This window comes from Lagenorhynchus albirostris, chromosome 2 (genome assembly GCF_949774975.1).
Source record: "Lagenorhynchus albirostris chromosome 2, mLagAlb1.1, whole genome shotgun sequence".
Classification (NCBI taxonomy): domain Eukaryota; kingdom Metazoa; phylum Chordata; class Mammalia; order Artiodactyla; family Delphinidae; genus Lagenorhynchus; species Lagenorhynchus albirostris.
Window position 1 is genome coordinate 141,956,749 of NC_083096.1, and position 143,821 is coordinate 142,100,569.

Sequence of the window (143,821 nt, forward strand, 5' to 3'; positions counted from 1 at the left end):
TTCCTAGTTTAGAGAGAGGTTAAGAAATTTTATAGGGGGGTAAGGTCACACAGCTGGTAAGTGGTAGAGCTAAGATATGAACTTGAGCAGTCTGATTTTGAGCTTCCTGGAGTAAAGAATGGGCTTAACTTTATTTCATCCAACTTTTCCTGACTTGTTTTTAATTATGGAAAAATTTGTGCACATCTAGTAACATTGCAAGACAATGGATTCTGTGGGCAATGGGGAGCTATGAAAGGGTTCTTATCCAGGAGCTTTCTATCTGATTTGCAAATATCCTTAGTGTGCTGTTATCAGTCACTTACACTTTGGTGTGAATTAGCCCTTTCCTAGAGCACCTCAATAGTCTTGGTATCTCCCCAGTACCCAGGAGGGATGACATGAGATGGTGCTATAAGAACATTTGCTTGAGTGAATTGTAACTTCCCCTGTTGAAGACAGTGGGAGCAATGGAAGGAAAGGCCTGGAGCCTGGGACATGGTCATGTCAGAGTGTGAGGGACAGGAGGCAGGCAGGGACAGTTGTGAGGGCACCATGGGATCCAGAGTCTTGGAACTGAAATGCAAAAGCCAAACTCACCTACTTCACGGCTAAAGGCCAGGCCTGAACATTAAGTGCAAACCCAAATATCTATTCAGAATGTTTTCTCTTTTAGACAGCAGCTAACCCACCTGGTCAACCGGAAAATGAGGCATTTGTTGGAGCTGAAGGTGCATCAGTAGATTCTTGCTTTTAAGAGTCAGAGTCGGAGGGAAAAAAATCACCCTCAGAGCCTATATCCATCCCCACACGCACAAAGCTACTGGCAAAGAGCAGGGGATTTGGAAGGTTGGCTCGTTGAACCAAGGGATCCTTAGAAAGCACCTAGGCTGTTTCTCTCATTCTAAGGACGGCAGGACTGAGGTCCAGAGAGGGCAAGGTCACAGAGCTGGTTGAGACCAGAATCTGAGGGTCCCTTCCCAGTTCGGGGCTCTGCCCATGGCTGCGGGGCCTGCACTGCAGTCCCCCCCACCAAGACCACTGCCACTTTCTTGGCCCTGTCCCCTTTGTCAGGGGAGGCAGCCTTGTGCACACACCGCCCACCACAGACCCACAGACAGAGCTCCCTGCTGTCATCTGACTGCCCCTAATGAGATTACAGACTCCTGGTGAAATAGACGAGAGTTAATTCCCTCTGGCTTTAAAGGGCAGGCCAGGCCACAAGAAATAGCAAAAAACAAAACAAAACAAGCAAACAACCCCACCCAAAACAAACAAACAAAAAAAAAACACCTTTATCTAAAAACGCTAAATATAGATGGTGACCCTAACAGCCACTTCCCTGCTTGGCATGTTGCAGTTCATTCCTGCTTTCACAGATGTTCTCTGGATGGAACGTTGCACCAGCCCTAACAAAGTAGATGCTATTATTATGTCTGCTTGGTTGGGGAAAGAGCACACTGAGGCAGTGTGCTCTTAAATGGCTGCTCCAGGATCACACAACTAGTAAGTGGCAGAGCTGGGACTTGAATGTAGGTCCCTTGGGCACTGTCGTCTCTAAAAATAATAAGCCCTGAGAACCTACAGCGTTCCCAGTTTTAGGCTTAAAGCAGCCCTGAAAGACATACCTCACAACGGGTAACACAGTCCAAGTTTGAACTCGGGTCCACTGGACTCAAATCCTACATTCCCTACAATATTGGGAAGCACCTTTGAACCCATCCACCTGTACACGTGGTGGGAACCAAACAACGTAGGCCTGATTTCCACTCTGCTACTTGCTAGCTCTGGCCAGAGTCCCATGGCCAAGGGACTCTGGTTCCTGGGGTCTCAATCTCATTTTACTTTCAGTAAAATGAAGGTTGGACCCCTGGGGTTGTTGGGATGATTCCCGATGGTTCACACAGGTAATGCAACTGGAACAGGACTCCCACACAACCTGCTCGTTTCCCGACCTCTCTTTGCCTCAGTTTCCTCATCTGTAAAATGATACTTATAGTACTTACTTCTTGGATTTAGTGCTAGGATTAAATGTGCTAATACAAGTAATGTGTGTCTAGAACAGCACGTGGTGTACAATAAATGCTTAATGCTGACGATTGCTAGCATTGCTAGTTATTCATTATTTTGCTAGTTTATTGTTATTTATTATTGCCAGTTATTGCCTTGCCTTCAATGCTTTCTGGAATGAAGTGGAGGTAAAAATCAAACCAACCAAACAAATGTTTCTCTTCTTCCTCCCACCAGTCCCCTGTCCCCTCCCCTTTCTAAAAGGAGCACTTGGCTTTGAGGTCTGATCCCCCAACCACATGGCCTGCTCTAATTTCCCAGGCTCTAATCTGCTCCCGGCTCCTAATGATGCAGCTGGTAATAGGATTGTGGCCTCCCTCTGGGGCAACCACGGGGGCCATGGCCGTGGGGCTGGCAACTAGCGCTTAGCAACCCTGACCACCTGCCGGCTGAGGAGCCAGAGCCCCCAGCCAGGACCCTGTGCCCGGGCTGGCCTCCCGTGCATGGAATGGTGCTGTGCCCTGGGCCAGCAGGCTGGGCTTGCCATGGTGCTGGGTGCCATCCTGGCACGAGGGTGGGATGTGTGCAGGCGGAATGGACTGCTCATCCTGTCTGTGCTCTCTGTCACCGTGGGCTGCCTCCTCGGCTTCTTCCTGAGGACCCGGCACCTCTCACCACAGGTCAGCCAGCCATGCGGGGCATCACAGGTCCCCATCTCGGAGGGCTGGGTGGGCCTGAGGAATCTGGGCGTCACATTCCCACTCCGTGGCTCCCTGATGGCATGACAGTGGGTCACTTTGCCTCTCTGGGTCCCAGTTTCCTCCTCTGTGAAGTGGGTGTGATAAACGCATTGCAGGACTAGAGTGAGAGAGGAAGTGGCTTCACACCAGCATCTCCAGGTGAAAGAGAGGTAAGGATGCCTTCTTGGAATAACCACAGGCTAAGAGCTGTAGGGGAGGGAAGAATGGGATCCTATAAGCATGCAAAGCAGGCATCAGAGAATACCTCCTAAAGCAGCTCACGGGCAGAGAGCTGGAATGGGCATTCTAGGCAGAGGTAACAGCAGAAGCAAGGCAAAGGGGCATGAAAGGTTTGCGGGGGGCTGGGGGGGGGGCAGGTGAAGCAAGCTGTTCACAGCAGCTGGAATGTACGCGGTGAGGCAGGGGCTAGAGCACAGGGGCCATCAGGCCTCTAGATCCCACCACCGAGCACGGGCTTGGGGCAACCATGAGAAGCTTTGAGCAGTGATATGGTCAGACCTGAGCTTGGAGACATCCCTCTGGCGCTGAGTGGAGGATGGGGTAGTGGCGGGACTGGCAGGGGGCCAGGTGAAGGGTAAGACATGACAGTGGGGATGAGCAGGGCAGATCTGAGAACTGTTTCCCAAAGAGGTAGTTTCAGGATGTGGTGGCTGATTGGATGTGGGGTTGGGGGGACAGGAAGGCAATGCAGGCCCCCAGGGTTCTGGCCTGTGTAACTGCAAGGGTGATGATGCCTTGCTTGGGGAAGGACCCTCTTCTCACTTAGCGCTCATCTCATGCGGGAGACAGAGGGACACTCATGCTGTCGAAGGCAGAACTTTTCTAACACTGTTAAACGGTAAGGAGGACTTTATTCAGGACTACTGTGATAGGTGTTAAGACCATGGCGACAGGGGAGAGCGATCAGAAGCAACTCAAATACGGCAACTGCAGCTGGGGATTTACAGCCAATGAGCACAGTGAGGTCAGTGACTAGAAAATTACTAAGAGGAGACATCAAGGATAGGGGAGGGGGAGTCTTGCTAAACCCACTAACAAGGTCTTTGTTGAAGGCAGAGTTGGGGGGATTCTCACTAAATTGACTTAGCAGGGTTTTCGCTACAAATGGGTGAAGCAGGACGAAGAAAGGATGAGGCTTAGTTGAAAAGAGGGCTCAGAATGGCCGGTCTAAAGGTTGGTCAAGGAGAGTTTTTGTCAGTGGGCTCCTGGAAGATTCCTTATTTCATAATATTCCTCTTCCTGCAGTTCAGTGATATCTAATATGTTCTCTACAACCAGGGCTCAAGGTATCAGATTTCGTCTTCCATTAAAAGGAAAACACGCCTCTCTGGGAATCGAGGCCGCTATTACTATAGTTACACTGTTAAGGTGCTATCAGTTATTTAGGGAGAAGCATAGACTCTGGAGTCAGAGGAACCCTGAACTTGGACTCTACTAGTGAATGGCTGTATGGCCCTAGGCCAACTCCTGTCTCCTTTCTGGAGCTCAGTTTCGTTATCTGTAAAATGGAGGAGGGTGGGACTGTATGTCTGCTAGAATTGCTGTGAGGAGTAAACAAGGATTCATCAGTGCCTGGATACAGCGGGTGCTTAGTGAGTGTTACTTTACTCCTCCCTCCCTTACCCACCTGTCCAAGTCCTACCAACGTCAAGAACCGCCTCATAGATCCCGTATCTTATGAAAATTCTTCCAGACCTACCCACATCTGCCCACTCTCCTCCCACACTCACCCCATGCTCATCCCTCCACTGGAACCCAGCTGCTGGAGGTCTTGCTTCAGAGCTGTTTGTTCAGAGTCTATTTCTCCCATCAGCCTTTGACTTGCTGACTATCACATGGGCTTTCTTGAACCAAAAGGTGAGCCTAGCTCAGTGTCACAGAGTGAACCCTCAACTAATGCCTGAATTAAATTGGCAATGGCACAAACAATTTGCAAGCCACTTTCTTTAATTTTCCTCAGCAACGAAAATATATTTCTTGCAGGAAGATTATTTTGTGAAAACAAATTGGAATGCCTATTCTTAAAAGCCAAACTCATCTGGCGCCTCCTTTGCCAAAGCTGCCTTCCCCATCTGTTTGGAAGCGCTAACAAGTTCTGGTCTGGATTAACCTGCCAGATAAATTGAAGGAAGGATGTGGAGTCTTAGAACAATTACTTGTCAGGAATTGGCTTTGTCAGCATCTTATTTTGAAATCCAGGAGTTGTTTATTTGATCTCTGCCTGTGACTCAGAAACCAAACCCTTCTTATTTTGTAAGCTTATGCAACAAGGCAAAAATCATAAACAATATGCAAAATGGTAGAATGTCCTATTTGTGAAAAGAACTTACAAAATCACAAGATTTATCTTTGGAAATAAGTATCTCATTTAAAAATATAGATCATTTTGAGAGTTCCAGTTAAACCATGATGAATTTATAATTGTACCCATTTTTCTTTCCTTCCTGGGATACCACTAAAATTGTAGTAATGGAATTGTTTAAAAATATAAACTCCCAAGAACAAAGACAATACAAACGGAGACAACCGAGAAAAGAAGTCGAGGAATGACAATAATTCCTGGATGGGAAGTGGATAGAGTTGAATGATCTCATTTAGTAGAGCACAGAAAGCTGAAATCTTGTGTCTGTAGAAGCAGAATGACAGCAGATACCACCTGAGTTTGTCTTGGAGAACTCCAGAAGGGCTCTGGACCTGAAAGTGCAAGGCGCTGCAGGAGGCAAGGGTTAAGCATGCAGCTGAAATCAGGGACGTTGGTTAGAATTTTGTAACTGGAGCAGTTCGACCTCTAGGTCCCTTACAGTTCATGTAATCAGGGGACCCCTCATCCACTAACTCTATCCCCCTGCCTGTCCCAAGGAACCAGAGAAGGTTGACTTAGGGATGTTAGGCCCACCTGTAAGCGTTGGGGGAGGGGAGGTGGTGAGGCGCATGCTTCAGGTGAATAGTGGACATCCGCATCTTGAGCATGGGGTCCCCACAAGACTGCTGTCAGCTGGGCTTAAGTACAGCCCCATCCCCCCACCTCCCACCCCACACACAGCCAGAGGCAGGAAGGGACTTGTCTCACTGAAGCCTCAAAGGAAAGATCTCCGAATTCTGCTGTGAAGGGGAATTCTCCCCATCTCACCCTCCCCCCAGTGAAAAAGCTACATCTTCACCTGTTAGCCTTCCTTGAGGAGCCATCAGTTGACAAGTCCCACTCATGCACACAGCAGTTTAGTGTGTCACACTTATACACAAGCAGAAGCCGAAGACCAAACGAACAGAACGGTAGGTCTCTAATGAAGCAGAGGGAATGCAGGGAGTAGAAGAAAACTCTTAAAACCTTTCCTCAAGTTCTTTGAAGATATGAGAGAAGGTACAGTGACCATAAAATAGAACAGGGTGCAAAAAGAAGAAACGATTCGAGAACAAGAAAGAACTTTGGGAAATTAAAAATAGATGAGCCAAGATAAAAATATCAATAGCTGGGATAAAGCTGCAGAGCTCTCCCAGAAGGTGAAACAAAATGAGCTAAAAATAGAAACATATAAGAAAATTAGAATGTCTAGCATTCAAGTTACTAATAAGAGTTTTAAAGAGAGCTAACAGAAAAAAATGGAGAGAAAAATTTCACAGAGAAAACAAGAACATTTCTCTGAAGTAAAAGGTATGCACAGCACTATGAATTTTTTTTTTTTTTTTTTTTGCGGTACGCAGGCCTCTCACTGTTGTGGCCTCTCGCGTTGCGGAGCACAGGCTCCGGATGCGCAGGCTCAGCGGCCATGGCTCACGGGCCCAGCCACTCCGCGCCATGTGGGATCTTCCCAGACCGGGGCACGAACCCGTGTCCCCTGCATCGGCAGGCAGACTCTCAACCACTGCGCCACCAGGGAAGCCCCAACACTATGAATTTTTTTAAAAGAAAGGAGAAAATCTCATACCATGGTACGTCTTCATGAAAAGTACAGAAAAACTGGAGATAAATAGGTGATCCTTAAATGGTTCTGAGGGAATAAACTGGGTCTAATGTAAAGAATAGGAAGTAAGGCTCCCAACATCTTAAGCAACACTGGAATCTAGAAGACAAAGAGGAAACACCTTTGAAATTTGGAGGGGAAACTCTTTAAACTAAGAGTCTTATATATAACCAATCTATTATCAGAATTAAAGCTAGAATAAAAAATTTTTACTATGTAAGACTCAGAAGTTTCTCTCCCATTCACGCTTACTAGGAAGCTACCAAGGGAGATATTAAAGCAAAACAAAGAAGTAAGCAAAGAAGGCAAGGGATCCAGGAAAGAAGGGTTCCGATATGGGAAAAAGTCCCAGAATGACAAGCGAAGAAGAGACCCATGACAACCACTGGGCCTAGAGAGCAATCTGTCCAACCTGGAACAAGAGGATGGAGAGCTCTTGCACTGAGGTCCCAGGGGCCTAGAAACGGACCTATGTGTTTGAGTATATAGAAAATACTATTGTTAGACATTTAAAAAGCAATGTTAAAACACTTGGAAGAAATTAACGAGTGGCTCACAGAAAACAAGGTAAATGAAAAATCAGTCAATTCTTAACTTCAGGGAAAAACTGAAGGTTGTACAGAAAGGAGGCATGGTTGGCTCAACAGTGAGCAATATTTTGTGATCAAAATATTTTAAACCTTGACAATTAGTTAAACCAAAAATTGATATAATGGTGAAATGGTAGGAGGAAAAAAGGAGTAAGAATTAAGTCCTCATCTGTCATGGCAGGGAAGTTAATAGATGTCAAAAAGATATATCTCGAAATAGCATTATAACCATATTATTTACAAATAACAATACTAAAGGAAAAACAGCTAGAGGAGTTGCGGATGGTCACTCCTGGGAAGTTGGGGTTAAGCATAGAGATGGGTGAGGAACGGCTGCCTTTTTATCATTATAGTGTTATCTAAATTAAAGAAGATACACAGGGATTAAAATTAATTCAAAAGACATAGCCACGATGGGTAAATTTTTAAAAGTTGATTTTCTGGTGTGTTGGAAATGGTAATGGAAGGGAACTAGGAGGCCTTTTTTCCGGTCCTGCACTGTCACTAACTCACTCTGCGGGCAAATCACCTCCCTCTCCTGGCTCAGCTCCCTCATCTGTAAAATGTGTTGTCAGCTGCACTAGGAGATCTGTAAAACCCCTTCTCAGCACCAACATTCTATAATTTGCGACTTTTCAAAGCATCAGGCCAGTAACCAAGGGTTATGTTTGGCTTTGTGTTTAAAAAAAAAAAAAGTTACAAGTACAAAAATTTAAGTCAGATGGTGTTTGCAAGTCCACGTACTGGCCTCACCCAGAAGCTTACCCTCTGAGGAAAGCGGACTCAAGCTAGCATTGTCAGAAATAGCAAAATTGAACTAAGTTAAATGTAAAAATTTTAAAAGAGCACATCCAGTTAAATTTGAATTTCGGATAAACAACAAATAATTTTTAGTGTAAGGAGAGAACCAATATTTGTTGTTTATCCGAAATTCAAACTTAACTGGGCTTTGGGGTACCTTCCTCTTCCGCTGTTAGGTGCCAGTCATGTGACCGGTTACTCTGGCGAGAGCTGACTGGGCAAGGGCTTGGCGCACTAATCCAAGGGCCGGCAGATAGGCTGGAACCAGCAGCCCATGAGGAAGCCCGACGCAGGAACTCCGCCCAGTAACGGCTCTTACTGGGCTCTCACAAACCAATCCGATTCTCTCTCTTTCAGCATTTTAAATGTGAGCCCTGCTTCAAGGGTCGGTAAGAATTTACGAAAGTGTGGGGCAAGGGAACCCAGTGCAGGAGGGAAACTGACTCAAAAATGCTGTTTTCGAGTCAGTCTTTTCATCAGGTAGACTGACAATTCCTCCAGTGCAGGAACGGTGCCTAATTCACTCTTGGGTGCCCAGTACGATGGCTGCCAAAGTACGGGCTGAATGAATGTGTGAAGAGTACGCAGCCCTGCCCTCTCGCCACTTACCATCTGTTACGTGAGACCGATTTGTAGCAAGGCTAGGCAGGTGAATGGCGAAAAGGCGGGGGAGAGCTGTTATCTGCTGTGATTACTGACCATTTACTCTCATCCAGACCTTCTGTCAAGTGCTTCATGTGCATCCTCTCATTTAAGCCTCCCAGTGGCCCTGTGAAGTGGTTATTACCCTCCTGTTACAGATGAGAAAAACTCAGAGAGGCCGAGGAACTTGCTTAAGGCCGCAGCTACCTCTAGGGGGCCAAGGTTAGAATCCAAGTCTGCTTGGCTCCAAAGCCAGTGTTTTCTCCATGGGCTCTGCTGTCCATGGGCTAGACAGGAGAATACGGATGAAATGGTGCTTTGAAGATTGTAAAGCAGCTGTGAAGTCTGTACTACCTGCTATAACCCCAACTCCTGCTGTGTTTTCAGGAAATCAGTTACTTCCAGTTTCCCGGAGAGCTCTTGATGAGGATGTTGAAGATGCTGATCCTACCACTGGTGGTCTCCAGGTGAGGGGCGGGTGTTTGGCTGGGAGGTCTGGGGTGGGGTTGCAGGAAGAGGATTCTGTACGGATTCTGTAGGTGCCTTCTCCTGCTGTGGACAGCTGGACTGCAGGCTCTGGGTGGTGTGACTCTGGGGGCTTCATGGGGCGTAGACTGTGGCACAGGCGCTGGAGTCTGGGTCATTCAGTGACACCAGTTGTTTCAGTCCCATTCAGTGGACATTTGAGTGACTTGAGTAAGTGATTTGGAGTCCTGGGACGTGACCTGACTCCAGGGTAGCTCGGGGCCAGGGAGTTCACACACTGTTCCCAGGGAGAGGCTCTTTGTGGTGAATGCAGCAAGACATGGGGGAAAAGATGACCTTGGAGATGATCACGAGATGATATCCTGGCTCAACTCTGTGCTGTACTGGCTGTGGAACCTTGGACAGGTCAGACTTCTCTGAGCCTCCGTTTCCTCATCTGTAAAATGATAATAGTAACACCTACTCCAAAAGGTTGCTGCGAGGACTGTAGGAGGCTATCTGTTTGCTAAACGTTCAGGGCTGATCACAGGGTATGAGGGCAGACAGGTGGGAGATGAAGTTGGAGGATGGGTTCTTGCTTGATCATGAAAGACCTTGAACACCAGGCTAAAGAATTCAGTCTTGGGGCTTCCCTGGTGGCGCAGTGGTTGGGAGTCCGCCTGCCGATGCAGAGGACACGGGTTCGTGCCCCGGTCCGGGAGGATCCAACGTGCCACGGAGCGGCTGGGCCCGTGAGCCATGGCCGCTGGGCCTGCGCGTCCGGAGCCTGTGCTCCACCGCGGGAGAGGCCGCGGCAGTGAGAGGCCCACGTACCGCAAAAAAAAAAAAAAAAAAAAAGAATTCAGTCTTTACCCACTAGGGTGGGGCCACAGCAAATCCTTGGAGGTCACCTGGTCTCTACCACTGGTGTGCTGGTGACCTTGGACAAGCCCCTGGACAAGATTTTCCAGATGTGTAATGAGTTGGCGGCTCCAGATGGTGTCTAAGAGCCCTTTGCTCTGAGACCGTGGGTTTGGAATCCTCACTTTCCAGGACTTGCGTGCAGGGAGGGAAGTGGACAAGCCTCTGAGTCCTGGGGGACGTACTGGGCTCTGTCCCCTGGGACAGGGTCGTCAGCCTTCTCAGCCTGCCTGCTGAGAACCCTAACCCTTTCCCTCTAGGGTGGTGGAGATAATGGTCCCCGCGGCCCGGGAGGCCAGGTAATGGCGCTTTCTGCTGCCCCCAGGAGGCCTTATTAAGCTCAGTTTGGCTTTGTGCAGGCAGCAGTTGGGTCTCTCAGGACTCAGCCTTCAAGGCTCTGCTGAAAGGCCACCTCCCTCCAGAAGCTTTCCCTGACTCCTCAACCCGCTTCCGTGGTTGTCTCCTCTTCATGCATCTTTTGAGTCATTCACTGAGTCAGGGAATCTGTCAAGGTCACTGGTAGGCTCCATATTGCTAGACCCAAAGGACACTCCGAGTTCTTGTTCTGCGTGACCTGTCCACAGCAGTTGATACAGCAGTTGGTCACTCCTTCCCTCTTGAAACACTCCTCCCTATGCCCTTACACTCTCTGGCTTTGTCTGCTCCCTGCCCCCCCGAGCCGAGTTTCTCTCTCTCTACTCAACCTCTGAACGTTGTAGCTTCTCAGGCCTTTTCTCATCTGTCCTCACGGCTTTAACATACCACCTACAAGTCCAGCCCTTCCAAATATAGATCTCCCTCCCCAGCCTCCCCTCTGAGTGCCACTCAAACTACCTACCTGACATTGCCACTCGATGTCTCACGAGGATTTCAGCTTAGCGTAACCAACTTGAGATTTTACCCGCAAACCAGTTCCTTCTCCCGTGTCCTGCTGGTCAGTAAGCGGCAGTTCCACCTACCCAGTTATTCAAGCCTCCGTATTTATTCTCTTCCCCCACCCCCAGCTCTTCCAGCAGCGACTCCAGTTGATTCTTCCCCCCAGCTACAGCCCAGCATCACCCCTACCACAGGGCAGACTCCACAGTGACCTCACTGGTCTCCTGGCTCTGGTTTTTGTTCCCCTCCCATCTGTTCTCCACCTGGTGGCCAGAGTGATCTTGTGAAAAGCCAAGCGGGCCATGCCATTCATTCACCTAAAACCCTTCAGTGGCTCCCATGGCATTTAGAATAAACCCCTGCATCCTAACGTAACCTTGGAGGCCCTGCAGGATCCTGCCTGCCTGTGCCCCACCTCATGTCATGCCTCATTCACTCCAGTCCCCAGACCTCTTAGTGTCCTAAGCAGACCAAACCCTTCCTCTGTCTCAGGGTCTCCACACATGCTGTCCCTTCTGCCTGGAGCACGCTTCCTCAATGCTTTACACGTCTTTCCCTTCCTCTTCCTTTAGATCTCAACTTCCATGTCACCTCCTTAGAAAGGCCCTCCCAACCTGTCCCCCTTCACCACCACCTTCACTTTCCCCCAGCATGCCCATTTCCTTTTCCTGCACAGTACTCATTTTGTACTGTTATTCTATACGGATTCAATTGTTAACCTGTTTATCTTCCACTGGACTGTAAACTCTGTGAAGGCAGATACAATACTCTGTTAAGGTTCCACTCTGGCCTTCACACGAAATGCCTGGCTCATCATAGGTGCTTATTAATACTTGCCAAGTGGATTAATGAATTCAGCAATCATGCACTGTGCTTTCTGGTACATGGCCCTGCCCTGGGAGACTGATGAGAAAATAAATAATTACATGACAGCCAAGTAAGCGTGTCGATGCAGGAAGCACAGGACTTTTTTTGTTTCCCTTTTTCCCAGTTGTATTGCAATATTGTTAGGCAGCTTGACCATCCTTTATTGTGTTTTTGTTTGTCTATTTATTTATTTATTGCTGCATTGGGTCTTTGTTGCTGCGCGTGGGCTTTCTCTAATTGCGACGAGCGGGGGCTACTCTTCATTGCGGTGCGTGGGCTTCTCATTGTGGTGGCTTCTCTTGTTGCGGAGCATAGGCTCTAGGTGCGTGGGCTTCAGTAGTTGTGGCTTGCAGGCTCTAGAGCGCAAGGCTTGGTAGTTGTAGTGCACGGGCTTAGTTGCTCCACGGCATGTGGGATCTTCCCGGCCCAGGGCTCAAACCCATGTCCCCTGCATTGGCAGGCGGATTCTTAACCACCGCACCGCCAGGGAAGTCCCAATCGTCCTTTATTGTTGACCTTACTTACTGCCAGGGCATTGCCTCTTACTCAGAACTGAAATGCCTCCAAGGCAGAGGCCCTTGAGTAGACCCTGGAGTCAGACAGACCTGGGTTCCTATCCTGGCCCTGCCATTTCCTTGCTGTGTGACCTTGGGCAAGTTATTTAACTTAAAATCCTGAAGTCAGAGTCAAAGGCCTGGGTCCCAGACCTGCTTCTCCCCAAATCACGTGATCTTGGGGCAAGCACCCTCACCTTGAGTCTCAGTTTACCCAGGTTACCCAGTGACTTTGGGCCCATCCAGCTCTCTGGGTCCTGGCTCTCAAAGGTTTGGTCTCTCACCACCAGACTCAAGTGCTTTCTCTTGGCTGGAAACGAAATGTGGTATTAACTTGAGAAAAGCCAGTGTGTGCTCATATGTTTCATTTGTTTATTATACAATTTTGGCTGGTTCAAAGCAACCGTGTCACTGAAAAATGGAAGTGCTTTAAAACTTTCCTACTAAGGGAGAATTAAACCTTCTTGGGGGAAAATGACACATTTCTGAGCTCCAAACCGCTCCATCCCTGAGCTCTCATTCCTTTAGCTTCAACTGGTCTATAATCCATCCATCCATCCGTCCATCCGTCCATCCATCCATCCATCCATCCATCCATCCATCCATCCATCCATCGCTCACTGTCACCTGATCTCTTGCTCCTGGCCAGCCCAGGGCGGGGCATCCGTATCCTCAAGGAGCAACCACTCTGGTGTGGAGGTTGTCACTCCGGACAGAGCAGAGTCACCAAAGCTACTCTGGAAATTCAGACGTCAGGTCTCATGCCGGGCCTACTGAACCAGAACTGCCAAAAGGCCCAAAAAGGTTTAAAAGCTCCACAAGTGTTCTAAGGGTTTGAAAAGAAACCCTGATGTCTTGGGATCAGGGCTTCTGGCTGGATAGCTGAAGAGCCTGGCATGAGCACTGCTGCTTTTCAGTCCCCAGGGCCCCCAAGCTGTACCCCCCACCAGGAGACAGAGGCTTCCTGCAGTGTAAATTGCTCCAGGGCAGTGGGAGGATACACATCAAGGCACATTTGCTTCAGTTCCAATAACCTGCAAGCCTGCGTCCCAAAGCCTGGCACCCATGACTCTGGGTGCTCCCACCTCTTCCAGTAGAACCTGCCACCCTTCCCTATGCCAAGCCTCTGGCATCAGGCTGGTCACATCATTAGCCTCTAAGCGTGCCACATACCACCCCTGTTCATGCTGCTCCCCTCCCATGAACGCCCTTTTCTCTTAATTAGCTAAGTCCCCCTCTGTGTTCAAGACCTAGATCAAGTTTCTTCCGTGAAATCCTCCCAGCTCTTCATTTACTGGTAACTAGTGATGATGACCTGTCTCCATGCCTGATGCTGCTTTTAACCCTGGATGGACACAGTGTTGTTAGTTAAATGAATTCACACTCACAGCTGGTACACCACATTATGGGGTACAGACACCATTTTTTGCACAGTAGTGACATAGAAATAAATTAGCATTCTTATCTGGACTAGCCACTCATGCTGCTGAAAAAGAAATGGCCCAGCCAATGGGCAGAACCAGTCACCATGACCCCTCTCTGGAGAAGAGCCATGTGCACTGCTGTGTTTTTATGTGAGATACTGGGAGGGGGTCAGTTCACTTCCCCCTTGTCATTCACACTAACCTCTTCCTGGTGGTCAGCGTAACAGATTTTTGCAGGAGACGGAAATCTAATAGACAAGGAAAGAGAGAGGATGAGATGTAAAGAAGTATGGGAGGTAATGGTGGGGTTGATGCGAGGGGAGAGAAGACCTGTGCCTGCCTTGGAGGGTCTCACCATCGGCAGGGAGACAGCCACAGAGCCACTTTGTTCCAGAGAACGGAGCCCCAGGGGGAGGGAGGTGGGGCTTGTGGCCTGGGTTAGAGCCCAACTCAGTCATTCTTCCCACAATCTGACATCTTCCAGCTCGTGGGCCTCTTTTCTCTCGAATCCACTCCAAACCAGCCCCCAGCCTGACCGCCTCCTCAGACAGGCACACGCAGTCCAGCGGAGGGCCACCTATCCTTGGCCAGTCGTGGCTTTGTAAGGCACAATGAAGGGAGTGAGCAGGCAGCAGAGGTTCCAGGGGAAGAACAGGGTCTCGAGTCACTCACCAGATGTGTGAACTTGACCAAGTCTCTTAGCATCTGAGCCTCAGTGACCTTGTCTGTAAAATGGGAACACCTCCGTCCCTCGCAGGGTTATTCTGAGAATGAAATAAGATAATGCACTTGAAGCACCCAGCATAGCTCCCGATACATCACCAGTCTTCTCCAAGGCCCAGATGAGGTGTTTCAGGAAAACCTCTACCTGTGTTCCTTCTCTCAGCAGGCAGCCCCTTGGGGTGACCTCTTCCTTCCTCATGCTCCTTTAGCACCTGCAGCTTGTCACCTCCTCTAGAAAGTCTCCCTTGACTCAGGTATGCTCGGGTGCTCCCTCAACATTGATACAGGTACAGTGCATGTAGCACTCCTCCATCTGAGTCCTGCACATCCGTGTTCACAGCGGCCTTTGCAGGGGCATAGACCACACGTCTCCATACTGCGCATTGTCACCTTGCCCAGAACCATTCCCCATGCCATGATCGTCAAAGCCTCCTCATTTTCCATGAACTCCTAGTTCTTACTGCCTCTTGATTTTCTCTGCCCTCACATTCCTACAAGCAGTCATGAGGCACAGCCTTTGCCAGTTTCCCATTCAAGTATATTTCCCTTGCTTCAAGCAGTTCCTAAATTTTGCAACTTCACCAACAGTTGGGAGCAAGATCACAGGTGAGGATCACATCTAGAAGTGTAAGCCCTTCAGCCGTCTCTTGGTTCTTTCCTTCTCTGTCTGTATATTAGCTATCTGTTGCTGTGTAACAAATTACCACAGACTTAGTGACTTAACACCATTTACTATCTACCAATTTCCATGGGTCAGAAGCCCAGGCATGGCTTAGTTGGATCCTCTGCCCAGAGTCTCACAAGGCTGCAGTCAAAGTGTCATCTGGGCTGTGTTCTCATCTGAAGGCTCAGCCAGGGAAGAATCCACTTCCAAGCCCATTCAGGTTCTTGGCAGAAATTATTTCCTTGTTTAAAGGCTATCAACTGGAGTCCACCCTCGGGTCCTAGAGGCTACCTGTAGTACCCTGCCTTCTGACCATCTCCAAAGGCAGTTCCCAACGTGGCTCTTTGCTTTGTCAAGGCCAGGAGGAGTCTCTCTCCAGTCTTCTAAGGCAAAGTCTTATATAACATAATCATGGGAGTAATATCCATCACCTTTGCCATATTCTATTAGAAGCAAGTCACAGATCTCACCCACACAGGGAGGGGGATTACAGAAAGGCATGGATCACTGGGGGTCACCTTAGGGTATGTCCACCTCTTTTCTCTCTCCACACCTTCCTTCTCTCTACCCTTCTTCCAAGACCAGCCAAAAATAGTGCCTTCCTTGTCTTTATAAGTCACCTCCACTCATGCCCTGTTCCTGGAGTGGGGTTAGGTGGACGCGTTGCTCAGCTTCTGGTCCAAGTGGCTCATCAAGGAATTTCTTCTGAACCCCCTTACCATAAAAAGAATCCTGAAGAATTTGAATTCACTGCTTTCTCAGGGACATCAAGGGTCTGGTACATAGTAAGTGACTAAGAACTGCTTATTAAATAAATAAAGAGCAGTGGAGGGCTTCCCTGGTGGCGTAGTGGTTGGGAGTCCACCTGCTGATGCAGGGGACATGGGTTCGTGCCCTGGTCCGGGAAGATCCCACATGCCGTGGAGCGGCTGGGCCCGTGAGCCATGGCCGCTGAGCCTGCGCGTCCGGAGCCTGTGCTCCGCAACGGGAGAGGCCACAACAGTCAGAGGCCCACGTACCGCCAAAAAAAAAAAAAAGAGCAGTGGAAGGAAAGTTGAGGCAGAATTCAGGGAAGTTTTATGACCTTCGTTTGAAATGACCCCTGGAGGATGATTAGGAGTTGTCTTTTTAAAAAGGTTGGTACTTTAAAAAGTTATATAAGCAAATTACAAACATTGTGGATAACAACAACAAAAAATCCCGTCATTCCACAGCCCTAATGCTGCCACTGTTCTTCCTGTAAATGTTTGTTCTTGTCATTCTTAGTAGTGAATTCACTAGGCCCAGGGTGTGGTCCTTGGCTGACTGGTTCAGAAGCTCAACCTCATCCGAGTCCCTGAGCTGGTCAGGGCTGTCCTCTGATGCTGACAAGAGGCAACCAAATAAACCAAATGCCAATTGATTCATCCACAGAGATAAATACAGTTGCCGAGGAGGACGGATGCACACAGCCTCTGGCCAGAGCATTTCCCCCTACAGGCTCATCACTTGGGGACCCCGCTGGTTAAATCTGTTTGCTGGCAGGACAATTTAATTATTTAATGGTACAACCAGTATGAGTCCAGGTTTGCCATTTTCAGTTAGTTTCTGGGGCCCAAGGTGGTGGAGTTCCATCGTATGTGCATTTAAATTTAGTGAATTCAATTACATATGCTATGAAAAAGAGAGGAAATCATTTAAAGGAGACAAGTGGCTTCCCCCATTTGAAGAGCTATGTCCAGGGTGAGTGTACCATGGGAGGGCTGGGTCTACCTCACTCTAAGCCAGTCTCAGTTCCCAAGTGCCTTTCAGAGTGAGCATCTCCCCACATCGTTATTGTGATTCTAGGCCATGAAGAGAGGGTGGTTTGGTTTCCTTTTTACATCATGGCCGCTAAGTGTATGCTGACTGCTTCAGCTGGTGTTCACCTTAAGAAACAGCAACCCATTCCAAAACTGGGAGGAAACCTGTCTTGAATGAAATTATATACCTCCTGAACTTAACGAACAACTTAAGGGATCTTCAAGGGCAAATTTAATTATGAGTGGTTTTTGCTTTATATACTGACTTGAGAACTGAATGTGCCGAATATGGTTCTTCTTCTCCTCCTCCTTCTTCCTCTTCAAGAGGAAGTCCACTGTCTTCCTCTTGAGGCCTGCATCCATTGGCCAAGGTCAGCTTATAAGTAGGTAAAGAGAGAACTGGAACATCTGATCTCGCCACTAGCCCTGTTGCTCTGGTTCCTTCCATATGGTGTCACTGTTGAACATGGGTCTTGCATGGTTTGGTTCAAGCCTGAACATGGCCCCTTGCAGTAACACGTCCCTGCTCAAGCCACAGGGATGCTCTGCTCTGACCCCTAGATCATACCAAAGAGCTCAATTGTTGCTCCTCAAAGCAACCTCAGTCATGCCCTGAGCTTAGCTCCCTGGGGTTGATCCCTGAGTCCATTTTCCATCCTGGTGGGTTAGCCCTGGTGACCTTTAGTGCTGACAGACCTTGATCATGGGCACTCTAGTATACCCTGATTCTAACTTCAAATTGCAAGGAGCATGGGTTGGGGGTCTTAGTCTCTTTTTTCTCGGAAGGCTCCTGAGCCTCTCATGCAAATTGGTGCCCCTTTCCATCACTCTACAGATCTTAAGGTCTCAAGGAGGGGTACTTCCATCAAACCGCAAATCTCTCCCTTCCCCTGGACAACGTGCGCCTTCTTGCCTTGCATTCGCCATTTGAAAAATTCTTCTAAAAACAAAATCAACTGTAAGGAGACTTGCTGACTCTACCTTTGAACACAAAAGCCTCAGACAAAATTTAGAAAACTCTGCCTCATGTTCCGTTGGCATAGGAACTAGTAGTCTGATGATTAGGACCTGCCACGGCATCGTCATGTCCTTGAACTAGGGCCCCCTCTCCCATGGGTGGTACTTGAACGGTGCTGAGTACTTTGCCACTCTCCACTCTCTTCTCTCTGCTCCACTAATGACTGATTCCATGCTAATTACACCTTCTTTCATTAGAAAGTCAAGACTTTGGAGCCTTCCTTTCCCATTTTCTCCCTGTAACGCCACTTGTTGCTACTCTGATCCGTTTTGCTTTTAATTTATGGTTTAACCCAAAGAATACTGGCAACTTTCTGTTCTTTTAAGTTCTTGGAGGAAACCTTACTGTTACTTCTGCAAAAGTATGTCTATCTGCTTTTTTCTTTTTTTCATTCAACATGATATAAAAATGCCCATGCCACACCCTCATCTTTGTAATCACATATGACTGTTCTACTCAGAGGCTGGAGCAGAGTTTGCAAAGCCCTTTTCCTTTTACTAGACACTCAGGATGCTGCTGGATACCCTGCTGGGGCATCACTATGCCCCAAGATTCTAGATGTACCTCAGCCTCTGTTATTTATCAGACTCTTCACCTGGGCCATAGCATGGACACAACGCCATCTGCAGATTTACAAAGAAATTCCCAGCAGGTGCTGTGTGTGTTGGGGCCAGGGGGCGTTTTTTCCCCACTGAGGCTGGAGTTTGCTTCTCACGTTGGGAAGTCAACTGAACCTTGTTTTCACACATCTCCAGGCAAGAGCAATGCAAGGAACCAGGGGTGGGTCGAACCAGCATCTGAATCCAGCTGGGGCCTCCAAGTCTCCACTTGCTTTCTGCCAAACCCTCCTCTCCCCTCATTCTTCAATTTCTTAAACCAGGCATCATTCAAGCAAAACTGAATCCATGTGTTTGTGATTCACTGATGCTGAACATGGCAGAATGTTTTGTAAGCTCTACATCGCAGCAGAGAGATCCAAGGGCATGTGTGGGTTAGTATGTGAACGTGTGGTGTGGGTCCTTACATATGGGTATGTTGTGTGTGTGTGTGTGCATGTGTATGTATTGCTTTTCTTTGTATTGTAAGAATTTTAAACTGATTTTTCTTAGAATCAGGAAGTCACGTTTGGCCAAAGAAACCCAACACTCCCTTCTCCCCCTTCCTGAGGAACTCTAGTTTGGCAGAAAACTCCCAAACACCCACGTTCTAGCTTACTGGAGATGGTCCTGGGCCAAGCAGCCGTCGGAGTCTGGTTTGGGAGCCAGTGTGCCGGGGGCGTCCCAGGATAGACAGTGAGTGGGAGAGGGCAGGAGGAATGGGCAGCCACGGCTCCTGCAAGCCGTGGGGCAACTGTTCTTAGCAGAGCTCTGCTGACCTCTCTGATGGGAGCCCTGGGATCGCTCTTTGGCCCTCTTGCCCAGTCACCTGATCGCCTTACTCATCAGGAGGGGAAACATGGCCCAGCTGTGGGCTGCGGGTGGGATCAGACCGTCAGCCTGGTGACTCTGAAAAACTCCCAGATTTTATCACCCATCACAGACTCCCGTGCTCTTTCCCCCTTCCAGTTAGAGAATTCCCGTTCATCCTTCAAGGATCCAGTCAGCAGCCCCCACCCCTGGGAAACCCAGCCTGATTCCCAGGCCGGGCTAGACCCTGCTTCCAGCCTCTCTCGATCCCAGCCATGACCCAGGGTTTCGTGTTGTCCAGACTGCAGGTCTCTCCACCCACCTGAGGACCACAAACCCACCTCCTTCGTTTCTGGGACCGCATAGCACACAGAGCAAGTGTTCAACGTGGGGCGTGCTGGGGACCTCTCTGAGCCTGGGGAGGGGGGTGAGGTTTTGAAAAAGCTGCTACTCTTCTCTGTGGAGACACTGCACGGAGAGGGTCTCGTTTGAGTGCCTGGGGCAGGCAGGCCCAGCCAGGGCCTTGGGGGAGTAGACACCAGCAGCCCTGATGCAGGAGGGAAGGGAGGCAGGGGACCCGTGTTCCCTCTGGGTGGGGTCTTTCCCTCCCGCTGGAGCAGGGCTCCTGACCATGGCGTAGTGGCACTGGTCGTAAAAACCAGTGATGGGCAGCCCAGGGAAGTCATTCCTAGCAACCGTCTGCGACCGTAGAGCAGAGTAACGGTCACCCGTGGGAACACTGTTTCCGTCCCACCTGCCATTCTTTGCCCTGTGGGAAAGAAAGGGGCAGGGGTTCCGCTCACGTGGATTGGGAACTGGATCGACCCTTATTACACTCAGGAACGCAGCCTTTCCAGTGGAAAGGGGTTGAGACTGGTCAATGGTCAGAAGTGAGCTCTCGGAGGGCTGCAGCCGCGGCTGCTCCAGCTTTTGCTTTTGACTGAGCTCAAGCTTGTTATTTTATTATTATTATTTTTTAGATGCTGGGGGTAGGAGTTTGTTAATTAATTAATTTATTTTTGCTGTGTTGGGTCTTCGTTCCTGTGAGAGGGCTTTCTCTAGTTGCGGCGAGCGGGGGCCACTCTTCATCGCGGCGCGCGGGCCTCTCACTGTCGCGGCCTCTCTTGCTGCGGAGCACAGGCTCCAGATGCGCAGGCTCAGTAGTTGTGGCTCACGGGCCCAGTTGCTCCGTGGCATGTGGGATCTTCCCAGACCAGGGCTCGAACCCGTGTCCCCTGCATTGGCAGTCAGATTCTCAACCACTGCGCCACCAGGGAAGCCCCAAGCTTGTTATTTTTGAGTTCCCAATCGATCCCCTCCCCATGCCCAGGGGCCTGGGAAGGAGAGACCTGCAGAAGGCAGTTGGGGATGCCAGGGTGGCAGCGCCCCCCCAGGCCCATGCCTGTCTCTGTGCCACCTCCTCCCTCTCCCACCCCCTGAGCCCTGCACTCCCTCCCCACCTTCCCACCTGCTTCCATCCCGTGGAATCTAAAGTGGAACCAAAGAGGTTTGGTCTGTGCGGCTCCAGAGGGCAGGGCTGGGCCCAGTGTGGAAATTCTCTTTCCTGGAGGCAGATTTCGTACTAATAAGCATAACTAGCCCACAGTGGAGGTAGTGAGTTCTCTGTCCTCTGAGGCGTGCAATCAGAAGTGGTAGAGGAATTTCTGCCCTTGGGAGGGAGTGCTGGGACCAGATGACCCAGACCTTAGCCAAGTGGGAGTCTGGCCTCCTGCCTCAGGTCTTAGAAGGAGTTGGCTTGAGGGTGGGGCTGTGGCAGGGACAGCCGGGAAGCATAATTCGGTGCTAACATAGCCCTTGCTGTCAACTGCTGGGCCTGTCATTTGCTCAGGGGAAGGAAAAAGACCTTAATATTTGGAAGGGCTGACGAGACTCCCATGGACCCCCAGATGCCTCCATCCACTTGCCTGTCGGGTGGACTGCCTGCAGCTGCACCCAGGGACCAGCTTGGGAGAGCCTCCCTGACTGGGTCACACGAAGCCACAGCCCAAGGATATGGCTCCTTCCTGCCTTTAACTTCCTAGTGCAGGATGTCGTGACTATGGATGTTGTCACGCTAGTAGACCAAGGTTCAAATCTACCTACTCACTGTGTGACCTTAGCAAGTTGCTTGCACACCTCCAGTGACTGGGAGTTCACTGCTTCTCAAGGTGGTCCCTTCCAGGACGGGACAGCTCTGTTTGCTAGAAAGTTATTCCTGGTGCTGAGCTGAGATCTGCTTCCCTGTGGCTTTCCGCATCCATCCCAGTGTTCCCGGGGTCTGCTCTGCTGTGCTCACTGTCCCCTGCCACCTACCCCAGCTGCCCTCTATGGGACACACACCTCCCTCCCCTGTCCCTTTCCCAGGAGGGTCTTAACGTCAGGGCAGGTCTGTGGCCTCCTCAGCAAGCCCTCCGGGCTTCTAGCCCCACAGGCTGAGGGCCCCCCACCCCTTTGGCACCCTTATTCCCCAGTGACTCACCAAGCTGGCAGCAAACAAACCCCCAAAGTCCCCCTCCCACGTGCTGCCACTGCGGCTCAGGCCCCCCCTCCACCCCAGAGCTTGCGCTCTCCGAGCTGTTGAAGCCAAGCATGGCTCTGCATGTGTCCGTGTTCTTCTTCGTCGTGTCAGTCAGAACTGGCCTGAGGTCTGCTCGGTTCCAACTCCCTCATCCAACACATTAGCTATTCCTCCCAGCTTCCCAGCCTCTACAATCTGATCCACATGCTGTCAGGGCCCTTGGCCAAGGCATTGATAAAAACAACCAGGAAGGAGAGGGCTGAAGGGAGAGCCCCGAAGTACACCTCCAGAGACCCTCTCAGGTTCTCAGCTCTCAGAAGAGGGGACTGCCTGTGGTAATCATTCCCCGGAGTTCTCAGAGGACCCGGTGTCAACTGCTTGATGTCACACGGACACACAGTGCCAGGGGCCTTTCTCTAAACCTGGCAAGGGGCCCAAGGCTGGTCCGGGAACCCACAGTGGTCGCTCATGGTCATCAGAGCTCGGAAGTCACCCCTTTTCACAACTAGTCTAGAGTTCCACCCTGGCTTAACATCACACATACACACCAGCAAACCTGCACCCAGGCCAGGCCAGGCCCTGGGCTCTGAGGGCCTAGAACTGAGCCAGATTCAGCCTTTCCCTGGAGGAGCTCACAGTCTGCTGGGGCAGGTAGTCACAGAACAGACGATGCCATCACAGAAGAGTGCTAATTATTGGAATATATTGAATACTTGCTATGTACCAGGCGCTATTCTAAACCTAGATCAATGCTCACAATAAACCATCATGATCCCCATTCTATCCTCCAGTGGAAACGGAGGCGCACAGAGGCTGAGGAACTTACCCGAGGCTCCCAGCTAGTGAGGGCTGCGTGCAGGAGAATCCGGGAGCTGCCTGGCCTAGTCAGCGGGCTCAGGAGGCCCTCAGAGGGAGGAAGTACCTGCGTGGAGACTAGAGAGATGGGTAGCAGCAGCAGGAGAGGATGGGAAAGTAAACCAGGGAGGACAGGGGCAAGGGGGCTGGGTTCCTTCAGCGTTCACTGCTTCGCGCAGCACGTGTTCCCGCCAGCCTGCCCTGCGCCAGAGCTGGGCCGCGCCGTGGGGGTTCAGGGCTGAGCATGCCGGCAGAGTGCCGTGTAAGAAACTGGGAAGCACAGGGTGCCCTGGGGAGGTAGGTGAGATCGCCGTATCAGGGAAGACTTCCCAGAGGAAGGATGTCTGAGCTGACCTTGGAAAGGGCAAGTGGAAATTGGTTGGGCTGGGCAGGTATGTGAGGGCTTGGGGGGTGTGGGTGGAGAGTACCAGGCTAAAGGAACAACCAGCACAAAGATGGTGCAAGGAGCAGCAGGGCGAACGGGGCGGCTGGAGAGGTGCCAGTGAGGAGGAGGAGAGTGGCCCAAGGCCTTGGAGGAGCGTGGACAGTTCCTGAGGGCGAAGGGGAGCCACCAAGACTTCAAACAGCGAGGGGCCCCCAGCAGTCTCAGCAGCCTGTCCGCCCTCCGCAGTGAAGTGTGCAGGCAGCGGTGGGTGCCTCCCGGTGTCATATGGGGTCACCATACCCACCTCAGGGGTTGGCGTGAGAACAGGTGAGGGTCAGTAGTGGCCTTTTGCTCCCTCCATTCACCGCCCCCTGCAAGTGGAGGGGTTACCAGATGGAAACAGGCTGGGCCCAGGAACCAGCCGGCTCCCCAGTCACATCAAGCTCTTGAACCATAATCCCGGGCCCTGGGGGCGGGGCGGGGGGTTGGCCAGATGGCTTCAGAGGGAGTCCCAGACTTCTGGGCTTCCTGAGATGCTTTGCCAGGGCCCTCGAGGATGTGGGGGACTCCCAGGAGCACCCGGCCATCGCAGAGGCAAGGTTACCTATTCTCCCCTCACCGTAAATCACAGAGCCTGAAGGAGCATTTGAAGTCATCCTCATGGAATCTCCCACTCAGCCTGGAAGCCATGATCTAGCCTTCCAACAGGTGGCCACCCAGCCTCCATTTGGATACCTCCAAAGATGGGGAGCTCACCACCACAAATCTGAGGGCTGTAGCCATGGGGCAGGTCATGAACTCTGAGCGTTGAACTAAATAGGCATTACATGGGCTGAATCGCATTAAAATCATGGTTAGCCAAAACCGGAAGGCTTTTTCTTGCACAGGAGTTAACCGGGTCCTACCACGGAGAGTCACTGTGGGAGAAGGGAACCCCCACAGGGCTGAATCCCTGTTCCAGTCTTAACTTCACAACTAGGCAGCTTGGCCAATTAGCTCTGCCCCCTGAGCTTTATTTTCCTTATCTGTAACTCAAACTGCACAACCCGAGAAGGCAGTCGCTAGTCATAAGTGACTCCTGAACCCTTGAAATGTGGCTAGTGCAATGGAGCAACTGAACTTTTTGTTTTTAATTAAATTAAAAATTTAAACCAGAAGCCGTTTTTCTAAGCATTTTTATGTTGATTACACAGTGAAATGATAATAATTTGGGTAAACTGGGTTAAATAAAGTGTTATTAAAGTTAATTTTACCAAAAATGTACTTCACCTGTTTCTTTTGACTATTTTTCTTTTTTTTTTACTGTGACTACTAGAAAATTTAACATTACAGTGGCTCACATTATCATCCTGTTGGGCAGCACTGACAGAACTTAAGGATCAAATGAGGTGGATGTTCAGGTGTTTGGGGACAGTTAAGCTCCAGATGAATTACGGTTTCTGTGGCTGCTGGCCCTTGAGGGGTTGTGTTTTTCATCATACAAGCAAGACATGCTTATTCTCGAAATAATAGAGAATGTGGAAAAACATTAAAAACAGAACAAAACTTGCCCATCATCCTACCACCCAAAGACAGCTACTGTTAAACTTCAGTTTTTCCCCTGTGCATGTCCATGTGACCTAACACTCCCTGCAGAGCACACCACTCCGGCTTGTAGGTTCTCAGAAAGGTCACTTTAACAGCTTGGCCCAAAAGTCTAGACCTCAAGGAGCCCCTCCAGCCAAATGGCAGGCTGTCAAGGAAGTCACTTGAACATCCTTTCCTGTGACTGTGAGTTCCGGGAGTGGCCGCCATCTCACGCGGAATCGAGGCCCTCCCCACACTTAGCTCCCGTTCTGCTTGGCCTCTGCCATCACCTGCGGTCACCCTGGCACTGCCGGCACCAGCCTGGGGAGGGAGGGTCTGCTCTGTCATACTGTCAAGCAGTTCCTCCCCAACCGCTCCCACCTCGGCTGCTCTCCTTTCTCTTCAGCCAGTAGAAAAGCCCTTTCCATTCTGCGGGCGGGAGCGACGTTCCACAGCGGAACTGCTCGTGTCCCAGGTGATGGAATGCTTTCCATTTTATTCATCAGCCCTCTCCCTTCCAGAGCCCCTGTGTCCGGGGTTCACTCCTGCTATATCTAGAACCTGCACTCCCTTCCTTACCACATCCGCTCTATCCCTGAGCTGCACCACCCCCACGTTAGACCTCTTCTTCCTCAGAGTGGCCTTCTGAGGAGCCCTTTGCCCCTTTCTGAGATCTGATTTTCATCTGCACCCCTCTCCTGCACAATCCCTCAGGCATGTCTGTGTTTATCTGGACCACAAACCTCGAGAGGGGTCTGTGTCACAGGAGCTCCAGGGCACCCTGCAAACTATCTTGTACTCTGCTTCCTCCACTTGACATAAAATAGGAACATCTTTCCAATGACACCATCACTTCTGATGGCTGCTTAGAAGCCCACTGCATGGATATGCTGTAACTTTTAATCTAATCTGCCTTCTGATTGAAGTTGGTCCCAGCTTTTTGCTTTACAAATACCACTTCAGTGACCTTCCCTATATACTTGGTTTACTTCAATATTCTCAGATCTAAGGACTTCTTAGTTCTCCCTTCTCAGACATCCAGCAAATTCTGCTAGATGTGTTGTGTGTTACCCCATTCTCCCCTGTGTGCCCCTTGGCCTGGCGCTCAAGGCCACTCCTACTCCTGAGCTCAGTCCATCTTTTCTGCCCCATATCTCACTCTGCCTCACATATGACCTGAGCTCTGACCACATTAAACACCACAGTGTCCCCACACTTTCCAGCCTCCCTGTTATCTTCTGGTGTCCCACTGCCTGGCACGTCTGCTCCGTCTCCAAATCTGCCTCATCTTCCAGTGCCCCTTCCTCCACGTAGCCTTTCCTGATCCTCCTAGCTACAAGTGATCCCTCACTCCTCTGAATAAAGATAGCACGTCCTTGTCCCCTCCCTTGTGGTATTGATGCAAACACCTTGACCCCTGGTTACCTGAGTCCAATTCTGTCCCGAGTGTCCATGTCCATCTTCTTCCCACCCCCCGCAGCAGCCAGACCAGGAGTTACTTGAGGTCAGGGACTGATTTCTGATTTCTTTCTGTGGGCACAGGGCATGGCACAGAGTGGGCACGTGCTAAAGGATTGAATAACTACATGGATGAAGGAGGACAGGCCTGGAGCTGGGGAATGAGTTCCGGTCCAGCTGGCCACTAGTGTCCTGTGTGACCTCGAGCAGGGCCTCTTCTCAGGGCCATGGCTTCCCATGGCTGTGAGGAAATTCTGTTATGGTCAGAGGCCTGTTTGGCCCTGGGCCGAGGTGCTGGCCCTTGTCTGGGGATGATCTCTCTCATGGATGATGTTGCAGGGTGGTCCCCATTTCTCCTGGCCACACAATCTCATTATGAGCCCTTCAGGATTTATATCTAAGACCCACCCTAAGCCCATCACTAACATATGGTGTCCTGGCAGACAGGCATGAATGGAGGTTGTAAACATTGACTCATTCATTCATTCATTCACTCCTTCATTCAGCAAACTACACTCCAGCAGTGTAGTTTGGTTCTGGCTCTGTGGACCCAGCATTGAATCAGACCCAGGCCCAGCCCTGGTGGTGCTTCCAGTAAATAGTCAACAGTTCAATGAGGTGGGGCTGGGACAGAGGGCAGCACAGGGGCCATGGGAGCCCAGAGAAGGGGCCTTACCCCTGCCTGATGGTCAGGGAAGGCTTCCTGGAGGAGGGGACCCTTTAACTGCATTTTAAAAGGGGAGTGAGGCTTTGCTACAGCAAGCAGGGAAGAGCAGGGTGCTCACAGGCAGCGGTCACCGTGGGGTGCAGGAGAGGCAAGTGCTCAGCCCTGATGCTAGATGTAGCCTAATGATAAGAGGAGATGGATGGGGAGAGATTATCTGCTCTTGTTTACATGATTAAAACCAGACAAATACTTCCTTTATCTGAAAGAATGAAAAGGCTTTGGGGAAAAATCCTTTTGGCAGCAAAGTGCAAGCATCTCCTTAGCTAATCTCTCGCTCCCCACCTGCCCCCATCCCCCATCCCCAGCCAAACAGTCATGAGAAAAATAGCTCCAGGGCTGACTTGCTCTGGTGGGCAGAGAGCCAGGGTCAGGGCAGGCGGGGAGTGGGGAGGAGCCAAGAGGAGAGAGACCCACAAGCCTCTCCATACAGTCTCGCGAGAGGAGAGTCTGGGCCGGGGCACTAACCCAAGACGGCCACAGGGTGGCACCTCTCAAGGAAAAATCTAACCATGGCCCCATTTTTTAGATGCAGATCCTGAGGCCTAAAGATGGAGGAGTGACTTGCTTGCCTGGGTCACATAGCCAATGGGCAGAACTGGGACTAGGACCCAGGTCACCAAGTCCCAGCCCAGGGCTCTAACTCACTCATTTACTCTCACTCATTAGTTCATTCAAAAGCCTGCAGTAACCACCTGCTTGGTGGCAGGACAGAGAGCTCATGCTGGGCACGAAGGGCCCACAGAGAAGTCAGATCTGCTCCTCTTCTCACATGTCCTCAGTCTGATGAGAGAGACAGACGGTGACAGTGACAACCAGGGTCATGACAGAGGAGGCCGGGAGCTGTGGGACCCCCAGAATGGGCTCCTAAAAGATTTCACCCAAGAGGAGGCACTGAGCTTGGTCTTACCTGCTGGGTAGGATTTGGGCAAGTGAAAGGAGGTACTAAGAGGACACCAAACATGGAAAGGTCTAGAGGTGTGAACGGGCTCAGCTGATGACACTGGGCAAGGGGGAGAGAGCAGAGCAGAGCATAGAGAGGCTGGATGGAGCCTCGGGGACTGGATTAGTGGGGGGATCCCCATGCCTGCACATTCCCTGGAACGCTGTGAGGGTGCTAGGCAGAGCCAGGAGGGGGCGAGAGTGGGTACACCTGAGTGCCTGGCCTGCCCACCCACAGACGCTGACCCCTATCGCTCTCCCAGCTTGATGTCCGGCCTCGCCTCCCTGGATGCCAAGACCTCCAGCCGCCTGGGCATCCTCACTGTAGCGTACTACCTGTGGACCACCTTCATGGCAGTCATCGTGGGCATCGTCATGGTGTCCATCATCCACCCGGGCAGCGCGGCCCAGAAGGAGACGACGGAGCATAGCGGGAAGCCCATCATGAGCTCAGCAGACCCCCTGCTGGACCTCATTCGGTAACTCCTGCCGCCGGCACCCTGCTTGGGAACGCCATGCCGGGGCTGGGGCTGCTGACCTCACAGGCCCAGCCCCGCATGTCGCCCAGGGGGCAGAAGAGGGTGTGGGGATGAGGTGCTCGGGGTCTGCCCTTGATCACTAATGGTAACAAGGGGGGCAGCCACAGAGGCCACTCTCTGCCCCCTCAGCCCCCGTGCCTCCTGCTGGGCTTACACTGAACTGTCCACCCCCATCAAGATGGGATGAGTGGGAGGGCACAGGGGACACAGGAAGGGCATTCCCGAAGAAGGCAACAGCTGTGCAAAGGTCCTGAGCTGGGAGGTAGTATTATGGGGAGAAGTTATGGCCCATTCAGTGTGACTGGAGCTTGAGATGTGAGCGGGGAGTGGACAGTCATTGCTGGAGAAGTCGGTTGGGGCCAGACCATGAAGAGCATTGGGAATCAGGCCCCAAGTTGCATTTTATCCTAAACGCCCCCGGAAATGGGTTTTAAACCTAGGAGTAGCATGTTCCAACTCAGAAGGCTCCCTCTGTCCGCCAGAGTGCTGGTGGACTGGAGGTGGGGCGCATGGCAGGCGGGGAAGACAGAGGCAGGGACTGGGCCAGGCTGGCAGCCATGGGCCTGGGGGAAGAGGGAAGACTGAAGGCTGCTCAGGAGGTAAAATCAGTCTGCAAGCGACAGTGAGAAGGAGGGAAGGGTGGAGGCGGTTGGGAGTCTGATTGAAAGGGCATGAAGGTCTCTGGCCTGAGCACCTGGTGGACAGCAGCGTGGTCACAGGGCCAGAGGACAGTGCTGGAGCAGGTGCAGACCTCCTGAGGGAGGCGTCAGCTGATGGTTGGCTGGTGGATCTGAATCCTGTGGGGAAGTCTGAGCGGGAGATGGAGGTTGGGAGAGCAGCAGGTAGAGGTGTTAGGGAGGCCCTGATGGCAGAGGGGTCTCCCAGGACAGTGTGGGTGAGGACAGCAGGGCTGGGACAGAGCTCGGGGAAGCACCACATTGGGAACAGTTTATTGGGCTCAATAGGGTGCCCCAGTAAACGTGCTCTGGGGGCTCCTCTGGTCCCTCCCATTTTCTCACCAATTTCAGATAGAAGAAACCCAGTCCAGTCTAACAGTAAAACTCCAGACTCATCCAGTTTAAAGCGAATCCTGTCCTAGCCTTTTGCATCTGTTGCAGACGTGGAAAGCTGGAGTGGGAAGAAGGTCCTAGCAGGTTTTGCTCTCTTTCTTGCTGCACCTACTCCCCTGTTGCTAGCCCCGGGGGTGGCGCAGTGAAGAGGGAGAGGGAGTGAGCTAGGAAGGTCCTCCTTTCTGGTAGTGGGGTGAGCCGGGGTAGCTGCTCCCCGGTTGTTTTTCTTCAGCAGAGCTTTTGCGGGCTCTTTGGGGCCCCTCCTATCACTGGTGTCTCTCACCTGTTATTCCCTTGACTCGGGCGCTCCCTGCGCCATCTGGCTGCTCACAGTACCCTCCTCAGGCCTGACCTCTGGTCAGCTCCTCTGCTGGGGACACCTCCCCGCCCCCCGCCCTGGTGATCCTCTTAGGCAGTGTCCCTTCTGCAAGGTCCGCACTGGCCCGTGAAAAACACACACATCCTTGCTGGAAATGCAGCCCTTTCCCAAGGCCTTTGGACGTGAGTCAGGCACCAGCCCCTACATACCTCAAATCTTAGGGGACACCGCCAAGGTCTCTTGGCTTAAAGTTAGGGAGGAGCACTCCTCTCGTCCTCAGCATACAATCTCTCTCTCTCCCTTTCCCTTTCTCTTGAAAAACCCTCACCCTCTGCATCAGTCAGCTGTTGCCGTGTGACAAACCATCTGAAGACCTAGTGCCTCAAGACAACAACCATAAGTCTACAGGTCAGCTGGAAGTTTCTGCTGACTCGGACTGGGCTTAACTGAGCTTGCTCATGTGTCTGCAGGCAGCTGGCTGCTGGGAACAGCTACTCCAGGGTGATCTTGGCTGAGATAATCCAGCTGGGCTCCACGTGGTCCCTCGTCTTCCCATAGACCAGCCTGTATTTATTTCATGGTGGTGAGAGGGTTCCAAGAGACAGCGAGCATGTTCTTACGAGGAAGGTAGCAGAACAAGAGAGGCAAAGAGAAACATACAAGTATTTTTCCAAGTCTCTGCTTTTGTCAAGTCTGCTAACATCCTATTGGCCAAAGCAAGCCATGTGGCCACACCCAGACTCAGAGTGGGAAGGGTTGGCAATGTGACAAGGCAAAGGCATCCACGAATGAGGGCCTTCAGTGCAATCAAGCTACGACTCCCTCCATTTTCTCTATTCTCCAGGTTCTGTTTATCCTTTGAGATGTGTGATGAACCAAAGATCACAAAAATACCTGCAGTTTTGTTCCTGTTGTGTGGTTCTCACCCACAGGGTCAAGAGCCAGAGAGACCCAGGCAAGGTCTGTTGTATCTACACTTGCTTGCCTGGTGATCTCATCTAGTACCATGGCGCTGTACACCTCTGTACACTGGCGCTGCTGAGTTTTGTTTCCAGTGGAAACCTCTCACCGGCACTCCAGATTCTTACATACCCTTGTCTAAAGGCATCTCGAAATTAGCACATCCAAAGCTAAACTCTGGATTTTCCCCATAGATCTGTCCTTTCCTCAGTCCTGCCCATCTTAGTCAGATGGCTCTCTTATTCTCTCATATCCTGCAACCAGTTTGTCAGCAAATTCTGTCAGTACCTTCAAAATAATATCTTAAACCTTGCCCCTTCTGTCTCCCTCTGCCACTCCCACCATCGCACAGACCACCATCGCCTCTCACTCGAGGGTCCTGTATGGTCACCTGCTTTCTCTCTGTTTCCCTACAGTCTGTTCTCAGCACAACAGCCAGAGGGATCCTTTAAAAACCTGCCCGCAACCTGTCACTGGTCGACAAAATCCACAGTGCTCACTATGGCCTACAGGCCCGTCATGATCCCCCCACCATGCACAGGTTGGCCTCTGACCTTTGCTCCAACTCTCCCTCCCGTCACTCCAGCCTGCTGGCCTCTGTGCACGCCTCCAAACGTGCTTAGGGTCCCGTCTGGGAGCTTGGTCTTCCTCGCTGCCTCTGCCTGGATTGCCCTTCCCTCCCTCCATTGACACCGCTGCCGTGTCACCTCTTCAGAGGGGCCTCCCAGCCTCCGTCAGCCTCTCTCCTCATAGCTTGGATTACTACCTGACACTACCCTCTCTGTGTATTTCTGTATTTCTTTTTCTGTCTCCCCCACTGGAATAAAATATGCTCTGGGAGGGCCAGTTAAAAATCACCCCACTATGGGCTTCCCTGGTGGCGCAGTGGTTGAGAGTCCGCCTGCCAATGCAGGGGACGCGGGTTCGTGCCCCGGTCCGGGAAGATCCCACATGCCGCAGAGCGGCTGGGCCCGTGGGCCATGGCCGCTGAGCCTGCATGTCCGGAGCCTCTGCTCCGCAATGGGAGAGGCCACGGCAGTGAGAGGCCCACGTACCGCAAAGAAAAAAAATTAAAAATCACCCCACTGTATTCCGGAGCCTAGAACAGCAACTGCACGGCAGAGGTGCTGAGTGTTTGCTGATTGCATATGTGGGATGCAGGGGCATCGGTGAAGCCGCAGGGTTTGAAGCTGCAGGAAGAAGCACCAGCACAGGGAGAGTGGCTGAGCACACGAGGCGCGAGGCCAGGTTGAGCCCCAGCCGCACTGGAGGGCTGTGTCCATCTGCTGGAGCAGGAGGAGAACCAGGAAAGCCGACAGCCTGGAAGCCAAGGGAGGAGGAATTTTGAGAAGCTTCATGTCTAAGATGCACTATTTCTGAGATTTGGTGACTATGATTCATCATTTCTTGGATCCTATGATTTGAAACAGCCTTTCCTTGTGGTGGAAGGATTGCTGGCGCTTGGGGAGCCCCGCCCTCCCCAATGGCCTCCCCTGCTTGGGGGCTGAGGGCTCTGGATCCGACCCACATGTCAGAGTCAAATGTTCCAGGAGGAGTTCCTGCTCTCAGTTGCTTTTCACGTGGTGAAAATCTATCCTTCTGGTTTGAGGTTTTTCCCCCAGTCGCTCACAACCCTGAGCAAGTTGTTTTGCAAAGCTGGGTGGTTGGACATCGCTGACACCATTTCTTAGTCAGAGAGCAGAGCTGCAGGGGAGATCACATGCTTCCTGCAGGGAAGCTCGTCTCACCTCTGTGTGGTCGCTGTGTGGCTGCAGGCAGACCAGCCCCCTCCCGCGGCCTGTTTCCCCCGTCGGTTTCAAGATCCCTTCTAGCTCTGTGGTTCCGAAACACAAAGGCCTAGAGGCCAGTGAGGAGGCTTCTGGGCACGAGCAGAAGGTTCTGGAGGTGGGTTGGTTCCGGGACGAGGTTGGAAGGACGGTGCAGAGCTCAACCTTGCAGACCTTGATCCCAGGTGAGGGGGTGGTTGTTCCACTCGAGAAGGGGGAGGCCGGAGGTGAGTTTGGGAAGGATGGATTGGAGCAGGGTAGCGTGGAGTGGGCAGGATGTGCCTGGAGGCATGGGGACACCCTGGGAGCGGATGCAGTCACTTTCGTTCCATTCAGCCCACTTTTATTAAGTAACTGCTCAGGGCAAAGACATTGTGCTGAGAGCCGGTGGGGAGGGAGAGGGGAGAAATACAGGTCCCTGCATCCAGCTGACAGCCACCTTAGGACAGACAGACCAGAAGAGTGCCCTGGACAGCTACTCTCTGCAACCCTTTCTAGCTCTGACATTCTGAGAGGCCGTGCAGAAAATGAGGACACCAGCGATGAGGGTACCAGCGGCCCCCTCACCCTTGCTCTGGCCCAGAGCAGTTGCCTACCAACCAAGAACACAGAGGACCAGGGCAGGGAACTGGGAAATGGAGGCAGGTGTGCCTAAGGAAAAGTCAGAAAGATGAGGGGTCCAACCGAACAGGGAAATAAGGCCCACTGCATCCTTCAGGGAGGGAAGATACGCGTCCGTCTCTCAAAGATGATCCTGAGGAACACAATAGGCCACGTCCCTGGATGACTCTCCAAGGCATGAGTTCATTTCCCAGGGCTCCAAGCAGGGGTTCCAGAAAACTGACATCTGCTCACAGAGCAGCCTCACAGAACAAACCCAAGCAGAACACCAGTCAGAGCTGGGCCCCTTCTTTGTTTTCCAATCTTTCAAAAACACCAGAGAGATTAAGTAATGACTTGGGTCTATTTATAGCTCCCAGTTACCCGCTCAGGGATTGGATGAAGCTCTTGGGAGCTGTGCTTGGAAAGGAATAATTCCCACCTTTGGAGCTTGGCTTGGGGATGGGGGTGAGTTTGGAACCGTCACAGTGGGAACTTACAAATAGTAAGTGAGGTGGACTGTGGCCTTGCCCCAAGAGATGTGTGGGGAGGCCCAGGGCAGAGTGTGTGTATACTTGATGGGCTTGGCTGCCAATGTCTCCCAGGCACATTATGTCTGTATTTTACGTAACCACCACCGGGAACACAGGCCTCATGGGGCAGACAGGAAGGCTTCCCATGGGTCTTCAAAGCCAAAAGAAAATGGTGCATATTTTTTCATTTAATAATCAAAGGTATACTTCTTTATTAAAATCTGCGGGTAAGTTCACTGAGAATTAGTGTGACCACATGTATTAGGAAATGCTTTGGGCTGCTACTTAACAGAAACCTGAAGCAGCAGAGGCTTAAGTAAGGTAAAGGCCTGCACTTTCTCCCCAAAATAAGCAGACCAGAGGTGGCAGCTCGTGGTCATCAGGAGTCCGTGCTCCCTCCACCTTGGTGCTTTGCTGGACTTATTAAGCGCTTGGCTTTTATCATCAGTGTGCCTCATGGTTCAGTAAGGTTGCTGAAGCTCCAGCTTTTATGTCCATGTTCCAGGCAGAAAGAAAAGAGCTGGAGGAAAGGACCAAAGGGTCCTGGCTGCATGGGCATCTTTTAAAGCTTTTTCCAGGAAATGCCACCCAATGACTCCCACTTACATCGCATTGGCCACCCCTTTGGCAAGAGAGGCTGGGAAACAGGGCTTGATGTCAGGGTCTTCTTGGTCCCTGTAACATGCCTGGGTTTCTGTTAGTGAGTAAGGAGACAGCATGGAGACTGGGCAGACAACTAGTCATCCGTGCTGCAGCACATAATTTAAATTATTGTCATTTTAAAGGAAGTTGTAGAGAGATGTATGTATGAGGTATAAGTTCCATTCGGTTTCTTACATACGGCCTTTTGAACGCCCTTGGTTTCTGCTCATGCTACAGCAGCCTTCCCTCTAACCACTTTGTCACTCGAACCTACTGGAAGTGTACCCAGGAGACATTTTCAAGCTGTTACCACGTGATGCAGTGTGGGCCTCCTCCATTCTGGTCAGGAGCGCCCAGGGCCGGTAGGTCATGCGCTCCGGCAGGCTGTGTGCCTGGCGTGACTTTGGCTCTGTTTGCTGTCCAGAGCCCTTGCAGGCAGCTGTTATTCTGGTGGCAGAAATCTGCTTACCACTCATCAAAATACAGCCTCATGTGAGCTTCTGCGATCTCAGCTCCCGACCCTCCTTCTTCTCTCCCTTGTGACAAAGCTGAAATCAGTGGGGAAAGCCAAGACCATTCTCTACCAGTTTTCTGCCATGGTAGCTCATTCCAAGCCCTCTTTCTCCTGCCATATGCTAACCCTGAACCTGTATTTTAGCAACAGTGAAAAAAATTATAGTCTCTGCTTCCCAACAGTGGCTGCCAGGGTGTAAAGTTAAGAAAGAACGCACACTCATACTCATGTGTATACCTCCATGCATGTGTGAGCTGAGTCTCGCAAAAGGAGAGACTTGCCGAGAGCAAGAGTGAGCGGGACGGAGGGTCCAGGTAGAGGAGGAACGTGCACACGAGGCGCACGGCCTGTTCAAGGAAGTGCCAGCACAGGAGCAAAACTCCTTGTTAGCATCTCTGATTTAGGTTAGGTTCCTAAAGCAGGTTATAAAGGCAAAGACCCTCGCTGTGAACTGCAGATTGCTTTACACAAAGTTTGCTGCCAGAACCACGTGAGGGAGTCACCAAACATCCTCAGCAGTGGGTACTGTCATTTGAAAATTTCTTTAACAGTTTGATAGGTGAAAATGTCTTTTTCAGTGAAGCCGACATTTTTTTTTTTAATGAGGGTTTTTTTTGGCTGCGTTGGGTCTTCATTGCTGCGCGCGGGCTTTCTTTGGTTGCGGCGAGCGGGGGCTACTCTTCGTTGTGGTGCGCGGGCTTCTCATTGCGGTGGCTTCTCTTGTAGCGGAGCACGGGCTCTAGGCAGGCTCAGTAGCTGTGGTGCACGGGCTTAGTTGCTCCGCAGCATGTGGGATCTTCCCGGCCCAGGGCTCAAACCCGTGTCCCCTGCATCGGCAGGCGGATTCTTAACCACTGCGCCACCCTGAACATTTTTTAAAAGGTTTTTTGGCTACTTATGGTTTTTTTTTCTTCTGCAAAGTGAATAACCTGGTCAGGACGTTCCATCATTTTTCTATTGAGGTATTAATGTTTCTGTGGTCCATTTGTGTATGCAGCAAATATTTACTGAGTGCCTGTTACGTGCCGGGCACTCTTCCAGGTGCTGGGGACACGGCGGAAAACAAAACAGAGATCCCTGCCCTCCAGGGAGCTGATGTTCTGGTGAGAAAAGACAGACAGTGAACATGGAAACAAGGTCAAGATTTGTAAAAACTCTTTAAAGATTTAGGATGATAACACTTTGTTGTATAGTTTTCCCAGTTTGTCATTTGCTTTATTATTTTATTTGTATTGTAATCTGTCTTAGAGAGCTTCTCAATTGTTTTAGCTTTTGATTTTGGCATAATTTTAGATTTATAGAAAAGTTGCACAGATGGCAAAGAGAGTTCCCAGCTGTGCCCGTCTTCCCCTGATGTTAGTGACTTACATCTAGCACATTTGTCAAAAGTAAGACATGAAATTAGTACACACTGTTAACTAAATTGCTTCATTGGATTTCACCAGTTTTTCCACTAGTGTTCTTTTTTTCTATTCCAGAATCCAATGCAGGATACTAAGTTGCACTTAGGAAATTCTTAATTTTAATGAAGTAAAATCTATTGATTTTGTTCTTAGAGTGTCCTTCCATATCCTGAGATCTGATAAAACCTGTGTTTCTTCTAGATTTTTATGGTTTCATTTTTTAAATTATTTATTTCTTTAAGCCATCTGGGATTTATTTTGGTGCAGTGTACATAAAGATCTAGTTTTTATTTTTCTGAATAGTTGGTTATGCAGTTCTCTAGAATGAGTCCTTCCTTTCTTCACTGATTTGTGAAGCAACTTCTATCAAATATGAAATACTTAAATGTCCCAGGTTCTGTCTCTAGGCTACAGGTTCCGTTACATTGATTTTTCGATTGAGGGCTGTGTCAGTATCTCACCGTTTTGACAGTTACATCTTTATAGTATGCTTTCATATCTGGTAGGACAAGACTTCCTCCTCCTTTAGCTTTACGAAAATTATATTAACAAGAACAATGATCCCATTTATGTGCCAGGTCCTGTGTTGGGAGCCACAGATAAGATATGAATGACCAAGTCCCACCTTCAAGGGAGCCAGTCTGTGGGGGAAGCAATCACGTGACTAGTGCCATCCAGCAGCGTGCTGGAGCATAGTAGACCCACAGGGCAAGGGCTGTGGAGTCCACCTGGAGCAGTCATAGAAGGCTTGGCCTCTGCTTGATTGGAGTAGGAATCAGCCAGAGAAGTAGGCAGTGCTTTTCGGGCAGAAGGAACAGTGGTCAAAGGCCTGGAGCTGGAGAAGTATGCAGCGTGTTTTGGGAACCTTATGCAGATGGTGTTGGAGCTTTAAGTCCTGGGATGGGGGTGGTGGGAAGAAGTAAGACTGCATAGGGAGGTGGGGCAGGATCATAGAAGTCCTTCACTGCCAAGGGAAGTGTTCAGATGACCCCAAGGGCCCTCCTATCCTGGAATTCTTCAATTACTGACTCTCTTCCCAGGAACATGTTCCCAGCCAACCTGGTGGAAGCCACATTCAAACAGGTGAGTGGGTCCCCGGACGATGGAGAGGTGGGCAGGCAGGGCCAGCCTGGGCCCGGCTAAGGAATGACAGGCTTGCCCAGCCAGTCTCCCTGTCTCTGGGGTTGGGACGCTAGGGAGAGGTGGTGGGAGGACCTGGATCCTTAGAGCCTCCTGGGGCCACACTCCTGCCCTGGGTTCCAACTTTTCACGAAGAAGAATTATGAGGGTGGAGGGAAGCCCCTGCTGAATGCCTGCTCTGCCCTCGTTTACACCCATGCGCGCACACACCATCCCCTTCAGTCCTCAAAACAACCCTGCCCTGGGGTAGGGCCAGCCCCTCTCCTGGACGAGGAATCTGAGGCTCAGGAGGGTTAAAGGATTTGCCCAAGGTTATAGCACTAGTAAATGGCAGAGCTAGTAGGTGAACCCAGACCTGTCTGCATCTAAGCCTGTTTCCCCTTTCTTTTTAGAATAATCCTTTCCCCCTAATAAAAACAGTAATAACATTCACTGTAAAATATTAGGAAAATACTAAAAAATACAAAGCAGAGGATAAAAGCCACCTGTAGTTCCAGCACCCAGCAATAGCGATAGTAGAAGGTATGTTTCTAGTCTGTTTTTCTCTGCAGAAATGTTTTTAAAAATAAAATTAGGATCACAGGACATATATGGTGTGCATCTTGCTTTTTCTTCCCCACTCCCGTTATATCATGGGTACTTTCCATGGTTATTAAATATTTCTTAAAAATACAATATTTAGTGATGATGCAACTGTTTGGCTCTTATAAGGCTGGCTATAATTTATTTGCCCATTTCCCCTTTCAGTTGTTTTCCAAAACAAGAAATTATGGTCAACAACCTTGTACACCAATCTTTGTCTGCACTTCTAATAATTTCCCATTCTTTTCCTCTTCTAAAATGTCAGCCGGTCGGTTGACTCAGTCCAACAAGCATTTCCTATCTTCTTGCCTGTGCTGGGGCCCTGTATTGGGCCTGGAGACACAGAGGAGGTGGCTGAGGGTTGTGGAAGAGGCTCCGAAATAAGGAGCTGTGAAAGCCTGAGCTAATCACTGTATCTTTCCTAACCTCCTGGGTCTTCATCTGTGAGATGAGCCAGGTAGTGAAGGTCCCTGAATGCTAGGCTAGGGAGTTTAGATATTATTCCAGCAGTGACGGGGAATTATTGAAGATGTGAGAGAGAAAGAGAGAATATTGCTCTACTTCACTTCCCTGCCTGGAATGCCCTTTATCTTTTGGCAAACTCCTACCCATCCTTCAAGGCCCAGCACCCAGCACAGAGTGCTCAACGTTGGGATGTTGATTATGATGGTGATGGTGGTGGTGGTGATAATAGCAGTAATGGTTACAGAAGGCTTACCATGTGCCACGCCCTGCTGTCAACACTTCACATACATTGTCTCATTTAACCTAACGAGGTAGATTAACTATTAAGACCCCATTTTACAGATGAGGGAACGGAAGCACAGATCCTGAGTGGTTCCCTTTTTCCCCCACTAGAAGACTTGCTTTATTGATACTGTGGTGTTGGGAGGATAGGAGCCCTTATGTGGACTCCTAGTACCTGAGGAATGAGAGGAAAAGACTCAGGAATGCCCTGAGGGCTGAGGAGGAAAGGTAGGTGACTCAGCCACTCAACTCTTCCCAGCTGGGGCCTCATCTCATCAAGAAAGCTCGGGACAAGCTGAGCTTTTCAAATAGAAAATCCAAGTTTCCATCAGTGGAAGGCAGGGCGGGCTGGCTGTTATGGATGGATAATGGATGGTTGAAAGGGGATAAACAGGTGAAAGGAGGATTATCCAAGTAGATTATCCAGGTAGGAGATGGATGGATGATTAGAGAGGGTCCCAGGTGGGAGTAATGAGGCATAGAAAGAAGAGAGAAGGCGGGATGGAGGGAGGTGTGGCTGGGTAGTGTATGGATGGATAAAGGAACCTCAGTTTTATTTTTGGTAAAATATTGATAATAATTGAGAATAATCCCTGTCCTGCCTATGTCACAGGGTTATTGTCAATCAAATAGTTCATGAGTGGATACAAATCTGCTTCCACGATGTTATTATCATTGTTGTTGTTGATATTAATAACACTTGGACTCATTCCGGGTTGGGATGTCGCCCAACAGTACCGCACCAAGACCACCCCCGTTGTGAAGTCCCCCAAGGTGGCACCGGAGGAGGCCCCTCCTCGGCGGATCCTCATCTATGGGGTCCAGGAGGAGAATGGCTCTCGTGTGCAGAACTTCGCCCTGGACCTGACCCCACCGCCCGAGGTCATTTACAAGTCGGAGCCTGGCACCAGCGACGGCATGAACGTGCTGGGCATCGTCATCTTCTCTGCCACCATGGGTATGTGCTGCCCACCCGCCCCGGCGTGCCGTGGAGCCTGCTCTCCTTGCATTTATCCCTCCCTGCATCCCTGCGTCCAGTAACCTGAATAGCCTGGAGTCTCCCCATCTTCCAGGTGGTTCCTTCCTTTCCTTTCCAAGGGAGTGGCTCATGTCCCCATTCCACTGGGGGTGGCAGGAGGTATCCCCAGCCGGAGCTGATGTTCCTCACTCGGAATTCCCCATCCCTGGGTGCTGTTTACCTCCAGGGGTGTCGGCCCTCCCTGTGAGAAGAGCATGCCTCTAGCCCCGTCCCAGCGGCTGTTTATTTAAAGCCCTCATTCCTCCCCTCCGCCCTCAACCACGGGGCCTTCTCTCTGCAGACCTGTCTGTGCCATTTCTTGGGGCCGCCTGGCCACACCCTTCCCTTTGTTACTCTTCTCTGGGTCCCCAAGGCCCACCACAGGCTACTTACCAGAAAGTTGGTAACGCTTAACTTGCACAGGCCCCTTTTGGGGCCTGTACCTTTTTTCCTTTTTTTAATTTTGTATTCTTTTTCTTGAAGAGGTCCACAAACTGTGTAAGCTTCAGATCCCACAAAACCTCTGGATACGCCCCTGCCTGTGCGCCCACGGCCACCCCCACCAACGTACGCATACAACCTTCTCCCTCCTTTGGAGCCTAGGAAGTCCTAACCCCTCCACAGCAATCTAGCTTGTCCTCGTCCTTTTAGGCCAGCCCAGGGGTCATCACGAGTCTCACTATAAAATCACATCAGCCCCCCCGTCGCCCCAGCCCCAGACCTGGGAGGGCCTCTCTGGCTTCCGACTCCTCTGCAGGGCTTTCTTCTCAGTGGAAGGCCTCCCCATCCTCCAGGATTCTCAGCCAAGGAACCTGGGGGTCACTTGCTAGCCCGCCTTCTGCCTCAGCCCACACCCACATCCAGTCAGGCCTGCCCCTGAAATCTCTCTGCGGTCTGTGCATTTACCTTCGGCGCACTGCCCCAGCCAAGGCCGTCGTCATCTCTTACCTGGTTTCTGCAAATGCCGCCTCAAGAATTCCGTGTCCCGGTGTGTCCTCCTCACGGGGTCACTGAGTCTCCACGTAAAGCCTCCACTGGCTCCACTGTACTCCAAGAGGGGTCCAAACACCGCGCGCGGCCCGCACAGCCTGCAAGCTCCGGCCAGGCTGCCCCCTCTCGTCCTGCTCTCTTCCCCCCGCCGCGCTGCCCGCCGGTTCCTGGAAGGCGCCTCCCGGGCCCTTCCCACCTCCCTCAGCCTGGCTGTTCCCGCCCCTCCCTCTCCCCTGCACCTTTCTCATCCTTGAGGGGCCTCTGCATAAGCATCCCGTCCTGGGGAAAGTCTACCTGGCCCCCCAGTCAGGTGCGCTGTGTTACTCACATGTTTGACCCAGTGCAGTTATGTAATTGTTTGTGTGACTGTTTAACGGCTGCACGGCAGCTGTGTACGCTCCATGTAGGCGGAGACAGGGCTTGTTCTCCATTTAGCCCCATAGCCTCCACGGGACTGGCTGGAACAGGTGCTCAGTAAAATCTTCCAGAGAGGGCTTCCCCGGTGGCGCAGTGGTTGAGAGTCCGCCTGCCGATGCAGCGGACACGGGTTCGTGCCCCAGTCCGGGAAGATCCCACATGCCGCGGAGCGGCTGGGCCCATGAGCCATGGCCGCTGAGCCTGCGCGTCCGGAGCCTGTTGCTCCGCAACGGGAGAGGCCACAATGGTGAGAGGCCCGCATACCGCAAAAAAAAAAAAAAAATCTTCCAGAGAGACGGGTAGATGGATGGATGGATGGATGAATGATAAGGGGTAATGGAGCACTTATCGTCGTGGTCAAAAGGCCAGGCAGGCACACAGAGGAGCCAGGACCTCAGAGACCCAAGTGTGTGAGGAGACAGTGTTTGGAAGCATCCTCAGTCCATCTGATAATCTGTCCCCAATCCTGGACTTTCCTCCTCCTCCCAGCCATCGCCTCTCTCTTAGGGGTGGGAACACACTAAAAGGACATCTATTGGCAGAGCTAAAGAAACCTTTGAGACCCTTCAACTCGCTGTTTGCTGAGCACATGCAACTGTCCACGTGTCAGTGTGTATTTGTTGTGTGTGCCCAGCTATAGCTGCACCCACATCTGTGTGCCCACATCTGAGCGTGAGCAAGCACATTTGCACGGCTGCTCCCCTCACTGCAACCTCCTTCCCCGTTTCCTCCCTGGTGCTGGGATGTGGCTGCTGCTAAGGTGTCGTTGGCCCTGCCTGTCGGAGGAAGCCCACTGCCACCCCCTGCGTCCCATGCACACTAGCACCTAGCCAGCCGGAGCCCATGGATGCCCCAGAGAGCCTGATGAGGAACAGGACAGAGCCAGCAGAAAACCTGGCTCTCAGCTCAGTCGGGCTTCCGTGGGCCAGATGCCCAGGGCTGGGCCCAGTGTCATCCGCATGTCTGGCCCCTCCTACCCACCCCGGCAGGGCGCCACCGCTCCACATCACCCATGGTAGCTGCTCCCCAGACAGCGTGGGTTCGGCTTCATAGGCGGGGAAAGAGCTCTTCTCCGGAGTCCCACAGACCAGGGTTCAAATCCTGCCCCTCCCCAGCTGAGTCAGTGGATCAGCCTCTCGGACACAGTGACAGTAAGCTCCCTGAGGGCAGTCACAGGGTGTGATTTGCTCTCCAGTTTTGTGTCACCAGAGGGAGAACAGTCACTTGTCACTGTTCCAGGAGTGGCCTCCCCATGCTCACCTGCGTGAGCTCACCCCACAGAATAGCACACACATGAAAGCTTCCTGAGTGAAGGAGAGCCCAGAACCCCAAGGGGAGGGCAACAGGGGCTCCGGAAAAGCCTTTATCATTCATTCATTTGTTCATTCATACGTTCATTCATCCATCCAATGATGAGTTGCCTTCATGGGGTTAACCTTCTACTGGAGAAGACAGAAAAAAACACCAGACGACTGTTGTAATAAGTGATATGAAGGGATCAGAAAGAAGTGAAATAGAGGGGAGTAGGTGGGGAGTCTGCCAGGGCAGTGGGAGCGGGTCTCCAGCCAGGCCAGAGCTTCAGGCATCGGGTACCATGCGGGCAAAGGCCCCACCACAGTCAAGAGCTTGATGTAGTCTAGAAACGTGAAGAAGGCCGCGACGGAAGCACAGCGAGGAAGGGAAAGCAGGGCCTGACGGAGGCGGGAGTTGTAAACGGGGTCGGATCAAGTGGGGCCTGAAGCGGAGGGTGTGGGAGTGCTGGTTGTGCTGTGTGTGCAGGGAAGCCGGTCGGGGGTGTTGGCAGGGAGCATTTCTGTCTTTAGAGCATGGTACTTGCTGCTGGGTAGAGCGGGGTGAGAGAGGAGGAAGAGATGAGAGCCCTGTGGGGAGGCCACAGCCTGCTCCAGCGGGGAGGAGAGGGGCGGTGCGAGGGAAGCGCTGGGGCGTCAGAGGCTGCTGGGCAGTCGCTAAGCACCGAGATCTGCGTGTGCCTGTGGTCTGTCCCTGCCTGGCCACCAGCCTGTGTTGGCACACGTAGGCATCATGCACATCTGCCGCCGTCTGCGGCGTCTGTGATATGCTGTGTCCCCGCCCCCCGCAGGCATCATGCTGGGCCGTATGGGTGACAGCGGGGCCCCCCTGGTCAGCTTCTGCCAGTGCCTCAATGAGTCCGTCATGAAGATCGTGGCAGTGGCTGTGTGGTAAGCCTCGTCGTAGGGGTGCGGGGGGCTTCTCTTCTACCCACTCCACCCCCTTCCAGCTCTGCCCTGGGCAGCTGGAGGGACACCGTGGTCCCGTAGGAGGGAGCAGAAAGCTGCCCGGGAGGCTGCGTTCCCCTGGATCCCCCCAGCCCTGACTAGGCCGGGTTCCAGCCCTGGGCCTGCCACTTCTGGCTCCATCAGGCCCACTGGCGGCAAGCTAAGAGCTAATAAACCTGGCCCTGTGCTCTTGGCCTCAGTTTCCCCATCACCTGGGGACTCATCAGCTCAGTCTTTGGAGAAAGGAAACACTGGAAGTGACAACCAGCTGCCCCTTCTTGGTTCAGAGTTCAGACCTTAGGAATCTTCTAATTTAACCTTGCACAGTCAGATGGGGAAATGCAGAGGCCGGCCAAGGTCACCCCCAGAGGCTGTGGCATTGCTGGGCTGAAACGTGGGCTTGCAGAGGGCAGGGGAGCTCCTCAAAGGCCTGGACGGAGGAAGGCAGAGCGGCAGGAGGCTGTGCATCGCTGGGCTGGTTGAGGTGGCATTCGTTTCACCACGTGCCAGGCACCTGGGCACACAGTCTCATTCTGTCCTCACAGGGGCCCCGGGAGGCTTAGAAGGGTGAGGCTAGGCAGTGATGCAGTGCCAGGGCCTCCCAGGACCTTTGTGTGCCCGGCACTGAGCCGGCTGCCCCGCCCACCCCAGGTACTTCCCCTTTGGCATCGTGTTCCTCATCGCTGGCAAGATCCTGGAGATGGACAACCCCACGACCGTGGGAAAGAAGCTGGGCTTCTATGCTGTCACCGTGGTGTGCGGGCTGGTGGTGCACGGCCTCTTCATCCTGCCCCTGCTTTACTTCTTCATCACCAAAAAGAACCCCATCGTCTTCATCCGCGGCATTCTCCAGGCCCTGCTCATCGCGCTGGCCACCTCCTCCAGGTAGCCCTGGGCAGCGGGCAGGATGGGGGAGGAGACCATGGCTGAATGCTGTCCTTCTGTCCAGCCATCATTTGTCCATAGCCATAGAACCACGGAAAGTGTCAGCGTGACCTGCTTCACAAACTTGGGAGACGCTCCGGTAACAAGACGTATTCTTAAAATGTAACGCTTGAGGCACTACCTGCCCAAACGGCAGACCCACATACCCCGGGTTCACTCAGTCCACACGGGGCTCGGCTTCCACGCAACGGCGGCAGGGGGAGCTGGAGAGTGCTGAGTCTGCAGTCGCTATCGCTGTTGCCTTGCGCTGCCACGTGGTGCTTCTGTGGAAGTCAGGCCCTGTGCTGTTTAGGGACCTTGCCTGTCTACCGTCACTGGGACAGCCTGACAAGTTGCCCCGTCACAACCTTGGCGGTGTCTCCAGACAGTGGGAACTTGCCTCATGGTTCCATCATCCACTAGCTGTGTGGCTGTGGGCCAGTCACCTGACCTCCCTGGTGACCTCCCTGTCAGTTTCCTCGGATACAGACTGAGGATCATTGCAGCCTCTGCTACATAGGGTTACTGGGGGATTAATGGAGATAACCCACTAAGGCCGGTCTGGGCTTGATGAAGCAGCACCTGCCCTCAAAGATCCCAGACCAAAGCGAGTGCAGGAGACCCGGGGAGGTAGTGTCACGCAAACTTGGCTATTGAGCAAGGGGTGGGGTAGGGGAAAGGAGGTGGTCACTTACTGGGCATCTAACCCTGTGAAGAAAGGGTGGTTCTCCCCACAGCAAATGTCCAAGCTCCGCATGGAAGAAGTCACCCGAACTTGAGCCCATGTCTCTGGCACCAAAGGCCTGGCTCTTCCCTGCATCCCTTACTGCCTTCTCTTCCCTGGGCCTCAGCTTCCCAATCTGTAAAGTGGGAATGAGGGCCACCACAGACCTCCTTCCCTGGCAGCCACATGGCCCACCCTTGGCAGCAGAAGCACCTCATACAGGACTCAGGAGGAGCAGAAGCCCAGTGAGGAGAAGCCCTAGAAGCCTTGTCCAGGAACCCTCACCCAGGGCCGAGGGAGGAGGTGAGAGGGAAAGACGAAGCCCCAGGCAGCTGCTGGCCCCTGTGACAGAGCCGGCAGCCCTTGCCATTTCCTGCTGGCAGGAACCACGGCCTCGGGCCCAGCATGCCTGGGGCCCATGAGGGGCTCTGGCAGGTGCCAGTGGGCTTCCCAGGCAATGGCCTGTGGTAGAGGAAGGGCTCTGGGGCCACGCTAACCCGAGTTTCAGTCCCAACACCGCCACTGGGAGCTCAGTAACAACACAGCTGCAACGTGAGCGGTGGCTACCACTGGTTGAGCGCCTACAGTACGCAGACGCTGTCCTGAGGGCCCACTCGTTAATCCTAATAGCTCTGTAATGTATGGACTGCTTGGGACAAGGAAACTACGGCACACGCAGGTTAAGGAGCTGCCCGGGCCACTGGGCTAGTGGGAGGCCGGAATCTGAAGCCAGCGGTCCCGCCAGAGCCCTGCTTTTGACTGACCTCTTCATCCGCACTTGGCACAGTCGTGCGACACAGGGTCAGCCCCTCCTCCCCTCTGGGCTTCAGTTTTTTCACCTGTAAAAGGGACTTAAAACCCCTCCCTCCCAGGAAGCCATGAGGATGTATAAAGCACAGTGCCCGGCGCATAGTAGGAGCTCGGCTGGTGGTAACTCCCTTCCTGACCCGTGTGTATGGGGGTTTCTGAGGCCCTGGGCCTGGGCAAGTCTGGCCATGTGACCATTTTCAAAGCCCCTTCAGCCTGTTCTCCCCCTACCCCAGATGGGCCAACTGCCTGGCGTGGGGGGGGGGCGGGGAGAGCTTCCGTCACTGGTCAGCGGACAACCTGGGGGCCCTGCCCATCCTGGAAGAGGGTGATGAGCAGATGCTGGCCCCTCTGCCCACAGCTCAGCCACACTGCCAATCACCTTCAAGTGCCTGCTGGAGAACAACCACATCGACCGGCGCATTGCCCGTTTCGTGCTGCCCGTGGGCGCCACCATAAACATGGACGGCACCGCACTCTACGAGGCTGTGGCCGCCATCTTCATTGCCCAGGTCAACAACTATGATCTGGACTTCGGCCAGATCATCACCATCAGGTGCACCCCCGACACCCTGCACCCAGTGTGGATTGGGGCGGCGGTTACTCTGGAACGGCCTTCAGGAGTCTTGAGCTCCCAGATCTCATGGAGTCTCTGAGGCCCAGAGAGGGCAAGGGGCTTATTCCAGGCCACACAGCAAGCCAGTGCTGGGGCTGAAACGTGACCTGGCCTCGTGACTCGGGGCACCAGGCTCCTTCCCCAGTGCTGCCCTGCAGAGGGGAGCTCTGAGCAGGCTGGGAAGCTTGGGGACGGAGGAGGGCCTGCAGTCTGGACATGCAGAGCAGGGGAGGGTGATGCAGGCAGGCACAGGGTAAGCAGAGGCCAGGGGCAGGATTGAGGGATGGTGGAAGAGTTGCTGGTGTGGCTAGAGCTGAGGGAAGGGTACTAGGGTGAGGGGCAGAGGCCAAGGGGAAAGCCTCACATGCCACCCCGAGGGCACAAGTCTGACCCTGGGGACCCAGTCCTAGAGGGAGGCTGGGCAGAGCTGTGCCAGTGGACAATCAGAATCTGTGGGCAGCTTGCTGGAAACCTACAGAGACAGTGACTCCAGACACAGGGTTTTCCACAAACTCCTCAGGAGGTTCTGCTGAGGCCAGGGATGGGGGCCTCTGGGACCACAGGACCTTAAGCAGAGACATGCCTCCCACCCAGGGAACTCCCTGATGTGGCATTCCTAACAATTCCTGCTCCACGTGCTGTCCCCAGAGGCCCTGGGATTTTGGCCTCCTCCTTGGGTCCAGGGCCCAGCAATGCTCCCTGCCCCTCCTGCAGCATCACAGCCACTGCAGCCAGCATCGGGGCAGCCGGCATCCCCCAGGCCGGGCTCGTCACCATGGTCATCGTGCTCACCTCCGTCGGACTTCCCACTGATGACATCACCCTCATCATTGCTGTCGACTGGGCTCTGTGAGTGGGGTCGCCCCCCCCACCCCTATGCCTTGGGTGGTAGGCACTCGGGGTGGGCTGGGGAACTGCCGTGGTTTGGCACAGTGGGTACTCGCTGACACCGGCCCAGCTGCATGATTTGCGGGGCCCAGTTTTCAAAAATGAAAATGTGGGATCCCTTGTTCGAAAATTATAAAGAATTTCAAGAGGGTGGGAGCAGAGCATTAGCCCGAGTCCGGGCCCTTCTACACGCTGACCCTGAGCCACTGCACAGTCACATGCCTACAAAGCCGGCCCCGCATCACCCACTTCAGCATCACCGGGGGTGGTGGGCTGGGAGGACAGGAAGGCGCCCATCCTGTGGGTGCTGCTGGGGTGAGCACTGTCCTCTTCCAGCTCCCCTTACAGCAGAGGGCCTGCCGCTCACTGCCCACCTTGGCCCAGCAGGGACCGTTTCCGCACCATGATTAACGTGCTGGGTGATGCACTGGCCGCCGGGATCATGGCTCATGTCTGCCGGAAGGACTTCACTCAGGACACGGGCACTGAGGTGAGAACGATGCCTCCCTCCCAGCCGGGCTGCCCAAAGACCCGGGGGTGGAGCCAGGTGGGGTGGGCAAGGCAGCACATCGGCCACCCACCAGCTGGGCAGCCCTCGCCTGATCCCTCCATGCCTTGTTCTCATCGTGGGCACCCGGGTGACAGATTCCTCTAACAGCAAATTGCTGAGCACCCACTGTGGCCAGCGCTGATCCAGACACAGGAGCAGCAGCGGTGAACACAGTCAGTGCCCTCAAGGAGCAGTGCCCACAGCAATGCCAGCGTTCACACGTCTGCTGGGGCTCCTTCAGTAACCACGTGTAGCAGGCTGCCCCACTCCATGGGGAGGACGCTGAGGCCAGGCAGGGGAGCCGCCCATTCCCGCACTGGACCCCGTGGGCCAGGTGCCCTCCTCTACTAAGACAGTCCCAGGAGAAGGCAGGAACTGGAGCCCTGTGACCTACCAAGATCCCCCAGCACGTCTGTAGGAAACCCAGTCGGGTTGTTCCCAGCCCTTTGCTCCTCCAGTCCTCCCTACTGCCTAACCCCAGTCTCGCCTGCTGCTGCCAAGACCTGTTTCCCCTCACCAGAAACTGCCGCCCTGCGAGACCAGCCCAGTGAGCCTCCAGGAGATCGTGGCGACCCAGCAGAACGGCTGTGTGAAGAGCGTGGCTGAGGCCTCAGAGCTGACCCTGGGCCCCACCTGTCCCCACCACGTCCCCATCCAGGTAGAGCAGGATGAGGAGCCGGCTGCCGCCAGCCTGGACCACTGCACCATTGAGATCAGTGAGCTTGAGACCAACGTCTGAGCCTGCGGAGCTGTAGGGGCTAGGGGAGGCCTCCGTGATCAGGGGCCAAGGGCAGAATCTCAACTCACGGCTTTCCTGAGCACAGGGCCAGGCTCACACTACCTTCCCCCCACCTTGAGAGTCCGGAATGAGATCCACGTGACGGAAGGTGGAGTCTCAGAAAGGGGAAAGACTGCATGTGGGAGCCCCGGCTGGAGAGTTACAGGCAGGCGTAGCCCAAGCCCCGCCTGTAACATTTCCATCGTGTTGACCTGTGAGGGCGGCAGGCAGGGGTACGGTCCCCACTTTCTGGAACACAGAGTTGAGGCTCTGAGAGCTGAAAACAGTTGCCCCAGGTCTCAGAGCAAATAATGTCAGGGCCAGGACTCTAGTTCAAGGCTTTCAAGCCTCGGCCCCTCCCTCCCGGAGGATAGGGTTGCCTGCAAGGCCAGATGCCGAGAGAGGCTCCACCCCTTCCCAGGAGCCCCAAAGCCACCACTGCTTTCAATTTATGAAGACATAGCAATGTCCTGGTTCTGCCCCAGCTGTGTCCCAGCCCAGGCCAGCCCCCACCCTGCCCCGTAACACGTGGTCTCAAACAAACTGCTCTCCCCAAGGATGGGCCCAGCCTAAGGCCAAGACCGCTGCCTTCCGTGTGCCACATGACTTGTGTGTATGGGGGCCCATCCTGTCTCCTGTCCTACCAGTTATCTCTCACAAAGCTCACCCAATGTGGAGACGAGGATGTCTTCATCAGAGCCCCAGGGCCCTTAGAAACACCAGGGCTAGCCTCCCACTGAACAGGTGGGCTGGCCGGGACTGGGGAGGCAGACTCACCTGGGATGCTTTAGTCAAGCTACCCATGTGGCCCTGGGGTCAGCGCTCCCCCAAAGCCCGTGTGATGAAGTGGAGTTAGATTTTCTATTCCCTTCGGTGTTTGCAAATTCAGTGATGACTAAATAAAGGTATTTTCTTTTTCAATCTTGTGGGCCTAGCGACCATACTCTGGCCAGCATTTCTTTATTGGGCTAATACAGGCAGTCAAAGAGCAGACTGGCCTGTCTGGGCAGCCAGAGGACAGACAGGGCTGTCCGGGAAGCTAGAATGTCAACAGCCTTGTCCGTGTAGCTGAAGTGTAGACAGCTCTGCCTGGGCTGTCAGCGTGTGGACAGGCCTGCCTGGGCCGCCAGCGTGCAAATGAGCCCATCCTGGTGGCTGGAGTGGGGACAGGCCTGCCTGGGCCGTCACATGCAGGAGGTAGAGTGCAAACCAGGCTGCCCAGGGGCCTGTCTGGACAGCCGCAGTGTGGACAGACCACTCTGCCCACAGCCTGGGCTCTGCTCTGCAGGCAGGGCCCTGAGGTCGGTCCTCACAAAAGAAACACATTTCCTCAGCCAGCCTGGCTCCTTTCAGTGAATGCTTTGCTTTAAGGAGGGGATGTGCCCAAGAAGTTTCCGGACTCTCCCTCCGTCGTTCTCCTCAGCCCCACGGTGCCTCCAGGAGGCTCGCAGGGGACACAGAAGAGCCCTGGCCACACAGCCTGCTCTGGATGTACTCTGGGGAGAAGATGCAGCCCCAGGGTCTTGCACTGTGGAGCCCTGGAGACACTGAAGTGGGGGAGGGGAGGGGCCTTCCAGGGTCACTCCAAGAATCAGGAAGGTACCTGCCTCCCAGCCCCCACTCCTGAACTACTTCCATCCTCCTCCCAGGGCCATAGTCTGAGGGGCCCAGGAAGGGGCCCCGGCTCCCCCTCCCACTGCAGGGCTGAGGGCTGTAGTATCCACCATGGGAGCGTCTTTCCTTCCTTAAGGCCCAATCACCTAGGAGAGGTCAGACGTCAAGCTATCCTAACTCCCCACATGGTGTGGCCTGGCTTATTGGCCCCCTCCCTGTGTCACATCTCTAAGGCCCTTTGAGCAATGGTATCCGCTCCACATGAGGCAGGAACCTGCTCTTTACTGGGCTTGACAGGAGCATGCTTACACACCTGCAGTCGTGAGGGGCCACTACTTGCTGGGCATCTCATCCACTGTGGGGCAGCTCTGCCCGTCAGGGGTTCTTCTTTGCTCTAAGCCGGGTACGGCCTTCTGATCCAGCTCTGGCCCTGCTGGCGGTGGTGGTGCACTGGGCATGTCTGCAGCCTCTTCCCTGGGCAGGTCTGCAGAGACCAGAGCCCCAGCCCCCAGACCTGCCTCCAGCCCCTTTCCCACTCCAGCATCCTCTATGGGACAGAGCCATCAGGAATGCCCACTCAGTGCACAGGAGCCCTGCACAGCCTGAAGCCCGCAAGCCCTTTGCTTGGATGCTCAGACCCTGGGAGTGCAGAGTGAGCTCACGGCCGAGTGTGGTGGTCCCAACCTGCTGACCTCCACCCCGCTGAGGGGCTGCACCTGCCTCCAGGCCGCCTTACCTGCCACTAAGCCCCGCGTCCCTGGACCTCTGCCTGTGTGATTGCTTTGTGGGCCCCGAGAACTGAACTCTGCACTGACTCCTGCTGGTCCAGAGGTGCTGAGGTGCTTGGATCCTGCCCACCCGGCCAGGCATGAGCCCAGCACCTGGCAGGAAGCACACAGAGACACGGCCACAGGCTGCCAGACTGGGGTAATGCTTTTATATTAGTTTTTCTGTAACAAGAAAAATCTGCTTTGAAGTTTTTATCATTTTTTTTTTCCTTAAAAAAGAATTAAAAAAAACCAAAGGCACCCAGAACTCCCCTCAGGCCCAAAGAATAAAAAAGTTCTCTCATCGGTGCAGCTGGGCCCTTCGCTCTTGCTGTGCCCAGCCCCGTGGCCTCCGCCTAGTTCCAGCCCAAGGGCCCTAGCGGCCCCTGACCTTCCCTCTGGCCTCAGAGGGGCTGGTCCATCAAAGACGCGCCTGCAGCCGGCCAGGGCCTGGCGGGGAGTGACGGCCCCAGTGGTGGGGAGCCGGGTGGGCGGGCCAGGGCAGCAGTCCTGAAGGTTCCTGTCCCCAGATGGAGGGAAAGGAACAAAAGCCAGCTTTTGTGAATTCCAGAGGGTGCAGGCACCTGGCCGCAGAGAGGATGGAGGTAACTCTGTGTCTTCCGCAAGGGACAGACGGACGGGCAGACAGTCAGACAGCAAGCTGCTCTGGCCATTTCTGGCTGGGCCAAGAGCTCTCGGCGGCATAGGCCAGGGAGGGCTGTTTGCATGTGACTCGTGTATGTGTGTGTATGTACGTGTGTCCACAGGGCAGGGAACAGGCACCCATGAGTGCCGGGGCAGGTCAGACCCTTCATCGAGTCTGCAGGACTCAGGGAGTGATGGCGGTGTTGGGTGTGGGGCGAGAGTGGGACATTGGAGGATGATGTGCGGCTGTGTGGTGTGTGTGGGTGTGGTGTCTGCATGTGTCTGGCTGCGGATGAGCTGCAGGAAGGGGTGGGTGTGGGAGACTGGGTCCAGCCTGTGTGTGGAGCGGGGACCCGGCAGGTGCTGCGCTGGGTGTGTCCGTGAGCGAGGCAGAGTGGGGATGCACAAGGCTCAGGCACGTGCTGCAGATAGGCTCCAGCGGTCCGTCATCCTGCAGAACACGCAGGACAGTCAGGGGAGGCCAGGGCAGACCCGCCAACCACGACCAGCCTGGGACAGGTAGATTAGAGCTGGGGGCTCTGGGAGGGTCAGGCAACTGCAGGCCTGAGGGGGTGGTGCCCCGGGGGTCCAGAGCCAGCGGGTCACCCACTAGGAGGTGCTCCTGGGGGGCCTGGTGTGGACTGGAGGGACTTCGGATCTCTCTGGCCTTTCCCAGGGCCTCTCCTAGGGTCCCGCTCAGCACACCTGACCGCGGCCAATGTCCTCTAGAGGGGGCAGATCTCCTCCACCCCAGGACCCAGGGTACCCCTCGTGAGGGCCACAGCGTCCTCACTGAATGGCCAGTCACCCCAGTCGCTGACCCCTGGCTCTGCCTGAGGACAATGTGTGGAGAGAAGGGGCTCCCGCTTCATGGCCCAGGGCCCCAGGAGTCAAGCAAGATGACTGCCGAGCACTGCCTCTGGGCCTGCCCTCCACGCTTGGATAGCCAGCCCAGCACACTGCTCTCTCTGTCCTCTGGACTCCTTTCCCCACCTCCCTCTGTCATCCACCCACGGTATCCTCAACCCCCCTCAGGCCTCTCTCTGACCCAGGCCCCACTTCAATTCAGCTTCTGAACGGTGGCCCCGTGCCCTCCTCCCATGGCCACACCCTGGCCCCAGGACTCCCAGCTAGGCTCACTCTGACTCTCCCTCCTGACCACACCTCTCCTCCTGGCTACTCGCCACCACTGTGCCCACTCTCCAACATCCCCCCCAGGAGACCAACCCCTCCTGTCCGCACCCTCTTCCCTTCCCAGCCTGACCCCCAGCCTCTGCGAGGCAGCCATTCTCTTGCCAGTACCCTCAGTTCCCTTGTTCCTTGCCCTCCTGTCCCACACACCTGGCCAAAACCCCCAGCCATGGAGGGATCCAACTGGTCATCGTCTCCACACACACCCCCATCTGCTGAGCACCTCCTGCTGCACAGAGAGGTGTGCATCAGGCAGGTGTGACTTCATGTCCGGCTACCAAGCCACTAGTCTGCGTGTAACTGCAGCTACTCGGTCCTCTGTCCTCACGCCACAGTGAAAGGAGCACTGACCCTCCTGCCCAAGCCAGTCCTTCCTCCTGTTTCCACAGGGATGGCTACACCCAGCTCTCTTCTCTTATATTTTTAAATCCCCCCTCCACACTGCCCCTCCCCATCAGCCCTCAAGCCAGCTCTATCCCTTAAAAAAGGCTTAACATGAACAGAGCCCTGCCTGAACTTCACGCCCCCTTTCCCACCACCACCCTCTTTCATCTCTTCACAGTCAAACTTCTTAGCAGTGTCTACACGCCCTGGACCCTCTCCTTTCCAGCTGCTTTCTCCACCCTCTTTGCCCCTGAAGCCGCTCCCCACAAGGTCATAGTGACCTCCTTGTGGATAAATCCGGTGAGTCTGTGGCCATGCTCGGCTCCATCAGTCTGTCAGAAGCACGGCTGATTCCCTCTACTTCCAGAGAAGCCTGTGCATGGAGGCATAATGGGCATGCACACGTATGTGTGTGTGCACGTGTGCACACAAGGGCACGTGTGCCTGGGGAGGCATGTGCGCATGTACTCGCATGCACACACGTGCACGCAATGGTGCACCTGTCCTGCATCTGTGAATGTGCGATGGAGTATATACATGTCTGTGTGTGCACGTGTGGTGTGTGTTTGAGTGTGTGCTTTGTGCTAAACATGTGTGTACATGCTTAGACGTGGGTGTGAGCGTGTGTACATGTGGGTTGGTGTGCTGTGTGCACGTGCAGGTGTTTGTGTTGCATGCGTGTGTAATCACGCTCTGTCCTGGGCTGCCTGCATTTCTCCTGTCTCGGTGACCCGGTGCTCTGTCCCAGCTCCTTCCACCCATTCCCCTCCGGCTGGCCATGCTCTCTCTCTCTCTCTCTCTCTTGCTCGCTCTCTCTCTCTTGCGCTCTCTCTCTCTCTCTCTCTCTCTCACCCCCTCAAGGCAAGCTCCCCCAGCCTCCTGTGGCTTCAGTGACTGTTTCAAGGCTGACGATGCCTGGACCCCTATCTCCAGCCCAGACCTCACTCCTGAGCCCCAGACCCACATGTCCAGCCCACCCTGGGCAGCCCCTCCAGCGCCCTCCAAACTCATCACTCCCCCCCCCAAACCTGCTCCTCCCAGTACTATCGTTCACCTGGAATTCCAAGCTAGAACTGGTATCTTGTCTTCTCCCTCACCCCATGTCCAGCAGGACTACTTGGGCTCCTCAAGTGTGCACCCCAGACTCTTTTCAGGCCCAGCTGCTTGTCTGCATCCTTACCGTCTGCCCCCAGCATCTCTGGCTTGGAACCAGCAGTAGCCTCCTCCCGGGGCCCCACATTCATTCCCTGCTCCCGCCATCCCAGCCCCTGTGCGGGTCCCATCAGGGATGCATCGCCCTGCATGGAGGCCCCCGGCTCCGGCCGGCCTCCCACAGGTGCACTGTCATACCCGACCTCTCACTCAGGGCCTGAGCACACCAAGTGCTCTAACAGATTTGCAAAATGAACGATGAAGCAGGGGACAGAGGGTGAGGAAAGGACAGAAAGACCTAGACTGGGGTCAGGGCCAGGAATCTGGTGAAGCAGGTTAGCGCACCCCGCACGGACCACCTACCTATGTCAGGTGTGGTTACCCTGTCACTACCACCTTTCCTCGTCCTCCTCCTGCTCTTCCTCTTCCAACCGGCCCCGGTCCTTGGAAACGTCACCATACTCATGGTTGCCTTCTATGTCCAAGACCTGCAGGTGCTTCAGCCTCCGGAAGGCACTTTCCACCACAGAGCCCACGGCCAGCTTGTTAAACCTGTGCAGGCCACCCACGTGGGGTCAGTGCCGGGGCCTGACCGCGCCCACACCGACCCAGCCCAGAAGCGGAGCGCGGGGGACGGGCCCTCCGGGAAGACGCGCGGCAAACGCAAGAGGAGGCGCAGGAGCGCAGGTGTCGGGGGAGCTCCAGCTCTCAGTGTGGCTGCTGCTGGGGGGAGGGGTGACCCAGAGCAGCGGAGGGAAGGCCTCCCCCATATGTGCTCTCACTGTGACTTGGGGGGCAGACACAGACACCTCCTCTCTGCCTGCCCTTTGGCATTAACCTCTAGGCCTGAGGCTCCTGCGCTGCCAGCCTGGAGTCGCCTTGGTGCCGGGTGTGGAGGGGCACACAGACAAGGCCAGGGCCAAGCTGGGCCAGGGACACACTTAGGTTTGGGAAGGGGGAGGCTGGGCTCTGATCTCAGGCCCCCTCAACTCTCTGCACCTCGGTCTCCTGCAGGAGTCGAGAGGCACAGGTCACACTGCACCCCGACGTCACCCAGCCTGGCCCTCTGGGTCACAAAGCCCCCTGGAGTGCACATACTGCCTTACTCTGGTCTGTCTCCTCTCTGACTTGGGGGATGGGGATGGTGGGAAGCACCACCCTGGCTCTGCTGTATGGAAGCTCCTTGCGTAGCTGGGTCCCCTGAATCATCTGAAACCCCCAGAACCCAGTGAGGACCTGAGCATCTGCTGTCCTGGATCTGAGGCCCAGGCCCAGCCTGGACATCTGTGGACACAGTGGTCACCTGTGCTCTCTGGGCTTCAGCCTTCCCAGCTGTAAATTGGGAAGATGCTTTCTGTGGTCCCCTCCTGCCACAGGAACATCAATAACACCCACATGCTCTGCTTTTTAAATCTTCCAAAGCCCTTTCACAAACCTATGAACCTCACCAGGCCTGGCCAGGACTGTCCCCACCCTTGAGCGCTGAGGAAGCAGGGGCTCAGTGGGGTTCTGTGAGGTACCCAGGGTCACACAGCTGGTCAGCAGGAAAGCTAGGCTTCAAATACTGACCCCTACCTGCAAGTGGTTCCCATGTGACCTGACTACCCTGCTGGAGCCGGGCCAGTCCCCAGAGGGGCACGTGCGGGGCCCCGGAGGACCTCCTACCTGAGAAAGATCCCTTTGAGGTTGGGAGTAGAGTCAAAGGCATTGGCAGGCACAGTACTAATCTTGTTGTTCTGCAGGTACAGGTACTCGAGCGACTTGGGGAGCCTCTCGGGGATATCCGTGAGCTGATTCCCGGCGATGTCAAGCAGCTGCAGGGGCGAGCAGGGGAGCCAAAGCACTTAACAGCATGCCAAGCTCCCACCAACCCCAGAGCCTATCTAAATCTCATAACCCTGTGAGGTGGGGTCTATAATTATCCCCATTTCCAGATGGGGAAACAGAGGCTTAGAGAGGGTCAGAGATCTATCCCAGGCCATACAGCCTGTACGGGCCGGAGGCCGGTGCACCTGACTCCGAACCCTTGTTCTAATTGATGTACATCCTACTCCGCTCCTTCTGCCTTCCCACAGGAATTCACGGCCAAGATGTCTAGGTGTCAAAGTCCTCCCTCCTTAACACACCTGTCACCACCATCAGACTAAAGACCCCAGAAGGGCAAGGGCTAGGGGTCCTCCCATCTTTAAATCTCACCTCAGTGGTGTCAGATGAGGGTGGAGATGGGGCTGCTCATTCGTGGATCTCAGGGCCATGTGGACAGGGGCCAGGGGCAAGGGTTCAAAGCCCACAGTGACTCTGGCATGGCAGCCAGGCCCCAGGCTGGTCAGTCTCAGAGTCACCACAGGCCTAGAGTCCAGGAAGCAGGTGGCCAGGAAAATGGGGTAGTTTTCCCAGGGAGAAGGACGCGCCTGCAGCAGGCAGGAGACCCGGACGTGCCCGGGCCCGACTCACTGCCTGCCCCTTGGGCTGTCAGCACCCTTGCCCCGACACACACCTGTGCAGCCACAGGCGGGCTTCCATCATCTCTAAGCTCCCTCCTCACCCTGACGGGCTGGGGCTCAGGGCCAGGGGAGAGCACTCGCTTCAGTCACCTGAGGGAGCCTCCTTGTCACCTCCCCTACCCAGCAGGGCTCCCTGCTCCCCACTGGGTTCCTTCCACATGGTTCCAGCACTTCCTCATTCATTCCAAACATCCTCAGTGCCTGCCCATGGGCACTGGGGGCATGGAATCCACTGAGACGCTGCCTCCGTGCTCAGGAAGCCAGGCTGGCAGGGGAGATGGACACAACAATCTGACAACAGCAGCAGTGGAACTGGGCTGTGATGGGGGAGCCTGGGGGAGGGGCCCGATCCAGCCTCGGGTCGAGGGAATAGACGGCAGCCAGCACAGGTGGGGGCTCTGAAGCAACAAGAGCAGCTGCTTGTAGAAAGATCCAACAGTGAGAGGAAGAACCCCCTCCACAAGACACCCCATCCCCGACTGGACTCACCCGGGCAGGCATCTAACCAGCCTATCACCGGTGGCTTCCTGGAGGAGGTGACACTTTAGCTGAGTCCTAGGTATATTATAAGCTCCAGGAGGGTAGTGACCCTGGATCTGTTTTATTTCCCTCTGGGTCCTCAGTTCTAGAGCTGTGTCTGCACATGGTGAGGCTCGGTACAGGCTTGTGGAATGAAGGAATGAGTAGGTGCCACCAGGGTGGAGAAGGTGCTTCCAGCAGAGGCGACAGGATGAACAAAGCCCAGTGCACCTGGGAAACTGAGATGCTAGGCTGGGAGCAGGGGTAGACTAGGCCTTGAAGGCTGTGGCAAGGGTGCTGGTCTGGGTTCTAAAGGCAGCGGGGAGACACAGAAGGGTCCTGGGTGGGAGTGTAAGGTGAGCATGTTTTTTTCAAGATACCCTCTGACTGCATGTGGAATCTAGGAGTGGAGCGATCCTAGGAAGCTGGGGTCCAGGAAAGAAATGGGGAAGGCTTGACTTAGTGGTATGAGCAGTAGGGATGGAGAGAAGTGGAGAGATGGGGAGATGTGATGGTAGAGTTGGCAGGGTTTAGTGACAATGGGTGTTGGAGGGCAGACAGCGTGCAAAGGGGGTGTCAGGGCAGCATCCACGTTTCCCGTGGACACCTGGGTGGATGTTGCCCACTTCAGCGAGTTAGAAAATGCAGCAGAAGGAGCAGGTGTGGAAGAGAGGATAATGGGGTTTGGGCCCCTTAAGAAAACCCAAGAGAGACCGGCACAGGTGGTTGGATCCTGGTGTCTGGCACTCGGCCGGGCTGTCTGGGTTGGGAGAGACCCCAGCTGCTCCTGCAGGGCCAGCTGCCAACCCCCAACTCCACCCTCAGGGTTCTGCCCCACCTCCCAGCCTCCCACTCTCAGAGCCTCTCCCCTGTACTCCCCTCAGACATCCCCACGCTGACAGCTCCCCACACAAGCATGTACTATGCACCTATCACAACGAGGGCCCTGGTCCAGCAGGAAACACAACAGACTAAAATGCCCGCCCCTTGTTCTAGCAGGAAGAGCAGACAACAAACAAGCAAACAGATGATCTGTTGTCGGAAGGGATGAGGGTTATGAAGAAAATCGAAGCAGAGGAAGGTGGCAGGTGGTGAAGGAAGACCTCCCAAGGAGCTGATATCTGAGCAGAGCCCTGAGGAAAAGGGAAGAGAAGGCCTGAGGACATCTGGGAGAGAGGGGCCTGGTAAGGCAGCAGAGCCTCCCAGGTTTTCTCTAATGAAGTTCCCTTTCCGCCCCTCATTGGGTCGGCAGGTTTCACTTGTAACCAAGGAGGCTCAGTTCACGTGGCCAGATAGCCCTCCTGTCTCAGACTCTGGCCACGGGAGCCACACTCACTGACCAGTCCCAGAAGCCTCAAGTACACCCCCCTAGACTCTGCAGACTGGTGAGGTCAGCACCCCTCACAGGCCTGCCGTCCTCCCCTGCCCCAAGCCCAGCCTTCTCCAGGCACCTATCCTTTGCCCACAGGGAGGTGAGCTCCACTCTCCCATGCCACCTGAACTGTCCCTGCCCCCCAGTCCTCCTGAACAATGCCCAGTGCCCCCCGCACCTGCAGCCATGACCTCCCCTCATCCCCACAGGGCTCCTCAAGCTTGTCCCTGCAGGTGGTGAGCTCTGCCTAGCCATGCCCGCTGAGCTCTACCCTGCACTCCTGTACCGCGAGCCCGCCATACCCTGGGTATGGCCCAGACCCCCTACCCTAAGGCCCAGACTGCCCAGCAGGTACCTCCCTCATGGCGCAGCCATCCCGCCCACCCCTCACCCGGGCCCAGCGGATGGGTGGGCTCAGGGCAGCCAGACCAGTAGCCCCCACATGGGCACGGCCCTGCCCCCGCCTCGCCCCGCCCCCTCACCTGCAGACCAGCGAGGTCGGCCCAGGCACGGGGGGCCAGGGCCCGGCTGCGCAGCCGGTTGCCCGTGAGGTAGAGCTCCCGCAGCTGGGCCATGCCGGCCAGCGCCCCGCGCGCCAGGGCGGCCAGCTCATTGCGCTTGATCTTCAGCACGTGCACGTTGCGCGGCAGCCCGGGCGGCAGCGTGCGCAGCCGGTTGCCTGATAGGTCCAGGGAGCGCAGCTGGCGCAGCTTGCGGAAGGCATCGCGGTGCACCTGCGGGCTGGTGATGCGGTTGTAGCTGAGGTTGAGCTCCTCCAGGAAGTAGGTGGTGGCAAAGTCGTCGCGGCCGATGCCGGTGATCTGGTTGTGCAGGATCATGAGGGTGCGCACGCGGCGCGGCAGGCCGCTGGGCACGCGCTCCAGCGCGTTGTTGTACAGGTGCACCGTGTGCAGCCGTTTGAGGCCCTGGAAGGCCCGCGGGTGGATGCCCTGCGCGCGCAGCTGGTTGCTGTGCAGCAGCAGGTACTCGAGGCTGCGGATGGGGGTCAGCACGTCTGCGTCCACGCTCCGGATGGCGTTCTTCTCCAGGTGCAGCAGCACCAGGCTGCGCGGCAGCCCTGCCGGGACCCGCGACAGGTTGTTGCTGGACAGATCCAGGTACTCCAGGCTGGAGAGCTTCCTGGAGGGAGGCGGGGGATCAGGCCAGTGGGCAGGAGCCCACATGGCACTTGTTTCCAACATTATTCCCAAGGGAGGTGGTGGGGGACCTGCCTCTAACCCATCCCAGCTCCGCCGCTAGCTGACTGAGGGACCTCAATCGTCTCCGAGGCTCTCACTGGTTTGATTCCATGACATATTGGTATAGGAAGGATCTAGCATGGTTTCTGACACATAAGAGTTTATTTGAAAACTAATTGTTTTACTAACGCCTTTTGTCCTTTTAGGCTACCCGGGCCCTAAAAACTGAAAATAGATTTGCCTTCAACAAGAATGTCTGAGTTTCTATTTTGTACGAAGAAGACAGCCTCTGCAAACACTTCCTTGCCTTACTAGAATTTTGGCAGGCCTTACATACCATTATTCTTGGGGACAGAAATGTCAGTAAAGGCAAAAGTCTCAAAGTTCCTTCTCTGGAAACTGGCCAGGGGCAGGTGGGCAAGGGCCCGGCCATGTGAGCCCTGGGAAGGGCTTCCTGGGTGCCGAGCTCACACTGAGGGCCCAGGTAGGGGCTCACCAGAAGGTCTCGTTGTCCAGGCCCTCATCAGTCAGGTAGTTGTTCTGCAGGTACAGCTCACGCAGGTTGCTCAGCTCGCTGAAGGCCCCTGGTGGGATCTTCTCCAGCCTGTTGTTCTGAGAGGTGGGACGGTAGGGAGGGGAGCATGAGGGACGGCCAAGGGGCAAGGGCAGAGCCTCGGGATGAGGTGTGGAGCGGGGTCTGGCGCAGCCACGGGGAGGGGCCCAGGCCTAAAGTACTCCATGTGGGGCTGACAGCCAGGTGCCCGGGCTTCTGCTTGTTTCTCCTCTGCAGACGCTGTGCCCGCCGGCACGCGCTCAAGGCCCCACGGCCTTACCGCTGTGCCCACGTGGGACCGGGCTCCTCCCCTGCTGTGGGTCCCTGCTGTGGCAGTGCTCCTCCCTGCCCTCTCCCTCCCACCTTGAGGTGCAGCTTGTAGAGGGCAGGTGGCAGGTGCTTGGGCACGTGGCGCAGGAAGTTGCTGGACAGGATGAGGATCTCCACGTTGCTGGAGCCATTGAACATGTTGTCCGGCAGCCCAGCGTCCGCCAGCTTGTTGTTGTGCAGGTACACAGACCTAGGGCGTGAGGCACAGGTGCTCACCCACCCAGGCCTCCCAGCCCCGGCACCATCTCACCTGGTGAGGCTCCAGACCTTGCTCAGGTTGGGCCTGGGGCCCAGGGCACCCTCCTCCCATCTCAAGAACCCCAGACCCCGCCAAATCCAGTCCCCCCTACATAGCCGAGGGGACCAAGGACCCACCCCACAAGTTAGTGGAAGAAACAGGATTTCCTGACCCCAAGTTCCTGCTCCTCTATATCCTTCAAGGTTCTCAGCTGTTCCCCTAGTGTTGCAGCCCTGGAGTCCCTGCCTGTCGGCTTTACACAGCTGTCTCTGAGTTCTGTGGACTTCGTGAGAACGGTCCTATCCTTATCACCTCTTTGTCCCTTGTGCCCAGCACAGGATCCTGGCTCAGAGGAGGTGACCCCTCAATTCATTCAGCAAATATACAATGAGTGCCTCCAGGTGACAAGACTGTTCTAGATCCTAAAGATATAGCAGTGGACAGAACCAACAAGCCCCTGCCCTCACGGAGCCACCATGCTACAAGGAGAGAAGATAAGGAACAAGAGAAATCCGCAGGCGATATAGCTCATTCTTGCTGCGTGGCCTCTCTTGGGCCTCAGCCTTCTCATCTGTGGGAAGGGGCCATGCACAGCAACTCTGGCTCCTCCAGGGAATGGAGAGAATCGAGGTGACAGATTCAGGGACAGAGTGGCACCGGAGGTTGTCAGCACCTTCCCTCCCCAACACCACCCTGCACTGCTCACACACCTGTGCTGGGGGCCCTCACTCCTCCCAAAGCAGCTCTCAGCGAGGGATGGCTCTGCCTGTTGAAAGATGCTCCCTTCCCCCCGGGGGCTGGGGAAGGAGGGAAACACCCTCACTTGGCTCCCCGCAATTCCCCAGATATCACCCTCTGTCCTCGCCTCCTGTACTGATTCCTCCTCATCTTTTAGGGATCAGTCTTCCAGATCCTGTGCCCTTGCAGCCCAGGGCGTCTGTCACCGCAGCCCTGAGCATGGGGCATCATGCCTGCTCTGCACAGCATGCCCCTCCTCCAGGGCCTGTCTGGGCCCCTGGGCCCCACTCAGGGCTGGCAGCCTCTGCCTCAGCTCCTCCCTTTTCTCCAGCCTAAGCCCAGGGCCCCCCTCTGACCTCTGACCTCAAGTTTGGCTTCTGGCCAAAGGTGAGCCCGTAGATCTTGGTGAGATAGTTGGCAGCAAAGTCCACACTGATCAGGGCATTTGGCAGGAACCGGGGTGCCAAGGTCAGCTGGAAAGGGAAGAGTTGGGTACAAGGACCAGTGGCAGGTCAGAGGCTGCCGCTGAGTTACACTACCTGCTGCTCATCTGAGCCCCTTCAATTCGTCTCCTCCCTGCAACCAGAGCCATCTTTCTAAAATCCCCAGTAACACAAAATCAGTTCCCCATAGTCCTGAGCTTGGCACTCCAAGCTCTCCAGCCTGTCCCCTGCTCTGCCTGTTCTCCTGGTCTCTCCCCTCATTGCCCCCCGACACTGGCCCTCTGTGCAGCCACAGTGAGCACCCACACTTCCCCAGACCCAGATCATAGTGTCTACCCTTCATTCATTCAATAGTAGTCCCTGAGTCTGCAATATTCCAGGCACAGTTCAAGGCACTGGACATGTCCTAGGGAACAAGATACAGAGATACCTGCTTCCACCTCCACTACCAAAGCTTACATCCTAGTGAATGAACAGGAATAAAAGTATCTGAGAGTGATCACGGCTCTGCAGGGAATTCAAACAGACTGATGACAGAGAACGACTGGGTTGGTTGCTTGGAGAACAGGTAACACTTAAGGCATGACGGCACCCTAAATGCTGTCTGCGGGGAGAGCCCCCACACAGCAGGGGCAGTGAGCAGAGGCTTTGTGTGTGGGGTCTGCCAGGCCTGGGGGTGAAGTGGAGTGTGACGGGGCCAGTGGGGAGATAAGAGAGGCAGGCGGGCCCAGACCACACAGATCTGCAGGCCTTGGGGAGACGTGTGGGTTTCTTCCTGGGCCAAGGGTGAAGCCACAGGAGGGTTTTAAGTGGGGAGGGGAGATGGAGAAGTAGAAGTGAGGCACGATTTTGTAAAGCCCCTCTGGCTGCTCTGAGGAGAAGGGGCAGCAAACGAGGAGGCAGGGGCTCCACGTCTGTGTCCCGCTGCGGGATGGCGGTCCTGGGCTGGTGGGTGGGGGGAGCTGAGGGCCTGCAGTGGGACCACACGTGCGTGAGCGAAGCACTCCTGGATTTGTGGCTCTGACCAGTGGTGTTGCAGGTAGTTGGAGATGCCCTTTCCAGAGGTGGGGAGACAACGGGAGGACTGGGGTTTGGGGGTTGTGGCAGGAAGCACCAGTTCTACTTCTATTAAACATCTGGAGGAGATGCTGAGGAGGCAGGTGGACCTTTGAGTCTCAAGTGGGAGTAGGGGAAAGGCTGGAGACTGCCTCTGGACGTGGCCATGATGTAGATGGCTGTTACAGACCAGGGAGGAGAGACAGTCTCCTTGAGTGTTCAGAGAGAGGGGGCCAGGACAGACCCTGGGGCAGGCCAAATATCTTGAGGTTGAGTGCCTTTATGTCTTCACTCATGCTGTCCCTTCTACTGTGATGCCCTCCCCCTTGAGGCCTCTGGCTGAAATCCTATTACCCTTCATGGCCCTTCAAATGCCATCTCCTCCAGGAAGCCCTCCAGCGCTCCCTCCCCATGGGGATGAGCTCTCACCCCACTACGCCGATGCAGGTCTCAGCCTCTGCCATTATCTGACCGCTCTGAAGCCCTGGGTCTGGGCCATGTCTGAGCAGCAACAGGAACCCAGCAGCCAGCCCAGAAGAGGCCCTGGTGAAAGTTCCCTGAGCTTAGCCCCCGACACCCTGCCCTGCTGCAGGCCCCTCACCTTGTTATTGGCCAGGTACAGGTAATTGAGGTTGATCAGATGCTCAAATGCCTCTTCCGGGAGCCCTTCAAAGGACAGGCATCAGTCAGAGCCCTGGATGAAGGAGATGCTACAGGGGAGCACGTGAGCACTGACCGCCCCCGCACGCACCCCACTTGCCAGGACAGGGAGGTACTCCCTGGGGCAGGTGTGGCTCTGACCCCTTCCCAGCCCCTTTTCCTTCCCCTGGCTCTCAGGGACCCTGAGACACTTCCCATCTGCTGAGAAGAGCAGATGGGAAGTGTCCACTGAGAAATGACTGATCCCTCACCTACTCAGGGCAGCCTGGGTGGGAATGGGCCCCCGTAAGGTCAGGACACAGGGCAGAGGACATGCCAGGAAGGAGTGCTTCCCTGGGGGCAGCCCCAGAAGGGTCCTCTTCATACCCATCCCCACAGCAGGGCAGGGCAGGGCTGTGGCCTCTGAGCTTCCACCCCACCTGGCCCTCCCCTGCCCCATCTGGCAGATGCAGTGTCAGAACTGGGCTGTCACTGGGAGCCCGGCCAGGCTGGCCCTTCTCCAGTCCTGAAGTCGGCCTCTGACACTCGGTTCTGGGCTCCCAGACCCTCAGATGCTGGGACTCACCCAAGTATCTAACTAGAGGGAACAGTTACATAAACTGTGCAGCATCCCTCCACAGAATACCCCGTGTAAAGTAATAGCCACGGAGAGCTTTCAGCAACATGAAATTTGCGGCTGAGCTAATTGCTAAATGAAACAAAGCAGTTCTAATAGTTATAATATCCATACTATCAGACCAGCTATGAATTTAAAAACACAAAGAAAAAGGACTGGACTGAATTCTGCTGATGGTTGTACAACATATAAACTTACTAAAACTCATCAAATTGTACATTTAATTCGGGTAAACCTTATGGTATATAAATTATGCTTTTTCTTAAAATGGAAAGAAATATACCAACATGTCAATAGTGACTAAACTCCAAGTGGCAGAATTACGAGTGGGTTTTTTCTATTCCATTTTATTTTCTATATTTCCAAATTTTCTACTATAATCAGAAACTATTTTCATCATCAGAAAAATAACTTTTTCAAATTTGAGGACTCTACCCTCTTTGATTCTAAAGGCCTTCTGTGAACTGAGGAGTCTGTGACTCTTCAGGCCCTGGAGTCTGAGTTGCTCTGAAGCCTCCCCCCGGATCGGACGCCTGGGTCTCAGAAACACCCAGTGGCGGCTGTTAGGCAATCAACCACAGGGAGCCCCTGCCGTGGGGCCCCAGGGCCGGCCCAGCCTAGGCCTGCTCTTTCGCATATGCCAGGGTCTGCAGGGCGGGGCTCTCCCCATGGGCCCCCAGTTCCCTGCCTGGGGTCCTGGTGCCCAGCTCTGGGTGACCCCTCACCTCGGGAAGTCAGGCGGTTGTTCTGGAGGTTCAGAGTCTCCAGCCGATTCAGCCGGGAGAGCTCCCTGGGGTAGATCTTCTCCAGCTGGTTGTTCTGGGGAGTAGGGGGATGGGGGTGGTGAGGAGGCAGCATGAGGGGGTGCTGCCCCATTAGAGGCCTGCACCCACCCTCAGCCAGAGTCCCAGGAGCCAGTCCCTGTGTTGGGCGCTTCCCTTGGGATTCTGCCCCATGGTGGGCAAACCCTGGGGACTGGCTCTGAAGCAGGCCCAGATGTGGGCATTGCAGGCTCAGCAGTAACAACAGAGGTGTGGGTCCCCCTTCTAGGAGTCCCGCGCACACGCACACGGGCATCCACAGGCAGTTCAAACTTGGAATGTGGTCTACCCTGCACACCTGCTCCCTGCATGCTCCCACTTAGTGACAGGTGTCCCAGCCCATTCTCCCCTCCCCCAAGCCAGAAACCACTTTTAGTTCCCTTTCTACACCCTGTAGACCCCACTTCCCTTGAGATGCTTTAAAACCTGGGTCAGGTACCACCTCCTCCAGAAGCCTTCCTGGGTTGGATCAGGGGGCTGGATTAGGAGGAGCTGCTCTGGCCTCACAGCACTAGTCCTTCTATCTCTGTTTGTTATCTCTACCTGTTTAGGTCTCTGCCTCCCTCACAGACTGTGAGAGCCTCAAGGGCAGAGCATGTCCGAGACCTCCCTACATGCCCAGCACCCCACATAGGAGCAGAAGCATACAGCAGGTACACAGGAGCTATTCGATGAATGAAGCAACAATAAGTGCTGCCCTCAGCTCGTCCCTTTCCCTCACAGGCTACCCCGGTCTTGGGCTCCCACCACTGGCCAGCCCAGAACCCACAAGGCTACATGACCGTGGGCCGGTCACTTTTCTTCACTGGGCCTGGTCTCTGGAAATGGGTGCGACAGACCCTCCCTCTCCCCCAGGGCTGCTGGGCTGCACGAGGGTGTCATGGGCACACCAGCGCTCCCAGAGTCCCCGTCTGGAATGCCGTGTCCCACTTCCTGAGGTTCTAAAATCCAGCCTGTGCCTCAGCTGGGGAGCGCACTCTGTACCCTGAGCCCCCAGGGCGCTCCAGGGGGGTCTGCTTTGCTCTCACTTTCCTGGCCTGTAATGGAGTCTGAGGTGCCCTGACTGTCTGTCCAGAGGGTCAGCTGCCGGGCAGGTCTGTGTCTGTTCTCAGGGCCTGACTCTGCTGACAGGGCCTCAGCCCAGACTCCTCCCGTGGGACAAAGCAGGTCATGAGGTCACTGTGCTGTGTGCCTGGGACGCGGGCCGGGGGGTAGGGGGCCACGGCCCGTGGTGGAGCCAGCCTCCTCGAGTCTGACCTGCCCTGCGTCGGGGGCTGCGCGGGTGGTTCTGGGGCGGGAGTCACCGTGTGGGGGGCAGGCCCTGGTGACCGCTGGCGCGGCGCCGGCCTCACCTGCAGGGACAGGTGGTTGGTGTGCTCAGGCAGGTCCCCCGGGAACTCGCGCAGGTCGATGCCGCCGCAGTCCACGACCCCCTCCTGGGAGCAGGCACAGTCTCGGGGGCAGTCGATGGTGGGCGGGCCGCGCCCCGGCTCCTCAGGGCTCAGGACCAGCACCGGCTCCTCCTCCACGAATTCGTTCTCTTCAGGGCTCAGGCTGGGGGCTCCACTTCGGCCAAACACAGGGGCCCTCACGGCGAGCCCCGGTCCCAGCTGCAGCTGCAGCGGCAACAGCAGCAGGAGCAGCAGCGCCGCGCTCCGGGCCATGGTGCCTGCGGGAGGGGTCAAGTCAGACCCACCTGGACGCCAGGGCTGACCTAACCTGTCAGGTAGAGCAGGCAGGGGACCAGGGCCCACGAAAGTCATAATGGGGCCCTCAAGGCCACAAGGCAGAGCCCACTCTGGACCCTGTCCTCAGCATGCATCTGACCTGCTGGCTGCCGCCCTCCCCTCCCACCCCACCCACCCCCTCAGGGCTGCCCTCTGGAGGGGTCGGGGTGAAGTGAAGCCCTGTCCTTAGGCAGGTCTGCAAAGCCTCCCACAACCCTCACCGGGCCTGGCCTCAAGGAATCTGTACCCCCATTTCACAGAAAGGAAAGCTGAGGCCCGGGAAGAACTGTGACTTGCAGGGCTTGGCCTGGACCTTGCTGAGCTCTCGCTGCCCTGGCACAGGCAGTGCTGAGGCCCTGTCCCTCCTCCAGCAGCCACAGGCCATGGTGGGCCAGCACCAGCAGGGTGTGTCCTCAGCTTGCCATTCGAGGATCTTCAGGACGTGGCCCTGCCTCTCTTCCAATTCCCCCCCTCACCTGCCCCGCTTACACAGGTCTGTTTAGTAAGAAAGAGTAGCTCCTCCCTCCAGGCCTTCGCATGTGCGTTCCTTCTGCCTAGAACACCCTCCCCCTCTCCTGTGCAATCCGCAACTTCTCCAAGAACCAACTCCAGTGTTAGATCCCCTGAGATAACTCAGATGTCCCAGGGCTCTGCATCACTTTGTTGCCCCAGGGCTTTGCATGAGTTCGGTTGGGTTTTGAATATGTGATATTGTCTTTCTCCCACACAGGGCTGTGAGCCACTTTCTGTCTCTGTGTGCCAGGCACGGAGTAGTCATTAGTGAATGGAGCTGCTGCTGCCCCCAGAGCCCCCCAAGTCCTGTTCCTGCTTACACCCTCAGCTGCCCTCACCAAGGCCAGCTTTGCTCACGTGACCACTGCCACCTGCAAGAGACCACTCCCCAGCATGTTCCCTTGGGACAGCAGGGAGAGGGGGTATAGGGATGGCCTCAGGTCATTGAGGAAGATGCTGGGGTTTCATCCTCCAGGCAGCCATGGGTGTGGCTTGGCTCTGGGCTGGTCCCTGGAGATCTCTTTACAGGGACTCACTTAGAAAACACGTCTGGGGTGTGGTAAGTTGTAACAGGTGGTAGCTCAGGTACACTGACTCTGGAGTCATACACACCCCAGTTCACGTCCCCCTCTATCACTTAGTGGCTCTGACCTTGCTGAGCCTCAGTTTCCTCACCTTACAATGCAGATAATATATCTAACCTCAGAGCTCCAGGGAGGAGTCAGCAAGATAGCAGATGCAAAGCACCTAGCACCCGTTAGGTGATGAGGCGCTGCTATCACTGCTGCAGTGATTGTGAACGCAGGTACAAGACAAGCGTCCAGGCCTGGGGGCACCTGCCGCAGTCTGAGCCTCTCTCCCCACCATTAGAGCAGGGATCACAACCCAGAGTGGTTAGAAGGGTCTGACGAGATGCTGGGCCTGGGAGGGTTGGGCACCCTGGGAGCTTGGTGATGACACTGATGTCTGGTTAAGAAGGCAGGCTCTGGAGCCAGAGAGCCGGGGCTTCGAGCTCAGCTCTGGCTCTTATCAGCCGTGTGACTTCGGGCAAGTTGTGCCACCCTCTAAACCTCACCTTCCTCACCCATCCATTGGGTGGCCCCAGAGCTGTCCTACTGGGGATACTGGGAGAGTCAGTGGGATGCACGCACTGCACACAGTAAGTGCTCAATAGATGTTAGCTCTCTGCTAGTTAGCTCTACCACTAATATCTGATCCATGGGCACTGTTCACATCCCAACCACGCCACTCTCCACTTCAGAACCCCCTGCTTCTTCCCTTTCCCGTGTAGCTCCTGATTGCGCTTTTCCAGTCCAGTCCCAGGCCCACCTCCTCCCAGATATGACCCTCCTCCTCCTAGCCTCCTGTGAATTCCTGCAGCCCTGTGACTGCTGCGGTATTTCAGATACTGCTTTGCCTTACTCGTTGGCTCAGCCAGCTCTCGAAGGTGAGGCCCCATCTGCCCCCAGTTCTGTGCTGGGCATGGAAGATACAGGTAAAGTACACAAGGCCCCTGCCCTTTGTTGTCAGGAGGCAGCAGACCCCAGTACAATAACCACTGCCCACCAGACTGGGTGAGCCCTGTAAAAGGGGCCCCAAGGTGCACGAGGCCCCAGAAAGAAAGCTGTGAGGAGAGAGAAGAGGGCTGGCAGCCTGGATTGCTTGACCCTACAGGCAGGTCCCGAAGGCCTAAGCAGACTTGGGCCCCAGCCACTGGCCCAGCAGAGCACCAGGGAGCCCAGCACACACAGCTCCCAGGCTCCATCGGCAGCAGTGAGCGATGCATGCTGCAGCCCGGCCCTGCCTGCCCTACGACACCCCTGCTGCTCCGTGCCCTGACCAACTGCGCCATAAATCCTTGGCCAGTCTACAGACCAGCATTCCCAGGGCACGTTATAACCCCCCAGCTAGGTCCACAGCCTTCAGTCCCTGGCGCCACCAGCATTAGACCAGAGTCTCCCCACCCTGCCTGCCTGCCTGCCTGACCCCACTGCAGATCCAGACTCTGGGAGGCGGAGTATGGGCACAGGCCCAGGCCCCAGATTCAATCAGGGCAGGAGGCCAAGGAGGAGGATCCTCCCCACATACCCTGTACACTCACCTTCAGTTTCATATCTATAAAGATCTCTAAACTGTATCTGTAAAAACATTTAATTTATATTAACATCAAGAACCATATTGAAAATGTTATCCACACCACTTTATAGATGAGGAGCTGAGGCCCAGTGGGATTGGCCAATGTAACACAGCTGTTAGGTGGCAAGGCTGAGCTCCCAGCCTGAGTCTTAACCACCAAGCCATGAGGCCCTTCCCTGGGCCAAGCACAGCTGGGCACCAAGGACCCAGACAGACGACTCAGGTATGTCTACTATCCTTAAAAGCTCACACCTGCACTGCTCGATGTGGTGGCCACGTGTAGCTACCGAGCACTTGAAATGCGGCCACTCTAAACCGAGAGGTGCTACAAGTATAAAAGGTAGTGTACGTGGATTTCACACACTTAGTACAAAAAAGTAAAACATCTCATTAATATTAACGATATCTTATAAAATATCTCATTTATTTTTATAGTGATTACATAATATTTTGGATATTTTGAGTTAAATCATTAAAGTTTTGCCTGTTTCATTTTACTTTTTTAACGTGGCTTCTAGAAACTTTTACATTACACACTTGTGGCTTGCATTTGTGGTTCACATTATATTTCTAATGGTCAGCGGTGGTCTAGACATTATGTGTAAATTAAGTATTATAATCCCAGTGTCATCAGAGGTGTGACAGAGGGAATCTAGCGTCCATAGGGACCCAGAGAAGGCCTAGGTGGGCCCGATGCCTAAGTCTGCCCGATGCCAAGAAGACGTCCAAGAAAACGTGATGCTTTATTTAGCCACGAAGGATGAATATTAGGCAAAAGGAAAAGGGTGATACAAGCAAGGGGGTCAGCATGTGCAAAGGCCCTGGGGCAAGAGAGCCCATGTTACCTCTACAAAGCTCACTAGAGTGTCTGGTGTGGTGTGGGGACTGGGAGAGATGCAAGTGGGCAGGGGCCACAGTCCAAGCCAAGAAAGAACTTGAAAGCCAGGTTAGGAAGACTGACCCTTGTCTTAGGAGAAATGAGGAGCCATTGAAGAGCTGGAGTGTGGCATAGGCAGGTTTATGGAGGGACCAGTGGGGAGCTCTCAGAGGCTGTGCCGTGGTGCAGGCAACGGATAATAAGCCTGGTCTGGGCAGAGGGAGGTGCTGGGCTGCAGGGATGGAGAGAAGGAGGTGGATTCAAGGGAGAGAGAGGAAGAACAGACAGGGCTTGGAGAGTGGTGGCCCCAGTGCCACGTCCCCCTCCTCCTAGCTTGGCCAGCCACCCTCAGGATGTTGGGATCCTGGGCAACTCCAGCTCCATCACCTAGTTTACTGTGTGACTTTGGCGACATCACTGACCCATCTGAGTCTCAATTTTTTTTGTTTCTCTAAGAATGTGGAGCAAGATAAGCCCCCAAAGCCCCTTCTTTGTGCCTAGCCATGTTGGAGCTGGGTGTGGAAGAACAGAGGAGAGAGCCTTCCTAGTCTCTGGAAGTCCCCAGAGTGAGGAATCCCCCTGGTGAGCGACAGCAAATGCTGAGCGAGAAGGGCAGCTCAGTCTGTGGTGAGTTGTTCCAATCCTGACTGCTGTGTGCGCCTGGACAATCACTTCACTGCTCTGAGCCTCTGTTTACCAGTCTGGGCAATGGAGATGAGAGCTCCTCGTGAGGCGTCAATGAAACGACATGCCCAGCTGATGCTGGCACCCAGCAAGCGCAACATACTTGGGGTTACTGTTACTGAGGAAGTACCTGGGACCCGCTGTCCCCCACCCACCCACTCACCCCAGGGAACCAAACCTTAAGGTCCTGAACTGCTTAAGTGGGGGATTAAGGCAAGACTAGAAGAAGGAAGGGGAAGGGAGATCCAAATCAGGAGGTAGATCCTCAAACCCCAGCACCACCTTCCTTCTCCACTCAAGTTCAGTGAAGATTTGCTGACCACCTGCTCTGTGCTGGGCCCTGAACAGCTGCTTCTTATTGACTATAACAGAAATCCCAAGGCTAAGAGTTAGTCTTCCTATTTTGCAGATGAGGAAACTAAAGCACAAAGAGGCTCCCACTGCTGCCCATCTCCAGCAAGCTCCTACTCACACGTTCCTGCCCTGGGCAGCTGCTCCTGCCCCCTTGGCTGGGTTAGGGAGTTCCTTGATGCTCCCACAGCACCCTTCGGGGCTCAGCTGAGCCTTCCCTGGCTCCCCAGGCAAGGAGCAGGTGCTCAGAAAATGTTTGCTGAATGAAGGAATGTATTTGTGGAAGGCAGGGTTGGAAAGAGCTACAGCATTATTATCTGGTCTGATTCCCTCAGTTTACTGATTAGTATTTTAAAGGCAAGGCCAGGATTAGAATTTGTGTCTTCTGACTCCTGCTCAGAGCCCTGAGCCGGTCTTGAAGACTGAGGAGGAGTTCTCCAGGTGGACAAAGGGGAGGAAAGGCACTCAGGGCAGAGGACAGGGCATGAGCAAAGGCACAGTATGGGGAGGGCAAAGAGGGGGGTATGTTTAAGGAAGGGTAACAGGGAATCGAGGTCCAAGTCTCCAAGGGCATCAGGCACTCTGCTAACGGGTTGATGATAGGGAGCTATCAAGGGTTGTAAGCAGATCATGGTTGGAGCTCTTACGCAGGACTCTACCAGGCCTAAAGGTGCCTCCATTAGTCACCCCTGTCCCAAGATTCAGTTAGAAGGGACAAAGTATGCTCCCACAAGATTTCATGAAAGCATTCATGTGAATCTGACATTTCTTAGCTTGCACTCTAGTTTAGAATCAGCTGGGCCCCGGGCCCTAAAAGGGGACATGACCACCCAGGAGCTCCCGTGGTGCCTTATGTAGCTGAGTCGACCACACCTTCACCTTCCCCAGCCAGCCCTAAGTCGTAGAGCAGACACTCAGGTTGCGTGACCCTCCGACGTTCCATGATGCCCTGCAAGCGCCTGGTGCGTATCCTTCTGCGCCTCCCGGACCGGATCGGGACAGTCAGTGCCACACGCACGCACGCTTGTGTCTGCTCCTCTCCTGAAGTTCAGGCTGCAGCTGCCTCCCACCCCCAGCCTCGGCCCCAGCCCCGGGGGCCACCAGGAGCTCGCTGAAGCCCCCTCTTCCACCTGACAGCGCATCAGGTATTCTAACGCCACGATCTTATCCTCAGCCCAGGCCAGCCTGGCGGTTCAAGGACCTTCAGGCTGGGGGCTTTGGCCGCTTTCGCCGGGGCGCGCCGGCCTCGCCCCCCACCCCACGCTCCGCGGCCACCCCCCTGCCCCCTGCTCAGTCCTGCTGTCCCAGCGGGGAGGCAGCTGGATAGACAGACAGACTGATACCAGGCCCCCAGCTGAGAGCTCTGGCTCAGCGATTGCGCGGCGCGGGGCCGGGGAGCCAAGCCAGGAGAAGGTCGGGAGGGGGACGCATGGGCTGTCCGCGCGTCCTGGGGGCAGATCTCTGTCCCTCTATAGGCCTCAGTTTCTCTGTCTGTAAAGAGGTCGAAGGGTGGGCTACCTGGGATGAGCTGACGTGGAAAGACACGGGCATACTCAGCGCCCAGGCTCTAAGTACAGGGGTCCTCGACCCTCCCTGGTTCCACCTGCCCCCCACATTCCCTGTTGCCTGCCCGAGTCCTTCCACTCCACCCCCCACCCCATCCGCCCTCAGATTCTTTCCAGATGTGCGCAGCAGGAGGGGCCGGGGCTGGGACCAGCCTCTGGCGGGAGAAAACAGGCCCCTGCGGGGTGGGAATCGCGGGGGGTCGCGCCCCCGAGGGAGAGCTCTCCGGCTGCGCCCTCCGCGTAGGGCTCCGATTGATGGGGCGAGATGCGCGGCCCCGCCGGGCCAGCTGCTGGAGCCGTCGCACCAGGCGGGAAGTCCGAGACCGCTGCCCAGCTCGGCCCCGGCCCTCGGCCCACCCGGCCGCCCGAGCCCGGTACCTGCTGCGCCCCCGCGCCGCGCCGCGCCCCGCCGGCCGACCGCGCTCTCCCGAGTCTCGGCTGCGCTCCGCTGGCGCGGACTCCTTCCATTCAAGTCCAGCCGTGCGCTCGGCGACGCAAGTTTTGTTGTGGATTTTCTCCTCCCCGCCTCTCCCCCGCCCCCCACCCCACCCGCCCCGCGCGCATCTGCTGGACGCCGGCCTCCCCCGGACACAGGCGTAGGGTCCCCGCAGGCGGGGGCAGGGGAGGGCCCGCCTCTCCCCGCGTTGGACTGGGCCGAGCCCCACTTCCCGGGGAGGCAGTGCCGCCGCACGGACCCCTCACCCGCTCTCCGCCCTGGCGGGGCCGCCGTACCCCCCCCGGGACCCCCACCCCCCCGCTCCAGGAGACGGGGAAGGCGGGGTGTCTAGCCCGCAACACTTCCTAGTTCCCAGCCTTCCCAAGTGGAACTGGACCCCCTCTAGGCCCCAGCACCTGAAAGGAGGGCCGAGAGAGGGCCCCTTCCACCAAGTGCCTCTTGGCTCTTCCTTCCTCACGACAGAGGATTCTGCAACCGCTCCAGGCGCGAGTACCTTTCCATTCACTCTCCCACCCAGGGGTCCTGGGCCGTGGCTAACGGGGCCTCCAGCCAAGACCCTGCTGGGCCCCTTCCCGGAAAGTTCCCCCCACGTCCACCTCGGCCCTGGGCCCACAGCCTGCTGAGCCTTGAAGGACGATAAATTGCGCTGGGAATAGGGTGCATGCGGATCCCAGTCGCAGGAAGACTAGGGGGGTGAGCCGTGAGCCCTCGCGGCACCATACTGCTCCCAGGAACTGAAAACGTTTCCAAGTCAAGGAGCATTAACTACTAGCTGAAGCAACACCGTTTGGTGCCAGGGTCTTTGGTGGTAGAATGCGGTCAGGCTGGGTTTAGGTGGTACTTGGCACCTCCACGGCCTAACAAGACTCTCCCCCATACCTGCTCTGGCCTGTGGACAGAGCACCCCCAGCTACCTTACCTGGCTGCCCTCCCGCTGAGAGGGAAAAGGATAAGTGACTGAAACTTGGGACTACTCGCTCAACTTAAATTGCCAGGGCCCTGAATGAATGAACAGCTGGTGTAAAGGCTCCAGACCTTTCACTGTTTCTGCTACCGGATCCTGATTGTACCACATGCATTACTCTCTAATCTTCACAACCCTGTAAGAGAAGAACTGCTGTTGCCTCCGTTCACAGGTAAGGAGACAGCCTCAGAAAGGATAAGTCACTGGGTAAAATGGCCAAGTGTACTCCTCCCCACAGTCCAAGTTCTTTCCATGATGGAGACAGGCACGTAACTTGAGCAGCCAAGTGCCGAGCCTGGATTTGAACCCTGGACTGTTTCCATTACATCAGTAACTCAAGAACTCAAGAAGGAGAAAGGGAAATATTTTGCCTTCTTTGGCCTCAGATTCCAGCTTAAATTTATGAGTTGGTATGATTCACAGGATTGGACAGGAGCCAACACAGAGATGGATCTCATGTCTTCTCCTCAATTCTCCTTGAGCCTAGATTCAAGTAGAGCTAGAAGAGCACGATTCTACTGGTTTGAATACCCATGTCTTTAGACAACCTCCTAGAAGGACAATGAGAACCAGCACATACTGAGTGCCTACTAAGTGCCTACTACGTTAAATCCTTGAAGGTCTTAATCATCCCAGCCCTGTGGGGAAGGTATTCTCCAGCCACAGGGCACACCACTTCCCCCTGCCGGCCCCACCCCCTCCCCTCAGAGAAATAGGCTCTTCTGTGGAATGCCAAGCCAGGGCCCACACATGCTCTGTGGCTGCCCAGTGCTGTCGGCACAAGCTAAATTCACCTGGCTGAAGTCTTATATGCAGAAATCACTTTGAGTGTCTCTGGTGGGAAATGGAGACAATCCTGGTGCTCTCGAAGCAGATCCTCTAACTTTCACGTGGGCTGTCAAGACAGAGCAGAGTTTGAAATTTAGGTTTCCTGAATCTGCTTGTGCTGCTTTGATACCGTCATACCGCCCCTCAGTTTCAGCTCCTGTCTCATATTACTGTAGTGCATGGTGTCAAGTACAGGCTTTCGATTTAGGTTTGGGTTCAAATCCCAGCCCGGTTCAAATGACGATAAATATTACCTACACCTCACAGAATGTCTAAATTAAATGAGAAGGTGGAAGTACAGGACTCTGCACAGCACCTGGCACATGGTCAGTGCTCAATAAATGGCAGCTGTATTACTACAAAACTATCACCGAGATCTGACTGAACAGCCACGGAACATTATTAAAGCAGAAATGACAAGTGACAAGAATTAAACAGAAACCTTTGCATTGCCCCGGCTAAGTGCCTTCTACTTCAAAACAGTACGAAACAAGAAAACTCAAAAGAGGGTAGGAGTAAAGACATATACACGGACGGAAAGAACTAGGAGTGAGGGACAGGAAGGCTCTCAAAGGGGGGGGGTCTGATGAGGAAAAATCGGGGATAAGGGACAAGATAAGGGGAGATAAGGTGGTGTTATACTTCATCATCATAGAAGAAAATAACTCCTCTTACTCAAGACCTCAAGACCTTTCCTTATTAAGTAGCGAGTCCCAAACACTGAGCTGTGGCAGCAGCTGAGTTTTCTGGACATTTAGACATCAAATTGCATGCTGGCGTTCTGCGTATATGGAGTCCATCCGAAGGATCTTGATAAAGGAGATCAAAGAACAAGCAGGGCATGGTGAAAAAACCACAGGCTAAGTCAGGTACAGAAAAAGTCTTCTGGGCTCCTATAACATCCCATACAAACTCTTTATTATTGGACTTTTCTTGCTGAATATTATATTTCTCATCTCTTTCCCCCTGGATTATAAACCCTCCAGGGCAAGAACCCCATCTCATGTTCTGTAAGGTCCCTTTCTAGCCCCCAAAGAGGTCCAAACCCTAATCCCTAGAGCCTGTGAATAGTTACATTATATGACAAAAGAGATTTTGCAGATGTAATTAAGGTTATGGACCTTAAAATAGGGAGATCATCCCGGATGAACCAGGTGGTTCTAACCTAATCACATGAGCTCTTAAAAACAGAGAACTTTCTCTGGCTGGAGGTATGAGATGAGGCAGAAGGGGAGGTCAGAGAGATCTGAAATGTGAGGACTTGACTAGCTTTAAAGATGCAGGAAATACAGGCAGCCTCTAGAAGCTGAGAACTACCCCTGGCTGCCAGCAAGGATACGGGGACTTCAGTCCCACAGCCGCATGCAACTGAATTCTGCCAACATCCTGAACGAGCATGGAAGCAGACTCTCTCCCAGAACCTCCAGGTAAGAAGTTAAGCCACTAAGTTGGTGGTAATTTGTCACAGTAGCAATAAAAAAAACTAACACAAACACAACTAGAACTGGTTCATTGTACAGCAGCATTCTCCTACACATCGTTTCACTTAATCTTCCCAAGCATGATGGGATTATTGCCCCCTTATTTTAGGAAATTGATGCTCAGGGAGGATAAGTAACTTGCTCAGGTGACCAGCTAATGAGTATGTACTTGAGCCAGGATTCGAACTCAGGCCTTCTGGTTCCAACTCCAGTGAGAGGTGTCTCCTACGCTGCAGCTACCATTTGGTGGCTTTCAGATTCTACTACCTCAAGCTAAATAAAAAACAAACTAAAACAAAAGCAAAGAACAAACAAACGAAAATTCAGGCTGCTTTTACATTGTGAAAACTTAAAAGCTTCTGAATACTCATTTCTTTCTGTTTCTTCTGAAGGTATCTAGTAAGTCAGGGAACCCGTCAGGGTATAAACAAGTAAATATAAAAAGATATCGAAGTCTTCTTTCTGACACATAGAAGAAAAAAGATTCTGATAAATGGGATAAAGAGAAATCCTCAAGAGTGGCCGTCAATAAAATATTTCCTCCCATTCAGATGCTCCTTCGGCCACTGTTGAGGTACATCTTCCGCAATGAAATGCCCTGCTTTGCCAGATTCGTTTAGGATCTTCTCTGCGGTTGGAGCGTTCAGTCCTCTCATGACCAATTTTTACTGTCAGGAAATTCAACTGATTTTCAGTCTGAAATTTTCCTTTCTATATTTCTTCTCATTACTTCTAATAACTAAGCAAAATAATCCCCTCCCCCTTTGGTCTTTGCACCTCTCAAATATTTGTAAACTGTTATCACCCCCTGCCCTTGGGTATCATTTTGCCAAGGGGAAGGCTCCTTTCAGCCTGCCTAAGTCAGCCGTTCTCTTATGCTGCTCTGCCTTCCTGTCCAAAATTCGTGTCCATATATTCTAAATGAGGTGTTTAATCTTGAACCGAGTGTTCTGTACACTACAGAAGGTGCCATGTTCTAAAAAGTGAATTACACAATAACTTGCAAAAACCTACCACTGTTTGGTAGTTGATTAGAAAACTGTAGCACTTACTGCTTCTCTGCCTGCAGCTTAAATAAACAGCAGACTACAATTTTACATAAAAGTTTCCCCCAATTTTACATAAAAGTTTATGGCCACAACAAATTCAGGAACTAAAAGGTCAAGCATTTACTAGATGTTGCTGAAAACAGCACTGTTTACAAAGCATTTAAATGATTATTAATAGAATAGATAGACTAAGTGGACATTACTTTTTGCAATAAGTTTTGGATATGTTACATTAAAAAAATATTTCTCCAAGAAGTCTGGCTAAAGTTTCCGCACCAGATTAAACTTCCTGCCAAATGGAATCAAACACCACATTTCTTAAGGGCCAGAAATCTGGCCCAACAGTCTCTGTTCTTACCAAGAACTAAAGAGCTGTTTGTTTGCAGCAGTCTCCAGATAGATATTAATACTGGACCTTTCTAGTAGATTTTGTAACTCTCTATTGAGAAAAACTCTAAAATTTGGCCAGACATGGCTGTGGTTCCTGATAGCACATAAATCTTTCAGAGCCCTCATTAGCTGTTTAGTAGTATACCCAAAGTTCCTAATTCACATCAGTGTGGTCTCTAAACAAACTCAATCCCACAGAGTAAGTTACCCAGAGGTACAATCTGGCTGATTACCCTTTTTTCCCCCAGTCAATAAAATCAAGCAACTTCTTTGTGTTCAAAAAGCAACCATGCCATGGACAGCTAGAACTGTAATCTTTGGGTGAAATGCAAACCTTCTGAAAGTCTACATAATCCTATATTCACTCAGTTACAGAGACTATTAAATTTTAATGAATCTTGAGAAAAATGCAAGATGACAGTCAACGAGGAATGCAAATTGTCCCCAATCCTGAAGTTAGCTGATTATCTGAACTCAAGGGATTATTACAAAATGTTTCAATGAATAAATTCCTTCATGTTAAAAAAAATTTCTCAAATAACATTAGGCACCATCTATTGAGTACGTGACATTTTACAGCTACAATTGCTAATCCTCACAACCAGCAAGGTAGGCATGATTATTCTCTTTTTACAGAGTGAGAAACAGGCTCAGAGTCATTATCAGCTCAAGGAAGGTCCCCATGTTTAAGTGCCAGAGCTAGGACCAAAACCCTCATCTGATAGGCCCCAAGTTTTCCCACTATACCAGGCTGCTCTAAATGTATTATTTTCTCAAACTGCTAAAGTTTCAGAAGATAAAGCGGTTACTTACAGGATTTAACTGCATGTTTCTTTTTTCTACGGTGACACAGATGAAGAAAACAGAAGGAGTTCATGTTTATATGTAACTGAACTTTTACAAGGTATATTACAATTTTAAAAGAACTTTAATGGATTGTTGTCTACTCCTCATTTGTCTGAGAAACCTTTGCTGATGCTTACTTTGGTAGACATGGTATTAATACTAGAGACAGAGGTGAATAACAGTTTCTGCACTCAAGGTGTTCACAGTCTAATGAGACTATTTTTAAAAATATGAACAGTGGTCCCCCTTGTGCAGAGGAAGAAACTAAAGTCTGACGAAGCTTAAAGCCTTGTCCTAACTTAGCTTCCAGGAGGCAGACAGGACCTGATCTGAGATTCTTCTGATCCCACCTCAGTGACTCCTCCATCACCTCCATACTCAACTTCCTAATCATGTGCTCCATTACTGTTCTTCTAAACATGCAACAAGGATTACAGAAGCCTGAGATTTTTAATTCATCTGGACAAGTACAGCAAGAAGACTAATGATTTTAATGTACCCGGAATCAACTAGGCCACTTTGTTTTTTACAAACATGTAATAAAACTACAAATAAACTGACCTTTCTGATTACTTCAGGCTGCTTCAATCTTAAGTTGAAAGACTATTCTGAGAAGCTGCAAATATTTTCCAAGAAATAGCAAGATAGCACTTCCCTGCTGGTGCAGTGGTTAAGAATCTGCCTGCCAACGCAGGGGACACAGGTTCGAGCCCTGGTCCAGGAAGCTCCCACATGCCGCAGAGCAACTAAGCCCGTGTGCCACAACTACTGAGCCTGTCCTCTAGAGCCCGCGGGCCACAACTACTGAGCCCACGTGCCACAACTACTGAAGCCCGCGCACCTAGAGCCCGTGCTCTGCAACAAGAGAAGCCACTGCAATGAGAAGCCCACGCACTGCAACGAAGGGTAGCCCCGGCTCACCGCAACTAGAGAAAGCCTGCATGCAGCAACGAAGACCCAATGCAACCAAAAATAAATAAATAAAATTGATTCTTTAAAAAAAAAAGAAATAGCAAGATAAGTCTGGCCAAAGAGGAATTTTTAATGTTCTCTTTCAACATCGGGGCAACAGAAAGTCATGGTCATAGAGAATGCATTGCTATGATGAGGTTCCTATCTTCAGAAAAGCCCCCTGTGAATATGAAATTGTTATTCAGCTTATCTCATTCATTCACTTTATGACAGTGAGCCAAGACTTTGCACCGGGGGTATCAAAATGGATGCATGAAATGCAGTCCCTGCCCTTAAGGGGCTCTCTGTTCGGTGGGAGACAGAAACATATTACTACAAAGGAATGATTACGTAGTGTTTGTTTTTTTGTTTTGTTTGTGTGTGTTTGTGTGTGTGTGTGTGTGTGTGTGTGTGTGTGTGTGTGTGTGTGTGTGGCAAAGAGGGACAACTTCCTGAAAGCTAAGGCATGAAAAGGATGAAAAGGAAGTTGCCAAGTGGATAAGGTGGCAGGCAGCGGGGAGAGAATGGTGAGGGTGGGCACAGAGAACAGCATGTGCAAGATGACCTAATCTAGAACTAAAAGTATTAGCTAATGTGCTTGCTCTGTACTAATCACTTGGAAACTGAACATACTGCTACCAAATGGAACTTTTCTGTTCTTGTTTTTTGTAGCTCTTTATGAAACCAATTCCAATCCAGCACTGAAAGTGATTTTGTAGTAATCACCAATGACTTCCATGTTGCCAAATTTACTCCAGTAGACACTTTTCAGACATCATCCTAACTGACCTCACAAGCAGCATAGGACACAGTTGACCACGCCACTTTTAGGCTGTATCTTTTCTCAGGAAAATTTCCTCCACCTCTTTAGTCCTTCGTCCTCATACCCCTTGCCAGATCCTCCTCTTCTACCTGATCTCTAACAGCTGGGGTTCCACAAGGCGTACTCTAATCCCCCTTCTTCCCTCCCCAGGTAACACCATCCATTCCTGTGGCTTTAAATACCACCCATATGCTCATGACCTCCAAAAGTGCATCTGTAAGCTGACCCCACCCACCTCTGAGCTCCAGTCTTGTAAATGCAGCTGCCTCCTTGATATCTCCACCTGGAAATCTTTTCAGGCATCTCAAAGTTAACAAGTTCAAAAGTGGAGCTTATTATTTCAACCACTCTCCCTAAAACCTGCTGTCCCCTCCTCATTCCAGTCATGACCCACCATTCACCTGGCCAGTCACTGGAAGCCATTCTTGCCCCTATATCCAGTCACCAAGTTCTGTCAGCTCTACCTCTGCCTAATTTCCACATCTAAGTCCACCACTGACACCCTAGTCCAGGACACCATCTTCTAGCACCTTCCATCCTCCATCCCTGTACTCCCAGTACGTTCTCCACACAGAAGCTACAGCGACAGTTTAAATTATTTCATTCCCCTGCCTACAGCCCTTCTGTGATGGTCATCAGTTCCTTCAGAAACAATCCAACTCCATTTTCTTCTTCTGATACATGGTAAGATTGTGAAGTTAGGTGAGGCATGTGACTTTCTTTGGACAATGAAATGGGAGCAGTGCTCCAGACAGAAGTGCTCCATTAGCCTGGGTTCTAGACTTAGGATATGAAGGTGAAGTGGATATGCAGCATGAGTGAGAAAGAAACACATGTAAAGCTACACCTTCAACAGCTCCCAAATGCACTAAGAATGAAATACAAATGCCTTACTGTAACGAACAGATTCCAATATAACTGGCTCCTGTGTATCTATCCAGCCTCATCTTGGGCCTGTCCTTCTGGGTCATTATATTCCACTCACACTGGCCCTCTTGTAATTTCTAGAACAAGCCAGGTGTCTTTTCCCCTTTCCTGCATGGTTCTTTGCATGGTTCATTCCTCAACCTATAGATCTCAGCTTATATATTACCTCCTCAGAGATGTCTCCCTTAACCACTGTATCATAGTGAGTCAAAGCCACTATGACTCTCCATGCCAGCACTCTGACCATCTCCTGCACGGCACATCAGTCTGTAATAATTATTCATCTCTTTGATTTGACTGAGGAGCTCACTGCTGTCTCCAGTGCTTAGCATTACCCTCAATATGGTACCCAATATATGACAGGCACTTAAGAAGTATTTATTTGTTCAGTGAATGAACAAATGAGAAAAGACTCAAAAAGTGGGACATAAAAAAAAAAACAAACACACTACAGACATCTTATCACATATCACAGAGGCAAAAGGTGGGGAGAGGAAGGGAACTCACATTTCCAGTAAGGGAACTAAGAATGACTACAATGTACACCTAACACTAATTTAGGTACTTTACATATGTTACCTCTCTAGATTCTCAATAATCCTAGGAGGTCAATATTAAAATCTCCACTTTCCAGATCAGGCAACTGAGGCTCAACCTGCGCGAGTAATAAAACCAGTAACGGTATCAGTTTTAACCCAGACCTGTTAACCTCTTTCCTCCAAACCATGATGCTTCCCTAGAAATTAAACTGCTACTGTATTTTTATCATTAAGTACTTTTCTATTATACATATAAATTGTATTTATATGTGGATACATCCCTACCCCAAGAACAAGTTTTTGTTTTTCTTTTTTTCTTTGTTTTTGTTTTTTTCAGGTTCATCCTAAAGCCTAAAACAAACATCTCCTGCTATCTGGGACAAGCGAAGGCAGAAAAATGCAGCAAATCCAAAGCACAAATAAATCAGATATTTTGTTGGAACTTTTTTCTTGAAGTCTTTTTTCTTCTCAGAGTAAAAAGCCTCTATGATTAGGAAGTCTGTGCTCTGAACTGATTTTATGGGACTTGAGATCAGCTTATACTGCCTTAATTTACCATCTTGTCCCATCCCCAAATGCTGTTCTGCTGGTCACAGAACATGCAAAGCTAAATGGCCTAGGGGGATCGTATCCACAGTCCTGATTTGATTAGTAGAGGCTCCAAACATCTAAACAAGCAAAATGAAACCACCTGGCTTTTTACCTCTGACCACCTTTGGGTGAAGTAAACGTGTTCACAGCAGAAAGGTGGGACCTGGATAACTCCCAAACAGTTCTACTGGGCTCTGAGTAGACTCACAGGATTATCAGAACAGAAGGGACCTTAAAGACCATCTTAAATGCCCTCTCGTAACAGGTTAGCAAACAGGCTAGCAAACAGTTAGCAAACAAGCTAGCAGACAGTTACTTATTTGCCTAAGAAAAACAAGACTCCTGGCTCCTAGTCAAGCGCTCTTTCCACCACAACACAGCACCTCCCTGATCAAGAGCTAGTGATTGATTATGCCAAAGTAACCAGTAGATAGTAGTCTACATAACACAGATCGTAAATCCCCAATGTTTCTCTTACTCTCCATCATTTAGAAAACCCTGAACAAAAAGAACATACACAATAAAAACAAAGGAGATGAGGAAGAGCTATTTTAATTTTCTATTAAACATTCTTCCAAAAACATTACTCTACCCCATATCTTACCGAGTTATTAGAAATAACATTAGCATTAGAAAAACTAGGAAGGTAAAAGTAGGGAAAACACATCACATGCCAAAGTCTGGTATGAAATTTACCTTTTAAAAAAAAAAAAGGAATAAAAAGCAATATTCCTTTAAATTGAATAAAAAAACAACTAGGAAGGTAAATTAAATGTGGCTTGTTAAACTAAACATATGAAAAGGGAAAATTATAACAAAGGAAGGAGAGTTTTACAAATTAAATTAATACGAGATTATAATTTGAAAACTGTGCATCTCAAAGCAAACTTTATTTGTTCAATTATTTTTAACAACAGTGTTTATGATTCTAATACACTGATTTTTTTCCAGGAAGGAAACTCACTTAAAAATATTTTTGTTTTAAAAAATAGGCCTGTGTTCAGCTATATATTTTTTCTCCCAAGCTTTGATCATATTTCTTTGATTTGGGAAGAAAATACTGTTTTGATGGCATGAAATGCAAAACTGTGAAGATTTTTTTAAAAAAACATCCCAGTACAGAATTTTAAAAATTATCAATGGAAAACAGATTAAGGTCATTAAGTGCACAACACTAATTACTGGCCAGCTACTGGTATTCTGTTTCTTCCCTAGTTCTCCCAAGGAAAACTGAATTAAATTGAATCTTCAGCAGAATAATCCTCAAATATACTTTATAAGCAAAATGAGAGCTTTCGTTTACATAGTTTTTGGATTTTGCTATTCCTAATTTTATTCTAAAACTCAATTTTACCCCAAACCACAATTACCATATTAACTTTGTAATGCACAGTTGTATGCAATTCAGCAAAGCAGTAGTACATCATCAGGTTCTAGTCACCCAGAGCTTAGGAAAAACAGGATTGGTCACACCCATTTAAAAACAAATACGCTATTTGCCAATGTGTAGTTTCAATCTAAGTTCTGACAATGAAATATATGGACATGTATCTATATATCTCATCTTGATTTTCAAAGGTAGGCAAAGAGAGTTCTTCACAGCTTAGCTTTGCCTGGCTGAAGCTGAAGATTTTGTAACTTCATAGCCAGACCCATGTTGCCAGTGATTTTCAATTTACCTTGAAAGAAGGCCTGTGAGGAAGAAGAAAGAAAATTTATCATTTGGTGTTTTTTGTTTTGAGACCGCTGATATTTCTAGACTATCCAGCCCTGAGATGATTTATTTATCCAGGTTTCTTCAACTTTCTTCAAAATATGAAACTTGGCTTTCAGGAATAGATTTAGAACCAGGGTCTTCAAAAGGACGCATTTGTAAAAGTCATGCTTTACACAGAGCCGTCAAAAGTCACATCTTTCCCAAATGTGTTCTCTTTAAAACTGAGTCTGCCTTTACCTGCCTTCCTCAAAGGTGGTACGTTTTCCAAATATTAGAGTGGATTCATACTAGACCGATTTTGTTTAAAAACATTACACATTTGTTCAGTGGGTCTGCTAGCAGGGAGAGAAAGCACATGCATAACACACTTATGAACTCTTGGGATTCAATTCAATGCAGATGAAATGTCACCATTTTTCTCCCTCTTTTTGGTCTACGTGATAAAGATTTATTCCCTACAGAGGGAGGCCAGGCAGACTGCTGAGACTGAGGTGCCTGTGTTAATCTTTGGCTCAATAAGAAGAATCAAACCAATCCCAAGTGCAGAGCCACAGTTTGTTCCATTTAACAACTGCCTGGGATTAGATCACATGATGTTTGCTAAATTTATCATGTAACAAAATCCCAGGAAAACTTTAAAGAAATAGCAAAATTGGGAACATAGCATGATTTCCCTGCTACGATCTCAGTCTTTCAACTCAATTCTTAAAATAAGGAAAAGCTACAGGAAAAGTTCTGGTAGTCTTAGCTTCCTAACAAGTATATTCATTAAGAAGTGAGGGGCTCTTCTGCCTCATCCATAGGAAATCTCAGAGCTCTGCTTTCTCTACACCTTCTGGTGAGGGTGACTAATTCCTTTTTTTTTCCTCCTCTGTCTGGACAAACTAAATATTTCTTTCTATATGGCACACAGCCTTCTGTCTGATGACTTTAAGGTCAGGTGTCTCAGAACACAATATATTTAACATATGTCCTTTAAAAATACGGACCAGTAGTACCTAGAAGAGAAACTCACCATATTTCCCTTTTCTTAATTAAAAGAGGAAATGACTTTTCACTTAATAATTATTACAGAGAAAAATGAGTCTTCACTTTTTAGAGAATTCGAACATAAGAGTCATTTAAATCTGGCCCCTAAGGTGTTCTACATTTGCTTTCTTCTGGAAAGCACATTGCTTTGTTTCAACCGTAGCCAAACACTGAAATTATAATTTCCACTGCATTTAATGGTTTCCAGTCAAATCTTCTACTGAGCATACGGGAAGGCCATTAGCACATTAACAGAAACGTCTCCTATTTTTATCTTTAATTCCTTTGGGTGCTAACAGGTGTTCAGGAAAAGTAAGCTGACACTTGACTCCCCAAAATGGGTGGTAAACAGATAAACTGAGAGAACGAGGGCAGCTGAGTGCGAAGCCTGACCACACTGCCAAGGAAGTGCATGGTGTGCACCGTGTAGTAAGCAGCGGTGGGTGGGAAGGAGGACGTCGGCCAACTCCGAGACTGGTGGCCTCTGTTCTGTCCAGATTTTTGGAGAGGGCACAGTGGGTGGAAATGTCAATGTCAATGGTGTGTATTCAGTTGAAACATCACAGATGCAAGTCTCTCACTTGTCGACGCATCAGCTGAAATATGCTTAGATGCTTAGAAAAAGCATTTTTAAAAGGAATATGAGTAGGAGTCAGATTTAGTTGTTTTATCCAATCTTTCAAATTACCAGGGTACCACAGGAACAAGACCTAAAACAAATCAGGCTGAGGCAACAACAAAAAAATAAGGTTACAGTGGAAAGCAGCATTTTAGCTTCCTTTGTGTTATCTATGGATAATGTATATCAAGTCTGCTCCACACTGTACAACTAAAGAGTATAAGAAGACCCTTGACAATCTGGGGGCCTGGAAAATCTACACAAGGCATAGAGACATTTTAGACAAATGCAAATTAATTGTGAAAACCCAAAACGCAAGGCATCATGCTAAGTTCTGGAGACACAAAGATGAACAAGATGTGCTTTGTTCCCTTGAGATACACACAATCTAATAGGGAAGAGATAGGCACATTATGACTAGTATAATGAGACAAGTGCCAGGCTAGCAGGCCAGTAAGTGGCCCAGAAGAGGGACTGACTATAGCTCCCCAACAATGTGGTAGGAAGTCTCTGGACATAACATCTAAGTTCATTTTGAAAGGCAAGGAGTTTGTCAAGGAAGGACAGCTCAGGCCAGAAAAAGAGCACGGGCAAAGATACGAAATGTAGAAGATCATGCCTTTGTTCACACCCGACCCTCCTTCTATCTGACGGCCCCTACTTGCCATCTGTGCACTGCTAACTCCTGATCACTCCCAGGACTCAGCCAAGCATCGTTTCCTCTGTGAAGCCTTCTCGATGGCCCGGGAAGATGTGGCTTCTCCTCCCTCCACCCTCCCTGACCTCAAGTAATGCAGGGCACCTTGGATATTTGGCTGCACTTACTCTTAAGTTGTTTTTTTTTTTAATTTATGTATTTTATTTATTTTTGGCCGCATTGGGTCTTTCTTGTTGTGTGCAGGCTTTCTCTAGCTGTGGTGAGTGGGGGTTACTCTTCGTCGCAGTGCACAGGCTTCTCACTGCGGTGTCTTCTCTTGTTGCAGAGCACGGGCTTTAGGCATGTGGGCTTCAGTAGTTGTGGTGCATGGGCTCAGTAGCTGTGGCTCGTGGGCTCTAGAGTGCAGGCTCAGTAGTTGTGGCGCACGGGTTTAGCTGCTCCACAGCATGTGGGATCTTCCCGGACCAGGGCTCAAACCCGCGTCCCCTGCATTGGCAGGCAGATTCTTAATGACTGCACCACCAGGGAAGCCCTGCACTTACTCTTTCGCAGACCTGTCTCGTACCAAATTGTGGACGCCCTGAGCATGGGAACTATTTCTTCTACATCTGGACATTTCCAGCACACAGGGCACTGTCTGGCACATCATTAGCTTCACAACTGTCATTTGTTAAGTGAACATTTGGGGAACACTGAGTTTTGTGGGTTTTTCCACTTTGCACTTTATGGGATGAGGTTGAGGTAGGTGATGAAGTGAAACGGGCTAAAACCCACCTAAGAAAAGGATATAAGCGCCATCATACTTACCGACTGAGGATTCATTTTACCAGTCATCAAAGCCAGTAAGTCCGAGTCAGCCATTGTAATTGTGCAGTCGGCCTTCTTATCTAAAACAGAGACATGCAGAAGGAAGGAGAAATGGGGAGTGTTCAGTTTCATGTATACATTTTAGTCAAAAGCCACTGACTGCCACAGAATCACATCCAGAATTAGTGTGGGCAAATGGGCACTCACATACACTCTATGGCAGCCTGGTGAAATGTGACATAAATCACAAGCAACCTCAATATTTAACAAGAGGGAATTTATTAAATAAATCATGGTATATTCATATAATGGGATACAATGCAGTCATTAGATGATGTGGATCTACATTTTATTGACCTGGAAAGATATGTATGTTATACTCTTCATGATACTGTTATATAAGCCAGTTACAAAACAAACTGTAAGAATGGACCCAAGTTTTGCTTAAAAACAGATATTCAATTATGTATGTATAGGAAAAACATCTGTAAACTTGGAGACCAATATATTAATAATAGCTACTGTGGCACACAGACTCTAAGGTGACTCCTGTAATCCCTGCCTTCTGGTATTCATGCCTTTGTATAATCCCCTACTCTCGAGTGTGGGCAGGACCTGTGACTTGCTTCTAGCCTGCAGAATGTGGCAACGGTGATGGGCTGTCATTCCTGTGTTCTGTTACACTGCATAAGACTCTGTCTTGCTGGCTCTCTCTCACTCTCCTGCTGACCTTGAATAAACTAGCTGCTATACTGTGAACTGCACACTGCATATGGAGAGGGCTACGTGGCAGGGTACTGACCTTTAGGAGCTGAGGGCAGACTCTGACCAATAACCAGTAAAAACTAAAGCTATCATTCTCACAGCTACAAGGAAATTAATTCTTCCAGCAACATCAGTGAACTTGGGCACGAACCACTTCCCCAGTCAAGTCTCTAGATGAGAACTCAGCCCTGGCCAACACCCTGACCGTGGCCTGCGACACCCTATGCAGAGGACCCAGCTAAGCTGTCCTCAGCCAACTTACCCATGGAAGCTGTTAGGTAATAAATAAATGTGTGCGTTGTTTTAAACCACTAAGTTTGTGGTAATTTGTTAGAAGATGAATAGTCATCTAGATCAGGGGTTAACAAACTTTTTCTGTAAAGGATCAGACACTAAATATTTTAGGCTTTGCAGGCCACTAGGTCTCTACTGCAACTACTCAACTCTGCACCTGTAGCACGAGAGCAGCCATAGAGAATACATACACAAATGAATGTAGCTGTATTCCAATAAAACTATTTTCAAAACAGGTAGCAGACCAAGATGGATAAGATATTTGCAACTCACAGATCTAACAGAGAATTTGTTTCCAGAAAATATAAAAAACTCCTATCACTCAATTAGAAAAGGTTAGATAGTTCAATACAAAAGTGGGCAAATAACGTAAACAGGCACAATACAAAAGATCTCCGAATGGTCAAAAAAAGCACATGAAACAGTGTTCAATTCCATTAGTCATCAGGAAAATGCAAATTAAAAGTACAGTTGAGATACTACAACGTACCTACTAGAATGAATGGCTTAAAAAAAAAAAAAAAGATAATACCCAGTGCTGGTGAGGATGAGGAGCAACTAGCAGGTCAGAACAATGCTGGAGGGTCTGGAAAACGGTACAGCCACTTTAGACAACAGTCTGGACATTTCCTAGAAAGCTAAACATACACATGCCATATAACCTGCCAATCCCATTCTTAGGTGTTTACTGAAGAGAAATGAAAACATAAATCCACACAAAATCCTGTATGTGGATGCTCATAGTGGCTTTATTCAAATAGCCAAAACCTGAAAGAAACCAAATATACTCCAGCTGGTGAATGGATAAACTACTCAGCAACAAAAAGGAATGAACTACTGATAATACATGAAAGAAGCAGGCTCAAAAAGCTGCAGACTGTATGATTCCACTTGCAGTTTACGACATTCTGGAAAAAGTGAAACTACAGGGACAGAAGTCAGATCAGGGGTTGCCAGGGCCTGAGGGTGAGAGAAGGGGTTTGATTACAAAAGGACATGAGGACATCTTTTTTTTTAAATTAAGGGTACTTTAATTAATTAATTTATTTATTTTTGTCTGTGTTGGGTCTTTGTTTCTGTGCGAGGGCTTCCTCTAGTTGTGGCAAGCGGGGGCCACTCTTCATCGTGGTGCACGGGCCTCTCACTATCGCGGCCTCTCTTGTTACGGAGCACAGGCTCCAGACGTGCAGGCTCAGTAGTTGTGGCTCAAGGGCCTAGTTGCTCCGCGGCATGTGGGATCTTCCCAGACCAGGGCTCAAACCCGTGTGCCCTGCACTAGCAGGCAGACCCTCAACCACTGCGCCACCAAGGAAGCCCCGACATTTTTTGGAAATATTCTGTATCTTGATTTTTGGTAGTGGCTATACAACTGTATGCATTTGTCTAAATTCACAGAATTGTACATCTAAAAAAGGTAGATTTTACTGTATGTAAATTATACCTCAATGAACCTGACTTAAAAAAAAAAAACTGACATTACCAAGTACTGTCAAAAATGTGGAGCAAATGAAACTCTCATATGATATGGAAGAGACTGTAGAATAGTATATCCATATCAAAAAACTGGCTATATGGTAGCTCATGACTTAGTATTTCTACGCCTGGTTATATGCCAAATGGAAATAAGTACATGTGTCCACTAAAAGACACATATGAGAATGTTCGTAACACCTTTATTCATAAGGCCACAAAATGGAAAACTGCGAAGATACAGCAACCATGAACTGAATAAATAAATTCTGGTGTATTCACATAGTAAAAATGAACTACTGCTATATGCAACAATATAATAAATCTTACAATGCTGAGTGAAAAAAGCCACACCTAAAAGAGTAAATATTGTATGGTTCCATCTATACGAATTTCCAAAATAAATAATATCAACCTATGGTGACAGAATTTGGAATAGTGGTTCCTTTTGGGAGTGGGTAGTGATGGGAGGTGGTGTCAGGGAGGTTTCTACAGTGCTGGCAACATTATGCATCTTGATCTGGGAGATGTGTTCATTTGTTAACATTTATCAGGCTGTACACTACAGATTCATGCCCTTCCTTACAGGCTAGACTTCAGAAAACTTTTACACAAAACAAAACAAAAAAAAAAAACAGGTGGTGGGATGAATTTGGCCCACAGGTCATAATTTGTCAACCCCTGATATAGATGGTAGGATTATAGGAGAGTAATTTTTTCATTTTGTTTCTCTATCTTTCCCAATTTTTTTTTGCACTTAAGTATGTATTACTATATAAAAACAAAGTTTTAAAAATATTAATTTTTTTATTGGAGTATAGTTGCTTTATAATGTTGTGTTAGTTTCTGCTGTACAACAAAGTGAATCAGCTGTATGTACGCATATATCCCCTCCCTCTTGGACCTCTCTCCCACACCCCCCATCCCACCCATCTAGGTCATCACAAAGCACCGAGCTAGCTATCTATTTTACACATGGTAGTGTATATATGTCAATCCTAATCTCCCACCCTCCCCATCTCCCCAGTGTCCACATGTCCGTTCTCTGTGTCTGCGTCTCTATTCCTGCCCTGCAAATAGGTTTAAAATATTAATTTTAGTCGTATAACCAAAGTATAATGCAAAAAAGGCTGTACCACAGAGACTCTAATATCTTATTGCTAAATCAGCAATGTCTACCTTGGACAAGTGCAAAAGGAAAAATTCACCAAGAAATCAAAATTTTCAGTAGTCAGTGTTTCAGGCAATCAATATAACAATAGTACTCTAATAGTACTACTACCACTAATATCAAATTACAGCCCAAGAGTTAGATAATCTGTGCCTTAATAAAAAAAGATAGGAGTTGCTATGGTCTGAATGTTTGTATCCCCCGCAAAACTCGTATTTTGAAATCCTAATGCCTGATGTGATGGTATTGGTAGGGAGGGCCTTTGGAAGGTCATGAGGGTAGAGCCCTTATGAATGGGATTAATGCCTTACAAAGAGGCTCCAGAGAGACCCCTAGCTCCTTCCATGATATAAGCCCACAGCAAGAAGGCACTGGCTATGAACCAGGAAGAGGGCCCTCACCAAACGGGACCATACTGATGCCTTTATCTAGGACTTCCAGCCACCAGAGCTGTGAGAAGTAAATTTCTGTTGTTTATAAGCTACCCAGGCTGTGGTATGTTCGATATAGCAGCCCAAATGGCCTAAGATGGGGGTAAACTATGAAAATACAGCATGCCTATATTATTAAGTAACGAAAACAAGATTGAAAATAAAAGTTTTTATTATATGTCTTAGAATGCAGGGATAGCCCACAAAAAGACTGTGATTCAATAGCCCCTCCATCTTTGCCTGTAACAAAATTTTCTCTTATTACTTGAAAAAAGGTCTGAAGTCTTAAAAATTAAGGTATTTACAACCTAGAAAATCCAGTTCTCTTGTAGATATATAACATCAAAGAGCAGGGAGAAAAAAAGTTAGCAAATTGAGATAACTCAACTTGATTCATAGTTGGATTAGATCCTAATATGCCAAAAAAAGGACTCATAGTCAATAAAAAGGTGACTTTAGGAAATAAATGCTGCTGCTGCTGCTGTTACTGTATCAGCATTTACTGAGCTCTCACTATGCCGATTACTTCACATACCTAGACTCATACAATAACCCTATGAGGGTCAGAGAGGTCAAACAACTTGCCCAAGGTCACACAGCTACTAAGTGGCTGAGCTAGGTATGAAAGCAGAATCCTGCTGCCAAAGCCCACACTCCCAACTCCTAAGCTCTATGGCTTCCCCCTGTTACAGGAAGAATACAAACATTCAACAGCTCAGTTTTTTGTTGTTTTTTTTTTGCGGTATGCGGGCCTCTCACTGTTATGACCTCTCCCATTGCGGAGCACAGGCTCCGGACGCGCAGGCTCAGCGGCCATGGCTCACGGGCACAGCCGCTCTGTGGCATGTGGGATCTTCCCGGACTGGGTCACGATCCCATGTCCCCTGCATCGGCAGGCGGACTCTCAACCACTGCGCCACCAGGGAAGCCCCAACAACTCAGTTTTAATTGAGCCTTCACCAATTCATCTGCATCTGATGTATCCCAGATGCTTTCTCAGCTCCCCTAGTCCTTTTGAGGAGTCACAGACAATTCCAATGTGTTTATGCAAAATTAATGTTTAATATATGGGTTGGGGAGGAAGCAATGATTTACTGAGCACTTACCATGCTAGGGGCTTTACATACCTTTTATCTCATTTAATCCCCACAACAGCTCCATGGATAGACATTATTCTCACCATTTTCTAGATGAGACAACTGGACTCAGGGAAGGTTTACACCTAGTAAGTGACAGAGCCAAGGTCTGAACCCAGGTTTCGGTATCTCCAAAGGCTATGCTCTTTCCCCTGTACCTTGGGGATGAGAGACTCTGAGGCCTTCTGTATCATGTTCCCCATTAAGGGGCAGGGTTGAGAACTCAAACAGGTGCTGAGAGGGAAGAATATACGAATGAAAGAATAATATATCGTGTTAAATTAATTAAAGTTGGCTTCCTGGAGATATGCAAGTCATTTCAAAGGAGAGGAGGGAGGGGCCGAATTCATGGAGAAACACCAGGCAGCAAGAAAAGATTATGGAAAAATGCACAAAGCCTAAAAGTCCTTGACATAACCATCTGTATCATTACCAAACTCCTAGAATATAAGCAAATGAAATATATTTAAGTAAATCTTACTTTGCTAACAGAAAGTAAACCTCTCAACAGTATGTACATGTCAAAAGATCTAGCAATTCTCTTTAAGATGCCAGTTCAAACTAGGACAGGTTATTAATGCTTTAACATAGCTGATCTCTAACAAATGGTCATTTGTTGGCTGATGTAAAAGGAGCTGGCAATTTCCCATGGTAGCTTTTACTGGTAAGTCCATATTTCACCGCCACTCCTAGCTGCCAACAAGTATCAGTTTCAGCAGAAATTCAGGGTAAAATCCCTTCAGGTATGGGATGGGGCACCTAATGTGGGGAGAGCTCGCTGCCAGGGTTCATATGCAGAGAGCAAGGTTTTTCTGAAAATTTGCCATATGTTTCCATAAGCATATAATCTTTCAAAACAAACAAACAATAACAACAAAACAGGAAAATTTTTCTCCAAAAATCTCCTTGGGGGCAGAGTCAAGATGGAGGAGTACGAGGACACAGAGTTCACGTCTCCTCACAACTAGGGCACCTACCAGGTACTGGTGGGGAACCACGGACACCTAAAGGGACGGGAGGAACCCCGAATGACCAGATGGGACGTGGCGGGGAGGGAGCAGGGAGGAGAAGTGGAGGTGGGACGGGACCGGCACCCTTGAGAGACGGCTGGGGGAGAGGAGGGGTTCTCACACCTGAAGGAGCCCATCCACGGTGAGGGGAGCAACGGGGATGGGGAGAGACCCTTGAGAGGCCAGAGGATCGGAAGGGAAGGCAGCCAGCATTTCCCCCACCCACTTGGGCCCTGGGGAGCCTACTGAGGTCCCGGGCATGATCCTCTGCCCTCCCAGACCCCCTCTGGCCGCCCGGGTCCTGAGGGCGTGGGTGGGGAGTAGAGGCCAGACGGGACCGGTGCACTGAGGGGCGGCTGGGGAAGGGTGGGGTTTCCACCCTCGGGACGGGCCCATTCACAGTGAGGGGATCAGCAGGGACCGGGAGGATGGGAAGGGAACTAGGCCAGCGTTTCCCCCACTCATTCGGGCACCTGGGAGCCTACTGTGGTCCCAGGCCAGATCCTCCGCCCTCCGAGGCCCCCTCCAGCTACACTGGGCCTAAACCCCGGCCCTGCACTCCCACCCAGGGCCTTACCTCTGAACTCCGCTGTCCGAGGCCCCCTCCAGCCATGCTGCCTTTTCCTGCCTCATGGATCCTGAGCATAGGCCCCACCCCAACCTAAGCTCTGCCCCCACAGCCAAGGCCTTTTCTGGCCCATTTTTCTTTTTTTTTCGGGGGGGGGGGGTTTGTGGTTATGTTTTACCTTGTTGTTTCACTTATATATATTTTTTTCTAACTTTAAAATTTTTCTAATTTTATCTTTTATTCTTTGTTATTGTACTGCTCCTTTTTTTTTTTCTTTTGCTGCGCCGTGCACCTTAAGGGATCTTGGTTCCCAGGCCAGAGGTCAACCCTGAGCTCTTGTGATGGGAGCACTGAGTCCAAACCACTGGACTAACAGAGAACCTCGGACCTCAGGGAATACTAATAAGAGTGAGATCTCCCAGATGTCCTCATCTCGGCACCAAGACCCAGCTCTATCCAACTGTAAAAACTCCAGCACTGGACGTCTCAGGCCAAACAACCAGTAAGAAGGAACACAGCCCCACCCATCAAAAAAATGAGACGAAAAAAAATATGTTACAGATGAAAGAGTAAGGTAAAAACCTACAAGGCCAAATAAATGAAGAGGAAATAGGCAACCTACCTGAAAAAAGAATTCAGAGTAATGATAGTAAAAATGATCCAGGGGCTTCCCTGGTGGTGCAGTGATTAGGAATCCGCCTGCCAGTGCAGGGGACACAGGTTCATATGCCGTGGAGCAACTAAGCCCATGTGCCACAACAAATGAGCCTGCGCTCTGGAGCCCATGACCCACAACTACTGAGCCTGTGTGCCAAGACTACTGAAGCTCACGTGCCTAGAGCCCGTGCTCCGCAACCTACCTGAAAAAAGAATTCAGAGTAATGATAGTAAAGATGATCCAGGGGCTTCCCTGGTGGTGCAGTGGTTAGGAATCCGCCTGCCAATGCAGGGTACACAGATTCATATGCGGTGGAGCAACTAAGTCCGTGTGCCACAACAAATGAGCCTGCGCTCTGGAGCCCATGACCCACAACTACTGAGCCTGTGTGCCACGACTACTGAAGCTCACGTGCCTAGAGCCTGTGCTCCGCAACAAGAGAAGCCACCGCAATGAGAAGCCTGCGCACCACAATGAAGAATAGCCCCCACTCACTGCAATAAGGGAAAGCCTGTGCATAGCAGTAAAGACGCAATGCAGCCAAAAATAAATAAATTAATTAATTAAAAAAAAAGATTATCCAAAATCACAGAAACAGGATGGAGGCACGGATCCAGAAAATACAAGAAATGTTAACAAAGACCTAGAAGAACTAAAGAACAAACAGTGATGAACACCACAATAACTGAAATGAAAAATATACTAGAAGGAATCAATAGCAGAAAAACTGAGGCAGAAGAACAAATAAGTGAGCTGGAAGACAAAATTGTGGAAATAACTGCCAAGGGGCAGAATAAAGAAAAAAGAATGAAAAGAATTGAGGACAGTCCTAGAGACCTCTGGGACAACATTAAACGCACCAACATTTGAATTATAGGGGTCCCAGAAGAAGAACAGAAAGAGAAAGGGTCTGAGAAAACATTTGAAGAGATTATAGTTGAAAACTTCCCTAACATGGGAAAGGAAATAGCAAACCAAGTCCAGGAAGCACAGAAAGTCCCTTCAGGATAAATCCTAGGAGAAACACACCAAGACACATAATAATCAAACTAACAAAAATTAAATCAAAAAAACAAAAAAAAAATTAAAAGCAGCAAGGGAAAAGCAAAAAATAACATACAAGGGCATCCCCATAACGGTATCAGTTGATTTTTCAGCAGAAACTCTGCAGGCCAGAAGGGAGTGGCAGGATATATTTAAAGTGATGAAAGGGAAAAACCTACAACCAAGATTACTCTACCCAGCAAGGATCTCATTCAGATTTGATGGAGAAATCAAAAGCTTTACAGACAAGCAAAAGCTATAAGACAATTCAGCGCCACCGAACCAGCTTTACAACAAATGCTAAAGGAACTTCTCTAGGTGGGAAACACAAGAGAAGAAAAAGACCTACAAAAGCAAACCCAAAACAATTAAGGAAATGGTAATAGGAACATACATATCGATACTTACCTTAAATGAAAATGGATTAAATGCTCCAACCAAAGGACACAGCCTCACTGAATGGATACAAAAACAAGACCCATATATATGCTGTCTACAAGAAACCACTTCAGACCTAGGGACACATACAGACTGAAAGTGAGGGGATGGAAAAAGATATTCCATGGAAATGGAAATCAAAAGAAAGCTGGAGGAGCAATACTCATATCAGATAAAATAGACTTTAAAATAAAGACTGTTAAAGAGATAAGGAAGGACCCTACATAATGATCGAGGGATCAATCCAAGAAGTAAGTATAACAATTATAAATGTTTATGCACCCAACATAGAAGCACCTCAATACATAAGGCAAATGTTAACAGCCATAAAAGGGGAAATCAAGACTAACACAATAATAGTGGGGGACCTTTACACCCAATTACAACAATGGACAGATCATCCAAAATGAAAATAAATAAGGAAACACAGGTTTTAAATGATGCAACAGACCAGATAGATTTAATTGCTATTTATAGGACATTCCACCCGCAAGTGGCAGAATACACTTTCCTCTCAAGTGCACATGGAACATTCTCCAGGATAGATCACAACTTGGGTCACAATCAAGCCTTGGAAAATTTAAGAAAATTGAAATCATATCAAACATCTTTTCTGACCACAACACTATGAGGTTAGAAATCAATTACAGGAAAAAAAAAACTGTAAAAAACACAAATACATGGAGGCTAAACACTGCATTGCTAAATAACCAAGAGATCACTGAATAAATCAAAGAGGAAATTAAAAAATACATAGAAACAAATGACAATGAAAACATGACAACCCAAAACATATGGGATGCAGCTAAAGCAGTTCTAAGAGGGAAGTTTATAGCAATTCAATCTCACCTCCAGAAACAAGAAAATCTCAAATAAACAATCTAATCCTATACTTGAAACAACTAGAGAAAGAAGAACAAAGAAAACCCAAAGTCAGTAGAAGGAAAGAAATCATAAAGATCAAAGCAGAAATAAATGAAATAGAAACAAAGAAAACAACAGCAAAGATCAGTAAAACTAAAAGTTGGTTCTTTGAGAATATAAAAAAAAAAATTGATAAACCTTTAGCCAGACTCATCAAGTAAAAAAGGGAGTGGACTCAAATCAATAAAATTAGAAATGAAAAAGGAGAAATTACAACTGACACAGAAATACAAAGGACCATAAGACTGCAATGACGACTATATGCCATTAAAATGGACAACCTGGAAGAAATGGACAAATTCTTGGAAAGAAAAATCTCTCCAAGACTGAATCAGAAGGAATTAGAAAATATAAACAGACCAATCACAAGTAGTAAAATTGAAACTATAACTAAAGATCTTCCAACAAACAAAAAGTCCAGGACCAGATGGCTTCAGAGGTGAATTCTATCAAACATTTAGAGAAGAGCTAACACCTATCTTTCCCAAACTCTTCCAAAAAACTGCAGAGGAAGGAATGCTCCCAAACTCATTCTACGAGGCCACCATCACCCTGAAATCAAAACCAGACAAAGATACTACAAAAAAAGAAAATTAAAGACCAAGATCACTGATAAATATAGATGCAAAAATCCTCAACAAATACTAGCAAACAGAATGCAACAACACATTAAAAGGGTCATACACCATCATCAGGTGGGATTTATCCCAGGGATGCAAGGATTCTTCAATATACACAATCGTATTTTCTGTAGTGGTATGCTTTGATTCCCTTTTTGTTATTTTTGTGAATTTACTGTAAGTTATTGCTTTGTGGTTACCACGAGGCTTACATAAAATAGCTTATAGATATAACAGTCTTTTTTATGTTGATAACAATTTAACTTCGATTACATACAAAACTCTACCTTTCTCTTACCCTCCTTTTATGTTTTTTTATGTCACAATTTAGATCTTTTTATATTGTGCTTCCATTAAAAATTGTTGTTATAAACTAAAATATATATACATATATATATACACAAATCAATGTGATACAACACATTAACAAATTGAAGAATAAAAACCATATGATCATCTCAATAGATGCAGAAAAAGCTTTTGACAAAATTCAACACCCATTTATGATAAAAACTCCCCAGAAAGTGGGCAGAGAGGGAAACCACCTCAATGTAATAAAGGCCATATATGACAAACTCACAGCAAACATCATTCTCAATGGTGAAAAACTGAAAGTATTTCCACTAAGATCAGAAACACGACAAGGATGTCCACTCTCACCACTCTTATTCAACATAGTATTGGAAGTCCTACCATAGCAATCAGAGAAGAAAAAGAAATAAAAGGAATACAAATTGGAAGAGAAGAAGTAAAACTGTCACTGTTTGCAGATGACATGATACTACACATAGAAAATCCTAAAGATGCCACCAGAAAACTACTAGAACTAATCAATGAATGTGGTAAAGTTGCAGGATACAAAAGTAATGCACAGAAATCTCTTGCATTCCTATACACTAATAACAAAAGAGCAGAAAGAGAAATTAAGGAAACAATCCCATTTACCATCACAACAAAAAGAATAAAATACCTAGGAATAAATCTACCTAAGGAGACAAAAAATCTGTACTCAGAAAACTATAAAACACTGATGAAAGAAATCAAAGATGACACAAACAGATGGAGAAATATACCATGTTCTTGGATTAGAAGAATCAATATTGTGAAAATGGCTATACTCCCCAAAGCAATCTACAGATGCAATGCAATCCCTATCAAATTACCAATGGCATTTTTCACAGAACTAGAACAAAAAAATTTGCAATTTGTATGGAAACACAAAAGACCCCAAATAGCCAAAGCAATCTTGAGAAAGAAAAACAGAGCTGTAGGAATCAGGTGCCCCAACTTCAGACTATACTACAAAGCTACAGTAATCAAGACAGTATGGTATTGGCACAAAAAAACAGAAATAGAGATCAACGGTACTGGATAGAAAGCCCAGAAATAAACCTACACACCTATGGTCAACTAATATATGACAAAGGAGGCAAGAATATACAATGGAGAAAAGACAGCCTCTTCAATAAGTGGTGCTGGGAAAACTGGACAGCTACATATAAAAGAATGAAATTAGAACACTCCCTAACACCATACCCAAAAATACACTCAAAATGGATTAAAGACCTAAATGTAAGATGGGACTCTACAAAACTCTTAGACGAAAACATAGGAAAAACACTCTTTGACATAAATCACAGCAAGATCTTTTTTGACCCACCTCCTAGAATAACGAAAATAAAAACAAAAATAAACAAATGGGACCTAATGAAACTTCAAAGCTTTTGCACAGCAAAGGAAACCATAAACAAGACCAAAAGACAACCCTCAGAATGGGAAAAAATATTTGCAAATGAAGCAACTGACAAAGGATTAATCTCCAAAATTTACAAGCAGCTCATGCAGCTCAATAACAAAAAAACAAACAACCCAATCCAAAAATGGGCAGAAGACCTAAATAGACATTTCTCCAAAGAAGATATACAGACTGACAACAAACACATGAAAGAATGCTCAACATCATTAATCATTAGAGAAATGCAAATCAAAACTACAATGAGATATCATCTCACACCAGTCAGAATGGCCATCATCAAAAAATCTAGAAACAATAAATGCTGGAGAGGGTGTGGAGAAAAGGGAACACTCTTGCACTGCTGGTGGGAATGTGAATTGGTACAGCCACTATGGAGAACAGTATGGAGGTTCCTTAAAAAACTAAAAATCGAACTACCATATGACCCAGCAATCCCACCACTGCGCATATACCCTTAGAAAACCATAATTCAAAAAGTCACATGTGGGCTTCCCCGGTGGTGCAGTGGTTAAGAATCCACCTGCCAATGCAGGGGTAACAGGTTCAAGCCCTAGTCTGAGAAGATCCCACAGGCTGGGGAGCAACTAAGCCCGTGCACCACAATTACTGAGCCTGAGCTCTAGAGCCCATGAGCCACAACTACTGAGCCCGTATGCCACAAATACTGAAGCCCACGTGCTTAGAGCCCGTGCTCTGCAACGAGAAGCCACCACAAAGAGAAGCCCGTGCACCACAACGAAGAGTAGCCACCACTCACCACAACTAGAGAAAAAGCTCGCGTGCAGCAATGAAGACCCAACGCTGCCAAAAAAATAAGTTAAAAAAAAAAGTTACATTAAAAACAAAAGTCACATGTACCCCAATGTTCATTGCAGCACTATTTACAATAGCCAGGACATAGAAGCAACCTAAATGTCCATCAACAGATAAATGGATAAAGAAGATGTGGTACGTATATATAATGGAATATAACTCAACCATAAAAAGGAACAAAATTGGGTCATTTGTAGAGATGTGGATGGACCCAGAGTCAGTCATACAGGGTGAAGTCAGAAAGAGAAAAACAAATATCGTATATTAACACATATATGTGGAATCTAGAAAAATGGTACAGATGAACATATTTGCAGGGCAGGAATAGAGACGCAGACATACAGAACAGACATGTGGACACCGGGGGGTAAAGGGAGGGTGGGATGAATTGGCAGATTAGGTTTGACATAAATACACTACCGTGTATAAAAGGGATAGCTAGTGGGAACCTGCTGTATAGCACAGGGAGCTCAGCCTGATGCTCTGTGATGACCTAGGTGGGTGGGAGGTCCAAGAGGGAGAGGATATATTTATACATATAGGTGATTCACTTCATTGTACAGCAGAAACTAACACAACATTGTAAAGCAATTATACTCCAATAAAAATAAAAATTAAAGAAAAATAAAAACTTAAAAAAAATCACCTTGACATCTGTCTAGACATGTCAATATATAATCCTGAAGTAACCATTAACATTCAGTCATTTAAAAAAATTGGCATTATTTCCCCAAAGTTCTTTTTATTTCTAAAAGCTAGAATCTAGATGCAACATTTAGTTTTTCTTCGTACATCATGTTAGATGGCAGTTCACAGAATGTAAACATAGTTATTTTTCTGCCCACTCATTTTGAGAAAAAAAAATGCTGCCCACACCAGATGCCCTTACTACCACTCAGCTTTTCCTTCATTAATCTCTAGTTGATTCCTTATTCAACAGTACATATAACACTGCTCTTAACATCTTCTCCTTTCTCCAAGCTCTAAATTCTATTCCAGGATCTCTGCCAAACCCCTCTGTACCTCAAAATGCCCCTGAATATTTATCTACCCCCTCTTAGAGGAAGAAGTATCCATCCTTCCTTGTTAAGGCTAACTTTCCTTCCACCTGTGCTCCTAATGACATTGTCTCCTCCAGGACCTTCCCCAGTAATGTAGCAATAATGAACTCTACCATCTTTGATAGATCTCCTTCTCCTTCACAGCTTCCAAGTACCATCAACTTCACCCCAAACACCCCTAGCAACTACCATGTAACAACATGCTGCCAACACTCGGCTATCTTTTTTGCTTACTTAGATGGTGGTACCATCCATCCTCCTAATTGCTCCCTCTGCTTCTGATTTCTTCATTTCTAATTCATCAGGTCGAATATATCAGCTTCATCCTCTAAAACAGCAGAGTATTTAGAAAGCTCTGACTTTCACTTTTCTACTCAAAAAGATTTAAAGGATTGATTATATATAAAATCGTTTTCAAAGTTCATAGTATAGCCCTCTAAAACGCTAGTTCTTATCCATCCCATCTCTTAATCGCACCAGGCTCTCTCCGAGAGAAACATAACATACAATATAGCTACCACTTACTGAGCATCATTCATTCATTCTGCTGTTCACTTTTTATTTATTTATTTTACTGAAGGCCTACCATGTGACAGGTACTATTCTAGGCACTGTGAATGCAGCAGTGAACCTAAGAGGCACAAAGCTCTGCCTTCATGCAGCTTACAACTCAAGTGGGGGGGGATGGACGATAAGCAAAGAAATAAGATATGGTATCAGATGGCGGTAAGTGCTATAAAGAAAAATAAGGCAGAAAAGGACAATAGGGAATGGTAATGGGGGTGTGATTTAGAAGTGTGGTTGGGGAAAGGCTCACTGAGAAGGTGACATTTGGGCAAAAACCAAAGGAAATGGGAGAACAAGCCATGAGGATACGTGAAGGATGACGACTCCAGGCAGTAGAAAGCCCCTGAACTGCGAACGCCCACGTTCAAGCAATAGCAAGGAGGCCAGTGTAACTGGAGCAAAGTGAGGGAGAGTATAATAAGACAGAGAAGACTAGGGCCAGATCATGTGATGTGATTATAAGAACCCTGGTTTTTACCCTGTGAGCTGACTTGAGTTTTAAAATGCACACTCCAGCTGGTGTGTGCAGAAACAGGGCAGAAGGTTAGAAACAGGGAGACCAGGCAAAAAATGATGGAGGACCAAGGTGGTAGTAGTATAGGATGGAATTTGCTGGCGGATTACACTGTAGAGTGTGAGAAAAAGAAGAGCCAAGGTAGATGCAAACTATTACATTTAGAATGGATAAACAACAGCTCCTACTGTATAGCACAGGGAACTATATCCAAACTCCTGGGATAAACCATAATGGAAAAGAATATTAAAAAAAGCACGTGTATATGTGTATAACTGAGTCACTTTGCTGTACAGCAGAGATTGGCACACCATTGTAAATCAACTACACTTCAATTAAAAAAAATAAAAGAAGAGCTAAGCATGACTTCAAGGGTTTTAGACTGAGGAACTGGTAAGACAGAGGAGCAATTTAGCAAGATGCAGAAGACAGTTCGAGGAGAACATAATTAAAGGGGAGTGGGAGGAAGATCAGCAGTTCAATTTCATACATGTTAGCCTTGAGATGCCTACTAAGGATCCAAGTAAACTTGTCAATTATGCAGCTGGATATACACCTTGGAGTTCAGTAGCTGAGTTCACACTGAAGATACCTGGGAGTCATCAGTGTAGAGACGGTTTTAAAAGCATGAAACTAGATGAGAGTCCCAGGGACTAAATGTAGATAGAACTGAGCCTTAGAGCACTCCAACATTTAGACTTTTAGAGATGCAGAAAAAAAAAAGGGACAGAGGCCAAGAAGGAACAGCCAGTAGGTAAGAAGAAAGCCTGGAAGAATAATATACTTATGAGGGCTGGGAATTAACCACTCAATTTACCAACATGGTGGTTACCTGACCTTAACAAGAACAGTTCTGGGATAATAATGAGGACCAAAGCTGACTGGAATGGGTGAGAGAAAGACTGGGTGAGAGAAGTGGAGGCAGTGAGTACAGACAGGTCTTCTGAGGACACATAACCATACACTGAAGCATATGCTTCACAGGCTAATCAGGAGATAATGCTCTTAATCCTCACGTGACCCTATGAAATAGGTACCATTTATTATTCCCATTTACAAATGAAAAAAACAAAGCTCAGAGAAGTGAAATAATTTGTTCAAGGCCAGAATCTGTGAGTGGCAGGACCAGGACTCCAAACCCAAGTCTGTTTAATTCCAAAGCCTACGGCTGGTGACAGTGATGGAGCCTTCCCGTCTTTGGGAGGAAGCAGCTGTGACCTATTCCTGTTCCCAAGGATTCCCCAGTTCTTTAACAAGGTCCTGTAACTCTAAAGCCAGCCCTTCTGGAAAACACCAAAGCAGGCCCCCATTTTTCTTTGTGAACTTGTCAGTGCTCCTATAAATGAAGTCATCACTGCACTGACCTGAGTTAGGGAGCACTGATCCTTTGCCATTCTTCACGTCCACCACCCAGGTGGCTTCTTTACCTCCAGGGCCGTCCTTCACCTTGAAGGCAAAAATACCACCGATTTTCTTCACAAACTGCTCCCCTTCCTGGAAATAAAAATAACACAGAGTTATATGAAGTTCATTCCTCTGGCTTTTCCCCAAATTTTTAAATAGATACATGATGTGAGCAGCTGGGTCAGCAGACAGTCCCCAAGCTCCCTTAGGATCTTTTACCCAGAAAAGTCTGAAAGGCAACCAGGCAACAACTGCGTCACCTGCCAAATCTTCTGTTGAAAATGGCTTTCTGGATACAACTGGTGGAAGGACAGGGAGAATGGGAGAGTGGGTGGCACAGCAGCATTTTCTACTGAAATAGCCTTCATTTGTCTCAATAATTTCTGAAAGATTCACTCTGGCCTCTCTCAATGTAGGAAGCCTAACGTCTCTTTTCTTTGTAGGTAAATTTCTTCACATGTATTTTTGTTCTTCCACAATCAGAATTTAAAGATAAGTGGTTCAACTCATTTCCTGGATTAGTATAAAGAATTATACAAGTAATACACCATCCACCACCTACTTTTGGATCTTGAGGAATGAAGCTGGAAAAATAACCTCAGATCCACATCTCCGTAGGTTGGTTTCCTTTCTCCCTCCCTCTCCCCTTCATTCCCACTCTGTTTCATCCTTCCTTACTGAAATATTGATTGACCGAAACAATGATTGGCACCAGACTTTATTCCAGACGCTACGGAGTTAGAAGGGTAAATGATAATACACTATGATCACTACGAAAAAGGGGAACACAGGGGCCTACAGGAGCACAGAGGACCCGCTAACCCGGCTGGCAGGGTGAATAACTCACACACCTTAAAAAAAAACACACACACAATAATTTTATTGCAATTATTTTTCTTTAGAGAAAAAAACATATTGTACTGCGGAAAAAACAGAAAATATTGAGAAGCAAAAAGAAAACAAATCATTCATAATTTCACCACTCAGAGAAAATAACATTTTGATATAAATCTCCTCTTTTCTCTCTCTCTCCCTCTCTCTCTCTCTCTCTCTCTCTCTCTATATATATATATATATATATATATATATATATATATTTTTTTTTCTTGTGGTACTTGGGCCTCTCACTGCTGTGGCCTCTCCTGTTGCAGGGCACAGGCTCCAGATGCGCAGGCTCAGCGGCCATGGCTCACGGGCCTAGCTGCTCCGTGGCATGTGGGATCTTCCCGGACCGGGGCACGAACCCGTGTCCCCTGCATCAGCAGGCGGACTCTCAACCACTGCGCCACCAGGGAAGCCCCCATATATATATTTTTAATGAGTATATATACTGTTTTGTAATCCACTTTTCAGTTTAATATAGCTATCCTTATTGCTGTGTCATTAAGTCTTCTTCCATATAATTTTAAATGACCATACATAGTCTTTAATTGTAGACGTGTACTATACTTTATTTAACCAATACTCTGCTGCTTGATGTTTAAGGTTAGTCCTAACTTCTGGCTCTTATAACAATGCTGTACATAACGTTCTTACATCTAAGTATTTTTACATAACCTCATTTACTTAAGGTTAATCTCCAAGAATTAAATTTTACTAATTAATAACAATGAATTTGCAATCAGCATCGGTTTGAATTCCTGCTCTGCCATTACTTATATAACCCTGAGCAATTTACTAAATCTCTCTGAATCTCAGTCTTCTTATCTGTGAAACAGAGATAATAATATAGCTACCCTCATAGAGTTGTATGGTATTTAAATACCCACAAAGCACAGAGTAACTGCTCAATAAACGCTGGCATTTTTTCCCCATTATTTTACTGTATGATCTGTCTGCTATTCCTGTGCCAGTATTATAGCTTTATAAATGTACTTTACTCTTTGGTACAGTAAATACCATAATTCCTCTCTTAGAAAGATTCTTAACTATTCTTGGATTTGTTTTGGACATTTTTTCCTCTAGATGTACATTATAATCATTTAGTTAGTTCTTCCCCCGAAAATGGGGCTATAGGACTTCCCTGGTGGCGCAGTGGTTTAGAATCCACCTGCCAATGCAGGGGACATGGGTTCAATCCTTGGTCTGGGAAGATCCTACATGCCACGGAGCAACTAAGCCCGTACACCACAACTATTGAGCCTGTGCTCTAGAGCCCGCGAGCCACAACTACTGAGCTGGCATGCCACAACTACTGAAGCCTGCACGCCCTAGAGCCCATGTGCCACAACTACTGAGCCCTCACGCTGCAACTATTGAAGCCCATGTGCCTAGAGCCCATACTCCACAACAAGAGAAGCCACAGCAATGAGAAGCCCATGCACAGCAACAAAGAGTAGCCCCCACTCGCCCACAACTAGAGAAAGCCTGCGCACAGCAACAAATACCCAACGCAGCCAAAATAAATAAACAAACAAACAAATAAATAAATGGGGCTACATACAATATATGAATCTGTTTGGAGGAAAAGTAATATCTTTACAATATTAAGTCCTCCCATCCATGAAGATGGTGTATCTTCAAGTTTTCCTTGATGTCCCTTGGCAATATTTTGTCATTTTCCCCCATATAGGCTTTTGTACATTTCTTGCCAAGTTTACTCTTAGTTTTTTAATATTTTATATTACTCTTGTTAATAATATATTTTTCATTATATTTCATGACTAGGTAATTGCAAATATATAGAAAATATATTCATCTTTACATATTTATTCTGGAATTGGCTACCTTTTCAGTTTTCTTATAATTTCTAATCGAGTTTTTATTTACCACCTTTTTTTTTTCAGCCTTACATCCCTGCAATAATTTATATCCAAGATTCCTCCTTTTGGTATCATAATATTTCTTCTTTTAACAAAGACTTTAGTGTTTACTATGTTCAGGCACTGTGCTAAGTACCTGAAATACTCAAATAATTATTATCAGTTACTAGCCTCTGTTTCTACGTATGCAGAGAGTCTGGCCTAAGTTCTTTCTTTTTGTTGTGTTTTGTTTGTTTTATAACAAATTCACTGAGATATTTATATATCAAAAAATTAATCCTTTTAAAGTATATTAATTCAGTGGTATTTTAGTATATTCAAAGTTGTGCAACCAACACCACTATCTAATGTTAGAACATTCTCATCACCCCAAAAAGAAAACCACACACATTAGCAGTCACCCCCACCCCCACCATTCTCCCCTCCTGCTGGCCCCTGGCAACCACTAACCTACTTTCTGTCTTGATGGACTTGCTTATTCTGGACATTTCACACAAATGGAATCATACAGTATATGGTCTTTTGTTACTGGCTTCATTCACTTGGTATAATGCTTTTAAGGTTTATCCACGTTAAAGCACGTTATCAGTAATTAATTCCTTTTGATGGCCAAATAATATTCCATTGTATGGATGTAGCACATTTTGTTTAGCCACTCACCAGTTGATGGCTGTTTCCCCTTTTCAGCTGTTATCAATGATACTGCTATGGACATTTGTGCACAAGTTTTTATATGGACATAGGATCTAATTCCTCTTAAATTTAGAAGTAAAAATTTGGGTCATAAGGTAACGTTTAACCTTTCGAGGAACTATCAAGCTGTCTTCTAAAGTGGCTGCACCATGTTACACTCCTACCAGCAACAAATGAAGGTTCCAATTTCTCTACATCCTTACCAACATTCTTGTCTGCCTTTTTTATTTTAGTTATCCTAGTGGGTGTGTCAATCTTTTTCTTGTACATAGATAACACACCTGAACCTATCTAGAATGAACCATGGGTTTTAGGACTCCAAAGAAGCTATTCTAAAAATATTTAGTCTAGGCCTACTTATCTCAACAGCCATGGAAGCAATTCTTACATGTGACTGTCCTGAAATCAACTACCAACATTTTCTAATTAAATCAAGAAATCAAAATGATTGTCAGATTTTTAAAGTGAAGGAGAGAAATTCTCTTATTTTGGCTTCCCTTAAAACATCTCACTCAAATTAAGTTAACTTTCGGAAAAACTAGTAACAACAACAATAATCTTTTGGGGGCTATAAAGTTTTCAAGTGCTTTTATATACATTATTTCTTTAATTTTCATAAAACCCTGAAAATAGTTGCACAGGTGTTAATATTAGCTCATTAAGCAGAAAAAATTACTGAGGCTCTAAAAGGTTAAGAACCCTTTAGACTATTCTCTATCCTACTGCCAACTAATCCATCTAATACAACCCACCTAACACTAACATAAATATCACTTTCAGGTTTGAATTTAAATGGCTCCCCACAGCCTACAGGATAAAGTCTGCCTTTATATATCATTCAAAATTCTTCATAATCTGAAGGATATTTATATGTTCTTATCTTCAGCCCCTTTTTCATCCTCCCCAGGTTTTTTTGTTCTGACCGCTTTGAATGCCATGAACATACATGCCTCTATGCCCTTGCTCATGCCCTGTCCCAGTTCACTCACCTCCTCCTACTCTCCATTCCCACCTAACTTCATCAATTCAAGTCTCAGCTCACACGCTAACTCTTCTGGAAAGGTGTTTCTGCCTCTACTGGACATTTTGATAGCCCTTTGCACATACACCCACCTGCAAGTTTCTTGCTAAAGCAGTTTGTTTTTTTTTTCCGGGAAAAATTTCCCATGTCTATTTTCCCACTAAACTCAATGTTCCCTGAAGGGCAAGGACGTATGACAAGTAAGCAACACAACCAGAAATCAATCTCAGGTTGGTTTAACTTCAAATTCAATGCTTTTTCCATTTGCTCATACCATATGGCAAAGTAGGTTATATCAATACTTCCAAACTTTGGCCTATAAAAGTAGTTTCTGTCACCATAAATAAATTAAAAGAAAGTTCAAGTCTTTTCCACATTCCTTAAAATCCTTTATCCTTCAAGGTTCTGTGGAGATAATCTAGAAGAGTAGGTAGTAACGCTGGTGTGCTGGGCCACCCAAGGAGCCAGGCTTCCTTTGGGGCCAAGAGCCCATGAACAGCTACTTCCAGCTGCATCTACGCGTCATCTGCTTGCACAATGCCTCAGGAATAGTTGTGTTAGACAACAACAAGTTAGAGCAGGAAATCACCAGCAAACGTTTAGGAATTCTACCTGAATACCTGGAAATTCCTCCCACTTCCTTAAGACAGATGTAGATTAATTTTGCACCTGCTGTTACTTTTGACAACCAACTGATCCTCTTATAAAATCGAATCCTTTGGTCAATAAAACATTTTCAATTGAAGAAGGAGTGAGAGAGGGCAAGGAAATGGACAAGGAGGAGAGAGTTAAAAGGGTAAAGAAAATACACATCTGTTGCAACACTAGAGATCACTAATACTAAGAAAGTTCTAAGTGCCTGCTTGCTTGAAGAAAAGTACTTCTTTCTGAGTAGGCAAAGGGTCAAGGAGTAGGTCCTGTTGTAAACTTAATAGGAACAAAAAATTAAGACAATTCAAAGAAGGGCAATGGGGTATTGCTATCGAAAACAAAAGTGGAAATAAAATCTCTTGTCAGGCTTCCTTTGCAATGCAGAAAATGCATGAATTGACAAAAGATTCCAAGACTTTCACTTTCTAGTACTGCAAACATTTAGGAAACTGACAATCGTGGGAAGGAAAAAAGAAACAAGGGGACAAGGTCCATGCAAGTGAGGTTACAGAAGGAGAAGAAAAGAATTAAAATGGGAGCAAGAGGCATACATTTGCAAAGCTAAAAGAAAACTGTGAAATAAAAACAGCACTGTTTCGTTAATCCCAGTAATGAAATATGCAATGGTTGACATATAGCCATAACAGATACTCTCTAAACTATTTTCTTTTTTGACAGAATAAAGTCGAAAAAAAAGAAAAAATAAGGGACAACCTGGCAGAAGCAACTATCCTATGGATTACTCTGCAGGCAAATACTGGTGGCATGAAAAAAATTTTTTTCAAGCTGAGCCCTTAGAGAGTCCAGCTTCACTTTAGTGGACATTTGTAATAAAAGAAATTTAAAAAACAATAATGAGATATATTTCCCTACTATTGGCAAAGATTTTTTTAAAACCAGCCAACAAAGCACTGGAGATAGTGTGAAGAAAAAACCATCACTCTCACGAACTGTCATTAAGTTTGTAAATTAGTTCCCTCTTTTTGGTGGATAGTTTGGCAACATGTATCAAAAAGCTAAACATACATATCCAACAACCCAACAATTTCCCCTTCTAACTATTTGTGCTGAGGTAATCATGGTGTTAAGTATTTAAAAATGAGGGCAAAAGGAAATTTATTATACCTGTTTTTTTTACTTGCAAGATTTAAATACAACACAATGTTCAACACAGGAGGCTAGTTATATAGATTATGATACCTATATTCAAACGTGTACTATAGGGTCATTAAAACTGATGGTAAGGATTTATATTTATGGGCAGTGAAGATACTATCAAGAGAAGAAAGCAGGTTATAAAATAACAGGTAGGGACTTCCCTGACAGTCCAGTGGCTAAGACTCCACACTCCCAACACAGGGGGCCTGGGTTCAATCCCTGGTCAGGGAACTAGATCACACATGCAGCAACTAAAGATCCCACATAGCGCAACTAAGACCTGGCGCGGCCAAAAAAATAAATAAATGAATATTAAAACAAAACAAAACAGGTAGACTAACAAGGGTGTATCCCTCAAGATGGCAGCAAGATAGGTCTGCAAGCTCCTGGGCCACTGCCTGCCTGCTGGGAACTGTCAGCCCTGGCCTCCTCTACATCAGGAAGATTGTTGATCATTATGAAAATTCTAGAAATGCAGGGTACTTTGTCAAGACACATCAGTCGCTTTAGCTGTTTTCCCATCCACAGCACAATCACCTTAAGGTGTTAAGAAATCCTTTGTGCTATAATAAGGGAGTTACAAGATATGCACAATGCTTGCCTTCACACTGTGGCTCTAATATGAGTGAAATGCACACCTTAAATGTTCTGAATCCTTTATTTCAGCCCACTGGTCAGCTTAATACATGTGTAATTGGAATTATGTGACTGTGGCTGTAAATGTGCCTCGTTGGTCACAATTAAAATCAATTATGAAATTCCAAGGTATCTTTAAGTTTGAAACAATGAAGTAAATACCTAATTTTGCCTGAAGAGAATAACTCTCTATTTTGCAAAGTTACTGTTAGATTGCTTTAGTATGATTATTATCTATCAAGAACTAATTACTGATCCTCCAGAAGGCAGACAGCAGAAGCAAGAAGATCTATAATCCTGCAGCCAGTGGAACGAAAACCACATTCACAGACAGATAGACAAAATGAAATGGCAGAGGACTATGGACCAGATAGAGGAACAAGATAAAACCCCAGAAAAACAACTAAATGAAGTGCAGATAGGCAACCTTCCAGAAAAAGAATTCAGAATAATGATAGTGAAGATGATCCAGGACCTCAGAAAAAGAATGGAGGCAAAGATCAAGAAAATGTAAGAAATGTTTAACAAACACCTAGAAGAATTAAAGAACAAATACCTAGAAGAATTAAAGAACAAACAAACAGAGTTGAACAATACAATAATTAAAACGAAAAATACCAGAAGGAATCATTAGCAGAATAACTGAGGCAGAAGAATGGATAAGTGACCTGGAAGACAGAATGGTGGAATTCACTGCTGTGGAACAGAATAAAGAAAAAAGAATGAAAAGAAACGAAGACAGCCTAAGAGACCTCTGGGACAACATTAAATGCACCAACATTCGCATTATAGGAGTCCCAGAAGGAGAAGAGAGAGAGAAAGGACTCGAGAAAATATTTGAAGAGATTATAGTTGAAAACTTCCCTAACATGGGAAAAAGATAGCCACCCAAGTCCAGGAAGCACAGAGAGTCCCAGGCAGGATAAACCCAAGGAGAAACACACCAAGACATACACTAATCAAATAGACAAAAATTAAAAAAAGAAAAATTATTAAAAGCAACAAGGGAAAAATGACAACACATAAGGGAACTCCCATAAGGTTAACAGCTGATTTCTCAGCAGAAACTCTACAAGCCAGAAGCGGGTGGCAAGGTATATTTAAAGTGATGAAAGGGAAGAACCGACAACCAAGATTACTCACCCAAGGATCTCATTCAGATTCGACAGAGAAATCAAAATCTTTACAGAGAAGCAAAGAGAATTCAGCACCACCAAACCATCTCTACAACAAATGCTAAAGGAACTTCTCTAAGTGGAAAACAAAAGAGAAGAAAAGGACCTACAAAAACAAACCCAAAACAATTAAGAAAATGGTAATAAGAACATACAAACTGATAATTACCTTAAATGTGAATGGATTAAATGCTCCAACCAAAAGACACAGGCTCACTGAACGGATACAAAAACAAGTCCCATACATATGCTGTCTACAAGAGACCCACTTCTGACCTAGGGAAACATACAGACTGAAAGTGAAGGTGTGGAAAAAGATATGCCATGCAAATGGAAATCAAAAGAAAGCTGGAGTAGCAATACTCGTATCAGATAAAATAGACTTTAAAATAAAGAAAGTTACAAGAGAAAAGGACGGACACTACATAATGATCAAGGGATCAATCCAACACTTATAAATATATATGCACCCAACACAGGAGCACCTCAACACATAAGGCAAATGCTAACAGCTATAAAAGAGGAAATTGACAGTAACACAATAATAGTGGGGGACTTTAACACTTCACTTACACCAATGGACAGATCATCCAGGCAGAAAATTAATAAGGAAACACAAGCTTTAAATGACACAATAGACCAGATAGATTTAATTGATATTTATAGGACATTCTATCAAAACACAGCAGTATACACTTTCTTCTGAAGTACACACGGAACATTCTCCAGGATAGATCACATCTTGGGTCACAAATCAAGCCTCGGTAAACTTAAGAAAACTGAAATCATATCAAGCATCTTTTCTGACCACAATGCTATGAGGTTAGAAATAAACTACAGGGGAAAAAAATGTAAAAGACACAAACGCATGGAGGTTAAACAATACATCACTAAATAACCAAGAGATCAATGAAGACATCAAAGAGGAAATCAAAAAATACCTAGAGACAAATGACAATGAAAACACGACGATCTAAAACCTATGGGATGCAGTGAAAGCAGTTCTAAGAGGGAAGTTTATAGCAAAACAATCCTACCTCAAAAAACAAAAAATTTCGAAGAAACAATCTAACCTTACACCTAAAGGAACTAGTGAAAGAAGAACAAACAAAACCCAAAGTCAGTACAAGGAAAGAAATCATAAAGATCAGAGCAGAAAAAAATGAAATAGAAACAAAGAAAACAACAGCAAAGATCAATAAAACTAAAAGCTGGTTCTTTGAGAAGATAAACATAATTGATAAACCTTTAGCCAGACTCATCAAGAAAAAGAGGAAGAGGACTCAAATCAATAAAATTAGAAATGAAAAAGGAGAAGTTACAATGGACACCGCAGAAATACAAAGCATCATAAGAGACTACTACAAGCAACTCTATGCCAATAAAATGGACCACCTGGAAGAAATGAACAAATTCTTAGAAAGGTATAAACTTCCAAGACTGAACCAGGAAGAAATAGAAAATATGAACAGACCAATCACAAGTAATGAATTTGAAACAGTGGTTAAAAACCTTTCAAGAAACAAAAGTCCAGGACCAGATGGCTTCACAGGTGAATTCTATCAAACATTTAGAGAGGAGCTACCACCCATCCTTCTCAAACTCTTCCAAAAAATTGCAGAGGAAGAAACACTCCCAAACTCATTCTATGAGGCCACCATCACCCTGATACCAAAACAAGACAAAGATACTATAAGAAACATTACAGACCAATACCATTGATGAATATAGATGCAAAAATCCTCAACAAAATACTAGCAAACAGAATCCAACAACACATTAAAAGGATCATACACCACGATCAAGTGGGGTTTATCTCAGGGATGCAAGGATTCTTCAATATATGCAAATCAATCAGTGTGATACACCACATTAACAAATTGAAGAATAAAAACCATATGATCATCTCAATAGATGCAGAAAAAGCTTCTGACAAAATTCAACACCCATATATGATAAAAACTCTCCAGAAAGTGGGCATAAAGGGAACCAACCTCAACATAATAAAGGCCATATATGACAAACCCACAGCAAACATCATTCTCAATGGTGAAAAACTAAAAGCATTTCCTCTAATATCAGGAGCAAGACAAGGATGTCCACTCTCACCGCTAATATTCAACATAGTTTTGGAAGTTCTAGGCAGAGCAATCAGAGAAGAAAAAGAAATAAAAGGTATAGAAATTGGAAAAGAAGAAGTAAAACTGTCTCTGTTTGCAGATGACATGATATTACACATAGATAATCCTAAAGATGCTACCAGAAAACTACTAGAACTAATCAATGAATTTGGTAAAGTTGCAGGATAAAAAATTTTATGCACAGAAATCTCTTGCATTCCTATACACTAACAATAAAAGATCAGAAGGAGAAATTAAGGAAACAATTCCATTCACCACTGCAACAAAAAGAATAAAATACCTAAGAATAAACCTCCCTAGGGAGGTAAAGACCTGTACTCAGAAAACTATAAGCCTCTGATGAAAGAAATCAAAGACGACACAAACGGATGGAGAGATATATCATGTTATTGGATTGGAAGAATCAATATTGTCAAAATGACTATACTCCCCAAAGCAATCTACAGATTCAGTGCAATCCCTATCTAATTACCAAGGGCATTTTTTAAAGAACTAGAACAAAAAATCTTAAAATTTGTATGGAGACACAAAAGACCCCGAATAGCCAAAGCAATCTTGAGGGAAAAAAACGGAGCTGGAGGAATCAGACTTCCTGATTTCAGACTATACTACCAAGCTACTGTAATCAAGACAATATGGTACAATATGGCACAAAAACAGAAATACAGATCAATGGAACAGGACAGAAAGCCCAGAGATAAACCCACACACCTACAGTGAACTAATCTATGACAAAGGTGGCAAGGATATACAATGGAGAAAAGACAGCCTCTTCAATAAGTGGTGCTGGGAAAACTGGACAGCTACATTTAAAAGAATGAAATTAGAACACTCCCTAACACCATACACAAAAATACACTCAAAATGGATTAAAGACCTAAATGTAAGACCGGACACTATAAAACTCTTAGAGGAAAACATAGGAAGAACACTATTTGACATAAATCACAGGAAGATATTTTTTGACCCACCTCCTAGAGTAATGGAAATAAAAAAATAAATAAATAAATGGGACCTAATGAAATTTAAAAGCTTTTGCACAGCAAAGGAAACTATAAACAAGACAAAAAGACAAACACTCAGAATGGGTGAAAATATTTGCAAACGAATCAATGGACAAAGGATTAATCTCCATAATATATAAACAGCTCATGCAGCTCAATGTTAAACAAACAAACAACCCAATCCAAAAATGGGCAGAAGACCTAAACAGACATTTCTCCAAAGAAGGCATACAGATGGCCAAGAGGCACATGAAAAGATGCACAACATCACTAATTTTTAGAGAAATGTAAATCAAAACTACAATGAGGTATCACTTCACACCAGTCAGAATGGGCATCATCAGAAAATCTACAACAACAAATGCTGGAGAGGGTATGGAGAAAAGGGAACCCTCTTGCACTGTTGGTGGCCTAGCCACTATGGAGAACAGTATGGAGGTTCCTTAAAAAACTAAAAATAGAACTACCATATGACCCAGCAATCCCACTACTGGGCATATACCCTGAGAAAACCATAACTCAAAAAGAGTCATGTACCACAATGTTCACTGCAGCACTATTTTTTTTTTTTTTTTTTTTTTTGCGGTATGCGGGCCTCTCACTGTTGTGGCCTCTCCCGTTGCGGAGCACAGGCTCCGGACGCGCAGGCTCAGCGGCCATGGCTCACGGGCCCAGCCGCTCCGCAGCATGTGGGATCTTCCCGGACCGGGGCACGAACCCGCATCCCCTGCATCAGCAGGTGGACTCTCAACCACTGCACCACCAGGGAAGCCCTGCAGCACTATTTACAATAGCCAGGACATGGAAGCAACCTAAGTGTCCATCAACAGATGAATGGATAAAGAATATGTGGCACATACATACAATGGAATGTTACTCAGCCATAAAAAGAAACGAAATTGAGTTATTTGTAGTGAGGTAGATGGACCCAGAGTCTGCCATACAGAGTGAAGTAAGTCAGAAAGATACATACATACAAATACTGTATGCTAACACATATACATGTAATCTAAAAAGAAAAAAAGGTTCTGAAGAGCCTAGGGGCAGGACAGGAATAAAGGTGCAGATGTAGAGAATGGACTTGAGGACACAGGGTGGGGGAAGGGTAAGCTGGGACGAAGTGCAAGAGTAGCATGGACATATATACACTACCAAATGTAAAATAGATAGCTAGTGGGAAGCAGCCACATAGCACATGGAGATCAGTTCAGTGCTTTGTGATCACCTAGAGGGATGGGATAGGGAGGGTCAGAGGGAGACGTAAGAGGGAAGAGATATGGGGATATATGTATATGTATAGCTGATTCACTTTGTTATAAAGCAGAAACTAACACAGCATTGTAAAGCAATTTTACTCCAATAAAGATGTTAAAAAAAGAAAGGAAAAAGAAAAACTAAAAATAGAATTACCATATGACCCAGCAATCCCACTACTGGGCATATATCCAGAGAAAACCATAATTCGAAAAGACACATGCACCCCAATGTTCATTGCAGCACTAGTTACAGTAGCCAGGTCATGGAAGCAACCTAAATGCCCATCGACAGACAAATGGATAAAGAAGTTGTGGTACATATATACAATGGAATATTACTCAGCCATAAAAAGGAATGAAATTGGGTCATTTGTAGAGATGTGGATGGACCTAGAGACTGTCATACAGAGTGAAGTAAGTCAGAAAAAGAAAAACAAATATCATATATTAATGCATATATGTGGATTCTCGAAAAATGGTACAGATGAACTGGTTTGCAAGGCAGAAATAGAGACAGAGATGTAGAGAACAAACATATGGACACCAAGGGGGGCAAGTGGGGATGGGGGTTGGTGGCGGTGGGATGAATTGGGAGATTGCAATTGACATATATACACTCATATGTATAAAATGGATAACTAATAAGAACCTGCTGTATAAAAAAAAATTTTTTTAAGAACTAAGTACTGTACATAAACATAGTTGCATATATAATATAAATTTAAAAACTCAACATGCATTGTATGATCCTAGTTATGTAAAACTGTATGTTAATACACACAGAGAGATGTCTGAAAGAATGTCAACCACTGTTAACAGTTTAGTGAACTCTTAGTAATGGCATTTCAGGAGATTTAAAATTTTTCTTCTTTTATTTTTTTTTCAGTATGCGGGCCTCTCACTGTTGTGGCCTCTCCCGTTGCGGAGCACAAGTTCCAGACGTGCAGGCTCAGCAGCCGTGGCTCACGGGCCCAGCCGCTCCGCGGCATGTGGGATCTTCCCGGACCGGGGCATGAACCCATGTCCCCTGCATCGGCAGGCGGACTCTCAACCACTGCGCCACCAGGGAAGCCCCAAATTTTTCTTCTTTATATGCTTCTGTATAATCCTTTTAATTAGATCATTTTTACAACAAGAAAAACAAATTTTAAAACTGTGAAAAACTCAAGCACAAAAGATTTCTTTTTAAAAGGAGTTTTGATATTAGGTACCTTTAAGGCTCCTTTAAATATTATTCTTTCGAATGGTTCTAAGTAAGATCTTTGTAATTCAGAAGGAAATTATACCAAAATAAATTAGAATCCCTTTACATCACTCAAATCTGGAGATTTATTCATCTCTGAAATGCACTCTTACCAAAATTACAAGGAAGCCATAGTAGACACTAAGAAATATAAAATACACTCAATACTTGACAGTACGATATAAATTTTCAACTGGTACCACTCATGGCAACACCTGAAATCTATATGCTTCCTCTAGCCCCAGGGTCCTCCTGGTAGTATTGGGTTGACCAAAAAGTTTGTTCGGGTTTTTCCGTAAGAAATATCCCAATATTTTACATAAATCTTACCTCTTCAAGCTTCTTCTCAATCTCCTTAAAGACAAGACTTGCCTTAAATCCATCAACTGCAGAGCTGGTTGGAGCAGCCTCAATTTGATGAGTTCTAAAAGAACTGGGGGAAAGAATCGATTTCAATCCATGGAGTCATATAGGTACTAGGTTTTTTAACATTTATACAGTAGTAATTTTCAAAAACCCTAACAGAGATGCTGTGCCTTTTACCCAAAGGAAACTGTTATTAAGCCAATAAAACAATTAAGCTTTTCTTCCCATTTTTCAACAAATATTGAGTGCTCACTAGATGGTAGGCCTTGTCCTTGAAAATATACTAAACCAACGAACCTACCCTCATGAAGCTTCTAAGCCACTGGGGGAGACAATGAACATGCAAAAAATAAAGAATATAGTTACTATGAAGAAAATAAGGCAGATTAAGGAGATATAAAGAAAGTATATTTATGTGTGTTGGTCTATTTTATTTATTTTTCAAAGATTTATTTTATTATTTATTTAATTTACTTTTGTCTGCGTCAGGTCTTAGTTGCAGAACGCGGGGTCTTCTTTGAGGCGTGCGGGCTCTTTTGTTGCAGCATGCGGGTTATCTCTCTACTTGTGGCACACAGGCTCTGTAGTTATGGCACGTGGGTTCCAGAGCATGTGGGCTCTGCAGTTTGTAGCACACGGGCTCTCTAGTTGAGGCACGCGAGCTCAGTAGTTGTGGCGCAGGCTTAGTTGCCCCACAGGCATGTGGGATCTTAGTTCCCTGATCAGGGATTGAACCGGTGTCCCCTGCATTGTAAGGCGGCTTCTTTAGACCCCAGGTGGTCTATTTTAGATAGCCTAGTCAGATAGGCCTCTCTGAAGAGGTGATATTTAAATTAGGTATTAAATTATGTAAATGAGCCAGCCATGTAAAGATTTAGGTGGAGAAGTCAGCTCTATACTTCCAGTATAAAGAACTTGATGTAGAAACTAGCTTAGCAGTTAAAGGAACTATAAGAAGGCTGGTATGGCTGGAGCAGAGCAGAGGAGAAGGACCTAAGGTCACAGAAACATGCAGGGCAAGATAACAAGGGGCTTTACAGGTCACAGTTAAGAGTTTGGATTTTATTTTAAGTACCTTGAGAACTGCAGGGTATAAGCTGGAGAGTAGCACAATCCATTTACATGTTTTAAAAAATAAATCTGGCTGCTAGCTGGAAAATGGACTATAAGAGGGCAAGTGAGGAGGCAGGGAGACCAATTAAGAGGCTACTGCAGTAGTCCAGGCAAGAGACGATGGTGATTAAACAGGGTATAATGAAGTGGGGAGTAAGCAGAGGTTGGACTCGAGATTTATTTTTTAGCTATGACACAAGATATGAATTTACTAACATCCATCTATTGGTTGCTTGATACTTGGGGAACAACTATAGATAAATGGCCTGATGTGGCAGAAAGAACATAGTCCCTATAGCTACAAAAGCCTGGGTTAGAATCTCAAGGCTTCCTCCACTCACTAGCTATGCGATTCTGAGCAAGCTACTTCATCTCTGTGCAACCTCTGGTGGGGAGGCAGGGAAGAAGGTGGAGGGTGCCGGTGACTTTGCAGAATTAAGTGGAATCCCGTGTGGAAGGTACCTAGCAGAGATCCTGGCCCATGGTAAAAAATGACAGCCACGACTATTACAGGCTGCAGAGCCTCAAGCATTAGATGCTGAGAGAAACTGAAAGGTCTGAAGAAGATGAGGGCACTTTAGGATTTTAAGTAATTCCTCTGAAATACCACAAGCATCCTGGCGGTGGCTGAGGCCAGGACTGGAACAACAAACATCGGAAGGATATACTTGAAGGAGTCAAGAGCGTAGCAGCTGCTCAGTAAGCAAAGCATTTCTTTCCTTCTTTCTCTACCTCCTCTCCTTCCTTCTCTTTCTCCCCACCCACCCCACCCATTTCTCCTTTCCCTTCCCTTCCCTTTCCTTCTTTCTATCATTTCATAAATATTTAACGACTGCCTGCTACAGGCCAAGCATTGTTCGAGGTACTGGGAGTACAATGGCGAACAAGTCAGACCCAGTCCCAGTCCTCACTGAATCTATATTTTTCCAGGAAAAAAAGAAGAAAACAGACAAAATAATGACAAGTATTAGGAAGCAGACAAAAAGAGGAACCGAGGTTAAGGCAGTCAAGGAATGATGTCTCTGAGCAAGTGAATTTAAGCTAAGACCCAATTAAAGGAAGAAAAGGAGCTAGACATTCAAAGAGGAAACTTGCAAAGATCCTGAGAGAGAAAAGAGTTTATCATGTTAAAAGAAAGTAAAAGAGGACCAGTCACTAGAGTACAGTAAGTGGGGGCAAAATGACACAAAATGAAATTGGGGAACTGGGCAGGGACCAGACCATCCAGGCCAAAGAAGGGATTCTGGGAAACCAATGAAATGATTAAACAGGGAAGTGAAATAGTTTGATTTGTGATTATTCTTACAACTGTGCAGACAATGAATTGGTGGGGTTGGGATGCAAGAACTTAGGTGGGGAGAGGGTTACGAGGCTGCTGGAGTGGTCCAAATAGGAAGTGGAGGCACTCTGCCAGCGGAGATGGAGAGAAGGAAGTGGATTCAAAATATATTTTAAACATTGAATCCATAAGCCTTGCTGCTGGGCACGAGAGAGATCTAAGGGGGAGGGGAAAGAGCAAGGATGATTTAGGTGTTTGGCCTGAATAACTGAAGGGATGACAGTGCCATTTATTGACAAAAGGAAGAATGCAGTGAGAGTAAAGGGGATCAAAGTCCCATCTCAGGCACAGTCAGTATGGGACCTTTGTGAGACAAGAAGGCAGTTGGATATGACAGTCTGGAGCTCAGAAGCAGTCTAGGCTGGAGATAAAGTCGGATAATCATTAGCATAATGAAAGTATTTAAATCCATGGGAACAGACAAGCTCACCTTGAGGGAATTCTAGAGAAAGAAGTAAGCCTAGGACAATACCCTGTGGATCTCAATTATTTAGAAGTCTGGGAGGGAAGAGGAAGCAGTAGCCAGGGATGCAAGAGGAAAACTAGAAGAACATAATGTCATAGAAGCCAAGAGGGGAGAAAGAATCTGGGAGGGAGGGAGGGAGGGAGGAAACTATGTCAAATGCTGCCAAAGGTCAAATACCCACTGGACTGGCAACATGAAGAGTTCAGCTGACTTGGGCAAAAGCAATATTAAGCAAGTGTTGGAAGGCAGAAGTCAGTAGAGATTACAGTAAATTAAAGAGTGAATAGGAGAGGGAAATAGAAACAGTGTGTCTCTTCTGAGACATTACTTTCAGGGGAAATGGAGTGGTCTCTGGAGGGGAGGGTGGTATTAAGGAAAGTTTGTTTTTGTTTTAAGATTAACATATTAGAGCATGTTTGCTTGATGATGGTAATGAACCAGGGGAAAAGAGACAGAAGTCTTGAGAAGGTGAAGGGGGATGAGATCTAGTGACCTATGAAGGAAGAGGAGGAGACTCAAGGGAAGAAGAGGATCAGAAGGGTAGAATGCTAGATAGGTCTATAAGTCTTGGGATGGAAGATAAGGGAGTTTGGGTCTAATGACTTCTGTTTTTTCAACAACATACAAGGCAAAAGTAATCAGCTGAAAATGAGGGTGAAAGGAGGGTATGGAAAGTCTAAGAGGTTGAAAAGTGAACCTACTAGAGAAATCATATTAATATCACAACAAGGAATGGAAGTAAGCTCTCACCATGCTGAAATACATGCAATTCTCAGAGCATGGCATGCTACTTCATACTTCCATGCCTTTGCCCTTGCTGCTCCCTGTGTCTGGAATACCTCCGTCTTAGCAAATTCTATTTTACCCTTCAAGATCCAGGCCAGGAAACTCCCTTTCCGTGAAACCCTAGTAAATGTCAGCTTCTCAAGAGCAGATACCACAGCTTTTGAAAAAAATAATCTTTATTTATATCCCCAGTTCCTGACACACAATAGGTATTCAGTAAATAGTGACTGAATAGAACTGAATTACACTGAATTCTCTCTTAGCTAAATTCTAATTTTTTCCTGTTCCATTTAGAGCAGAATTATCTATGGTACACCATTTTCTCAGTCAAAAGTCTGAATGAGTGGCCTAAAATCAAGTGGCTACAACTAGTCCTCCACAAGCCAGTTTCATTTCATTAATAGTCCAACTTTTCAGCCTTTAATCATAAACATCACTGTGCCCTCTCCAAGCTTGACACTTCCTAACTGTATGTGATAAAATAATAACTGACACTTCTCAGCGTACATACAAAGTATCTTGATACTTTATGGGGCAGAGTTCAGACAAGTTCTGACAGGTCACAGATGTTTATTTTGCTTCTGTTGAAAAGTTCACTCAGTTAATGATTAACCAACTTTTCATCCAGATTAGGGAAAAAATTTATAAAGTTATATCAATATTTTCCGAAAATCCCTCATATCTTACAATTTATTTGATATGTGCCCTGCTCTAGGGAAGCTGAATATAACTTACACAAACTCAGAAAATAAGTTACTCATATTACAAAAGGATGCACCTCATGATTTTTTTTTTTTGAGATAGATTTGAAATTTTAGTAAAAGCTTTTTTGCCCACCCAAATCATATTCTTTCTTTTTTTTTTTTTAAACATCTTTATTGGGGTATAATTGCTTTACAATGGTATGTTAGTTTCTGCTTTATAACAAACTCATGATTTCTTTATATTTGAAGTTCTTTTAGCAGAAACTAAAGTCTGATTATTTTTATTTTTTTTACCTTGGTTTATACATAAGTTTTCTGGAATAAATCTAGTATATAAAATGTTGGAAGGGACTCTGAAGATTAACTATTTAGTGTATGAATTCCCTCTATGCTTCCTGAAATTTTCATTCCAAGGTCTAGAACACAGGCACTGTTTCAACAATGTCAAAGATCAGAAGCACAGGGGCTTCCCTGGTGGCGCAGTGGTTGATTGTCCGCCTGCCGATGCAGGGGACACGGGTTTGTGCCCCAGTCCGGGAAGATCCCACATGCCGCAGAGCGGCTGGGCCCGTGGGCCATGGCCGCTGAGCCTGCACGTCCGGAGCCTGTGCTCCACAACAGGAGAGGCCGCGGCAGTGAGAGGCCCGCGTACCACAAAAAAAAAAAAAAAGATCAGAAGCACAGAGTAGCCAACAAAACAGGAACTTTGAACTCAGATATATGAAGGTTAGAGTCTTGACCGCTACCACTTAAGACTCTCTTTAGATACATTGTTTTAACTCTGATCATCAATCTCCTCATCTATAAACAAGGTACAAAACTTACCATGTGGATTTCTATGAGGATTAAACAAAGCAGTGAAGAGGAAGCACCTAGCATGGTCTTGGTGCTCATACTAGGCCCTCAAAAAGTGGTTGTTAAAGAACTATTACAACTCAATAATAAAAAGACAACCCAATTTTAAAATGGCCAAAATATCTGAATAGATATTTCTCCTAAGATATACAAATGGCCAATAAGCACATGAAAAGATGCTCAGGGGCTTCCCTGGTGGCGCAGTGGTTGAGGGTCCGCCTGCCGATGCAGGGGACACGGGTTCGTGCCCCGGTCCGGGAGAATCCCACATGCCGTGGAGCAGCTGGGCCCGTGAGCTATGGCCGCTGAGCCTGCGCATCCGGAGCCTATGCTCCACAATGGGAGAGGCCCGCGTACCGCAAAAACAAACAAAAAAAAGATGCTCAACATCATTAGCCATCAGGGGAATGCAAATCAAAACCACAATGAGATAACACTTCACACCCACTAGGATAGCTAAAATTAAAAAAGCAGACAGGGCTTCCCTGGTGGCGCAGTGGTTGAGAGTCCGCCTGCCGATGCAGGGGACACGGGCTCATGCCCCGGTCCGGGAAGATCCCACATGACGCAGAGCGGCTGGGCCCGTGAGCCATGGCCGTTGAGCCTGCGCGTCTGGAGCCTGTGCTCCGCAACGGGAGAGGCCACAACAGTGAGAGGCCCACATATCGCGAGAAAAAAAAAAAAAGCCGATAATAACAAGTGTTAATGAGGATGTGAAGAAATCAGAACCCTTATAATGGAATTTTATTCAGCCATAAAAAGGAATGAAGTACTACATTCATTTTTATAACATGGATGAACCTTGAAAACATTATGCTAAATGAAAGCAGCAGTCACAAAAGGCCACATATTGTATGATTTCATTTATATGAAATGTCCAGAATAGGCAAATCCTTAGAGACAGAAAGTAGACTGTGGTTGTCAGAGCCTGCAAGAAGTGGGACTGGGGAATGACTGCTAACGGGTACATGGTTTCTTTCAGGGGTGTTGAAAATGTTCTAAAATCGATTGTGATGATGATTGCACAACTCTGTGATATACTAAAAAACCACTGAACGTACACTTAAAATAGTGAATTTGTGGCATGTAAATTATATCCCCAAAAAAGCTGTTAAAAATCATTTTTAGGGCTTCCCCGGTGGCGCAGTGGTTGAGAGTCCGCCTGCCGATGCAGGGGACACGGGTTCGTGCCCCGGTCCGGGAAGATCCCACATGCCGCGGAGCGGCTGGGCCCGTGAGCCATGGCCGCTGAGCCTGCGCGTCCGGAGCCTATGCTCCGCAACGGGAGAGGCCACAGCAGTGAGAGGCCCGCGTACCGCAAAAAAAAAAAAAAAAAAAACAACATTTTTAAAGTGGCCGCTGCTGTTTGTACTGTTTAGGAAGAATACAGGATCCTACATTTTAATCAAATTTCCATCCCTAAATCTAACATTTTACCAGTTTTACCAGTAATTAGTCTGTTCAAATTAGAAATGGTTGTGCGACACACACAGGACAAAAGAATAGGGTTCATTTGCAATCAGCAACTCCCCTTGACCTCTGAACGGGCACACGGCCCCATCACAGACAGAAATCCAGCCCAGAAAGCCAAACTGTGGACTTCAACAGGTTGGATATATGCCTCACTCTGAACTAAAAATTAAAGTTCATCTTTTCCAAACTTCTAGGTGACATTTATAATTTAATATATAAAACCATTTTCAACAGTTTAACCAGTGACGTGAACTACAGAAATAGGAAAGAAAAAAGGAAAATAGCTAGATAAATCAGAAATCAACAGTTTATTGAGCAACTGAATGAGTGGCAGGTACTTTTTGTTAGTTTTCTAATCCCTGAAGTAGATATTTTCACTCTTTTCTAACTGAGGGAAAGGTGAACATGTCCTAAGCAAGCAGTGTGACGGAAAAGTTGCTGGGGTGTTCTTTCCCCTGATCAACACTGCCTCTCTGATAATTCCAGCCTATAAAAAAATTAAAAAAGATGTCGCATACAAGTGGCATTTCAGTAGTTTTATAATTTCTTCATTCTAACTGCTAATTAATTGGTGGCTACATTAGTATGGAGAAAGATAAAAATCAGATAAGATTTTTCCATGTGTTCTTAAATATCTCTTTTTAAATGAAACTAAGGGACTTCCCTGGTGGCACAGTGGTTAGGAATCCACCTGCCAACGTAGGGGACACGGGTTCGATCCCTGGTTCAGGAAGATGCCGCACAGCAACTAAGCCCATGCGCCACAACTACTGAACCTGCACTCTAGAGTCCGTGAGCCACAACTACTGAGCCCACGTGCCACAACTACCGAAGCCTGCGCACCTAGAACCTGTGCTCCTCAACAAGAGAAGCCATCGCAGTGAGAAGCCTGTACACTGCAACAAAGACCCAACGCAGACAAAAATAAATAAATATTTTAAAAAATAAATGAAACTAAAATCGTGTGTGTGTGTGTGTGGTGTTGTGTGTGTGTCCACTGTGTCCCCTGAGAAGTCCTGGAGGTAATAACAACAAGCACTCAGCCAGCAGCCACACTGTGGTTTCTAAATACCATTCTCCACTAAAAGGAACTAGGGCTCTCTGAAGAAATGGTTGATCTTAGGGCTGGGGCAGGGAAAATACAGGATGAGCCTGGAATACCTTCTTGAGCTAGAAAGCAAGCAAGTAATAAATAGAATCACAAGACAGTACAAGTCAGCTAGAAGGGGCTTCTGCTGGCTAAAGCAGGGACATTTTGAGTGTCAAAATAAATGATACTAATGAATTATAACCCACTGAATAAAATATGAATTCATGAGTTCATACCGATATATTTATCGATATAGATGAATATGAACAAATTTTTTAATGGGGGAGAAGAGAATCTCCCTTACAGCAGAATACCACTTAATAAATATAAGGTATGATGAAGTTAGAAAAATATCATCAGTGGATGCTAAGATGAATGAGTAATGGGTAAAAGTTGGATGAGGAACAGGATATTTACATAATCGCAAAACATCTCACCACAAATTACCTATTAAGTACAAAGGAAAAACAGTAACTCTTTCAGAGGAAAACATGGTAGATACCACCTTAGTCAAGAAATCAAAGCTAAACATCACCAATATAGGATAATGCACATCATGTGCTTCCAGTCATGATGCATTACGTATACATCATCACTTCAGTGGTATTCCTGCAAAAAATGTGTAACCTGAACCTAATTACGAGGAAACATGTGACAAATGCAAACTGAGGGACATTCCATTCTTAAAGAATCTACTTATACTCTCCAAAAAAGTCAAAGTCAAGAAATAAGAAAGGCTGAGGGATTGTTTCACATTAAAGGAAACTAAAGAGACATGACAGCTAAATGAACTCAGGATCCTAAATTGGATCCTGGACAAGGAGAAAGACTAAAGCTTATAGTATCTTTTAAAGAGATATTATTGGGATAATTGTCAAACTGTGAATACCTTCTTTGGATTAGGTAATAGCATTTTTTAAAATTTACTTATTTTTTAATATTTATTTATTTAGGCTGCACCGGGGCTTAGTTGTGGCATGTGGGATCTTTAGTTGCCGCATGCGGGCTCTTAGTTGTGGCATGTGGACTTCTTAGTTGTGGCATGCGGACTTCTTAGTTGCAGCACGCAGATTCTTAGTCGTGGCATGCATGTGGCATCTAGTTCCCCGACCAGAGATTGGAACCTGGGGCCCCTGTAGGTAATAGCGTTTTATCAGTGTTAAATTTCCTGATTTTGATAGCTATACTGTGGTTGAGTAATAGAATATTCTAGTCTTTAGAAATGCATACTAAAATATATAAGGGTAAAAGAGCATAATGTCTCCAACTTTCAAACATTTCAGAAAACACATGCATATATATATATATGCATATATGTATATATGCATGTAGAAAAATGATGAAGCAAATGAGGCAAAATATAAACAATCTGAGTACAAGGTATATAGGAGTTCCTTGTACTATTCCTGTAATTTTTATGTCAAAATCAAGGTTTCTAATTAAAATACAAAATTTAGAAAATGAAAAGGCTAATCACCTACAATCTCACCACTACCAACAAGTGTCCTATATTCATTTTTTCCACATTGCTTCCTCTAGTCCTTGTTTATGAGCACACATACATGGGTACAACTTTTACTTCTTTTAACTTCTTATATCACTTAGGGTTTTCACCTGTTGACTTAAACTTTCAAGCTAACTTAGACAATTTTCCATTAAAAAAGAAAAACTGGAGTGATCCAAATATGCCTCAACCAGGGAATGGATAAGCTGTGGTACATCCATACAAACGAATACCACTAAGCAATAAAAAGGAACAGATTACTCACACACAAAACATGAATGAATCTCAAATGCATTCTGCTAAGTGAAAGAAGCCAGACTCAAAGGCTTTTTGATTCTATTCACATGATATTCTGGAAAGGGGCAGAAAACAGATAGTGGTTGCCAAGGAATGGAGGACAGGGGGAAGGGTCGACTACAAAGGTGAACAAAGAATTCTGGTGGGTGATGCAATTGTTCTGTATCTTGATTATGGTGGTAGTTACTTGACTGTACATGTTTGTCAAAACTTTCAGAACTATGCACTAAACAGGTGGACTTTCACTGTATGTAAATTTTTATACCTTAATTAAAAATAGAAAAAACAAGCAGGGCTTCCCTGGTGGTGCAGTGGTTGAGAGTCCGCCTGCCGATGCAGGGTACACGGGTTCGTGCCCCGGTCTGGGAGGATCCCACATGCCGCGGAGCGGCTGGGCCCGTGAGCCATGGCCGCTGAGCCTGCGCGTCCGGAGCCTGTGCTCCACAACGGGGGAGGCCACAACAGTGAGAGGTCCGCGTACAGAAAAAAAAAAAAAAAAAATAGAAAAAACAAAACAAAGTTGGGTTTAAAAACAGGTTTCACTTAACAGAATACAAAATGCAAATCTATCCTCAATCTGTGTCTTACATAAAATGAATAGGATGTTATAATACAGAGTCAATACTTATATTCAAAAGTGGTCTAAAGGAAAGTTTAACTGTAAATTAAATGCAATTGGTCACAGTTCTTAAATAAGACCGCTCCTCTTCATTTTCATGGTCCCTGTTGCAGCACTAAACATTTCTTATCCACACTACTGCAACTGCTTCCTAAGGATTCCTGGCCTCTGGTCCCTCCACCACTCAACTCAAAGTAATACCAGACTGATCTACCTAAAGTAAAGTGCGATATAATCACATAATCTTTTGCTAAAACTCATATTCTGTAGGATAAATTTCAAACTCCTCAGCATAACATTGGAAGCATTTCAAAACCTTGATCCAATCTACTGTTACAGCTGCAACTCCTGTCACCTATGTATTACTGACTCTGCCCCTCTACCCAGGCACAACAAAATAATCCACCCTCTACCCACACAGGACAACCACTCTTATATTTTCAAATTGCGTACCTATGTACAGACCTGGGATGCCCTTCCTCTACACTTTTGCTGGGCAATCCTAGTCATCCCAGGTCAAATTTAGGTCCTTCATACTAATTTCTTCCTCTGGGCTTCTATAGCATTTTGAAAAAGGTATGTCTGCCTTCCGCATCTACTCAGAGGACCATACTTAGGGGCCTAAGCATATAGCAGCTGCTCCATCAAAGTTAGCTAAACGAGAAACTAAGGAAATCAGATCATGTGCAATCAGTACCTTAAAATTACTTTGTTTAAAACAAATCCTCATTTTAAAACTATATCTGCACCATCAGAGTTAGAATTATTTTCACAACTTTGGACTTTGAAGTGGGATATGTTCTATCACTAAAACTATCAAAAATATCTTCAATACTTGAAGCCAATTTCTTTCAGTCATTAATATATCATCTGGATTTGTTCATTCTTCTGGCTTCCCAGAAATATCAACTATAGTTATCGTGAACAATTCTATCTCCCAATTATTTAGTCTCCTGAAAATAAAAGAACTATGAGGAGGGACCTCCAAGATGGCAGAGGACTAAGATATGGAGATCACCTTCCTTCCCACAAATACATCAAAAATACATCTACATGTGGAACAACTCCTACAGAACACCTACTTAATGCTGGCAGAAGACCTCAGACTTCCCAAAAGGCAAGAAACTCCTCACGTACCTGGGTAGGGCAAAAAAAAAAAGGAAAAACAGACACAAAAGAACAGGGACGGGACCTGCACCTCTGGGAGGGAGGTGTGAAGGAGGAAAGGTTTCCACACACTAGGAAACCCCTTCGTGGGCGGAGACTGAGGGTGGCGGAGGGGGGAAGCTTCGGAGCCACAGAGGAGAGCGCAGCAACAGGGGTACGGAGGGCAAAGCGGAGAGATTCCCACACAGAGGATCGCTGCTGACCAGCACTCACCAGCCCGAGAGGCTTGTCTGCTCACCGGCTGGGACGGGTTGGGGCTGGGAGCTGAGGCTCAGGCTTCGGAGGGCAGACCCCAGGGAGAGGACTGGGGTCGGCTGTGTGAACACAGCCTGAAGGGGGCTAGTGCGCCACGGCTAGCCGGGAGGGAGTCCAGGAAAAAGTCTGGAACTGCCTAAGAGTCAAGACACCATTGTTTCAGGGTGCGCAGAGGAGAGGGAATTCAGAGCACTGCCTAAACGAGCTCCAGAGACAGGCGCGAGCCACGGCTACCAGCGTGGACCCCAGAGACTGGCACGAAATGCTAAGGCTGCTGCTGCCGCCACCAAGAAGGCTGTGTGCAAGCACAGGTCACTATCCACACCTCCCCTCCTGGGAGCCTGTGCAGCCTGCCACTGCCAGGGTCCCGTGATGCTGGGACAACTTCCCCAGGAAAACACACGGCGCATTTCAGGCTGTTGCAATGTCGCGCTGGCCTCTGCTGCCACAGGCTCGCCCCGCATTCCGTACCCCTCCCTCCCCCAGCCTGAGTGAGCCAGAGCCCCCTAATCAGCTGCTACTTTAACCCCGTCCTGTCTGGGCGAAGAACAGGCGTCCTCAGGCGACCTACACGCAGAGGCAGGGCCAAATCCAAAGCTGAACCCCAGGAGCTGTGCGAACAAAGAAGACAAAGGGAAATCTTTCCATGCAGCCTCAGGAGCAGCAGATTAAATCTCCACAATCACCTTGATGTACCCTGCATCTGTGGAATACCTGAACAGACAACGAACCATCCCAAAATTGAGGCAGTGGACCTGGGGAGCAACTGTAGACTTGGGGTTTGCTTTCTGCATCTAATTTGTTTCTGGTTTTATGTTTATTTTAGTATTTAGAGCTTATTATCATTGGTAGATTTGTTTATTGATTTGGTTGCCCTCTTCCTTTTTTTCTAATATTTTTTTTCCTTTTTCTCTTTTTGTGAGGTTGTATGTGTATGCTTCTTTGTGTGATTTTGTCTGTATAGCTTTGCTTTTACCATTTGTCCCAGAATTCTGTCTGTCCACTTTTTGTTTTGGTTTTGGTCTGTATACTTTTTAGCACTTGTTAACATTGGTGGATTTGTTTTTTGCTTTGGTTGTTCGCTTCTTTCTTTTTTTTATTACTTTTTTATTTTTAATAGTTTTTTTAAAAAAACTTTATTTTATTTATTTTTTCTTTCTTTCTTTCCTATTTTTACCTCCCTTTTCTTCTGAGGTGAGTGGCTGACAGGGTCTTGGTGCTCTGGCCAGGTGTCAGGCCTGAGCCTCTGAGGTGGGGCAGCCAATTTCAGGACACTGGTCCACCAGAGACCTCCTGGCCCCATGTAATATCAAATGGCAAAAGCTCTCACAGAGGTTCTGTCTCAACGCTAAGACCCAGCTCCACTCAACAACCAGCAAGCTACAGTGCTGGACACCCTATGCCAAACAACTAGCAAGACAGGAACACAACCCTACCCATTACCACACAGGCTGCCTAAAATCATAGTAAGTTCACAGACACCCCAAAACACACCACCAGATTTAGTCCTGCTCAACAGAAAGACAAGATCCAGTTTCATCCACCAGAACACAGACACCAGGCCCCTCCACCAGGAAGCCTACAGAACCCACTGAACCAACCTTACCCACTGGGGGCAGACACCAGAAACAACGGGAACTAAGAACCTGCAGCCTGCAAAAAGGAGACCTCAAACACAGTAAGATAAGCAAAATGAGAAGACAGAGAAATACACAGCAGACGAAGGAGCAAGGTAAAAACCCGCCAGACCTAACAAATGAGGAGGAAATAGGCAGCCTACCTGAAAAAGAATTCAGAGTAATGATAGTAAAGATGATCCAAAATCTTGGAAATAGAATGGAGAAAATACAAGAAACCTTTTACAAGGACCTAGAAGAACTAAAGAGCAAACAAACAATGGTGAACAACATAATAAATGAAATTAAAAATTCTCTAGAAGGAATCAATAGCAGAATAACTGAGGTAGAAGAACCGATAAGTGCCCTGGAAGATAAAAGAGTGGAAATAACTACCACAGAGTAGAATAAAGAAAAAAGAATGAAAAGAATCGAGGACAGTCTCAGAGACCTCTGGGACAACATTAAACGCACCAACATTCGAATTATAGGGGTCCCAGAAGAAGAAGAGAAAAAAAAGTACTGAAAAAATATTTAAAGAGATTACAGTTAAAAAATTCCATTATATGGGAAAGGAAATAGTCAATTAAGTGCTGGAAGCACAGAGTGTACCGTAAAGGATAAATCCAAGGAGAAACACGCCAAGACACATATTCATCACACTATCAAAAATTAAATACAAAGGAAAAATATTAAAAGCAGCAAGGGAAAAGCAACAAATAACATACAAGGGAATTCCCATAAGGTTAACAGCTGATCTTTCAGCAGAAACTCTGCAAGCCAGAAGGGAGTGGCAGGACATATTTAAATAAGTGATGAAAGGGAAAAACCTACAACCAAGATTACTCTACCCAGCAAGGATCTCATTCAGATTTGCCGGAGAAATTAAAACATTTACAAACAAGGAAAAGCTAAGAGAATTCAGCACCACCAAACCAGCTTTACAACAAAAACTAAAGGAACTTCTCTAGGCAGGAAACACAAGAGAAGGAAAAGACCTACAATAACAAACCCAAAACAATTAAGAAAATGGTAACAGGAACATACATATCGATAATAACCTTGAATGTAAATGGATTAAAACCTCCAACCAAAAGACACAGACTGGCTGAATGGATACAAAAACAAGACCCATATATATGCTGTCTACAAGAGACCCACTTCAGACCTAGGGACACAAACAGACTGAAAATGAAGGGATGGAAAAAGATATTCCATGCAAATGAAATTCAGAAGAAAGCTGGTGTAGCAATTCTCATATCAGACAGAATAGACTTTAAAATAAGGACTATTACAAGAGACAAAGAAGGACACTACATAATGATCAAGAGATCAATACAAGAAGATATTAACAATTGTAAATATTTATGCACACAACATAGGAGCACCTCAATATATAAGGCAAATGCTAACAGCCATAAAAGGGGAAATCGACAGTAACACAATCATAGTAGGGGACTTTAACACCCCTCTTTCACCAATGGACAGATCATCCAAAATGAAAATAAATAACGAAACACAAACTTTAAATGACACATTAAACAAGATGGACTTAATTGATATTTACAGGACATTCCATCCAAAAACAACAGAATACACTTGCTTCTCAAGTGCTCATGGAACATTCTCCAGGATAGGTCATATCCTGGGTCACAAATCAAGCCTAGGTAAACTTAAGAAAATTGAAATCCTATCAAGTATGTTTTCCGGCTACAACATTATGAGACTAGATATCAATTACACGAAAAAATCTGTAACAAATACAAACACATACAGGCTAAACAACAAACTACTAAATAACCAAGAGATCACTGAAGAAATCAAAGAGGAAATCAGAAAATACCTAGAAACAAATGACAACGAAAACACGATGACTCAAAACCTACGGGATGCAGCAAAAGCAGTTCTAAAAGGGAAGTTTATAGCAATACAATCCTACCTCAAGAAGCAAGAAACATCTCAAATAAACAACCTAAACTTACATCTAAAGTAATCAGAGATAAGAGGAACAAAAAACTGTCAAAGTTAGCAGAAGAAAAGAAATCATAAAGATCAGATCAGAAATAAATGAAAAAGCAATGAAGGAAACGATAGCAAAGATCAATAAAACTAAACACTGGTTCTTTGAGAAAATAAACCAAATTGATAAACCATTAGCCAGACTCATCAAGAAAAAAAGGGAGAAGGCTCAAATCAATAAAATTAGAAATGAAGCAGGAGGAGTAGCAACTGACACTGCAGAAATGCAAAGGATCATGAGAGATTACTACAAGCAAAAAAATGGACAACCTGAAAGAAACGGACAAATTCTTAGAAAAGCACAACTTCCAAGACTGAACCAGGAAGAAACAGAAAATAAAAACAGACCAATCATGACCACTAAAACTGAAACTATGATTAAAAATCTTCCAACAAGGGCTTCCCTGGTGGCGCAGTGGTTGAGAGTCTGCCTAACGATGCAGGGGACACGGGTTCATGCCCTGGTCTGGGAAGATCCCACATGCCGCAGAGCGACTAGGCCCGTGACCCATGGCTGCAGAGCCTGTGCGTCCGGAGCCTGTGCTCCGCAATGGGAGAGACCACAACAGTGAGAGGCCCGCGTATCATAAAAAAAAAAAAAATCTTCCAACACACAAAAGTCCAGGACCAGATGGCTTCACAGGCAAATTCTACCAAACATTTAGAGAAGAGCTAACACCTATCCTTCTCAAACTATTCCAAAATATAGCAGAGGAAGGAACACTCCCAAACTCATTCTACGAGGCCACCATCAGTCTGATACCAAAACCAGACAAAGATGTCACACAAAAAGAAAACTACAGACCAATATCACTGATGAACATAGATGTAAAAATCTTGAACAACAACAACAAAATACTAGCAAACAGAATCCAAAAGCACATTAAAAGGATCATACACCATGATCAAGTGGGGTTTATCCCAGGAATGAAAGGATTCTTCACTATACACAAATCAATCAATGTGATACATCATATTAACAAACTGAAGGATAAAAACCATATGATCATCTCAATAGATGCAGAAAAAGCTTTTGACAAAATTCAACACCCATTTAAGATAAAAACCCTCCAGAAAGTAGGCATAGAGGGAATTTACCTCAACATAATAAAGGCCATATATAGCAAACCCATAGCCAGCACTGTTCTCAATGGTGAAAAACTGAAACCATTCCCTCTAAGATCAGGAACAAGACAAGGTTGCCCACTCTCACCACTATTATTCAACATAGTTTTGGAAGTTTTAGCCACAACAATCAGAGAAGAAAAAGAAATAAAAGGAATCCTAGTCAGTAAAGAAGAAGTAAAACTGTCACTGTTTGCAGATGACATGATACTATACATAGAGAATCCTAAACATGCTACCAGAAAACTACTAAAGCTAATCAATGAATTTGGTAGAGTAGCAGGATACAAAATTAAGGCACAGAAATCTCTTGCATCCCTATACACTAATGATGAAAAATCTGAAAGAGAAATTAAAGAAACACTCCCATTTACCATTGCAACAAAAAGAATAAAATACCTAGGAATAAACCTACCTGAGGAGACAAAAGACATGTATGGAGAAAATTATAAGACACTGATGAAAGAAATTAAAGAAATTAAAGATGATACAAAAAGATGGAGGGATATATCATGTTCTTGGATGGAAGAATCAACATTGTGAAAATGACTATACTACCCAAAGCAATCTACAGATTCAGTGCAACCTCTATCAAACTACCAATGGCATTTTTCACAGAACTAGAACAAAAAATTTCACTATTTGTATGGAGACACAAAAGACCCCGAATAGCCAAAGCAATCTTAAGGAAGAAAAATGGAGCTGGAGGAATCAGGCTCCCTGACTTCAGACTATATTACAAAGCTACTGTAATCAAGACAGTATGGTACTGGCACAAAAACAGAAATATAGATCAATGGAACAGGATAGAAAGCTCAGAGATCTACCGACGCATATATGATCACCTTACCTTTGATAAAGGAGGCAAGAATATACAATGGAGAAAAGACAGCCTCTTCAATAAGTGGTGCTGTGAAAACTGGACAGCTACATGTAAAAGACTGAAATTAGAACACTCCCTAACACCATACACAAAAATAAACTCAAAATGAATTAAAGACCTAAATGTAAGCCCAGACACCATCAAACTCTTAGAGGAAAACATAGGCAGAACACTCTGTGACATAAATCACAGCAAGATCCGTTTTGATCCACCTCCTAGAAAGAAAAACAAAAATAACAAATGGGACCTAATGAAAGTTAAAAGTTTTTGCACAGCAAAGGAAACTATAAACAGGACAAAAAGACAATCCTCAGAATGGGAGAAAATATTTGCAAATGAAGCAACTGACAAAGGATTAATCTCCAAAATATACAAGCAGTTCATGCTGCTCAATATCAGAAAAACAAATAACCCAATCCAAAAATGGGCAGAAGACCTAAATAGACATTTCTCCAAAGAAGATATACAGATTGCCAACAAACACATGAAAGGACGCTCAACATCACTAATCATTAGAGAAATGCAAATCAAAACTACAATTAGATATCACTTCATGCTGGTCAGAATGGCCATCATCAAAAAATCTACAAACAATAAATGCTGGAGAGGGTGTGGAGAAAAGGGAACCCTCTTGTACTGTTGGTGGGAGTGTAAATTGATACAGCCACTGTGTAGAACAGTATGGAGGTTCCTTTAAAAAACTAAAGATAGAACTACCATATGACCCAGCAATCCCACTACTGGGCACACACCCTGAGAAAACCATACTTCACAAAGAGTCATGCACCACAGTGTTCACTGCAGCACTATTTACGATAGCCAGGACATGGAAGCAACCTAAGTGCCCATCGACAGATGAATGGATAAAGATATGGCACATATATACAATGGAATATTACTCAGCCATAAAAAGAAACAAAACTGAGTTATTTGCAGTGAGGTGGATGGACCTAGAGACTGTCATACAGAGTGAAGTGAGAAAGAGAAAAACAAATAACATATGCTAATACATGTATATGGAATCTAAAGAAAAAACAACAAAAATGGTTCTGAAGAACCTAGGGGCAGGACAGGAATAAAGATGGAGACGTAGAGAATGGACTTGAGGACACGGGGAGGGGAAGTATAAGGTGGGATGAAGTGAGAGAGTAGCACTGACATATATACACTACCAAATGTAAAACAGACAGCTAATGGGAAGCAGCTGCATAGCACAGGGAGATCAGCTCGGTGCTTTGTGTCCCCCCAGAGGGGTGGGATAGGGAGGGTGGGAGGGAGATGCAAGAGGGAGGAGACATGGGGATATATGTATACATAAAGCTGATTCACTTTGTTGTACAGCAGAAACTAACACACCATTGTAAAGCAATTATACTCCAATAAAGATATTAAAAAAATAACTATGAGAATTCCATGTTTAAAATAGAATTTATTGCCCTACATGCATAATCTTCTATTCTGAGCAAATTAGACAGCTATACTAATATTCTGACTCTGGTAGCTCTTTATAGTTTGGCTTTTACTGAGGGTTTTCAACTCCGAATATGAACTACATGGAATACCAGAGGATGATACAGAACCAATGAATCAGATTTAGGAGGAAACTTAAAATTCAACGTCTTAACATCTTTTTATTTGATGCAATTCAATAAACATTTACTCACTTTGAGAGAGATCCTCAGAGGGGTTAGGAGAATCAAAGTCTTAGATCTCAAGGATTTCACATAACAAACAGGATACAAAACAAGGTAGATACTCTACAACTAAACAAAAATTGGATAGGGACCCAAAAGTTACAAAGTGCTGTGGATATTCAAAGGGAGATGGTACCTAAGATTGGCCTTAATTGGAAGTTAGAATTTTCACACAGAATATTCCAGGCATGCAAGAAGAAAGGATAGAGAGAAGAGATTCAAGAGTTTACAAAACATGAGAATATAACGGACTCTGTAAAAAAGTGTTCACATATCCTTTGTGGAACCAAAAGTGTGAAAAAATGAATACATAATTACCAAGAACTTCAGGAGAGAAAAAGGAGCCAATTAGTGTTGAAAGCTACAGCAGGGTTAAGAGAATAAAGATAGAAATTATCAAGAATGTATCATAATCAGGTCATTGGTGGCCTTACCTGACCTCAGTGGTGAGATCAGAAACTAAAGACATTTCAGAGTAGAAAAACAAAAGTGGCTCAATATAAAAGGCTCATCATGAAAGAGAATAATTAAGGTAAGGAGAAAAACAGAGTTTTAGAATATGGAAGACCTGAACATGTTTGATGACAGAGCGAAAGGAGTCAACAGAAAGGTAAAAATGGAAAGATTCAAACGAAAGAAGGTATACTTAATATTTGGAACAAAGTTACAGAAAGTGGTTGGAAACAAAAGCATGCAAAGAGGAAAGATGGGCCTTGGAAAGGAAAAGGGACTTTTTTCCCCTGGGAAAAAAGGATGAGCATTTTTCTGAGAAAAATGGATGAGCATTTCTCTGAGAGAAGAGCAAGGAAGTTGAGGGATCCTGAAAAGGCTTTAAAAGAAAGTGCTTGGAAATCTTAGGAGCACAGGCATTTGACAAGGGCAGGAAGAAAATCAGCAGGAGACAAATAGAAAGGATTCTAGCAGCAGTGAGGGCTTAGCTGGATTCAGAAACAGAAATCTGCGGAGATACAATCAGCATATTTGATGACTTTCTCCCAATAACCTCAGAAGCCCGGGACGCTAGGGGGAGAAAGCAAATTGTGGGAAAGGAAACCAAAAAATGACTTGCCTGAAATAAAATTACTCAAGTTGGCAGGGCTGAGACAAGTGCCCAGCCAGCTCTGGCTTCTAGTTCAGCACTCTCCTTTGACTATGCTGCCTTCTTTTTAAACAAAACTTTCCTAAAGATGGTTAAGTTTAAAAGTTAATTGCCAGTTTTAAAACCATGCTATTAAAGCAAGGTAATGAAATAGTTGTTCTTTGAGCACTAACACAATAAAATTAGGACTTTTTTTTACTTGTATAACGTCATCAGTTGTGAAAAGTCAGAAGGGTTCATTGCCAGACAAAACCCAGAATGTCACTTACCTGGCAGCTTCAGGAAAACCCATCTTGTACAGCGTGACAACTACTGCTCCTCCGAGGCCTAAATTATGCTGCAGAGCAACCTTTGCACCAGGAACTTGCCTTTTTCCGGCTTCCCCTCTCAGCTGCCAGCAGAGTTCAGCGCACTGAGCCAGACCTAACAAATCGAACGCAGAACAGTCAGATTCCGTTGGTTTAGAAAGCTAAAGGCAGACAAGGGCTAACGTTTAATTGTGACTTTTAACTAAACCATTTTATTCAGCCAAGACGACGTTTGCCTAAGTAAGAACTTCTCTTAAAAGCCTGGAGGGTTTTTGCAGCTAGCTATTTTTTCTCCCTAAGTAATCTCTGTATTTAGACAATATTCAGGCTTCAGAAATTCCTTGTACTCTTTAAATTTATCCAACCTGCCATTTTTTGGCAATGTTTAAAGAGAAAACACTGAATATACCGTTCTCTGGCTGACGCAAAACAGCATAAAATAATTTAATTTTACCATTTTTAATGTATCTAAAGAATATAATCTAGGACTTGGGAGTTGACTTTCCCTAAAATATTTAGCTGGTATGGGAAATTTTCCTATTATTCTCCTCAAAAAGTTCCTAGAAAGAATGTTTTCTAGACTAGCTATTCACAGCTATTCCAAAAATAGCACTGGATTCACAAAAATAGCATTTTGTCCTCTGGATAATAAAATCAGAGATTTTTAGAGCTGGAGAGAACTAAATAATGTTGAAACCAAACCCCCCTAAAACTGAGTTCCCTTACCGAGTTTATGATTAATCTCTCTATCCAAAACTTTATTCCCTTACTTGTCTCCTCTGACCTCAATCCCTTTCTTGTCCCCTCAATTCTGTGCTAACTGAACACTAATTAATCAGAGTCAGTTGACTAAGATTGCTGTTGTTAATAACATCGTTACTGTATTCAAATTGCTGTTGTAGATACCATCATACAAACTCAAGTTGTTTTTCCAGGCAAGATGAGCTCACAACCCCCAGAGCCATGGACCACCTGGCCAGAGAATCATAAACCAGACACATTCTGACTCCCAAAACCATGATTAAGAAATGTCACACATATACACACTACTATATACAAAATAGATAACTAATAAGAACCTACTGTATAGCACAGGGAACTCTACTCAATACTCTGTAATGACCTATATGGGAAAAGAATCTAAAGGAGTGGATATATGTATAACTGATACACTTTGCTGTACAGCAGAAACTAATACAACATTGTAAATCAACTATACTCCAATAAAAATTAATTAATAAAAAAATACACGTGTTCAATAATGAAAGAGAAATGTCACAGAAATGTCTTGAGACGATGATTAATTACAGTTTCCTTGTTCTTCCCCTTTAAAACATCCTTAACTCAAAGACCAAGATGGAGTGGATCTGAGACTTGTCTCCCACTCCCTTTCTTGGCGCCCTGCAAATAAACCCTTACTTTGCTGCAAACACCCACTATCAGAGTTTGCTTTCTGTGCCAAGCCATGGGCACAGGAGCCCTTGCTTAGTTACAAAGGTAGCAATGAGAAACTGTAAAATTAAGTAATTTGTGAATGGTCACAAAGCAGGCTAATTTCAGAGTTGAGATTAGAAGCCAAGTCTCCTGATTTACATTTGTTTTTCTCCCACACCAGCTATTCAAGGATAGTTTAGTTAAGAATGTTGGATAGACTGGTTTCATCGTTCCAGAAGCAGAGCAAATTGGTCTACCTATAAAGTCTTTTCTTCCACCTACACCCCCAATCACAAGGTCTGATTCCCGAATACCTATGACAGTTTTCTGTATAACCCCAACCTTCTCAAGAAATTTAACTGCCATTTCTCCTTTCTAAGCAATGTCTACATATTTTTACAGAATATATATTTTAAATACTGTTTTAAAATAGGTAATTCTACATCTTATAATGAATTTTTGAATTGTGAACATTTTGAATATTAAGGTCAAAGTGAATAATTCTACTAATATATCCAAACTTTGGGGCAATCAGTTTTACTTGAAATCTGCCATACAAAAAGCTTAAACATTTATGAATACATAAGACCAAAAAAAGTATTCAGACTGGTCTTATGTATATGTGGGTGGGGAAATAGGGCTAGTTCTCTTCCCCAAAGAGTAAATATACATAGTTTATAAATATTTGAGAAAAATACTCAACTTTACCTTGATCAAATAGAAAGATACTGTTTTAACCAATCACATTGGTCAGGATGTTTAAAAATGGAGGTAATCAATGCTGGGGAGACTATGGCATGACAGCCACCTTCATACAGTAAGGGTAAAAGTTCAAACTGGTACAACCTTTTTGGAAAGCAATGTAAAAAATTATTAAGAGCATTAAAAATGCCTTGAAAACCATTCTATGGAAATAATCAAGCATAGGAAAAGTCTTACACACAAAGCTATCTGTTTATCACTTTCTTAGAACAGTGAAAAACTAGATAATCTACAAGTGAAATAACTGGCGAATGGTTATATGAATTATGACCTATCCATATGACAAAGTACTATGTTCCTATTTAAAATGATGTATCCAAAAATTTTAATAGTTTAGGAAAATGTTTATGATATAATCTTAGTAAAAAATGCAAGGAACCCTTTAGATATTCATCTACCCATCCATCCAACAAATATTTACTGAATGCCTAATATGTGCTGACACTGCTCAAGGCTCAGAAGATCTAATAAATAAGATAGGCATATAAAGGTACACAGCCTACTTAAGGAATAGAAAGTTAAGTGAATGAGGCTAGAGAGTGCTCAAGACAGCCAGTGAGAGTGAGAGAGAAGGGGGTGAAAAGGGAGAGAGGGAGTTGGGGGAGGGAGGCTGGCAGAAGGGGAGAGAGTGAGGGGGAGAGAAGGAGGGAGAGAGAGAACATGAATGTACTGGAAGCACCAGATTTTGCAATAATCTCAGTCACACCATACGACTGATACTGTAGAAGATGTGGTATACTGTGTTAAATCTCTACTCATGATTTGCTAAACTCACTTGTGGCAAAAAAAGGAAGAAGGGAGGGAGGGAGGGAATAAAGATCCATGTTAACTTATTTATTCACTTTTAACAGAAGACGACAGTGAGAAAACATACTGATTATATGAGCTTTCTCGTTATCTGCTTTCAGAATAACCTGGCATTTCTTGCATTTCTAGAATCTAGATTTGTGAAGGGTGGAAGTCAAAAGTTGGCCTCAGAAATCTACTTTCCAAGAAGACGCAGAAGATAGTTATGAAAGCATAAACTATATGAGCAACACATTTTAAAATTTTTCCTTCCTTGGATAACTTCTGGCACTGAATTAAAAACCATATTTTTCCTCTCCTTGGGGAAAAAAAACTATCAAACATGAACACAATATATTTATAAATTGTGGAGGGAGATAGGAATGGGCATCCTGTCAAAGTAGTATATTCAAACAGTAATGTCCTTCTTAAAGTCTCTTACGAAGGGGAAAAAACGTTTTAACCTTGTTACTTCATTTTACTACCATCTTGCTGCAAAAATTTCCTAACAAGATGTTGGTCAATCTTTTAATACAAAAATAATTAGCCTAGGACTCAGCTACATAGTTATATAGTCTGGTTGCTACTGAAAATAAGCTATTCAAATATGTATCAGGCACTCCACTAAGTACTGAAGATACAAAGAATTCACAGTGTAATATGAAGTGCTAATAAAGATAAGTACTAAGTGCTATGGAAATCCACAGAATGGAAAAACTACAGGGAATAATATCTTGAGATATTACCCGAGGTCTTTTCTTCCTCCTGCTTCCCTGAACCCATAGCTTTTCCTATACCATTAAGACAGTCAAGTACAAAAAGTCATAATTTAGCTTTAGTTTCAAATTAGACATCTAAAGACCTTAGCATAAACAGCATAAAAAAGCATGTTTTTCTATTGTTGGAGGCTGGCTTTTTGAGAAAGCAAAGATTTTTGAGCTTTAAAGGGCAAAAAGCATTAATGGACTCAGCATACACTGAAAAATGCACAGTTATTAAGATCAGTTTTTCCCTCCAAAAGTTATAAAATTATCAACCTAGAATGCTATCAAAAGTACAATATATTTCAAGAACAAAAGTAACAAGGATATTTTCAGACAAAATAAGCTGAAAGAATTCATCACCATACTGTAACACCCACACTATAAATGTTAAAGGAAATCCTTTAGGCAGTAAGAAAATGATAGCAGATGGAAATATGAATTTACACAAAGGAATGAAGTGGTAACTACATTAATCTTAAATAGATAAGGTTTCTTATTGTTTAATCTCTTTAGGAGATAACTGATTATTTAAACAAAAATAATTTCTTGTGGGGTTTAAAACATATGTAAAAGAAAAATTTACAACTACAGTATTATAAGGCCTGGACAGGAAAAATGGAAGTATACTGTTGTAAGGTTCTTTTACTATTAGTGAGCTCGTATAATAACACTTGAAGATAGGCTATGATAATAAAGGTAAAATGGAGAAATAAAAAATAATCCAAAAGTAGGATGATGAAAAGAGAGAAATGGGAATAAAGGACAGCTGGGACAAAGAGAACACAAATAGCCATACTAATAATCATATCAAATATAAATAGTCTAAACACCCCAATCAAAGACAGAGATTGTCAGTGTGGAGAAAAAAAACAAGACCCAACTAA

The 143,821-nt window shown here is 47.5% G+C and overlaps 3 protein-coding genes across 4 annotated transcripts in view; 1 reads left to right on the forward strand and 2 right to left on the reverse strand.

The window, feature by feature from the left end:
* The first annotated feature begins 2,519 nt into the window (after positions 1 to 2,519).
* SLC1A7 (solute carrier family 1 member 7) lies at positions 2,520 to 49,619 on the forward strand. The gene is made up of 11 exons (XM_060140054.1): positions 2,520 to 2,669; positions 9,133 to 9,212; positions 28,156 to 28,371; positions 37,300 to 37,342; positions 39,464 to 39,686; positions 43,255 to 43,354; positions 44,063 to 44,296; positions 46,228 to 46,422; positions 47,197 to 47,331; positions 47,758 to 47,860; positions 48,441 to 49,619. The coding sequence occupies exons 1-11, from the start codon at positions 2,535 to 2,537 to the stop codon at positions 48,657 to 48,659; spliced, it is 1,683 nt and encodes a 560-aa protein (XP_059996037.1). The 5' UTR covers positions 2,520 to 2,534; the 3' UTR covers positions 48,660 to 49,619.
* A 1,611-nt stretch (positions 49,620 to 51,230) lies between these two features.
* On the reverse strand, positions 51,231 to 73,849 carry PODN (podocan). The gene is made up of 11 exons (XM_060140056.1): positions 73,732 to 73,849; positions 66,853 to 67,169; positions 65,405 to 65,498; positions 64,005 to 64,069; positions 62,268 to 62,377; positions 60,962 to 61,118; positions 60,542 to 60,657; positions 59,329 to 59,986; positions 56,117 to 56,265; positions 54,815 to 55,003; positions 51,231 to 52,175 (listed from the first exon to the last, which is right to left on the reverse strand). Exons 2-10 carry the CDS (start codon positions 67,162 to 67,164, stop codon positions 54,841 to 54,843), a joined length of 1,824 nt encoding a protein of 607 aa, XP_059996039.1. The 5' UTR covers positions 67,165 to 67,169; positions 73,732 to 73,849; the 3' UTR covers positions 51,231 to 52,175; positions 54,815 to 54,840.
* Positions 73,850 to 83,735: 9,886 nt separating this feature from the next.
* SCP2 (sterol carrier protein 2) overlaps positions 83,736 to 143,821 on the reverse strand; it is a 164,580-nt gene continuing 104,494 nt past the window's right edge. For both annotated transcript variants that reach the window (XM_060140057.1, XM_060140058.1), the window contains 5 exons: positions 139,153 to 139,306; positions 118,744 to 118,846; positions 104,634 to 104,763; positions 88,030 to 88,109; positions 83,736 to 84,891 (listed from right to left, as the gene is read on the reverse strand). In XM_060140057.1, coding sequence (XP_059996040.1) covers positions 84,796 to 84,891; positions 88,030 to 88,109; positions 104,634 to 104,763; positions 118,744 to 118,846; positions 139,153 to 139,306 — 563 coding nt within the window. In that variant the 3' untranslated portion in view covers positions 83,736 to 84,795. The remainder of the gene's footprint in view (positions 84,892 to 88,029; positions 88,110 to 104,633; positions 104,764 to 118,743; positions 118,847 to 139,152; positions 139,307 to 143,821) is intronic.

Excerpts from the sequence above, each read along its gene's own strand:
- SLC1A7 (XM_060140054.1), top strand. The coding sequence starts at position 2,535 with ATGGTGCTGGGTGCCATCCTGGCACGAGGGTGGGATGTGTGCAGGCGG. Across the intron at positions 39,687-43,254 it reads CATCTTCTCTGCCACCATGG|GCATCATGCTGGGCCGTATG; the intron begins GTATGTGCTGCC and ends CGCCCCCCGCAG. Across the intron at positions 43,355-44,062 it reads ATCGTGGCAGTGGCTGTGTG|GTACTTCCCCTTTGGCATCG; the intron begins GTAAGCCTCGTC and ends CGCCCACCCCAG.
- PODN (XM_060140056.1), bottom strand. The coding sequence starts at position 67,164 with ATGGCCCGGAGCGCGGCGCTGCTGCTCCTGCTGCTGTTGCCGCTGCAG. Across the intron at positions 59,987-60,541 it reads CTGGACAACGAGACCTTCTG|GAAGCTCTCCAGCCTGGAGT; the intron begins GTGAGCCCCTAC and ends GCCTCCCTCCAG. Across the intron at positions 56,266-59,328 it reads CCGACCTCGCTGGTCTGCAG|CTGCTTGACATCGCCGGGAA; the intron begins GTGAGGGGGCGG and ends TCGCCCCTGCAG.